This window comes from Pygocentrus nattereri, chromosome 18 (genome assembly GCF_015220715.1).
Source record: "Pygocentrus nattereri isolate fPygNat1 chromosome 18, fPygNat1.pri, whole genome shotgun sequence".
NCBI classification, from domain to species: Eukaryota; Metazoa; Chordata; class Actinopteri; order Characiformes; family Serrasalmidae; genus Pygocentrus; species Pygocentrus nattereri.
Window position 1 is genome coordinate 35,053,536 of NC_051228.1, and position 143,499 is coordinate 35,197,034.

The 143,499-nt window shown below is 42.2% G+C and overlaps 6 protein-coding genes across 11 annotated transcripts in view; 3 read left to right on the top strand and 3 right to left on the bottom strand.

Moving 5' to 3' along the window:
• Positions 1 to 2,532: 2,532 nt before the first annotated feature.
• On the top strand, positions 2,533 to 6,596 carry ripply3 (ripply transcriptional repressor 3). The gene is made up of 4 exons (XM_017691274.2): positions 2,533 to 2,664; positions 2,750 to 2,807; positions 2,896 to 2,957; positions 6,409 to 6,596. The coding sequence occupies exons 1-4, from the start codon at positions 2,570 to 2,572 to the stop codon at positions 6,548 to 6,550; spliced, it is 357 nt and encodes a 118-aa protein (XP_017546763.1). The 5' UTR covers positions 2,533 to 2,569; the 3' UTR covers positions 6,551 to 6,596.
• Positions 6,597 to 14,846: 8,250 nt separating this feature from the next.
• On the bottom strand, positions 14,847 to 20,018 carry LOC108423762 (phosphatidylinositol glycan anchor biosynthesis, class P). Its single transcript, XM_017691295.2, has 4 exons — positions 19,793 to 20,018; positions 18,157 to 18,229; positions 16,864 to 16,982; positions 14,847 to 15,421 (listed from the first exon to the last, which is right to left on the bottom strand). The coding sequence occupies exons 1-4, from the start codon at positions 19,872 to 19,874 to the stop codon at positions 15,261 to 15,263; spliced, it is 435 nt and encodes a 144-aa protein (XP_017546784.1). The 5' UTR covers positions 19,875 to 20,018; the 3' UTR covers positions 14,847 to 15,260.
• A 1,040-nt stretch (positions 20,019 to 21,058) lies between these two features.
• Positions 21,059 to 76,950, top strand: ttc3 (tetratricopeptide repeat domain 3). 2 transcript variants are annotated; one of them, XM_017691383.2, is made up of 46 exons: positions 21,059 to 21,185; positions 21,993 to 22,071; positions 23,734 to 23,776; positions 24,447 to 24,606; positions 32,821 to 32,899; positions 33,149 to 33,214; positions 34,104 to 34,233; positions 37,402 to 37,487; positions 37,979 to 38,073; positions 38,200 to 38,262; positions 39,769 to 39,823; positions 39,937 to 40,099; positions 43,532 to 43,580; positions 43,665 to 43,761; positions 44,426 to 44,462; positions 46,463 to 46,514; positions 50,714 to 50,801; positions 52,801 to 52,950; positions 57,582 to 57,662; positions 57,796 to 57,905; positions 58,013 to 58,139; positions 59,252 to 59,371; positions 61,118 to 61,219; positions 61,309 to 61,401; positions 61,493 to 61,557; positions 63,313 to 63,446; positions 63,742 to 64,059; positions 64,516 to 64,788; positions 64,874 to 64,920; positions 65,051 to 65,107; positions 65,201 to 65,283; positions 65,376 to 65,531; positions 65,752 to 66,484; positions 66,571 to 66,648; positions 66,850 to 66,999; positions 67,086 to 67,225; positions 67,422 to 67,490; positions 67,939 to 68,035; positions 68,327 to 68,430; positions 70,442 to 70,526; positions 70,829 to 70,930; positions 73,149 to 73,486; positions 73,679 to 73,805; positions 74,967 to 75,125; positions 75,301 to 75,393; positions 76,494 to 76,950. In XM_017691383.2, exons 1-46 carry the CDS (start codon positions 21,178 to 21,180, stop codon positions 76,623 to 76,625), a joined length of 5,673 nt encoding a protein of 1,890 aa, XP_017546872.2. In that variant the 5' UTR covers positions 21,059 to 21,177; the 3' UTR covers positions 76,626 to 76,950. The 2 variants fall into 2 exon arrangements, with proteins under 2 accessions (XP_017546872.2, XP_037403102.1); XM_037547205.1 differs by lacking the exons at positions 21,059 to 21,185; positions 21,993 to 22,071 and adding an exon at positions 22,107 to 22,426 and having other exon boundaries at positions 76,494 to 76,631.
• An 8,404-nt stretch (positions 76,951 to 85,354) lies between these two features.
• On the bottom strand, positions 85,355 to 100,462 carry vps26c (VPS26 endosomal protein sorting factor C). 3 transcript variants are annotated; one of them, XM_037547630.1, is made up of 8 exons: positions 100,224 to 100,462; positions 98,280 to 98,423; positions 95,249 to 95,398; positions 94,210 to 94,290; positions 94,014 to 94,088; positions 89,474 to 89,624; positions 87,779 to 87,931; positions 85,355 to 86,058 (listed from the first exon to the last, which is right to left on the bottom strand). In XM_037547630.1, the coding sequence occupies exons 2-8, from the start codon at positions 98,352 to 98,354 to the stop codon at positions 85,976 to 85,978; spliced, it is 768 nt and encodes a 255-aa protein (XP_037403527.1). In that variant the 5' UTR covers positions 98,355 to 98,423; positions 100,224 to 100,462; the 3' UTR covers positions 85,355 to 85,975. The 3 variants fall into 3 exon arrangements, with proteins under 3 accessions (XP_037403527.1, XP_017539304.1, XP_017539305.1); XM_017683815.2 differs by lacking the exon at positions 100,224 to 100,462 and adding an exon at positions 99,703 to 99,967; XM_017683816.2 differs by lacking the exon at positions 100,224 to 100,462 and adding an exon at positions 99,703 to 99,963 and having other exon boundaries at positions 98,280 to 98,522.
• Positions 100,463 to 100,976: 514 nt separating this feature from the next.
• dyrk1aa (dual-specificity tyrosine-(Y)-phosphorylation regulated kinase 1A, a) lies at positions 100,977 to 114,732 on the top strand. 3 transcript variants are annotated; one of them, XM_017683813.2, is made up of 13 exons: positions 100,977 to 101,321; positions 103,137 to 103,249; positions 103,468 to 103,537; positions 106,689 to 106,885; positions 107,301 to 107,420; positions 107,607 to 107,795; positions 107,978 to 108,125; positions 108,506 to 108,792; positions 108,975 to 109,121; positions 109,235 to 109,375; positions 109,658 to 109,961; positions 110,705 to 110,826; positions 111,358 to 114,732. In XM_017683813.2, the coding sequence occupies exons 3-13, from the start codon at positions 103,528 to 103,530 to the stop codon at positions 111,964 to 111,966; spliced, it is 2,274 nt and encodes a 757-aa protein (XP_017539302.1). In that variant the 5' UTR covers positions 100,977 to 101,321; positions 103,137 to 103,249; positions 103,468 to 103,527; the 3' UTR covers positions 111,967 to 114,732. The 3 variants fall into 3 exon arrangements, with proteins under 3 accessions (XP_017539302.1, XP_017539303.1, XP_037403526.1); XM_037547629.1 differs by lacking the exon at positions 100,977 to 101,321 and adding an exon at positions 102,400 to 102,523; XM_017683814.2 differs by lacking the exon at positions 103,137 to 103,249.
• Positions 114,733 to 134,549: 19,817 nt separating this feature from the next.
• The window catches only part of kcnj6 (potassium inwardly rectifying channel subfamily J member 6), an 83,398-nt gene continuing 74,448 nt past the window's right edge, over positions 134,550 to 143,499 (bottom strand). The window contains exon 3 of the mRNA XM_017691384.2: positions 134,550 to 136,428. Within this exon, the coding sequence (XP_017546873.1) occupies positions 136,085 to 136,428 (344 nt within the window). The 3' untranslated portion in view covers positions 134,550 to 136,084. The remainder of the gene's footprint in view (positions 136,429 to 143,499) is intronic.

The window sequence follows — 143,499 nt, forward strand, 5'->3', positions numbered from 1 at the left end:
TCAAATGAATGGACACATGCATACCTACATAAACAGTAAATGCTGTTCAGGGCAGCCAGTTAAAGCTTAAATATCACTGGTGTCAGAGGAAAACCTTGTATCTCCAGACTGGTGACTTTACAGGAGAAAGAAAAAAAATACTTTACTTTTAATGTAAGCCAATGGAACCAGAATTTTTGTCATTTTGTGTCGTTTCTTTTAGGCCGCTCTTCATGAAATGTACACGCAGAGTAAAAGGCAACAGGCACTTTCAAATTATGTCAAAAACTGAAAAAGAGCAGTGACATGCATCTTATACACCAAAGAAGAATGGATCCTTTTATTAACTGATAGACGTGTTCCCTTTTTTAAAATGACCATACTTCAAAACAAGGGATAGTGAACCTCTTGCCTTCTCCTCGGGCTGTTTGTACACAGGGTTGGGTTGTAACTGAATGGAAGCACTGGGAATACTTATTCAGAATACAATAACTGATATTAAGCCTTTAAGTATTCAGTCCAAGTTACATTTTGTAAAGACATTATTCAGAATACAGATACTTGACAATCAGTGCATGGTGTGTAAATTACACTGCTGCCACTTTTCTTGGAAGAAAAAAAAAAGCTAAATCCTGTATGCCTGTAAGAGCCTCAGAAAACAATAGAGACCCATTTTATAGCATATACATAGAGTCCAGCAGCAGGTCACTTCCAACTATACACTTTCCCTTTAAGGTAGGCATTTACATTGAGACTCATTACCCCACATTCCAACACAGAATAACAACACAAAGCCACGTTACACAGCTTAAACAACAAATATCGTCCAGCGGGGTGCCTTCCAGGAGCCTCTCAGCACAGCCACTTTGCATGGCCACGCCTCCCATGCTCCTACCAGAGCTGGTTTATTAGGTGCCTGACCACTTCTTATCTTAAACAGGACTGCTAAACAGCAGAGGGCGCTCACGTAATGAATGGGAGTGAAAGGAGCTCAATGGCTAAACACACACACACACACACACACACACACACACATTTTCTAAGCCACTTCTCTCTCAGGGTCGCGGGACAGCTAAAAACGAAAAGTTAAAATAGTTTCTAATCACTCGCCCAGAACTTTTCTTTAATTTTAGAAAGTAGAAGGATGGATTTCACTAAAGAAGCAAAGAAATCTTGTTCATATAGTTAGGCAGGCATTACTGCTAGAGCAGGATGATTGACGGGCGAGCGGAGCAGCTCATTGGCTGTTCGCACTCACTGACGTCATGGACACACATGAGGCTCCGTTTTAAACTCCTACAGCTCGAGTTTAAAAGCTCTTAAAAATATAACAGCAGTGTTAAAATGTTTTATGATATTCAATGTTCAGGAAATGATTGTGCATTAAAAATGTTTAAGCATTTATAAACTATGATTATGCTCAAATGTTCCATATCAACCATTCATTTTGGATTCACTCGGGAGCGCCCTCTAGCAGAAACGGAAGACATTGCAGAGCAGTAATTTTCCTCTCTACAAGTTCTCTGCTCCTACTGCACAGCCAGTGGCAGTAGCAGACAGTAACTAAGTAAATGTAATTGGTTTCTGTACTTTAGTATTTTTGGTGTATCTGTACTGAAGTTTTTCCATTTCTGGGCGACTTTTTCCTTTCACTCCACTACATTTCAGAGTCTAATATCTGACTTTTTACTACATTTTGAGAAATCTGTCGGTCCTTTTGATTTCTGCGTGTATAAAATCGTAACATGTCAAAACAAAAGAAGTGTAAAGCCAGAGCACCAATCAGGGCCCAGCGGTCACTTTGTTTAGAGCTGGTTTTGACCTGTTGGTCATACCGACCCAGTGCAGCATGCGGTTCAATGTCAGCGCAGCAGCGTAAAACTTTGGGAGAGTCTGTTCAACATAAATGATGAACTAACCTAACTTTGTGTAAATAGAGCTCAATATAGAAATATGTCCACATATGCAGTCGAGACTGACGCGGCTTTTTTCTGAATTTCTACAAACACCATTTCATTTTATAGTAAATGAGTTTGGGCTGGTTTATGTTTATGAACAGACGCCTACAGATCAACATAGTAAAGGAGCTCATCTGTGATCCTGAGTTTAAAGCCAGTTTTTATTCAACTTAAACTTGGAACTAAGTTGTAAATAAATCTGAAACTGAAACTTTGCTTGTGTGTAAAAAGTGATTTCAGAGCCACTCGGTTCTCCCTGATGGAAACTGTTTACCTTCAGTGTTTTGTGCTTCTGATCATTTTAATAGACGTCAGCGTCACTAATTAATGACGTTCTATTAAAAGACTGGTTTACCAAGAGAGACGCTGGAGGACTTTCACCTGAAATGAGTTCATGAAGTGAGTCACTCAGGCTTTAAAGGCTAGAACAGAATCGATGAACAAGAATTTTTCTTCCTCCTGCACTTTTCCTGTTTCCTGTTTTCTTTCATTCTAAGGGCATGATCCTTATCTGATGATGTCATCAGGTGCAGTGGCGGTCTGTAGGAGAAGAGGTGGGGGTAAAAGTACTAAGAGGAGGAGCACCTCTCTTTTCCTCGCTCTCAGTCTAAGTTGTGGGCAGAAGGGAGAGGATGCTCCCTCATGGGACCACCTCACCTGGACTCTCCAATGCCAATGCCAACGCCAACACACAGGGCCGTGCACGAGCCTTGGGCGAGCTGTCTGGGTAAGATTATACTCATTCACTTAACCACTAACTGCTTAATGTGCAGTTGCCTGTTTTTATTCACAGCTTGCAGTTCTGCTTCTAGGTTTCCAGAAATGTGGAGACCATGGACTCTTACTGGAAGAGACCCTCAGCCTGAAAAGGTAAGATCTTCTCTGCTCACAGGTTGTCACGAATGGTATTACAGATGGAGATTTGTTAAAGCTACGCTGCTTCTTTTTAAAACCATAGACTGTGACTGGACCAAACAGACAGGCCTCAAAGGACATGCAAGGTTTTCATCACCCAGTGAGGTGAGTGTTGTGTTCACTTCTACTTGTCTAAAAGATAATGACAAATCTGACCTGTTTAGACCAAGATGATGTAAATATACATTTTACCAACTTTAAACAAGAAACGTATAGTAGAACAAAAATAACTGAATCTGTCCCGAGAGCATCAAGCAAATTCTTGTTCATTTGTGTTGCCAGTTTGTGGTGTTACTGATGTGATCAGGCTTGGGATGCAATGGAATACAAATACTGGGACAACTTATTCGGAAATCATGAAGCATCTGTATTCAGTCCACCTGACAATTTGAAAAGGCATTAGTCAGAATACAGTTACTTTATACAAACACCATTAATGCTTATTTATTAACTGTTTTAATATGAGCGCATGGTTTGTGGCAAACGCATTCATTAGATAGACTTGCAACAGGAACCTAACAAATGGGTTCTTTACAAACACTGAAGTTTCTGCTAAAGCCTGAGTAGACTGATAAATCAATGTGATCGGTTATTAATCTCAGTGTTACTGAGCTCTGCTAAAGTCTGAGTAGACTGATAAATCAATGTGATCGGTTATTAATCTCAGTGTTACTGAGCTCTGCTAAAGTCTGAGTAGACTGATAAATCACTGTGATCGGTTATTAATCTCAGTGTTACTGAGCTCTGCTAAAGTCTGAGTAGACTGATAAATCAATGTGATCGGTTATTAATCTCAGTGTTACTGAGCTCTGCTAAAGTCTGAGTAGACTGATAAATCAATGTGATCGGTTATTAATCTCAGTGTTACTGAGCTCTGCTAAAGCCTGAGTAGACTGATAAATCAATGTGATCGGTTATTAATCTCAGTGTTACTGAGCTCTGCTAAAGTCTGAGTAGACTGATAAATCAATGTGATCGGTTATTAATCTCAGTGTTACTGAGCTCTGCTAAAGCCTGAGTAGACTGATAAATCAATGTGATCGGTTATTAATCTCAGTGTTACTGAGCTCTGCTAAAGCCTGAGTAGACTGATAAATCAATGTGATCGGTTTTTAATCTCAGTGTTACTGAGCTCTGCTAAAGTCTGAGTAGACTGATAAATCAATGTGATCGGTTATTAATCTCAGTGTTACTGAGCTCTGCTAAAGCCTGAGTAGACTGATAAATCAATGTGATCGGTTATTAATCTCAGCGTTACTGAGCTCTGCTAAAGCCTGAGTAGACTGATAAATCAATGTAATGATCAGTTATTAATCTCAGTGTTACTGAGCTCTGCTAAAGCCTGAGTAGACTGATAAATCAATGTGATCGGTTATTAATCTCGGTGTTACTGAGCTCTGCTAAAGTCTGAGTAGACTGATAAATCAATGTGATCGGTTATTAATCTCAGTGTTACTGAGCTCTGCTAAAGTCTGAGTAGACTGATAAATCAATGTGATCGGTTATTAATCTCAGTGTTACTGAGCTCTGCTAAAGCCTGAGTAGACTGATAAATCAATGTGATCGGTTATTAATCTCAGTGTTACTGAGCTCTGCTAAAGTCTGAGTAGACTGATAAATCAATGTGATCGGTTATTAATCTCAGCGTTACTGAGCTCTGCTAAAGCCTGAGTAGACTGATAAATCAATGTGATCGGTTATTAATCTCAGTGTTACTGAGCTCTGCTAAAGCCTGAGTAGACTGATAAATCAATGTGATTGGTTATTAATCTCAGCGTTACTGAGCTCTGCTAAAGCCTGAGTAGACTGATAAATCACTGTGATCAGTTATTAATCTCAGCATTACTGAGCTCTGCTAAAGCCTGAGTAGACTGATAAATCAATGTGATCAGTTATTAATCTCAGCGTTACTGAGCTCTGCTAAAGCCCGAGTAGACTGATAAATCAATGTGATCAGTTATTAATCTCAGTGTTACTGAGTTCTGCTAAAGCCTGAGTAGACTGATAAATCAATGTGATCAGTTATTAATCTCAGCGTTACTGAGCTCTGCTAAAGCCTGAGTAGGCTGATAAATCAATGTGATCAGTTATTAATCTCAGTGTTACTGAGCTCTGCTAAAGCCTGAGTAGACTGATAAATCAATGTGATCAGTTATTAATCTCAGTGTTACTGAGCTCTGCTAAAGCCTGAGTAGACTGATAAATCAATGTGATCAGTTATTAATCTCAGCGTTACTGAGCTCTGCTGAAGCCTGAGTAGACTGATAAATCAATGTGATCGGTTATTAATCTCAGTGTTACTGAGCTCTGCTAAAGCCTGAGTAGACTGATAAATCAATGTGATCAGTTATTAATCTCAGCGTTACTGAGCTCTGCTAAAGCCTGAGTAGACTGATAAATCAATGTGATCGGTTATTAATCTCAGTGTTACTGAGCTCTGCTAAAGCCTGAGTAGACTGATAAATCACTGTGATCAGTTATTAATCTCAGCATTACTGAGCTCTGCTAAAGCCTGAGTAGACTGATAAATCACTGTGATCAGTTATTAATCTCAGCATTACTGAGCTCTGCTAAAGCCTGAGTAGACTGATAAATCAATGTGATCGGTTATTAATCTCAGTGTTACTGAGCTCTGCTAAAGCCTGAGTAGACTGATAAATCAATGTGATTGGTTATTAATCTCAGTGTTACTGAGCTCTGCTAAAGCCTGAGTAGACTGATAAATCAATGTGATCGGTTATTAATCTCAGTGTTACTGAGCTCTGCTAAAGCCCAAGTAGACTGATAAATCAATGTGATCGGTTATTAATCTCAGCGTTACTGAGCTCTGCTAAAGCCTGAGTAGACTGATAAATCAATGTGATCGGTTATTAATCTCAGCGTTACTGAGCTCTGCTAAAGCCTGAGTAGACTGATAAATCAATGTGATCGGTTATTAATCTCAGTGTTACTGAGCTCTGCTAAAGCCTGAGTAGACTGATAAATCAATGTGATCAGTTATTAATCTCAGCGTTACTGAGCTCTGCTAAAGCCTGAGTAGACTGATAAATCAATGTGATCGGTTATTAATCTCAGTGTTACTCAGCTTTTTTGAAGGATGACCCAACTGAGCGATCTCTTCAGTAGTGGACATGCTCGTGAGTCAAACGTTTAGCATTAGTGTAGTACTGGACTACTGCATGTCATTAACTGAACATTGCATAACTATCCAGTTTAAAATCCAATTTACAATAGTTTGTTATTGACATATTGACAATTGCTCAAAATATTTATGAATTTCTTTCAACTTTCTGGTAATATGTGAAAAAATAGCATTTGAAATTAAGTGTTTTGGGGGGAAAACATCCAGAAAATGCAGTTAAAGTGAAAAACTGTGTCTAAATGTGTTCCAGTGTCCATAATATCCGAATATAAGATATATACATTTAGAGACAATTACTCAAACTTATATCAAAAACACAGTTTGAATTTTGCAGGAGCCGCAGTTTTAAGTATACCCTACATTATTCAACATTGTCTTCAACATTGAAACATTTTCTCTGATTGCACCAAACAGGCTGTTCCTGCCCAGATCTAAAATCCAGGAGTATCTATCCCATCTGGGACGGAAAGTCCTGGCCAGCTTCCCTGTTCAGGCTACGCTGCACTTCTACAACGATGACTCCAGCTCTGAGGAAGACGACGACGACGAGTTTTAGCTCCCATTAAACTGGACCAACCAAAAGAACTACCAGCATGGAGACTATGTGGCTGCTTTGACAATGAACTTCATACAGCTGATGTTTGTGCTGCTTTGTGGTCTCTTTTGACCATTCAGGATAGAGTAAGGATCATCTTGATCCAGATCATCTAGCCAGTTGTGTTTATGGGCTTTACTTTCACAGCAAACAAAATGCTGAATTTGAGGGGAGTCCTGGGGCCTTGATCTTCAGATCTAGATTAAGCAGTCCTACACTAAGATGTATTTGAAAGGCATTCATTATTGATAATAATGAAAAGTATTCTGAGATTAGGTTAATTTCTCCCTGGAAACTAAGAAAACTTTATTTAAGGAAGAACTCCTGGAGGGCCACAGTGATCTTCGCATTTATAAAATACTGATTCATGTGCTCTGTAGTCGAGGAAATCATCAAAGTTGATGTTTGCAGTTTAAAAAAACTGCTGTGTAAAATATTACGGAATAAGACCAACTAGGATCTGCTTTTGACTTTCATTTCATAAGGTTATAACACGAGATGTCAACACCTTTACTGTGATACACTGAATACATTTCGTATTTGAAGCGCCTCTGAATGAATCAGCACAAATGAGCCAGAATTACTTGGAATACAAAGTTGTTGTATTGACAAACATTGAATTTAAGAATGGTGTTGTCCTTCTCATAACAAGCTACCATTTTAGAGATTAGATGGATCAGGCGGGGTGGGTTAGGATTGGAGCTGGAAGCCTGCAGGAAGGTGGATGTCCAGGACCAAGGTTGGTGATTTGGTTATTTTAGAGCAGGCATGATGAACTGAGACCCAGAGTTCAGCACAGTTTAGCTTCAGCACGCCAACTAAACCGGGTGATAAGCTGATGAGTTAAATTATTAGAAGTTAAATTGTGGTTGAGCAGGAAAATCAACAAACTGTGCAGGAATTCTGCCCTCCAGGCTGGGAATTCCTCAACCGTGCTTGAGCTTCTCCTAATCCAGGGGTTCCCAGTCTCAGTCCTGGTGGCTTTAAGTCCTGCACACTGCTCAACTCACAAGGAACTTGTTAATGAGTTCAGTCAAGTGGGCGAGATGAGACATAGCACAAAAATGTGCCTAGTGAAGAGTTGGCAGGACTGGAATTGTAAATCCCTGCTCTCCAACAATGGCATTCCAAGACTAGGCCTGAGAAGCATTGGGTGAGACCAGTTTTTCCTCACCCTGCTACTGGCAACCCACAGCACTGCACAGTTTCAACGGTTATCTGCCTCAACACACCCGATACAGCTCATCCGAACCCTTCATGAATATACAGAGAATAGTTGAAACTGTGCAGTTTTAGGTTGCCAAGTGCAGGGCTTAGAAACACTGCACTAGCCCAGGGATGCTCAACCCTACCACCCTGGAAAGTTCAGATCCAACACACCTGGCTCGAATAGTCAGACGCCCCTGAAGGCCTTGATAACTTGGATCAGGTGTGTTAGGATTGGCAACCATGGCCTTTGGGTATAATGCAACTAGGTTCTGTCCTGCTACTTCTACTTCTAGCCCTCACTGGGTTTGGCCATGACGCTCCACTCTTGCTGAGGAAGAAGAGCCGGCTGTTTTGGAAACAAGCCTGTGAAAGAACAGGAGATCATGCTAGCATGTCTCAGGAAGCAGGCATGGTAAAAAGAGAGTGAGGATTATAACCTGAGACTGAAGCAGGAAACACAGCAGCGCTGGGACAGCTCCTATAGGTCCACACAGCTCCGATCCTGTTTACCCAAGCAGAGCATAAACACACCTTTAACCTGGGCATGACTCACTGTGACATCCTGCACTCACCCCAGCACGACTTTGCGCACATATGATCTGCACTGGCAAGCTATACTAATCTAGATTCTAGTTTTCAGTCATCTTAGGTTTAAAATGTGTGAAAGTGTTGCTGACAGTTGAATTGTGAGACACAGTTAGATGTTTCGGGGCTTTCTATATTGTAAAACTACAAGTAATACATAAATAAAGAAATGAAAAATATTTATATATTTGTCCTTGTGTTGTATTCCTAAAGGAGCTGTGGTTCAATCATCATATCGCTGTTGTGGGAGGAAAAGCTTGTATCTTCATTTTTGACATTTTTTCCGTTTTTAACATCATTTGAAATTACTTGTTGGCCTTTACTCTACATGTAAATTTCAGGATGAATGGACCGAATGAAACAGCCAGCAGTGATATATTAAACCATTCCAGGGGGAAGGGACATGACTTTAGCAAACCCAACACAGTCAACATTTTGAAATGCAGTTGAAAACGACTGCATGATGTAAGTAATAAATTCCACAAGTTTCTGAATCATTTAGTTGTTGAGATGTTAACAAAGCCGTTTACAGTGGTTTAAAATGGTCCACTGTAGAGAATCCAACCCACCTGCACCTGCCCTCTGAGTGTTTATATGTAATGTTGATAAAGGTGAAATAATGTTAAATAAAAAATAAATAAATAAATAAAAAATTTTGTCGACTATTTTGCCTTACAACACCCTGCATGTACCTCTTTTAAAAAATACATTTTAACACTTAAAACTACTGTAAAACAATATCTTAGACATCAGGCATTTAAAGCGTAGGACTGAAATTTTATGCTTAAAAGACTAGAAAAATCTTTCTGATAAAGTATCTTGTACTTTAATTTAGGTCTAGGTTTATTTCTAATTTTCTGCATAGTTTATGGAAGTTTATGTGTAATTATAGGGCTTGTTACTGAAACGCTGCAATTTCCCTCCGAGATCGATTGATCAATCAATCAATCAATCAATATCTATCTATCTATCTATCTAGAATGTGGGTAAAACTGCTTTGGGGTGGGCATTTGATGGTGGGCTGTTTGAAATGTTTTGCTTTGCCCTGCTAGCTTTCCAATGCATAAGGGAGCCAGTTAGTGTTGGGAGTGTTAGGAAGCTGAACACAATGTCAGTGTTTAGTAGCCTCTACATTTCAGCGAAAGAACGTGAGAAGGAGTGTATTATGGTGAAATAACATCAAGCTTGTGATTTGGTCGCAGGCACAAGCCGAAGGCAATAACACACGACCTCACGAGTTCTGTTGCTTTTATACAACAGTTAAATAAATAAAGTAATAAACGGGCTGTGAACGTGGCGTTTAATGTTTTAATGTTCGGTTCCTTCCTCCTAATTATAGCTCCTTAACGAGCAGCTTGTTGCTATGTCAGAGTACGAGCTCCGCCCACTCTCTGCACAGTCTGCTGTAAGCCCCGCCTTTTGAAGTACAGACTGAGCCATAAAACAGCTGCAATATCAGGTTCAGCTCAGTTTGGTCAGTTTTTCCAGATCAGTATTAATGTTGTTTTGTTCCAGCTGGTCTGTGAAGCTTCTTACAGCTCGTTTAGTTTGGCGAATGGTGTTGGGTTAATTTCTGGCTGATTCCAGGTTGTTCAGCTGTTCTTCTGTCACAGCTGCCGACTGAAAAGCTGCTCAGTGGTGACGACAGTTTGGGAATTTAGTGTCGTCTTGTCTTCAGAGTTGGACCGAAACGGCTGTCGGTCAAATGTGATCTTAACAGTGTCCGTTTTCTGTTTGCGGCAAAGTAAGAAGTAAAAACGTTCAAATGGCTTGAGCGTCTCCTACAGCTGTCAGAGTCGTTGCTTAGCAACAGCGTCTCAGCAGATTGATATAATGTTGTGAAATAGCAAAATAACAGCACATATTTTTCACAAACACTATATAATCAGAACGCTTCTCATCCAATCAGCTTGCATAGCCAGAAATGACTGTATAATACTTGATAAGCCAGCAGGCAGGATGGGTTTTGTGGTTAAAAACATGAAATACATACTAAACATAACATACTAAATGCTAACTTTAGTCCAGAACACTCCTAAACATTTTTCCTAGACCCAACTGTTCGGAAGTGCACTGTCTGTCATAGGTTTGGTTACACCTTATGTTTGGGTACACCTTATGTTTGTTTTTTTTCCTGTTAGCCAAGAAAGAAAAAAATGATTTACAATGCCATTTCCAAACCAGCTGGATTGCTGTGCAAAATGTAAATAAAAATGCTATGCAATGATATGCAAATCATTTAAACTGTAAACTCAATTGAAAATAGTACAACACATCAAATGTTGAAACAATTTTTTTTTCTTTTTCTGAAAAATATAAGCCACAGTGCAAACAATGTTTACCACTGTGTTGCATCATCTCGTCTTTTAACAACACTTTGTAAGCGTTTGGGAACTGAACAGACACTGCTGTAGTTTTGAAAGTATGTTTATTTTTCCATTTTTGCTTGATATAGGATTTTAGCTGCTCAATAGTTCAGATAGTCCTTTCTCACATTTTTCATTTCATACTATGTCAAATCTTTTCAATAGGTGACACGTTTGGACTGCAGGTAGGCCAATTTAGCCCCCAGAGCCATGCTGCTGCAACATGTACAGGATGTGGTTTGGGATAATCTTGCTGAAATAAACAAGGCCTTACCTGAAAAAGACGTCATCCAGGTGGCAGCACATGCTGCTAAAGCCTGTATAGTTCTGAATCATTTAATAATATTATGCATATTATGATGATATGCCCAAGTTCTTTACTATTTTACATTGAGAAACGTTAGTCTAGAATTGGTGTGCAGTCTTTCATAGAGTGGTGACCCCCTCCCCATCTCAGCCTATATTAAAAAATCTCAGCATATATTAAAAAAAACATCTCAACATAATATATAAAGTTGCACAGCATATTTTTGGAAGCGGGGCTGTATATGAAACTGCTTTTATCTACCATTTTGAATTTTTATGAAATTTTATAAGTCTTCTTGGTTATCAAAGGTTGGTATGAAGATCAAATTTAGCCCAAATAATGATATGTGAGCTTTCTTTTCCAAACTATTGTTAAACAGCACACATTTTTTTCCGACAGCCAAATAGTGGTTTAAACATCTGTTGTAATCACTTTGCATATTAAAGTAGAACCCACACGTCAATGGGTTCTACTTTAATATGCAAAGTTATTGCAAATCAATTTTTCCATTAAAAACAATTTTAAAAGCCAGGTGGCAGTGGCAGCGGGGCAGTGCGGCAGTAGGGTCGAGCAGAAGGTATCAGAGGTTAATCGCTGGCCAGACACTCGACACCTGCCTTGTTTGCTTATGATGGGTTATCTGCAGACACGCCGGCCATCGACCCTTCACCTGTCTGCAGGAGGGCCAGGACAGAGGGGTGTCGCAGGGAGTTGCAGGACGGAGTGGACAGGTGAGGGCAGGAGAGGTGAGCAGACTGATTGAGGACCCGCTGTGAAGTCCGGGAGATGGGTAGATAGTGAAATGACCATTTCACTTGTAGTCTGATGAGTCCAGGAGGTGAAACCCTAACCCTAACCTGACCTACATCCACTATGGAGAACCCATTGACCCCCTCAGGACACATACAGAACAGTTGTCAATCAGGCCTGATACAATTAATTGATTAAACCGTCAATTAAATTCTTTGGAGTGAGCAACTGCAAACAATTACTTAGCAGTTTGCTTGATAATAATGCATAATTAAAATGAAACCTTAAACCTTAAAATGAAACCCTATACTTCGTTAAAATAGCACAAAGACAACATATCAAATGTTAAAACTAGACATGTCATTGTTTCTGGAAAAATATTTGCCTATTATGAAGTTGATTTGCATGATTTGCATATTTTTATTCACATTTTGCATGGCTACCAACTTTTTGGAATCACGGTTATAAGACTGGTCTCACTGGTTTCACAGTAGGACACTGACTGTACGCCGATCAGGCATAACATTATGAGCACCTCCTTGTTTCTACACTCATTGTCCATTTTATCAGCTCCACTTACTGTATAGCTGCACTTTGTAGATCTACAGTTACAGACTGTGGTCCATCTGTTTCTCTGATACTCTGTTACCCTGTTCTTCAGTGGTCAGGACCCCCATGGACCCTCACAGAGGGTGGTGTGTCATTCTCAGCACTCAAGTAACACTGTGTGTTGTGCTGATATGAGTAGAGTTTTTAAACACTGTGTCCACTCACTGTCCACTCTATTAGACACTTCTACCTCGTAGATGTAAAGTCAGAGATGACAGCTCATCTGCTGCTGCACAGTTTGTGTTGGTCATCCTCTAGTCCTTCATCAGCGGTCACAGGACGCTGCCCACAGGACGCTGCCCACAGGACGCTGTTGGCTGGATATTTTTGGTTGGTGGACTATTCTCAGTCCAGCAGTGACACTGAGATGTTTAAAACTCCAGCAGTACTGCTGCGTCTGATCCACTCAAACCATCACAACATACCCTAACACACCACCACCACATCAGTGTTACCGCAGTGCTGAGAATGATCCACCACCCAAATAGTACCTGCACTGTGAGGGTCCGTGGGGGTCCTGACCACTGAAGAACAGGGTAACAGAGTATCAGAGAAACAGATGGACTACAGTCTGTAACTGTAGAACTACAAAGACCAGCTATACAGTAAGTGGAGCTGATAAAATGGACAATGAGCGTAGAAACGAGGAGGTAGTTTTAATAAAGTGTCTGATTGGTGTGTGTAGGCCCATAAATATTTGGACAGCGACACAATCTTCATGATTTGGGCTCTGCATACCACCACATTGGATCTGAAATGAAACAACTGAGATGCAATGTTTAGGAATTACAACCATTTTTCAACAAAGTCTCCTCATTTCGGGGGCTCAAAAGTAATTGGACAAATAAACTTTACCATAAATAAAATGTTCATTTTTAATACTTTATTGAGATTCCTTTGCAGGCAATGACTGCCTGAAGTCTGGAACTCATGGACTTCACCAAACACTGGGTTTCCTCCTTTGTGATGCTTTGCCAGGCCTTTACTGCAGCCGCCTTCAGTTGTTGCTTGTTTGTGGGTCTTTCTGCCTTAAGTTTTGTCTTAAGCAAGTGAAATACATGGTCGAACGGGTCAAGATCTGGTGATTGACTCAGCCCTTGCAGAATATTCCACTTCGTCCAATCACCCTTGCTGCATTTGGTTGAATCTGAGCAGAAAGTAAATCCCTGTACACGTCAGAATTCATCCGGCTGCTTCTGTCTTCTGTCACATCATCAGTAAACACTAGTGACCCAGTGCCATTGGAAGCCATGCATTTCCATGCCATCACACTGCCTCCACCATGTTTCACAGATGATGTGATGTGCTTTGGATCATCCGTTTCAAGCCTTCTCCATACTTTCTTCTTCCCATTATTCTGGTACAGGTTGATCTTAGTTTCATCTGTCCAAAGAATGCTGTTCCAGACGTTCCAGGCTTCTTTAGACGTTTTTTGGCAAAGTCTAATCTGGCCTTTCTATTTTTGAGGCTGATTAGTGGTTTGCACCTTCTGGTGAACCCTCTGTATTTGCTCTCATGAAGTCTTCTCTTTATGGTAGACTTAGATACTGATACACCTACTTCCTGGAGAGTTTTCTTAGCTTGGGTGGATGTTGTGAAGGATTTTTTCTTCAGCATGGAAAGGATTATGCAGTCATCCACCACTGTTGTCTTCCATGGACATCCAGGCCTTTTTGAGTTCCTGAGCTCACAAATGGGCTCCTTCTTTCCCCAGAATGTACCAAACTGTTGATTTGGCCACTCCTAACATTTCTGCTCTCTCTCTGATGGATTTCTGAAGTCTGCTTCACTTCCATTGAGAACTCCTTTGACTGCATGTTGTGGGTTCACAGCAACAGCTTCCAAATGCAAATGCCACACCTGGAATCAACTCCAGACCTTTTACTTGTCTAATTGATGATGGATTAATGAGGGAATGGCTCATGCAGCCCACGAAACAGCTTTTAAGATAATTGTCCAATTAGCTTCGGACCCTTGAAAAAGAGGCAGCTACATATTAAAGAGCCGTAATTCCTAAACCCTTCCTCCAATTGGGATATGAATACCCTCACATTAAAGCTGAGAGCCTTTAAAGTTGATTATATAACTTTATCTTGAGTATGTTTTGGTAAACAGCTAAAATACCAAAACTTGTGTCACTGTCCAAATATTTCTGGGCCTAACTGTGTGTGTGTGTATGTGTGTGTGTGTGTATATATATATATATATATATATATATATATATATATATATATATATGTGTGTGTGTGTGTGTGTGTGTGTGTGTGTGTGTGTGTGTGTATGTATGTATATATATATATATGTATGTATGTGTGTGTGTATATATATATATATATATATATATATATATATATATATATATAATATACATATATACAGTATATAAAGTCTAAGTATATATGTTTTAGAACAAAATCAAATTTACAGAGCATTCTTTAATATCATTTATTATCAGGAAAAGATACCAAATATTCATTTTTTCAATATTTACTGTCTGCACAAATATAAAGTGTATATTCCACTTTTTTACAGCTGCAGTCACAAGTACAAACTGCAAAATCACATGCTTTGGTAATACAATAATTCTCAAGCTGTTTGTGGGCTGGTGCAGATTTTCTGTGAAGTAACAGTCTGGGCAAAGTTTTTCATCACTGCCTTGAGAGGTGTCGGCGGGGAGGGGGCTCTGAGGGTCATGTGATTACCGTGTCTTCAGCAAGAGTTCATCTTGAAGTCAAATGCCTGTCCTGTCGTGAGCGAGTGATGGAAAAGGTGCATCTAAAACCTCAGCAAACTCAAAAGCCGGGACTGATGACAACTGATCCTGGATGCTGCCCGTCTGTATGGATCAGTGCAGATCAGAAATTTTGGGCACTCGGTTCCTGAGGTCCTGGAGTTCATGTTGTGAGAGGTAGAAGTGATGGTTGACTTCAGTGACAGACACATCCCGCAGTCTGGGAATGGCTCCATCCTGCACAGTATCCAGGCGCTGACTCTTAGCAAAGTGATCTATAGGGGAATTGAAATAAATTGCAAGGATGTTCCACAAAGCAAGAGTAATGCATGACAATAGTCCTAGAAAATCTCAGTGCCTTTATTAATTTGAGCGTTTCATAACTTCATAATCACTAAATGATTGGTGGGGGGGTGGGTGGTCCTCCGTGTTGGCTGGTTACTAACTCACTCACTCAGCATAGTGGCTGAGACTAGCCTCAATGGCAACAATATGTTTGGGTCAATAATTCTTCTTCTGGAAAGACTCTTTTCTGGTTCACACATTAACCTTAACTCCTCGAGACCACCGGTGCTTCCAAAACGCACTTGGTCATGATCTTCATAACTTTCATACTCCATAAGCTCCATTCAGAAGCTGGGCGTCGTGTGAGGCTGTAGCTCTTCTCTCCAGTCTAATAGACGGTGACGTCATTTTAAACCCTTATAATAAAAGAAGCTGAACTTTGTTTTTCTACTGGAAGTCGACCCGTTTTCCCCCAAATCTGGGCTCTAAACTATAAACAGATGCCGTCTCTTCAGTGATCTGCTCTGGAAACATGACTTTTATAAAAATAACACAAAGAGCGTCTGAGATTTTTGGCTTTCAGCAGTAAATTGTAAGCATATATTGATATGTGGAGATCATAAAACACATGTTCTATTAATTTGAGGAGAGCTTTTACAAAAAAAAAATAAATAAAAAATAAATGTATATTTATTTCATGCAGTTACTGAATAATTTGCCTTATGTCTTGGTCATGTAAATTCAGATGGACAAACTAAAATACACCCTGGTGAATGAGAGGTCTTACAAATATTGTGTGGCATATATATATTTTTTTTAGAGGTATAAACCCTAGAGAGATGAGCAGAAGGGCTTCTGGATCATCTTTCCACTTTATTGCTTTATTTTTTTTCCCATGCAAAAAAAAGAGGCTGTGCTATGTACAATGTTTGTCATGTCTTTTATGGCCACACCCACATTTTATAAAGAAACAAATGCCATAGTTGAAACTGTATAATTTACATTTACAGTGTAGTAAATGCTGTTATGCTGGTGCAAAGGGTTCAGTGCGAATGCACTCAGTGGGCCCTCACCCATCTCTTAGAAATGTTTGAAAATAATTACATCAACTATATTATTGCCTGCTTCTCTTCCAGCAGCAGCGACCACAACTGGATCCAATCAAATCTAGTGAAGCCGAACCATTTCTGTCCTGACGATGGAAAAGTGAGGAGAGGTGGGGAAGACCTGCAATTCTGTCTTAACCTATTCATATTGGCAATATTCACTTAGTAATGACACCAATTACTCACAAATATAAACTGTACACTTAAGCAAACTTTTAAATGAGGGAGTCTCAAGGCTCCTCTCCACTTGGAGCCCCTGGTCAGCTCAACAACTCGCCCAGCTGGGATCCCCGGTGACATGATTCTACAGAAAACTGATCCCATACCTGTGATGTTGTCCACACAACACAGGGGAGCTGTGTTGATCATATTGACTCCAAACAGCATCACCAGACTCAATGTTAAAGCAACCAGCAGGTAGATCGGCAAGGCAAGAGCCCAGTACCTGTAGATAACATGAACATATCATTCAATTTTTAATCCCAAGACAATTGGTTACTACTCACCAGTGGTGGACAGTAACTAAGTAAATGTAATTGGTTTCTGTACTTAAGTATTTTTTGGTGCATCTGTACTGAAGTTTTTCCATTTCTGGGCGACTTTTTCCTTTCACTCCACTACATTTCAGAGTCTAATATCCGACTTTTTCCTCCTACATTTTGAGAAATCTGTCGTTCCTTTTGGTTTCTGTGTGTATAAAAACGTAACATGTCAAAACGAAAGAAGCGCAAAGCCAGAGCACCAATCAGGGCCCAGCGGTCACTTTGTTTAGAGCTGGTTTTGACCTGTCGGTCATACTGACCCAGTGCAGCACGCGGTTCAACGTCAGCGCAGCAGCGTAAAACTTTGGGAGAGTCTGTTCAACATAAACGATGAACTAACCTAACTTTGTGTAAATAGAGCACAATATAGAAATATGTCCACATATGCAGTCGAGACTGACGCGGCTTTTTTCTGAATTTCTACAAACACCATTTCATTTTATAGTAAATGAGTTTGGGCTGGTTTATGTTTATGAACAGACGCCTACAGATCAACATAGTAAAGGAGCTCATCTGTGATCCTGAGTTTAAAGCCAGTTTTTATTCAACTTAAACTTGGAACTAAGTTGTAAATAAATCTGAAACTGAAACTTTGCTTGTGTGTAAAAAGTGATTTCAGAGCCACTCGGTTCTCCCTGATGGAAACTGTTTACCTTCAGTGTTTTGTGCTTCTGATCATTTTAATAGACGTCAGCGTCACTAATTAATGACGTGCTATTAAAAGACTGGTTTACCAAGAGAGACGCTGGAGGACTTTCACCTGAAATGAGTTCATGAAGCCAGTCTGGTTATAAAAATGATAACAGGGCATCAGAGCCAGAATTACTCTTTTAGTACTTTTACTTTATACTTAAGTACATTTGAAGGGAAATACTTTAGTACTTTTACTCAAGTGGAGGTCTAAAGGGAGGAATTTCTACTTTTACTGGATTAATATTTTACCTTGGGCGTCTCTACTTAAACTCAAGAACATGGTTTGTGTACTTTGTCCACTGCTGCTATTTACAAACACACAGCACCCTTCACTCCACTCCCCATCCCATACATACAGGCTATCAAAGAACATGATCCACATACTTTTGAGGCCAGTACGTCAATCCAACAGAGTGGAGCCAAGACTCAGGAATATACGCCCATACTAAATAAAGCACTGGGTGACAGAAGGAGACACAGAAAACACATTAGCTTGGTCATTGATTAACACACTAATACTGTGTATTTGCATTCGTGAAATATTCCTAATGATTTTGTTTGTAGTAAAGTCTACCAGTGTGTTTACTAAAAATAACAATGACAAACAAGGTTATTAATAAAAATTCCACCGGTCTTTCAAAATTTCTGCACAATGAAATCGTAAACAAAGACGGGAACAAAATAACTAGAATTTGATGTAAAATTGTTCATAGAATTGCTCTCACTGGTGGAGACGGGCGCCCGACGCCTCTAAAAGCTGCATTAGTGACAGGTATCAAGTGAAACTGCTATAAATATGCCGCCTGATGCCTGAGACACTGTTTTACAGTCTTTCTCAGGGAGGCTTTTGGCTTAAAATGTATTTTTCGAGCCAGTTATGGCGGAGAGGTACACGCAGGGTGGAGTAAGGCAAAACATTCCCCAAAGTAAAGACATTGTTTTTTAGACTCATCACTACATCACCGTCATCACCATTACAAATAAAAACTCAGAAGACACGTGTCCGGTCACTGCCAGACCGTATGGTGAATAAAATGGCTATATTTGCATTGAAGGCAGGACCGCCTGGTTCCCATCACCACCACTGGGAACATTTCAGGCTTGTACCCTTTCGCGTCAGACAGAAGCTCTAAAGGGCCACGGATTCACATGTTTTTGTTTTACTCTGGTTTTTCACGATGAGTTAATTTTCATTTGTTTTCTGGAGATCTTATGATATTCGTGCCATTATCATGGCAAATGTTCTCGAGATCGCAAATCAAATGTTTATTGTCACATCACATTTACTCAGGTGTGAGGTGAGGGAATTTCGGCACACAGCCCCCTTGCACTACTTAAATATGCAAAAAATATATTTCCATTTATGCAGTGTGTGAGGTATTGAGACGTGTGTGTGTGTATTATATATAAAAACATCAAGCTGATTTGTATTGAATTGTATAGTTTATCAATGTATATATATATACACATACATACACACACACATATATATAATACATATCTGATTTGTATAGAACTGTATAGCATATCAGTGTGTATATTTATATATATGTGTGTGTGTGTGTATATATATATATATATATATATATATATATATATATATATATATATATATATATATGTATGTATGTGTGTGCCACACACACACACACACACACCGGTATTCTGTACAAATCAGATTTATATATATATATAAAAAAAACATATATACACATCGATAATCTATACAATTCAATACAAATCAGATTATACAGGTTCTCGAGTTATTTAGCTTTATCAGGACACTGTTGAACACTTTCATTTAGATAACATTTGTTAAAGCGACATTCAGCTGTATCGTGATAATGATGTAATTAACTCGAGATCTCTAGAAAACAATAGACAATAACCCGTCGCGTCAGGAAAAAGGAGTAAAACGCGCGAATTCCGTATCAAACCACTGTGCGCGACTGAAGGACGCAGCGAGTGCAGAAATTGGGAGAAGCCGGTTTGAGTGTCCAGCCGGGAGAGGCGCGCCCACCCAGGCCGAACTGAGACCCCAGGAACAGCACGAAGCCGTAGATCGCGCGCTCGGGCAGCGGAGACGGGGAGTTCACAGCCATGGCGCTCAGTCGGCCCTGCAGCCGAGACTCGGCGTGGCGAACAGGAGGAACTCACGGCCCGATCCGTCTGAAGCGGCTCTTCAGACCCCATTAAACCCCTCGCGTCCGAACAAGCGGCTTCCCGTTTGGCTAAGGCGCAGTTCGAGGCTGCTGACTCATCACTGCCACCTTCAGGTTTGGAGGACCACGGCGCTCAAACGTCGCGTGTATCAAAGATTACATTTCCATTACAGACACAAAGTCCACGTCTGTGTTTTATTTAGATCAGGTAGGGGTTTCGATGAACCAAGCAACCACTTTTTTGATAATTCACACGAGACAACAAGAACGCTGCTTTTTCAGAACCAGGTTAGGGGCGTCTGGCCGCGTCCTATTGCTCACGTTATAGCAGCAGTATGACTGCCGGACGCCAGAGGGCGCTCGAGAGCGAGTCCTAAATGAACGGGGGTAAAAGCGGTTAAACGGCTAAACACGCTAAACTAGTTTCTAACCACGTGTCCTGGACAAAGTGCGGAGTAGGAGGACGTGATTTCACTAAAATGCAGAGAAAACTATTTTTTTTCCACAGCAAACAGGTTTTTGGCAGGAGGATGCTAACATTATTGTTATTGAGGGCTGATTGGTTGGCATTACTGCCACTCAGTGCTGATTGATTATCATTACTACCACTCAGTGCTGATTGATTATCATTACTACCACTCAATGCTGATTTGTTGGCATTACTGTATGCACTGTACATTACACTTTGAATGACCGTTGTGTATGAAAGGTGCTATATAAATAAACTTGCCTTGTCTAAGATTTCTTTTTTTTGTTTTTTTTAGTGAACTACCCCTCTACTTTCTAAACTTAAAGACGCGTTCTGGGCGAGCGGTTAGAAACTATTTCAACTTTTCGTTTCTTAGCCGTTGAGCTCCATTCACTCCCATTCATTGAGGACTCACTCGCGGGCGCCCTCTGCTGTTCAGCAGGCCTGTTTGTGATATAACGGGGGTGAATAGGAAGCGGCCAGATTCCTCATAAACCAGCTCCTATTCGATCTTCAGGTTTAGATTATTGACGTCTCTCCCCATTAAACGCGAAAGCCGCCTGGTCTTATATGCCTCGAAACGGCTGTCGAGTGAACAGACTTTGCGCACATTCTCCTTCTCTCCTTTGTGTCAAAACACGAATAACCGCCAGAGGGCGCTACCGCCTGTTCGCGCTGCACGTCGCCTCGCTGTACCTACACACTGACAGAGGAGGTAGGAGTGCGTGGCCCTATGTTTCAGGAAACATCCCTCCAGCTGAAGACACGGCGTTCATGGACAGGTTTGTAATGTAACGTTATATTAGACACTCGCGTGGCTTGACAGGTGTTTTAGCTGTAATATCTGATGTTCTAAAGAAGTGTTTTGTACACATTTGTGGGCAGAGTCGATGAGTAACCGCCAGCCTGGGCCGCCGTGTAGACACAGACCGCAGGGTTTACTAATCAATTGCTGAGCGAAGCGGGCTCTGTGAGTTAGCCTGACGCCTTTGCGTTAATGAGGCGAAAAGAGAGGAAAACCCCGCAGGGCAGAGTCTTCGACTTGGGCTCAAGCCAAGCAAATCTCTGGCGAGCCCTCCTTTCCGAGACCCATCCATCTTTTCAAGCTCGGCTAGCTGGCTAACTCTCGGTAGCGTTCCTGGTTCCAATTCGCCTCTCCTCACTTCCCCTAGACACTCAGTTAGGGTGCTCCGCTGTTATCGGGACGTGTGCTATTTACCTTTACCTGACATGCAGTACTTTTCGTAAAGCAAACACGTGTGATGCTGTGGAGCTCGGATACAGTGCGATATGACAGCGGTTCCTTATCGCCTCCACACTTTCATCGAGGGTGTAACCACGAGAAGTGACTCTCTAACTAGGTTGTTTAGGTTTGGAACAGACCGACCTGATCTAGAAGCAGCCAGCTGAGCAGTTCGACCAGTTAAGTCAGAAGGGTTAAACTGCCCCTCCACACCCAGGTCACACCTAATCGGCTACTTATTCCAGCTTGTTTGACTTTGCCTAACCTAGTTCAGTCTTGTGTGTGTGTGTGTGTGTGTGTGTGTGTGTGTGAGTCCTCCATCTGTTAACCATTCTTGTTTTTTTAGGTTCCCACCTACAGTGTTAGAATCTGAAGATTCAGATGTTGAGGAGGGTCCAGATGTGGTCCGACATAAGACCAAAATTGTAAGTGTGAATATGAAAACCAGAAAGCTTAAATGGGGAATTCCATCAAACAAAGTTCCAAGAGCTCTGTGTAGTTCAGTCATTGAGATGTAAAGCCGTGTGCGCTTTGATCTCGGATGCTTCGTTTCCTTACGGTGGTGGTGATGGAACCCAGGGACCGTGATTTCTGCAGCACACGTAGAGCCGTTTTAGGGTAGGGAGAGAGTTGAGCGTCCTGACAGCCTGGTGGATGAAGCTCCCCCCCAGTCTGCTGGTCCTGGCCCGGAGACCCCACAGCCTTCTTCCTGATGGCAGTAGGCTGAAGAAGCTGTGTAGTGGATGAGTGGGATCACCTGCCATGCAGAGGGCTTTCCAGGTGAGACGGGAGCTGTATACCTCTCGGATGGAGGGGAGGGAGGCGCCAACGACCTTCTCAGCAAAATATACATTTCAAGCTAAAATCTTCTTGTGAAAGTATCAGAAACAATGAGTGTCTTTACATGCGCTCAGTGATCCAATCAACATGTTTACACGCACTTGAGTCATCAGATAACTGGGAAACTCCGGGTCCGCATGAGTCAGACAGTCATCGGATTTCTGCTGTGCAACCAGGGAATAAACTCGCAGGAGAAGACGTGACGTAAACATAACGTAAAACTCAAACGTCATACCGCAGCTTTTTTTAAACATCGCGACTTTACCTGAAAACATGAATTCGCATCATCTAGGAGACGAAGAATATTTAAATCCTTTATTTCGTGTTTGGTTTCCGAGCCGCGCCAACAGTGTTTTGCTGCATCTCGTGACATCGACCATCTGACCTCACGCGTGCGCAGGCTGAGGAATCCGATAGAAATCGGAGTACGAGTTTACACGCACTGAGAAATCTGATTACCGAGCTGAAATCCGGCTCTTTTATCGGATTTCTCGATCGGAGTGTGGTGTTTACATGACCATTTGAATAACCGGATAACTGCAGAAATCCGATTATGATCGGATTATTGAGTGCATGTAAATGTATACAGTAGAGTATTGCTTACCATTTCATGCAGTAGCTTCCTTTGAATGTGCTTTTAGAGGCACTAAACGCTTTGGACGTCTGGTTCCTTTCACCATCACTGCTAACGATTCGGTGACATTCTCTTCACGTCAGGGCACGTTTGAGTGTGTTTGTTTACGTCTTCACCATTTAATTGTACGATAGTATTTAAAAAATTGGGTGGATTCCCCCTTAAAGGAGACAGTTCAGAATAATCTAATTTAGACAGGTGAGCTGTTTACCACCGACAGAGTTGATTGTGCAAAACAATGTTATGCATCCAAAGTTTGTTTATAGTTTTGCACGGAAGCTGTGAGGCTATTATAACTAACAAATAGTGTAAATCTGTGTCGCTGAGTCTTTTTTTTTGGGGGGGGGGGGTCTGAGTCTTTTTGGGGGGCAGCAGTCTGAGTCTTTTGGGGGGGGGGCGGTCTGAGTCTTTTGGGGGGGCACAGTTCTGTTACATTCTCATAGTTCCATTGCAAACTAGCTTCAAACACTGGACATGCCAATCAACTGTTACGGGTTTCGATTTTTCAGTTAATCATTCATTTAACAGACAAACTTTACTTATTTACACAGTGATGTCGTTCAGAGTCCTTTTCTTTATTTATTGACATTTCTGATTTTTATTCTCCTTGTAGATTTACCAGAATACTTTTCCATATATTCACATGGAACCACCTGGTAAGATTGTACTACTTTACTTTAACTGAGTGGATATGCCAGCGTATATATTAACGTATAATGTATAAAATATAAACGGCCATTCTACAGAAACCATTTTTTGTGTCCCTAGCATTTATAAAAATATTACACTTATAAAACGTGTTAGGGTTACAATTTATTTATATTTTAAAAACAACAATTAAAAAAAAAAAATCAATCATATAGAATTCCAAGCACCACAGAAGTGCTGGGAGAAATTTTCTCATTAAGCTCGTGATTTAATATGAAGCTTTAGTTGAAGTCGCTGTTGTGACTGACTTTATTCTGAGGTCACTTGTGGAAAAAATAGAATAGAAATGGATTAAATTACATATTTTGGTGGATGTTGCATGATTGACAGCATGTGATTTGATGCTCTGCAGTAAAATACATTTTTCATTAAAATTGTCTCCGGTGTTACCTTTATTGTGTATAACACCAATGACGATCAGTAACACCAGTGACTTCTGTGGAGAGACAGAAAAGTGGACGTTTCTGTAGAATGACCCATATCAAGCCTTTTAATGCAGGCTGGCTGTTTGCATCTTGTAAAAGCTATTGAAAAGTGATGGAACACACAGGGCTTGCGGGAGAGAAAGGTGCTGTATCGTGTTGTGTATTTTTATTGTGTGGTTTATTTGTCGTTTAGATGTCCTGTATGAGCGGTGGGCTAAAATAAAGCTGGAAACGAGGCAGGCTCTCGGACACATGCTGCACATCTCTGTGTTCTGGTGGCACGTTCTGTTTCGGCAGCAGGAGAATCACAGCACTACTGCCTGGGCGGTGGATATGGGCTTCTTGGACTCCAAGTGAGTTGAACTCTTCGTTTTCGCATGATGCAGTGATGCAGCAGAGTTGCCGATTTCAGTGAGTGCATCATCTGCTGATTCCAGTCAGTGCATTTAGGTCTATCCAGAACCTTCATATGAGCCTTAGAGATCTGTCAGTATTGCTCTATTGGAGCTGGGCCACAGATTTCAACACTGTTCCTAATGTAAGGAAATGGAAGTGGCAAATAGAAATGGGGTCATTTGTATGATTGGGGTTGAGCAGGAACTGTGACAACTTTGGGCCCCATTCATCAACCGCTCTGAAGAAGAAAACCCACGTATGCAGTTTTCACAGAGGTTCTGACATTCACCAGTCTTGTCTTATTTGGGATTTGATCTTGGGTAAGAACACAATCTACACACACTCGAGCACAGAAGTGCGAACAATGCTGTGCTTTAAGAAAATGTCATGAAGCTGACGTCTAATTTTTCTTGAGACCTTTCTCAAGAACATGTTTAAGAAGAAAACCCGGGAAGATATTAGTGAATGAGGCCAATTGTTCTTTTTCATCAACCAGTTCATTACAGTGGGTTGTACCTGTGTAGTAACAATGCAGAGTTACAGCAATGTTTCCATTAGAAGAAATAAAAAAGAAATAAAATCTTAAATATTATTGTAGGCTACGTTCAAAGTGGCCCAAATCTGATTTTCTCAACGAGATTTTCTCATGAGATGTTTTTTTTGTTTGGCTGTTCACATCATCTTTTAAATGGGACCTGCATGCGACGTCAGTCTGAACAGATCAGCTCCTAAACCGACCCGCATGCAGAGCTTCTCGCGGCTTCATGTGGCGCACCTAAACAATCATGACTGCCAACGAGCGCCAGTCGATGCACGAGGTCATCTTCACCAGGATCACAGGAGCCGTCATGAAACTTTATTGATTGACAGTTGGCCTCATCATTTGAGCTCGCTGTAAAAAATTAATGTTATTCGGACACAGTCACTTCTTTGGTTCGTGTCGTCGGATTCTTTCGACTTTGCCTTTGGAATTTTTCATGTTCCTGCAGCCTCGATCTCCTGCAGCTGCGGTCAGTCGTTTCTAAGTCTCTTTGAACACTCAGGGTTTTGGGTAAGTCTCTTGTAATGTTTGTACAGAAATATCAACCAAATGTTTGAGCCTCAGCGGAGTGAAGTGATGACGAATGTCCAGTTGGACTGACATAAAAGGTGCATGAATTCCAGTCTGGCTGTTCAGACTGGGGTCGCACTGCCGCAGATCGGACACGGATCAGATTTCAGTACCAGATATGAAAGCGTCTCAAGTCAGAATTGAAAATGTCAGATTAAATGTGTTTTTGCTGTTCGCACTGACGCACAGACCCATCTGTGTCACATATGGAAAAAAGATTGGATTTGGACCACTTTCGCCTGCTGGGCTGCCCACCGCTCCGGGCAAGTGTGCTCACTGCCCCCTAGTGTGTGTGTGTATTCACTAGAGTGTATGTGGTGTTTTTCCCTGTTGTGGGATTAATAAAGATCACTTAATCTTAATCTAATTAATATATGTGTGTATATTTACATAATGAATAGTGATTTTCTGGATGTTAATGTGTTTGTTTACCCATTTCCAAGCCTCTCCTCGAGGAAGCCCAGTATTATATGTAGTTAAAAAGCAGCTCCTGGTTTGACCAAACAGAGCTCAGTAAATTGAGCTCATTATGTAATTGATGATATTAACGAGTCTCTGTGGCGGCTGTGAAGGTGTCAAGGAAAAATATGGACCCAAGAACCTCTTGTTACTTTTTATTGTTTTTCTGTTTATCTGAATTATGAATACGACTTTATTCTAATGTATATTGTAATAAACTCACTGCTGAGGTCAACTGGTTAAACATTTGCTTAGATGCTTAAAACTTTTGCTCAGTACTGTATATAGAACCACATCCAACACATAGTCCATCAATCTGAAAAACATTTCACCCTGCAAAGAACACTTTAAACGTGCAGTTGGATCTTGGAGTGTTCATGGTTCTATATAGAGCCACTGTTTTTACTAAAGAACCATTGTACACACAAAAAGACGGTTCTTCATTGTCAGAAATGATGTTGGACCAGTCCGAGGTTTTCACATCACAACCACAACTTACTGGCAGTTTGGCCATTCAGCAGTCAAGCTAAAAAAGTATGTTGCAGTATAAGTTGGAGAAAAAGCACAATTAGATGTCCTCAAACCATTCAGCCCTAGTTAACAGTAAGAAAAGGCCATGGAAGGTACTGCTTTGGTGGACTGCTTCACTTGATCAGTGTCACATATAAGGGCATTGGTTACTTGGGTTTTTACGAAATATCGAGAATTGACCAGGGATGTAACGGTGCATTGTATCAGTGCTGTTAGGGAACCAGCCCTGTGACCGGAAGGTCGCCAGTTCAATCCCCTGAGCAGACAGTACGTGACTGAAGTGCCCTTGAGCAAGACACCTACACCCCAACTGCTCCCAGGGCGCTGTGGATAGGCCAACCGCTCCGGACAAGTGTGCTCACTGCCCCCTAGTGTGTGTGCTTTCACTAGTGTGTATGAGGGTTTCACTGCATGGATCGCTTAAATGCGGAGGTGAAATTTCCCCATCGTGGGACTAATAAGAGTCACTAATGCTTAATCTCTTCAAATTGACCCTGAAGAAAGACCTTTTCTTAGGCGTTTTTCTATTTAAAACACATTGCAGTTTGTAAAATATGATTGTGCCAAAAAGCTTCACCAGTATTTATTCATTTCACCTTCAATAGTTCAGCTTGAATCTGAATGTGAAATGAAGTGGAAGCAGGTTGTTCGTCTCCGTCGTTTCCTAAAACAGTGGCTGCATGTTCCAACTTCTCAACCGTTTTAGCCTCTTACGGTCATACTGATGTGTCACATCTTGTTTGGAGGGGAACTGTAGATTTCCTCTTTGCTGCTGCTTTTGTTCTGCAGCAGCTCACCGATCGGTAACGTTGATAATATGATATCCATGAATCAAGTTATTGCTTGGTTGTCTTGATGACGATCGCACATCCCTTTTATGTCACTTGATTGATGAAGGGAAATGCAGAATAGCAGAGGCTGCAATGCAAGGTTGTGCATGACCTAAAAAACATAAAAGATGTGAAAAGAAAACACTTCAATGGCGTCTGAAAAGCTGGTTTTCTCTGTAGAGAAATTTAGAGAATATACAGTGCATTCAAGGCAGGCACTCGGCACGGTGAGATACTAATATCCTGTTAAAATCAAAAATAAGTGCATTGCTGTCTGCTTTTCAGCTCATTCTGTTTTAGTTTAGCAGAGAGAAAAGCAGCGCTGGCTAAGTGAGCCGCAGTTTCAAGCTGTTGGCCCAGCTGCTCTAAATTATCCATTTAATAGGGCTGCACACACAGGGTGAGTCAAAAGTCACAGGACACCGTTTTATTTCAGAAACGAAAGGGAAAATGACAGATCTGAATACCCCAGCAAGTGATGGGTGAGGGGGCTTATCTTTTAGGATATGTCCGGAACATGGCCAGCATCTTGAAAGCCGTCATATTGGATCAAGGGCAAGTTTTTTCCAATGGGAAGGTGGTCATATAGCATATCTAAGAAGACGGGAAGTGTCTCGGAAAATCGATTACCGCAATCAGATTTGCAATATCTCTTGTGGTTCAAAAGTTATCAACACAGAAAGTTGCGACGACAACTGGGAACGTTGCTTGTGATGCACAGCTATCTGACGGGTTCAGTGTGCCGTCCCTGGTGCTGAACACAGAGCTGAAGGCGCAGGATCCGATCGTTATGAACCTGCATGAGAACCTCTGGAGAAGTGCTGCCACAAGCCTCCACGATGCGGTGCTGACGGTGGTGTTTGTTGCTGATTTTCTCAGCATACACAGTTTGTTTGAGATGACCCCAGAGATAAAAGTCGATAATAAAATAAAAAATAAAATAAATTAAACCTGTCCTGTGACTTTTGACTCACCCTGTACTTTAATGCACACAGACTAGCTTGGTTATTTGTATTTTTTTTCTGGGTGCTAGCTTCCTCTTTTGTGTGTGTTGATCTGCTTTAGGTTTCCGTATCTGACGCAGTTGATGACTGAATTGGAAGTGATTTCATTGCATGATATGACCGACCAAACGGAAACGGTTTAATGTATTTTTGCTTCAACTTTACAAGAGAAACACTGGACGCAGCCCATTTCTAACTCGGATGTGTTCCGTTATTGTTTCTGCAATTTTCAGTAAAATGCCTTCAAGTGCATAGATAGAAAATCTATCGCTGTGGTCGTGACAAAAGGTCTTGCAAATATGTGAATTAGGGTATTAAGTGTTCAGTGTTTTTATAAAGGAAAAAGAATCCTTGTCTTTTAATTTACGGGATGAACCTTAATTGTCAGACTAATATCTGCAGGTTTTCACTCCCCAACTAATTTACAGGGTGAGTCAAAAGTCACAGGACACTGTTTTATTTGATTTTTTATGCTGTCACAAGCCTCCACGTTGCGGTGCTGAAGGTGGTGTTGCAGATTTTCTCAGCATACACAGTTTGTTTAAAAATACCGGTCTGCGTAAAAGGCTGAAAATGTCTGAAGTGTGGGACCAAGGCGGACAATGTAGTGCAGTGTATACACTGTAAAACGGACCTGGCCCACCAGAATAGTACTTCGTCAATGCTGCAGCACCTGAACCAAAAGCATCCTCCATGAGCAGCACCTCGCCAAGCGGACTCGGAGCCGCTACAGCGTATGTTTACGATGGTTAACTGATATGATCGCCAGCGCTTGGTAGAACGTACAGTATCTGTAATTATTTGTAGCCCATGTTAGGAGTCGATAGTGACCAGGCATAATAAGTAGCAAGACAGCAAATGCACTCTCTCCTCATCTCTCCCTCTCGCGCACACACACACACACACACACACACACACTCACTCACTCTGATGGGCTACATCTCAAAACACACTTTCCCCATACATAAGGTAGTAATAATAAATGCAACAGATGGACGAATTCATTTATGACTACGTTCACTACACACTTTTTCCTTTTTTTATTAGGATAAAACTAAGGACAAATAGCCTGACCTGTTTCTGAAGTTGTATTTCGTATTTTTTTTCATGTACATCATAAAAGTTTCACAGAAAGGTTGAATAAATGGGCTTAGTTCTGGAGCCAATAAGCCAGAGGTTTTAAGCTTTGATCTAGTAAACGTGTTGAGTGAGGAATAACAGCCAGTTGCTTGCTCATTTTAAGAGGCCTCTCATGTTGCATAACACACCGTCGATATAGTTGTTTAAAAACAAGTGTGAATTATCCGATTACTTGATTAATCGATGAAAAAATTGACAGAATGCTTGATTCCAAAAATATTTGATAGTTGCAGCCCTGTGATTTATTTGATTTATTTGGTTAAAAGGTCTTCCGCTGCTGACGATGCTGATATGACCGATACGGTTGACATTAGGTCTGTGGTTTGCTTGTAACCGATATTTAAGACATGACGAACTTTGGTAAGAAACAAATTTGTGGGGTTCTGGCTGGTGCAGCCATCTAAGCGTTGGCTTAGGAGAAAACGAGTTCAATCCCCGGTGATGCTACAGCCGTCTGTGGCTGAGAGGCCCTCTCCCCACATCACTCCGGGCCAGGGCAGGTGCCTGTTAGTTGTCTTAAAGAGTAACTAAACCCTAAGACCTTTTTCATTAACGCCTGAAATGCACAGCTCTGTAATGATAAAATATACCAGCCTTGCTTAAAATGTAAACGCATCTTCCCACACTGTGAAAACGTCGTCTTTATCGTGGCCAGATCCGCTTCTGCGGCGTCCCTCTGGTTCAGCTCTGCTACAGGCACGGATGTGTGTCTTCTTACCGAAGTATCATGACGCGTCTCAGTGTGTACATCAGCCAAACAGCGTTACCACTCCCTGATGCCATGCCACACTCATAAATATGAAAGCATGGGAGCCCAGAGTGAGGAGATAATCACTCTCACTTGAGCTAATTACTCCCAGCACCACCTCACAGGGCTGAGATATGCCAGCTGTCTGTACCAGCTGTAAATAACCCAGTTAAGCTGAGCTTAGTTTGTAATAAAAGAAGTTGGACCGATTAAGTGAGGATCCTTGAGTCTCCATAAAGCTGCCGGCATCGCATCCGATTCATGTTTCCCTTCACAACTCAAACACCTGGGTGTGACTCACTGAACAGAAATCAACGGAACTATGGAAAACGAAACGGTTCAGGAAAGATCAACGTTAAATTTCCATTCTTACTGACTGTGTCAACCTTTCGTCCATGCCGCCTTTCTCAAACTCTTTCCCTGCTTTCCGTAGTTCCAGTGTTGCTTGCCACTGATTTCTGTTCTGTGAGCACCTGACGGTTGGATTTCTGAAAAGGAACGTGAATTTGAAGGGGAACTGAATCAGATGTAACGCTGGTAAGCTTGAGTCAGTGACTCAAAGCTCGAGATGCACTGCCTGATCAGAAACACCTTCCCTCGTCAAAGATGGGGATGGTAGAAGAGAAATAATGTCAATAATGTCTCTCTGTTGCAAAAGTACCATTTGATTCCATCACTCCTTATTTTCTAGCTCTAAAAAAACACAACAGCCCAGACCACCTGGTTTCCCTTGCAGCCCCACCTACAAACCCATACATCACTGCAGTGCTCCTGCCAGGGTGCCCCCCCGCCCCCCATTTTTGAGCAGTTTTCATAGTTGATCCAGGGGTGGAGCTCAGAATAAAAGGGTGTAGTTACTCTTTAACGGAACTGGCCAATCGTGCGTTCAGCTGTCTAATGCTGTGTTAGCAGCAGTTCAAAAATAATCAGCGACTGGCTTCATGTGGCTTAGAGGAAGCTTGTGTTTGCCTTTGCCCTCCTTTGTCCTGTTCATTTGTGCCAACTGCAACACCCTCAGTTACGTCACTGTGCCATCCAGATGTACCAGCATTGAGATAGGATGGGACTGTTTCAGCTCAGTCCCACTTTTCATAAAGACTCAGTCAGAGGCCGCCTCAGTCAGAGGCCGCCTCTACCAGTGCAGTTTCTAAAGCTTTACCATCCAGTCTTCAGACAGAGATCCTCTTAGCTTCTATTTGGTACTTAGCTTATTAAATTTAAACACTGTTTTACCAGAGGAGGACGGGTCTCCCCTTGAGAGTCTTGGTTCCTCCCAAGGTTTCTTCCTCCAGTCTGAGGGAGTCTGTCCTTGCCACCGTCGCCTCCAGCTTGCTCATTGGTGGATGTATGTTGTAACTGTGTGTTTTCAAACTTCTGTAAAGCTGCTTTGTGACAACATTGTTGTAAAAAGCGCCATACAAATAAACTTGACTTGACTAGCATTGGTGATATTGTGTAATTTTGGGGAGACCTAACAAATTTGCTGTAGCTAGAAATAACTTTCATTGAAAGAGCCATCAGTGGAACTTGATGGCTTGACTTGATGTTTGACTTGATGTGTGTTTAATTGAGAAGACTTTGGTTGCAGCAGTCACACACGAGCAGCTGGGCTTCAGGTTGGAACTCAATATGATTTCTGGGTAAACCTAGGAAAATATATAAAAATATTAGTGCTGTTAATAAACTATCACGTTTACCATGTTATTAGTACATTTAACTTGCACCGTCACCTGGGAGGATCAGGCCTAATAAAGCATTAAATGGCTCGTTAGTGATTCGCTTGCATGTCGCATGCTCAAATAGGAGGTATCAGGACTGTTAAGGCTCACATGACAATGATCATGAAATAGTACAATGTAAATCCCTTCACAGTTGTCTCAGTTTAAGCCGCATCAGATCAGTGGAATTTGTGAACAATTTACATTTTAAAACAAATTCTGCTCCAGTGGCTTTGTTTTCCGCCGTTTTAGTGATGCTGTTTTTTTTTTTTTCCTTCGTGTCACTTGTGCACGGAGAACTGTGGGTAACTGAAGGCCTGGAAAGACACATCTGGAAAGACCTTGAAATCACTCCGAATGTTTCTAGGCTGTATACGAGGGCTCCTTCACTTTGGAACGGCCTGCTATGACGTAGCGGCTGAGGTTTTTAATACATAAAGTATCGAATTGAACCAAACCTCAGAATCGAAAATGTGCATCATTACACTCCTGAAACCTTGCCCACCGGCATAAACCAAATTTGCAGTTTATTTCCTCTGTTTGACTGAAAGTAGTGTTTTATTTAGAGATTTTGCATTGCCATTGCTGTTCATGTTGTGAGACCTTGCTCTGTTTTTCTCTCTGTTTCAGTGTTTCAAACGATTTGAGCTTAAAAAGGCTGCACAGAATTGAAATCCTGGAGCTCATCCTTAACACTATAGAAAGATGTGTATGTATTACATTTTTTCCTCTAGACTTTAAAGTCCTTTAATGACATTTGAACAAAGGCCACAATCTTTCCTTAAAACATCCCAGTGTCCTTGACTCCCACTGCTGCACAGTTTTGTGTTTTTCCTGCATCAAGTGAAAATGTGTAGGTGGAGTATAGGACTGGAGTTGGAGGACTATGCAGACACTTTCTAGTCTAGCTAGTGAAGCTCATTCTGAGTGTTTTTTCTCTCTCTCTATATATATATAGCTTGCAGACACAGAAGCTGAGAGGAAAGCAAGGGAGCTGGTATTATTTAGCACCTCTTTTAAACTGGTAAGATTGTTTAATTGCATTATTGGGATTTTATGTCTAGTAGAGCTGGGCTGATTTTTGCTGTCCTTTATGTCCAGAACATGACAAACTCTCACCAAACAGTGGAACATTTCACAGATCTGTTATGGAATAGTGGGAGAAAGTTTCAGGTCAGCTGTTTTTACCAGCTGGAGAAGCCGTGCATAATTAAAAATAATTTAAGAAGAGTTTCTCAACAACGTCAGGTGGGTCAGGGATGGACCACACCGCCTCACTGCCATCACTTCTACCACATCCACGTCAGAGTCCAGCAGCATTGCTGTCTGATCCACCCATACCAGCACAACACACACTAACACACCACCACCACATCAGTGTCACTGCAGTGCTGAGAATGATCCACCACCCATACCTCATACCTGATCTGTGGGGGTCCTGACCAAAGAAGAACAGGGTAAAAGGGGGTAACAAAGTATCAGAGAAACAGATGGACTACAGTCTGTAACTGTAGAACTACAAAGTGCAGCTATACAGTAAGTGGAGCTGATAAAATGGACAATGAGCGTAGAAACAAGGAGGTGGTCATAGTGAAGTGCTTGGAAAGTGTATTCCATGTACAGCAACTAGCTGCAAAATCAGCCACTTTTGAGTTCATTGTTTTGTGGTGTCATGAGAATCAACATGTTTTATATTTACCCATATTAATATTTACACATGCGTCTTATCAGGCAGGGCTTGTTTATTTCAATTAATGGGAATAATAAACTTTACATATGCACTGATGATTTGCTTTTATTATTAACTATTATGTATAATGAAGGATTATATACAGAACACAGTTACTTCAGACATGCTTATTACTGTGTTTCTGTCTTGCCCACTGCCTGTCTCTCTGTACCTGTCTCTGCAGCAAGAGGATTGTCTTGTGGATGCAGTGAAGTGGCTTGAGGAATTTGGGCCGCCAGGCTTTAGCAGGAAACTCCTGGATCTTGGCCCAAAGTCAACACGCTATCATGTTCTGCAGTTCATCTTCATTGAGTGTAAGTCAAGTGCAGTTAAGCCTGGGAGTTGCCATTTATTATGTATCTTTACTCTCTATCTACACTTATGGCCTTTTAATCCGAAACACCTTCCATATAGGTGATCTTTGCTGGTTTACAGTCAATTACTATGACCCATGTGCTACTGTGGTGGTCCCTTTCTATTGAAGGACAGGGTGGTTGATAAATTGTGCAGCAACAAATGACTTGCAGTCAGTTATTTTACACCGACAAAGAAGTAGTGAAAGACTGTCATTGATACTTTAGTTGCATTTCAGTGAAAATGAAAATGCAACTCTCCCTCAATCACCTTGCGCTGTTAAGTGAACTTACTGAAGGAGAGACATAAAAGATTAACCAGACTGCTTGTTATTATTCTGATTTACTGTTTTGTACAATAAAATTATTTTCAGTTGTTAAATATGGTTCTTATTAAAGATGAAGGGACTTTCTAAAATAAGTAGACATTGTGAACAAAAATGGGGCTTTTTAAAGCATCGAAATGGTTTTATTGGAAGAAAAAAAACTATAATTTTATACCTAAAGCACAAAAGTGTCAACATACCAAAAGCACCAGCAATTGTTTTTTTTTTTATAGAATACCTTGATATAAAATTTTGGCTACACTGACCCGGGCACTGCGGATTGGGCTGCCCACCACTCCGGGCAAGTGTGCTCACTGCCCCCTAGTGTGTGTGCTCACTAGAGTGTATGTGGTGTTTCACTTCACGGATGGGTTAAATGCGGAGGTGAAATTTCCCTGTTGTGGGACTAATAAGGGTCACTTAATCTAAACTTAATCTTAATGTGTGTGTGTGTGTGTGTGTGTGTGTGTGTATGTATATGTATGTATGTGTATATATATATATATATATATATATATATATATATATATATGTGTGTGTGTGTGTGTGTGTGTGTGTGTATATATATATATATATATATATATATATATATGTGTGTGTGTATGTGTGTGTGTGTGTGTATATATATATATATATATATATGTGTGTGTGTGTGTGTGTATATATATATATATATATATATATATATATATGTGTGTGTGTGTGTGTGTATGTATATATATATATATATATATATATATATATATATATATATATGTGTGTGTGTGTGTGTGTGTGTGTGTGTATGTATGTATGTATATGTATATATATATATATATATATATATATATATATATATATATATATATATATACACTGCTCAAAAAAATAAAGGGAACACTTAAACAACACAATATAACTCCAAGTAAACTGTCCACTTAGGAAGCAACATTGATTGTTGATCACATGCTGTTGTGCAAATGGAATAGAAAACAGGTGGAAATTTTTGGTAATTAGCAAGACACGCTCAACAACTTTCTGGCTGATGTTTTGGTCACTTTTGAATGTTGGTGCTGCTTTCACACTCGTGGTAGCAGGAGACGGACTCTACAACCCACACAAGTGGCTCAGGTAGCGCAGCTCATCCAGGATGGCACATCAATGCTAGCTGTGGCAAGAAGGTTTGCTGTATCTGTCAGTTTAGTGTCCAGAGGCTGGAGGGGCTACCAGGAGATGAGCCAGTACACCAGGAGATGTGGAGGAGGCTGTAGGAGGGCAACAACCCAGCAGCAGAACCGCTACCTCCGCCTTTGTGCAAGGAGGAACATGAGGAGCACTGCCAGAGCCCTGCAAAATGACCTCCAGCAGGCCACAAATGCGCATTTGTCTGCACAAACGGTTAGAAACTGACTCCATGAGGATGGCATGAGGGCCCGACGTCCACAGATGGGGGTTGTGCTCACAGCCCAACACCGTGCAGGACGCTTGGCATTTGCCAGAGAACACCAGGATTGGCAAATTCGCCACTGGCGCCCTGAGCTCTTCACAGATGAAAGCAGGTCCACACTGAGCACATGTGAGAGATGTGACAGAGTCTGGAGACGCCGTGGAGAGCGATCTGCTGCCTGCAACATCCTTCAGCATGACCGGTTTGGCAGTGGGTCAATAATGGTGTGGGGTGGCATTTCTTTGGAGGGCCGCACAGCCCTCCATGTGCTCGCCAGAGGCTAGCCTGACTGCCATTAGGTACCGAGATAAGATCCTCAGACCCCTTGTGAGACCATATGCTGGCGTGGTTGGCCCTGGGTTCCTCCTAATGCAGGACAATGCTAGACCTCATGTGGCTGGAGTGTGTCAGCAGTTCCTGCAAGATGAAGGCATTGAAGCTATGGACCGGCCCGCCCGTTCCCCAGACCTGAATCCAATTGAGCACATCTGGGACATCATGTCTCGCTCCATCCACCAACGCCACGTTGCACTACAGACTGTCCAGGAGTTGGCGGATGGATTAGTCCAGGTCTGGGAGGTCCGCCACCTCATCAGGAGCATGCCCAGGCGTTGTAGGGAGGTCATACAGGCACGTGGAGGCCACACACAATACTGAGCCTCATTTTGACTTGTTTTAAGGACATTACATCAAAGTTGGATCAGCCTGTCGTGTGTTTTTCCACTTTAATTTTGTGTGTGACTCCAAATCCACACAGGTTAATAAATTTGATTTCCATTGATTTTTGTGTGATTTTGTTGTCAGCACATTCAACTTTGTTTCCCTTTATTTTTCTGAGCAGTGTATGTATGTATGTGTGTGTGTGTGTGTGTGTGTGTGTGTGTGTGTGTGTGTGTGTGTGTGTGTATATATATATATATATACACACACACACACACACACACACACACACATATATATATATATATATATATATATATATATATATATTCAGAAAACTACAAACAAAACATTAATATGTGCCTAAGTGTTGTCAACATAATATGATAAAATTTTTGTGCATGACTGAATTTACAGTGTTAAACAATGTGATCATAGTTTAATGACAGATTATACTATAGTCATTGGTTTGTTACATATTAGACGTATTACAAATGTGATGTGGAAATAAACAAACTAACTCGAAGGTCTGATTTATATTTCTAACATAAGCAATTCATCGACCTCGTGTGGCCCAGGATACCGTCTGACTAGTGTGGAGAGAGTTCATTCCCCAGCCCAACATCAGTTCCTTTATTCACTCAGATGTTGACTGCTGGAAACGGAATGAATGATAACTTAGTTTTGATTATTTTTTTTCTTCCCACATGTCCTCAGATGCTCGCTATGTTCAGGTGGTGTCATGCAGCAAAAAGAAGATGATAAGAGAGCTGTCAGTAGAGCCAGAGCCGTGGAGTTTACAGGTTGGAAGTCCAAGTTACTCCTGATTAGGATTTTGATAAGTGTTCATTTGGGATCTGTTTGCAAACACTCATTTCATAGGTGTTGTATCACTAGTTTGAGCTTTGTCTTAAAGATTTACAATAATCTGGGTAGTTAGGCTGTTTAATAAGTATACTGTATTAAAAACATATCAAAGAAAAGGTGGGAAAAAAGGTTTTGTTCACTTTAATGTACATTATTGTACACAGGTTCATTCCGTGTACTTTTTTTGACCATTTCCTTTAGTGCATTTGTTATGAAATGTCCAGACACACAATAAAGGGTAGCTGATGTTAACAAGTGCTATATGAAAAAGGGAAGTTCCACTTCAAAGATGTCACGGCAGTAGTGCTTTCAAAGTGAGGGGCAGTACAGTTTGTTGAAATCAGTGTTTTACAACTCGGATCACTGATTAAAAGTATACAGTCTTCAGTATTTCGCTCTAACCCACATATCTTCTTTGTTTTCTCAGAAAAGTGAAGAAATGAAGAACAAAGGGAATGAACAGTTCCAAAAGAAAAAATATGATCTAGCAGTGAAGTGGTACACAAAAGCTATTAAGTACCAGTAAGTTTTGGATTCAGTTTGAGTTCATGTGTCTCAGCCTTATACATGAGAAGCTTTGTAGCTACATCATGTAACTTCATGTCGTAACTGTGAACTTGCTCATTGTAAGCATATTCTTCCTTTCAGTACCAACAACCACCTGCTGTATGGTAACAGAGCTCTCTGCTTTCTTCGATGTGAAAAATATCTGTAAGTTGATGCGAAAAAGCTAATGCCTTTAAAGACTTTAATGTGTATCTACTAAAACTTTGTTAACCCTCCTTTCATCTTCAGATTTACTAACATTTTTTGTTTTAGGGAGCAATTTGATCCCAGCAGTTTAAACCTCCAGAAAAAGAATTGTAATTAAAATTGTTACCCAGTATTGTGTCAGGTTTTGGTGACTACCTAAATAGCCTTTAAAAAAAAACATAACCCCCATCACAGCCCCCCATACATCCGCAATACACATTACATGACATGGCTCCCCACTCAAAGGTCAGCCGTTCTGGCAGCGCACGCAGTCCGAACAAAGTGCCTGTGGTGAGTCCCAAGTCCCGGGCAGCACAAGTGCCGCAGGGTGCCTGTTCCATACCACCAGTCCTCTCTCGGTTCCGTGTCCTTGTCGCAGGGGCTCCTCGGCTCCTCAGCTTTTGCTCTGAAGCTGGTAGGCCGCGGAACAACCGCTGTGTGAGCGTCCTATCCATCAGTGATTGGAGAGACTGAGCGCTGTGTTCTCCTTACTGGGGGTAATGACAGCAGCAGCAGCCCTTCTCTCCTCCACCTCCCATTTTCTCCATTATCTCCAGCGTTGAAGATTTTGACAAAGGTATTACTTTCCCTTTAGCCTCCAAATCTCCAGGAGCTTCTGTCTGGCCGTCCGTTAAGTGGAGAGTGGAGTTTAATTTGTTTCCCACTTCTGACAACACTGTGGCATTGCCGTAGAAGCAGATATGGAAAACGTTGTTTTGTTATTTTGAACAAGAAGTGCTCAGTCCAGCGCTACTACAACATGAAACAAAGGAAGGATGCAACATATGAGGAGTGTCAGAATCCAACCGCCCTGGATGCAGTTTACTCAGAGTAACACAACTACTCTAGTAACCACAGCAGTTTTCTTACCGGGATCCACCTTGCATGCCCACACCTCCTGATCTCCTCACAGTAGCATAGCCCGTGGTTGACGCCGCAATATGTTTGCTCTTCCCCTGTGTTGTGTGAACGATATGTCCTTCCTGGAATTATATTTTGCTGTGGAAAATATCAAAGTTCTCATTGGAATTATGTTTTACCCAGCCCCATGTTGTGTGACCTTTCAGTGGTTCTCGTGGTATCACATGTAGGTTATGTGAGGTTAGGGCCCTAAAGCAGAAGGTACATGGTGTGTGAGTTTTATTTTATTGTATTTTATTTTTATTTTTTTGAAGATTATAAAATTGCATGTTATAGTGTCCCCAGTATAATCCAAAGCAAATGCGTGTAAGATGTTAATATATCTCATGTTTCATACAGCTAAAACGGCCTGAGGTCAAAATGACCCCAAAGAACACTGATATGTACAAAATGTGAACAACATGGAACGTTCAAAATATATTATAGTTTTAAGGTTGTGTTTTTCTGATTTAATGGAATGCATATGAAGCATTTAACACTGAATGGGGTTTAAATTGATCTCTGAGATATTAGGAGGGTTAAGCTGTTTTTCATCCGTTTCAGGAAAGCAGTGGGTGATGGCAAGAGAGCTATTATTCTGAAAAGAGACTGGGCAAAGGTAAGCCTCTTCTGCTGTTTCGCCCCGAGTCTGCAGCGTGCAAACTTTCATGAACTTCTTTACTTTATTTTCCTGTTAATTTCTGTTTTTGTCAATTCCTTCATATATTCCAGGGCCATTATCGCTTCTGTGATGCTTTATTCTTTCTGGGAGATAAAGAGAAAGCATTGGAAGCCAATATGGTAGCTCAGAACTTTTGCAGTGCTGATCCAGAAGGAATGAGAGACCTCTGTCAGCAGTACAGCCGCTTTATGATGGAGCCTTATGAAGTAAAAGGTAAGGGCAGAGCGAGAATGCTGGGTAAGGAAAGCAGTGCTCCTGCCAAAAATGAAATGGCTCACTTTTCCCAGCTTTCATCAGTCAGCCAAGACATGTTCAGCGTCAAGTTTGGTACTGGTGCTACAAGACATGCTTAAATTAACACACTTGACAAACCATATTGAGTTGTTAAACAGTCTCAAATGGCATGTTTAGGTGGTTAGTAGCTTAATAACATCATTTGTATTATTTCTTTTTTTTTTAGATCTGATAAATATCGACAGCCAATCTAAAATAAGCAGGATCTTGTTATCAAAATATTGCAGAACCTGGTGTGGGCAGTACAAATCTAATCAGTTAGCCATCAGTTGCCGTCTTTAGGCCAGGTTCCCAGTACTTAGACTTGCAGTCTAAGTGAGTACACCCCTCACATTTCTACAAATATTTTATTTCATCTTTTCGAGATTTACTGTCCTCTCAAAAGAACTCAACGCACAGCCATTATTGTCGAAATAGCTGGCAAACCAAGTGAGTCCACCTCACAGCGAACATGTCCACATTGTGCCCATTTGTGTCGTCGTCCCTCCCTGGTGTCACGTGACTCGTTAGAGTTCCAAGGTTCCTGGTGTGAATGGGGAGCAGGGCTGTTAAATCTGCTGTTTTAGGTGCAATTCACTCATACTGACCACTGGATATTCAGCATGGCAAATCATGGTAAAGAACTCTCTGAGGATGTGGGAAAGAGAATTGTTGACAGCGACACAATTTGGCACGAGTCCTAAATGAAAGGGTTGATATGGAGCATTTGAGCGAAGTCATAGTTTGTACATTCTGAAATGTTTTTATATAGAAGAACATTCATTTCAGTGTTTTTTCAGTATATAAACCACCACTGTTATATTTCTGAGTGATTTTTAGCTCCAGTTATAGGACTTTATAATGGCATTGTATGTATAGTCATGATGTCAGCAAGTGGGAGCCTTGGCTCAGCCAGTGAGCTGCTCCGCTCACCAGCCAATCAGTACTAGCAGTAATGTCAACCAGTCAGCAATCAGTAGCAGTAACGCTGGCGTCCTGCTGCCCAAAGCATATACACAGACAAGTTTTCATTGCATTTTTTAAAGAAGTATATCCTTCTACTTTCCAAAATTAAAAGATGTTTTAGATGTAACGGAAGAAATATGAAGTGGCCAGGCTTCCCGTAAACTGGCTGTGGTGGCAAGGCCTTAAGGCCAGTTTATAGTCCAGGCGACAAAAAAGCGCTGTAGGCTTTCAACTCGTTGGCTCTGTAACGTTGGGGAGCGAGGAGGTGGACGCATACGCGGAGATAAGCGACTTTTATTAAGGGCAAATCCAGGGTCATAGTCAAAACGGTCCAGGTTCAAACAGCCGATACGGAGAACAGGAGGGACAGACATGACGAAATGAACACACAACCTCAAACAAGAACCGAACACCACGAGAATACAATACAATACAGCCAACACGATCAAACAGCATGATCGAACAAAGCCCAGCACTAGACTAACGAAAACACAGGGCTTAAATACAAGAGGGCTAACGAGGGTTCACAAGACACAGGTGGACAACAGGTAACAATCGAGGGCGGAGACAAGAAACAAGGGGCAGAACCGGGAGGAAACCAAACAAAGAATCACATGGACGATAAAAAGTAAACACAAAAGCACATGGAGGAGTGGGAGGAGCCAATCGTGACAGGCATAGAAAGTGGTTTGTGTGTGTTTTCTATTAAAAACCTGTATGAAAGCACAGCTACAGAAGCAGCAATGAAACCGCACAGAACAACCTGAAAATAGCTGTTACAGCGACGCTGCAACCAGAAATAATAGTAAAATCAGAAATTAGGGCTTTGGCCTGTGTTTTGGTTTGTTGCCGCTGTTTTTAGGTGCGCTTCTCCTCGTTATCCCACCACATATCACACTGCGTGTTTTTGGGAGGCTTGGGTGCTTTCTAAATATATTTCAATGAGAGGCGCTTGTTTTCAAGCAGGGTTGCCAGATTTACAGTTTTCCCAGAAAATTCCGTGTGAAAGTGATTGCAGTCGCGGAAAAAATGTTTGAAAATGAAAACAAACCGTCTTATAAATCCATATTGATCCAGGTTCTGAATAGCTGGCAACCCGTTCTGTTTCTCACGGCACTGAATCAGCAAGAAAGTAAACACAGCCGCACACCGTGACCATAGCAACAATCCAGAACATAGACCTTTGAGTTTCTGTTCAATCAGAGTGCAACAGCGTCTGCGCCCTTTCCAGATTTTAGTGGTACGCGACAAGGTCTGCTACACACAGACACTAATTTTGTCTGTTTTACGTCGAACGACGCTTGTCGCCTGGACTATAAATCGGCCTTTAATCCCCCCCCTCCTTTCCCACACACTACCGGCGAGCAAATGTGTGCCTCTCATTGAAATTGACCTCAAAAAGCACCCCTCAAAAACGCGTGTGATATGTGGCGGGACAGCTAACGTGAAGAAGCACAGCTGACATCAGGCGCCAACAAAGCCAAACACAGTGCAAAGTCCTAATTCATGATACTACTATTTACAAAAGAGGTCTTTATGGTTTACATGTCTGAGTGAATCCAGTCCGTTACGTTCACACAGTACAGTCTCCGCCCACAGGGGCAGAGTACTACGGTGAGGAGAGACGTGGGCGATAAAATAGTTCCAAGTTATTGATTTGGTAAATTTGTTTACTTGGCTTACTAACCCATGACCTGCGGCGGGTAGTTAGACAGGAGGTGGGTAACTCGGCCAAGTATTGTTGGAACGCTACGGAGCCCCGCTGGTGACATCCTGTATAAATAATAAATAATGTGTGGCCACAACTTATTAACACATGGGAAATGAGATCCTGATGCGTGGCCACGACTTAGTAAGGCATGGGAACGAGATCACGGCTTACTAAGACATGGCCACGCATTACGATCTCGTTCCCATGCTTTACTAAGTCGTGGCCACGACTCAATTATCTTGTTCCCACGTCTTACTTAGTCGTGGCCACACATTAGGATCTCGTTCCCACGCGTTAATAAGCCACGCGTTATTTTTTATTTATACAGGATGTCACCAGTGGAGCTCCGTAGAAAACCATTCATTAGCTAGAAGTTATATCGCTGCTGTCAGAACAAAACCTTGTATCTCCACTTTTTTGTTGTTGTTCATTTTTTCACATGATCTGAAAGTACCTGTTGCGCTTTACATTGGATTTAACCTTCGTGATGAATGTACCAACGGAAACAGCCCAAAATGACTTGGTAAAAATTCTGGTTCCATTGACTTACATTAAAAGTAAAAAAGGTTTTTTCCTTCTCCTGTAAAGTTACCATTTTGGAGATACGAGGTTTTGCTGTAACAGTAGCGATGTGTGTTTCTCTCGGGATATCTGTTCAGTTTGTCATAATTTATTTATTTATTTTTGTTTCAAAGCTGAAGGTAAACCGAAGAAAACAGAAACAAAGAAAGGATTCAGTAAAAGGTATTTTTCTGTATTAACCCGTTTCAGTTGGGTTAAAATAATAACTGTTTGTTTGTTTTGCTGACGTTGATTTCTGACACTCAGACATGAAGGAGCATGTGGACTCGATTCCTCAGTCCAACAAGTAAATTCTCAGAAAGATGCTGAGGCAGCTCCTGGATCTTGTGCTGAGGAGATCAAGGTGAGAATCCCAACAACACAACTTCCTTCGAGTTTATTATTAGGGTTGATGGTAATTGCATAGTGTACAACATGGGCTTAAATGGCCTTACTGAGAACTTGAGTGAAGCAAGGAAGTGTTCATGGAAGACATTTAGTCACAAAAACAATGTTAAGTGTGGTCATAAAAGCAGTTATGCTGCAAAACTAATAAATATATAGGTCATTTTAGCAAAGTCTGTGACGCACTTAAATCAGCAGTTTACATTAAACCCTGGTACCAGAGTGCTGCCACTCTGGAGAGCCGGGATCCGACACAACAGGCCCTAATGCTCAGATTACACTGAAGGCTTTCATTACCTTGGAGAATCAAACACACCTGATCCAGGTAATGAAGGCCTTCAGAAGCGTCTGAATACCGAAGCCAGTTTTGCTGGATCTGAAATCTCCAGGATCAGGATTGGGGACTGGGGCTTCAGACCCGGAAACTGTTCATGTTTTTAATGCCCCAAGATAGTGATGCCCAAATCCTGGTCCTGGAGAGTTAAGGTCAGACAACTTCTTTTTTTTTTTTCCTTTTGTGGTTATTTTCACAAAATGAACAAGGAAAATGTAAATTAAATAAGTGCTGCAGTTTAAATGAGATTTGATTCTGGAAGTAAACTAGTTGTGTTCTTGTGTACCAGAAAGCAGAAGAAAGGACGGAGCAGCAGGAACCCTCAGGTGAGTTTCGGTTGCCTCAGTGCAGAAATTTTATTTAGAGTCCCTTGTGTAGGTAGGTGGGTATCTAGATCTCCAATTTTATCAATATTTATAGTTACTACTTCATTTCAACACACCAGCTGTCCTGTTAGGTTGTGTGAATATTTCACGATGAGTGGACCAATAGAAATGCTCTAAAATCACTTAGAATAACATTTATTTACATTGACTTACAGTAAAATGTAACCGTTTTTTTCCTCCTCCTGTAAAGTTAATATTTTGGAAATGCTTGTTTTTCTTTGGACAGGATGATACATATACACACATACACATGCTCAGGACCACTCTTACACACATGAATGCTGTTGGTCCATCAGTCTGAGACAGCAGCTCATCTGTTTCTGCACAGTTTGTATTGGTCATCAAATGCGAATGATCCACCAACCAAATAATACCTGCTCTGTGGGGGTCCCGTGCACTGAAGAACGGGGTAAAAGGGGGCTAACAAAGTATCAGAGAAACAGATGGACTACAGTCTGTAACTGTAGAACTACAAAGTGCAGCTATACAGTAAGTGGAGCTGATAAAGTGGACACTGAGCGCAGAAACAAGGAGGTGGTCAGAATGTTATGCCTGATCAGCTGAGCTGTGTGTGTGTGTGTAATAAATAATATATAAACAAAAAACAGAATGCTCGACCTGTATGTGTATGTCACATATTGTTGGAAGAAAACCTCGTATCTCCTTTACAGAGGAAGGAAAACAACAGTTTTGTTTTGGTTCATTCTACATGAAATTTACACAGAAGGTAGAGGACAAGAGGCATTTTCAAATAGCCGAAAACTGAAAATGACAAAAATGGAGATATTAGGTGTGTGTGTGTGTGTGTGTGTGTGTGTGTGTGTAATAAATGTGTGTTTATTTATATATGTGTGTGTGTGTGTGTGTGTAATAAATGTGTGTTTATTTATATATGTGTGTGTGTGTGTGTGTGTGTGTAATAAATGTGTGTTTATTTATATTTATATATATATATATATATATTTTATATATATAAAATCGTGAATCGTGGTCCTGTGTGTAATAAAACATGCAGAGCTGTGTGGTCGAACGTGTTTAAGCTCGCTTTTTTCTCTCTTTCTCTGTCTGACTCTTTATTCCCTTGTGTGGTTTAATGAAAAGGCGTGTTGAGTCACTCCCGCCTGACAGATGACACTCCTGCCTGAACTCTGACAGGGTCCCGACCCTGAGAGGTCCGCTCTCGGCCCCGGGGCCATAGCTCGCTTCTCTCACGGTCGCCTTGCTGCTGTTTGTTTCGCTGTGGCTCGATTTGAATCGAGCGCTAATGTCCAAAAACCCATAAACAGCTACAGCAGAACCAGCAGCACACAACACCCAGTGAAGTTAAGACTTCATTCAGCTGCGGTCACAGGAACCCACCTCGTCAGTCTGATGACGACGAGCGTCCCTGAAACGCGGAACTGTTGAAGCATAAACTCGCAGAAGCATAACTTGCTGGTTAGGTCGGAGCGCAGCTCCGGGAAACGTCAGGCGATCTGCTCTCATTGTTTTTGTGTGATCGTGAGCCGCTGTTGTAGCTTAGTTAGTTTATCTTCGCCGAGATTTTGCGAGTTTTCAAGGTTTTTTTTTTACTCGGCTAGTCGAGAGCGCCCGATGACATCGCGCCTTTCTGTGGAAAGATCCGTTGAGGTTATTTTCCTGGGCCTGTGATCGTCGGGAGTGAACGTGCTGATCTAGAATCAGTTTTTGTGACCTCGACCGTGATAAACTCGCAGGAGTCTGATCGCAGGTCAGTCCTCCGCCTCGGGGCTGCTCTCTGAATACCCACACAGCCAGGTTGGCCGCCGTGCAGGTCCTGCGAGGTGAGCATAGTTCTGAGGGAGTGGCGTCTCAGCCAGCACTCCCCGCAGAGCAGAGCCGGGCAGGGCAGGGCAGGTAGCGCTACCTTGGTCCTCAGATGTTTAATCCCATGTTTCAGATATTCACCTCTGTGCTTTCAGGGAAGCCCAGGACCACCGAGGAGACTTCACAAGCCCAGAAAGACGTTAAAATGTAAGTCAAGCTAATGTTTGTTTCTCGCCAACGTCTGTTTTTTTATTTTTTATTATTTATTTTTTTTATTACTAAACCGCCGAATAGCACTTCTTTATGATCTGGTTAAAGGAAAATAAGGAAGGAGAACGGTGTTTTTCCAGCGGAACGGACACCGCTGAGCTTTTGTTTCCCTTTCTAACCGCGGGAAGAGTCGGCAGCGTTAGCGGGATGTAAACAAGCCAGTTAGCATAAACTTTGAAGACCTGTTAGCAGTTTATTCTCTTTCTCCGGTTATTTTACCGCAGTTTACACCGCATTTTAGCTCAGAATAGGTCAGTTTTACAGCCTGTAGCCGTTTACTGTGCTCGCTGTTCTTCTTTAGGTACTTTCACTTTTGTTTCGTTGTGCGGGGCTCGGGGTGCTCAGGTGTTTGGAGTGGCCGGGGCTGTTGGTGTCCCGTCTCTGGCCCTTGTTCTCACACAGGGGGTTAATAGGACAGACTTTACATTCGTTTTCCAGTTCATGGCCCCCAGAAAAGTCTATTTTAATTTTTTTTTTTTTTGGGGGGGGGGGGGGGGGTCTACAATTATCACATTATCAAGAATATACACACATAAATACCTAATTACATACACTCACTCACCGGCCACTTTATTAGTTATATGTTCAGCTGCTTGTTAACACACACAGCTAATCAGCCAATCACATGACTGCAACTGCATTTAGGCCTGTAGAGGTGGTCAGGACAACTTGAAGTGCAGACCGAGCATCAGAAATGGGGAAGAAAGGGGATTTAAGGGGCTTTGAACGTGGCGTGGTTGTTGGTGCCAGACGGGCTGGTCTGAGTATTTCAGAAACTGCTGATCTGCTGGGATTTTCACACACAACCATCTCCAGGGTTTACAGAGAACGGTCCGAAAAAGAGGAAATATCCAGTGAGCGGTCAGTTGTGTGGACGAAAACGCCTTGTTGATGTGAGAGGTCAGAGGAGAATGGACAGACTGGTTCCAGATGATAGAAAGGCAGCAGGAACTCAAATAACCAACCAGAATCTCTGAGGAACGTTTCCAACACCTTGTTAAAAGTATAGCACGAAGTATTAAGGCAGTTCTGAAGGCAAAAGGGGGTCCATCCTTTTACTAGCAAGGTGTACCTAATAAAGTGGCCGGTGAGTGTATACACAAACCTCTTTTTCTAATCTTTGCGCCTCTTATGGTAAGCATATTTTGACAATACCATCCAAATCAATATTCCTTTTAAAGAAGAAACTTACTACTAATAATAAAAATAGTAAGAGAAATAAATAAATAAATAAATGACTATATAGAGGAGGAAAGGAAGGGAGAAAAAAAACGGACTTTCCCTTCAGATAAGCTCGTTGAAAGAAGAGGAAAAATAAAACTATTTACATTACAAAAGGGGAAGCATAGTCTTTCATTAAGAAGAGAGGAAGTAACAAAAACAAATAGGTAATTTAAAAACGTACACAAGTTCTGGTCTCCAGGGCTCTTTTATTTTTATATATATAAATTTCATATCATTTTGACCTAAGTCTAAAGAATGATTTCCCAGATGAAGAAATCCAAAGTCAAAGGGTGTATTAATCCGAAATATAGTACAAAGCAAAAAAACAGTCTAAATCATGATCACTTGTAACTCATTCGTTCACCTTTAGTGTCAAGTGTATAAAGAGTGTGTGTTGAGGTGTGTATCATAATAATTTTTGATTATATAGCACTTTTAATGCTGGTAGCAGGTTAAGGTGCTTTACAGACAGGTGATAAAGCTGAACAGTAATACAAGAAATGATTACTGTTCATTTAGAATCATGTAAGAAAATGACACGGATCAAATTAAAAGGTAAATACGAGTTTTAATTAAATGCTAAATTGAAGAGAAATGTTTTGCTTAAAGTTTGTTATATATAGTTAGTTATATATACATACACTGTATTTCCAAATGTATTTAGTCACCCATCCAAATCATTGAATTCAAGTGTTCCAGTCACTTCCGTGGCCACAGGTGTATAAAGCCAAGCCCCTCGGCCTGCAGACTGCTTCTACAGACATTAGTGAAAGAATGGGTCACTCTCAGGAGCTCAGTGAATTCCAGTGTGGTAACGTGATCGGACGCCACCCGTGCAACAAGTCCAGTCGTGAAATTTCCTCACTACTAAACATTCCACAGTCAACTGTCAGTGGGATTATAACAAAGTGGAAGCGATTGGGAACGACAGCAACTCAGCCACAAAGTGGTCGGCCACGTAAAATGACAGAGCAGGGTCAGCGGATGCTGAGGGGCATAGTGCACAGAGGTCACCAACTTTCTGCAGAGTTAATCGCTACAGACCTCCAAACTTCATGTGGCCTTCAGATCAGCTCAAGAACAGCGTAGAGAGCTCCATGGAATGGGTTTCCATGGCCGAGCAGCTGCATCCAAGCCTTACATCACCAAGCGCAATGCAAAGTGTGGAATGCAGTGGTGTAAAGCACCGCCACTGGACTCTAGAGCAGTGGAGACGTGTTCTCTGGAGTGACCAATCACGCTTCTCCATCTGGAAATCTGATGGACGAGTCTGGGTTTGGTGGTTGCCAGGAGAACGGTACTTGTCTGACTGCATTGTGCCGAGTGTAAAGTTTGGTGGAGGGGGGATCATGGTGTGGGGTTGTTTTTCAGAAGTTGGTCTTGACCCCTTAGTTCCAGTGAAAGGAACTCTTAATGCTTCAGCACCAAGAGATTTTGGACAATTTCATGCTCCCAACTTTGTGGCAACAGTTTGGGGACGGCCCCTTCCTGTTCCAACATGACTGCGCACCAGTGCGCAAAGCAGGGTCCGTAAATTAGATGTCTCATGTATAGACCGGGTTTCATTTAATTTGATCAATAAGCATTGAAGGTCTTTGTTTTCTTGTAACCTTAGTAGTAAACCTTCTTGTAAACTTAGTGGAATCTAGTTTTGCTGTGTTTTTCATTCATAAATGCTGATGACTAAATAAACTACACCCACCCAGTCCTCTCTCTTAGCTTTTATCTTGTAAGAAAGACATGCTGTGGCTGATCAGCTTTAACGAACTCCCAAACAGTTGTTTATGTTTATTGGAATCGGGTAGGTTGCGTTTTGTTGCCAGGAGCTTGTTCCCAGCAACATCACAGCTCTCTGTAACCCGGAAGTCCAAGATTGCCTAATTAACCAGACACACATTATGTGGGAAGGCAGTTACAGGGTGTGTCTGAAGTCGAAATTAAGCTGCCTGCCAGACAGAAACATGAGACAGGAATGCACTGGAGTGATCTATTCAAGAGTTACTGCTTGAAAAGCTCTACTTTGCTACCTGGATAATGTCTGCTCTGTTGCCAAAGCAATATGTCAGCATTAATATATTGTAGATAAGGGTGCACAAGGGTGATGTCCAGTACAGCTTGGAGGCTTTCCTGCTTAAACACATTCACTAAACCTGGAAATTAACACGGATGTGCTTTCTGGTGTCTGTGCTGAGCGCTTCCCCAGCAGGACTGTCCTGTGTAATATATTTTACAGCGTCGGCTTAGCGTAGAGATAAACACATCGCAATGTTGTCTAGTCACGGGAATGTGTGCTATTCGTGTCTAACATTGGTATGGCAAAGCACCACAGCCCCTGTGGACTTTGTGGCAATCCACATTATACTGTGTGATGTTATTGACCATTTTGCCTGGGTTTTATTCAGTATGCGTTCGGCTCATTTTGCTCTCTGTAGAAGTTTAAGGGGGAGTTGATAAACGATTTTGGCTTTTAGGTTTTCATGTTGGTTGAATAACGTTACGGAGATTGTTGTAGATGAGCTAAAACTACAGCTGACTGGTACTCAACTATTCAAATGTGTTAAGTTCTCAAGTTCCTGTGCTCATCGTTAAGATAAGATCAGATAAGATAATCCTTTATTAGTCCCACAGCAGGGAAATTCACAGTATTACAGCAGCAGCAGAGTAACAGGAGTAAGGCACTCAGTAATAGAAATGGGAAACAGTATAAACCTTATCAACATTATGAATAATAAATATTAAAGCTAAATCTCTAGACTATATACAGGAAAATAAGGATAATAATAAAATAAAATAAGAGTTGCACAGGAATCTGTATTGTTAGTATTTAATGCATGTGTCTGTAATGGGATTCGTGAGATGACCTTGGTGGCATGTCACAAACCCTGTTTTTAGAGCGCTTTGTTCTGTTGCAGCGAAATGGGAGATCGAAAGACCAAGAGCTCTTCAGTCAAACAGGCTGTCAGGAGTAAACACCCACAGGTGCACCAGGTGCATGAAAAGGTACGTGTCTTCATTTCATAACACAGAAATGTGAAATATGTCTGAATTTTTTTTTTATCTGTCTAGATATTTGAAATCCATCTATTTGAGGTTTTTAAGCCCTTGTTTACTCACTTTGCATGATAATCTTCTAGCTATTATCTGTTGTCGCCGTGATGTTTGTACTCTGAACTGGTTAGGAAAGAATGCTGTTGGTCTTTTCTGTTGAGTTTTTAAAATTTCAGTGTTCAGTTTAAGTGAGGTGGGACTAAATTTGCCATATGTGAGATCAGATCTGCCAAAGTACCAGTTAGAGTCAGGGTGTGTATATGGTAGATACTCATGTTCCTCTCCCCCTACTTTCTTGCTGCTCCAATTCCAGCTAAATCTCCCTGCTTTTTGAGAAGGTTTATTACACTGTTTTTCATAGCGTGGCTATTCACTGCGTCCTAACTGTGTTAACCACATGCTGCAGGATCCTACTGTAAGCGATTAACTTCGTTCATGAGAGCATGATAGCGAGTGGCCCACCTCAACTGTAGGAATAAAATAATACAATAACTTAGTATTATGTTGGATACCCACTAACATTAAGGCTCCCAGTGTTTCTCCACAGTTGTTCTTTGCAGGCGTGGTGCACAGTGAGGCACACAAAGAATTTCTCCACTGTGCCCGAAAAATATGACCGTGCCGAATTAAATCGGAAGTTTGTGACCTCGGTTTCGGGAGCACAGTCCAGCAGCTAGCTGGCAAGCTGTAGGTTACGCATATAAAGCTAGTGCTACTGAGCTTTTAAATATTGGTCACAAGATGTCTGTGATCTACTTCTGATACAACTAAGGACTAGGTTCAGGAATTTTAGCAGCAAAATGTAATTAGGTCTGTAATGGGGCTTAATGATTCAGGGAAATATGTAATTTTCATTTATCTGACAAAAAATGCCACGTCCATTACGCATGTATTGAGATTTTATGCATGCGAGTGTCAGAGTTCTCTGCGTGGTAAAATAGTTCTTCAGATTGATGGAGAATGTGTTGTAAATGGTTCTAAATAGAGCTTTTTTGAAAAGAGTTCTCTATAGGACAAAAATGTTCTTCCGTTTTGATAAGCTTGATATGGACAAACACCAAAGTAACAATACCGCAACCCTTTGTGGTGCTGTACAGAACCACATGCAACACATTCTCCAATCTGAAGAACCATTTCACTATGCAAGGAACCTTTTATGCATGTAAACGGGTTTGATTGTTCATGTTTCTATATAGAATAACTGTAAATTAAGATCCTTAATCAACTGTTTTTTTCTTAAGAGTGAAGGCTATATTTAAGTCAAATAAAAAATAAAATAAAAGCTCTTGTGATTTGATAATTGAACTTAAATAGATCTTAAATTTTGATTATGATCTAAACACATTCAGCCCTAGTCTCTGAAATGACCATTAGACAGCATTCAGAGACTGGTTGAGTAGGGCTAAACCGGCACTGCCACTGGAGCCGGATTTTTTGTTTGCCTTGGAGACGCCTCTGTAAACCATTTTGTGTTCTGAATCGCCCACATAAGACTTTAGTTTTATGTTGTGTTTGTGAACAGTGTTGGTGCTCGATCGAGCAAAATACTTCAAAAACAGTTCCTAATGATTTTTTCCCAAACTTGGCACAAATGTGGTGAATGTTTTAAGCCATTATGCTGCATCTCGAGATGAGTGATGTGCACCTATTATAAGTGCAAACAGACTAACTTGATTTTATTGATGGTGAGTCTATATTGTAAAATTTGGTCCTTGGTTACTGATTAAATGTTTTATTAGTCTTTCTTCTATTGCCTTTCATAACCCTTAGCCTTGGAGAAACGAACTATGCAAATGTAAAATCCCAAAAAAAGGGGTTTTCATAATATCATCTGTTGCTGCTATTTTCTGTATACACACAGGCTTTTGCAGTGTTGTAATATAGTGTGTGTGTGTGTGTGTGTGTGTGTGTGTGTGTGTGTGTGTGTGTGTGTGTGTGTGTGTGTGTTTAGCCTCAGCCCAGCAGCAGTGGACCAGGCAGTAAGGAGCAGTTCTGTGCAGCAGTGCTGGATGCATATACAGCACTCGCTGACCAGCGTTGTCGCAATGCAGAGCAAGCGTTCTCTCTGGCCCTCAGCATTCTGGACTCAAGTGGGACCAAGGTGCTCACCAAATTCATTCTCATGCATATCAAAACACTCTAGATTTTGTTTTTAGTTAGCGAGAGCTGAAGAGAGAAAATTGACCTCTTGCCAATGCATAGCACAGACAAGAAAGGAAACGGTCAGGCTATGTCATTGAATACTTTTTTTTTTGTCATTGTAATTATTTAAGCTAACTCTGCATTATGATACTCTTGTTACATATTACTGCATTTATAGAACCTGTTTAGATGAGATTTAGACTTAGACAGACTTTGTCATTGAGATTAACACCGTGCAGTGCGCATTAGAACAAAATTGCATTGCCTTGGCTCAGAGTAGATCGGTAATACAAGTTAGCTGAGGCATCTGACAATTAGAAAGAAAGGTAAAGCTTTAAGCATTACGTCACAAACATTCGTCTTTCATATGTTATCTCAGAGTTTATCTGAAGTGTTGAAGAGCCACAGGAAGCTCCATAGACCAGCCAGTCTCTAAGCTCTTTTTGGCCTGCCACCAATGGCATACTGTACCTTTCAGGACTATTATTTAATTATTAATTTACTTGTCTTTGCATGGTAAAGAATTTGAGGCACCTAGAACTCGTGAGTTCTGCACCTCTGGATTAGAGATGGAATGAGTGTAATGGGATATTAGTGTTTTCACATATAGCTCTAAACCAAAATGAGTTCTATTAAAGTGAACCAGGAAGGGAACCAAGTACAAATGACCTCGGTTCTTTTTGTGTTCACAATGTAAGGGTGTTTTCACACTTGGGCCGTTTCAGCGTCCGAAGTGGACTCAGACCGCTGAGTCATGGGTTCTTTTGCACGCCACATGAACTCAGACCTCTAAACGGCCCCAAAAACTAACCGATCTCAGTTCGGTTTGTTTGTAGTTCGTTTTGTGGTTCGTTTAATTTGTGCATTGTGAAAAAAAACGGCCCCAGTCCGCTTTAGCTTTGCTTTATGATGATGACCTCAAAGCTCATCGTGCACGCAGCCACAGTCTTCAGCACTTCAGCACTTCAACAGACCAAGGGTCATTTATAAGGTTCTACTCCGGATAAAGTCTGTCAGTGATGTGAGGCAGACAGCAGAGCTGACATAGTAAAGCGGTAAGATGGGAGAGTTTGGGTGATTTTACCATGTTAAAGGCTCGAGTTTGGTTCTTTTAAAATAAACTATATTTGCACACTGAGTGAACTATAAAGAGGACAGAGTTTTCTTTCTGGCCCTTTTAGGTCTCAGACCACTTCTTGTTCAGACCACAGCTCCGTTAGATATCGCTTTAATAAGTCAGCGCTGCTGTCTTGTCGTAGATCACCGACAGGCTCCTTGGTGGACTGTTTTACCGGCTGAAGTGCGGAAGGCTGTGGCTGTGTGTGGTGAGCCTCGAGGTCTTCACCATAAAGAGAAAGCGGTCTGGGGCCGTTTTGACAATGCACAAATCAATAGAACCACAAAACGAGCTCCTCGAGAGGTGGTCTCTGTTCGGTTCAGTTTTGGGGCCATTTAGAAGGTCCTGAGTTTGTTTGGTGTGTTCACATATGCAAAAGAAACCATGACTCCACTTGAAACGCTGAAACGGCCTAAGTGTGAAAACGTCCTTATTGTTACGGCAGCAAAATGTCAGTTTTTTAAAAAATGTGAATGTTAAGGTCAAGTTTTTTTATCTTTATAGGGAATACAGATGGCCAATAGGGCAGGACCATATACACATATCCACACACTGTTGACTTATGAAGTCATTATAGAGGTTATTGAGAATAAACTAGACAGAGCCGTGCAGATTTGAGGAGAAGGTTTGAACTATTTCAAGACGTCTTCTTACAGATATCTTCACAGGTCACCGGTTGGTTCCTTCTCCCACAAGAAAGCAGGAGCAATCAGCAATTGTACAGAGTGTTATCTTCAGCTGGCCCAAACAGTCTCCCCCACCTAAGTATCAAGGTTGTCTACCCGTGATAAGGAGGCATAGAAAAGCACAGAGCATTCTAAGATGACCTAAAGGGATCAGGTCTGGAGTTAGACAATTAACTCCATACCAACAACACCAGTACTAAAAACAGTACTGCTGCAGGAAGTAACCCCTACACCCAATGTGTAAAAAAAGAAAGAAAAATTCAACATAAAAAGGCAAAAATATCTCTGACCACAAAAATGTAGGCTAACAACTAATGTGCTCCATTTGACTGTTGAATTCATTTATAACAGCAGGAACAAAAGACTGGTTGTTTAATTCTGCCCTTCATTTAAATATCATATGTAAATATGGATGGGGTTGTCGGGATCCAAAGCAGTCCAGCCTCCACCCTGGGTCTCGGACGTAGTATTATGTTACAACTAATACATTTTTAATTACTATTCTAATTTAATTTATTTTCTAATATAAAAAAGGTTATTAAATCAAAAGATTAAAAACATTCTTGCAAAGTATAAAAAGCAATACCGCCAAAAGGTTTGAAAAGTTTTCTTGCAAGAATGGAAAAGATGAAAAACCAAATTTCAGCCGTTGGTTCTTTTGAAGCAAAAGGCTTTATTAAGCTCCAAGTGACGAATCGGCTTTCAGAGAGCCAAAAATGCAAAGATTCACCACAATACACAGGTTTTTATACTGTTTTTCGAATATGGTCATTGCTCCTCCCCGAGGTATTTTCTTTGCTCCTCCTCTCTGACCATCCTAGGGTTCCCATTGGCTTTTATTATATTCACTATGTTAAATTTACTTTTTGACACCTCTATGCTTTGTCTGACAAGGACCATTTTTACGACTTCTCCATAATGGACCTTTTTAATTATTTAAGAGTTACGACCCGTCTTTGATTGCTGCTTATCTATCTCCTCACTAAAAGCTAGCTAGCTTTTAGTGAACAGGCCGTATTTCTTTACTTGGAGATGTTCGCTTATCTCTCAAGGCCTTCTAACAGTGCCTGGCACGGACAACCTCTTGCCTGAAAGCATTAGGCCTAGCTTTCCCATATCTAAGCCTGCCGGCCTTGGTTAGAATGACTCTATACTCTATTTTAATAATTTCTACTTAATGATTGCTTAATTTTATTATTAATAACTCAAGGATATATTTGATCAATAACCTCCCTCAAGATTTTTAATACATTGAAGGTTATTTGAGAGATCAGTGTAGAGCTGAGAGAGCTGACGACTGCTCAATTCCTAAATCCTGCTTGCTGCCTTGATTAATTTCTGGGGTTTGTTTTGGGCAGGCTGCACAGTATGTTCTGACCAAAAGTCAGGACACTCTAGAGGACTGATTAGAACAGATGCAAAACACAACAATGGGACATTGTACCCATTCAACTGACGTAAGAAACCTTCTCTGCTGCACGCGATCTGCAAACTTAGGTTTAGTCTCCATTTTAAGATATTTACTCGTTGAGGCTCGACTAATTCAGTCAATTTCAGAGGGAGGAACTGTGCCCGAAGTCTTGATACACTTGAAGTCAATGACAATATCTTTTTTCTTTACATTGACTTGAACATAACCATCCGTAAACCACCGAATAAAATGTATGAAAAAGAATCAGCTTTTGGCTTTAAAAACCCCACTAATGTTGTCATATTCATATTTTAAAAATGTTTTGATTGAGAAGCCTGACTTTCGTCCGTATACAAAACAGGTGATGACAAACAGCCTCATGGGGCACCTGTAATTCTCATTCTGACAGATGTCACAGAAGTAAGGCTAACCTGCTGACTGCTGTTCAACAGAAAATCATTTATCCAAGCAATTTAGCAATTGTTGACCCCTAAATCCAACATCTTACTGACCAGTAAGTGAGTCTAAATAGTGCTGAAATCAATGAACAAAACTTTTACCAGACTTCATGCCTGTCCTCTACCTTCCTAGCTTTCTTATGTGCAAATGGGTTGAGATAATATTGAGAAGTGATTCAGCAGCAGCTTTTCCAAACATTTCATTGGAATAGATGTTAATGCCACAGGACAAAATAGCTTAGCTCTTTTGGTCTGATGTTCTTTGGCACTGGCAGAACCCATGACCTTTTCCACAGATCAGGGATTGTGGCAATGTCCATTGACCACTGAAATAAGTCCCGGCAGCAAGTTAATCAGCACATGACTTCAAAGTCTGGTAACTGATCTCATCAAGGCCTCCAGATTTCCCCACCTTGACCCTGCTAAACTGTCCCTTTGCGTTAGGCTCTATTAATGTCAATGGATGTGCCACTAGTACCTTATCCCGAACCTCTTTAATCAATTCTGTCTGCGTTAAGTTCATCCACAGAGTTGAGTTCAAGTGTGATTTTTCAAGTGTAATTCCATCATTTTTTTTTTTATTTTCTTCTGCAAAATTCTTCTTTTCTAATTCTTTTCTCTGGCCCACAGAGTTGAGTTTTTTTTTTTTGATGTGGCTCCTTCAGTAGTTGTAGTAGTTTGACACACCTGGTAGCCAAACGTCTGACGTACTGTTCTCAAACACTTTCTCGTAATATCTTAAAAACACTTGCCTAATAACATTTTTGATTAATTTACTGCCACCGTTCTCACTCCAGGTCTGTTTTGGGGTTGTTCAGTCAATTTTGTACTAGAAAGCTAAATTGTTTTTTAGTTTAGAGACTTTAAAGATTGCATTTATTTGTCTACTCAGCCTACTCCTTTTGCTCCCGCATACAGGACCTTGGCATAACTGAGCTGGACAAATCCTTGCTGCTCTTTGGCTATGCTACTGCTCTGGTGGAAATTGGCCAACCAGAGGTACATCAAAACACATTCCCTAGCGAGAGATTTGTAGACAATATTTGCTGACCTGCAACTGTAATCTATCTTTAAATTTGTGTTCATGCAATGAAAAAATCCTTATAGTTAATATTTTATTTATTTCATCAAGGAATTGGCAGAAGCTCAGAGGCAGTTTGCTAAATTAAGCTCATCAGAGGACAGAAAATTTCAGTGTTTGGTTCACTTTGGAATTGGAAAGGTTTTTCTTAAGGAGAACAGGTGAGTGCAGTGTGTAACAAATTCTGAAAGTGGAATCTCTACTCAGTTCTCTGCATATGTACACGCGTTACTCCTTGTTCTCGTAAACCATTGTTCTTCTTTTCCAGATTTCCCAAAGCCTTAGAAGAATTTTCAAATGCTCTTTTGATGGTGCAAAGGCAGATCACACCTGGAAAACTCACCTGGCCCACCACTAAAGTAACGGTTGAAGAGACCAGACCAGAGTATTTAAAGGTGAAGGTTCTGTACAGTTGCTTTAGGAATTTGATGTGGGACCCATTTTTAATGTTTACCAAAATAAAAAAAAATGATGCAATATATTATTATGTCAACTCCAGATTATGTTGCCTCCACACTGTTCACACTGGGGGTGAAACCATGGGGAATAAAAATGTGGAGGTGCTGTCTTTTCGCTCTGTTCTCTTCCTACATGGCCTGCTGTTAGTGTGTGTGTGAGGGTGGACAGCATGGACAGGCTGCTGACTGGCTACAGCTGCTAAACGAGAAGCCTACACTGGCCACTTGTGATATTTTAATCTGGTGGTTGGTTAGTGTAGTGGTTAACACTTCTGCCTTCTACACTGTAGGCTGGGGTTCAATCCCCCACCTCGGCAGGCACTATACCAATAAGAGTCCTTGGGCAAGACTCCTAACACCACCTTGGCCTCCCTGTGTAAAATAATCAAGTTGTAAGTCGCTCTGGATAAGAGCGTCAGCCAAATGCCATAAATGTAAATGTAAATATTTTTACATAAATTGTTTTGGCTGTATTGATTTAATAAAACGATAATGTGGTGGGTCCACCAGACCACTGAGTAACAAACACATCAGCACCACACAAGGGTTAAAAAAGATCAGGTTTGCTGATCTAGTTATTCATTTATTTGCCATGCAAACATATGGGTTCATGCTAGCATCCTTTGTTTTATGAAAGCCTTGAAAGGAGGAGTGTATAAGTTGCATTTCAGGCCTGAGAGGCTTTTTAAAAAACTCTGTTCAGTGGGTGAAATATTATTTTATGAACAATGCAGTATTATTTTGATTAGTTTATAACTTGTGTGTACCATAGGATAGGTTTCATATTTTTCTTAGGTGGTATGACACAATGTGGCAAACCTACAGAGAGACACAGTGTTGCACGTTAATGCTCATTGTTTTGTTTTTGGACAGTAAAAGAACATGAAACATTACATTTTAAATCAAATTAAATGTATCTAAGCCTTTATTAAATCTTTCTCAACAACTTTTTACTTGTTGTTGCCCAAATCTGATTACATCGCCTCCTTGCCAGCCCTAGTGTCTGAATTATAGCACTTATTCCTTCTCTTTGTCTCATTTCTCTACAGGAACAGCTTATGAGTTTTATTGAGCTGTGTAAATTTGCACCTAAACCAGATGCAGTTTGCCGACATCAACATTGTCTGGGTCATGCCATTGAGATCTACTTCACTGACCCGGACTTTAAGGTAAGCAGCAGCGCTCTAGACTTAAGATTAGAGATGCATCTTTTTCAGATTAAGTATGAATTCGGGCTGGGCGATATAGCGATAACTATCGCGATATAACTTTTCCTCAGTAGAGCGATAATAAACGTTCAATAAATGTTCAATATAATACGCCATTCTCACATTTCCACGTTCTGGTGAAAGCCCTGGTGGTGTTTTCTACTGCAAGGAAAGCGTCAGTAAGCGATGCCAAGAGAGGGCGCACTTCCAAGTTTTTCGACATGATTAGAGAGGGGCAGGGGTATGAGTGAAAAACGAGCGAGTCTTTAGCAACGGCTGAGAGTGGAGCGACCGGCGATCTGTTCTCCGTTCTGTCATACAGTGAACTCGCCTCTTTCCGTATATCCTAACCAGCTTTAGCAGCATTAAATCAATGTCTGATCATCACAACTAAAGTGCTGTTGCAGCTCTCAAAGTCTTATTTAAGTATTAGTGCATTCCTAAGCAGTGAAAGTGAAAGAAAGAAGTGGGTTCATGTTTGTTACACCCCTGATTTAAACGAAAGTAAACCGAGGAAGCTGTGAGGCATCGGAAAGCGTGAGCGTCTTCTCATGCTAGCTGTTTTTAGCACCTGGCTAACTTGTAGCAGCGGTCCGTCACTCGCACATCACTGCGAATTACATTGACAGCATTTAGCAGACGCTCTTATCCAGAGCGACTTACAAGAAGTGCTTCGTCTATCTAGAGAAAGTATCTTTGCTAGTTACCAGTAGGTTAGAGAGAAAGACGGTCCTGAGCTCAGATACTGCTAGAAACAAAGTCACTGTTGATACCCAGAGAAAAGGAACAGATATAAAAATACAATACAATATATAAGTGCAGCACAATATAATGCAATCAATATATAATTCAATACATAATTCATTGATGATACTGTAGATCATACAAGACACAAAAGCACCACTTTCTGTTTAAACATACCTAAAAGGCGGCTCTGTTTGTCTGGTGTTAGATCATTACTACGATAGAGTAGAGAAATCCAGCCATTTACTAGCTGCTGTTTGAATACTGTGATATACTCTGATATGGATGTGGTAGTAGTGATGGCAGTAAGGTGTGATCCGTCACTGACCTACAGAGCCAGCTAACGTTTGCTGTTCGTACCAGGTTGACATTGTTGAGAAACTAAACAGTTCAGCTGTTGTTGGCCACTTGTTTAGCGTTTATAACGGGGTAGCCGAGCGCTCATCACCAGACAGCTAACAATAACCTTTTCTTTCTTAAATTATGTCTATTACAAAAACCTCGGCAGTGCATTTCCAGCTGGTAGAAACGGCTCACCAGACACTTTCTCCCACCATCCCATGACAGATCTGTGAAATGTTCCACTGTTTGAGTGTTTGTCATGTTCTGAACCGCCCAGAAGCAAAAAGCAGCCTTCAAACTTCAAAAGAAATAATGATTTGACATTTAGTGTGACATGTATATTGAACGATAAGACAACATTTAGTGTGTTATTTATGGTTATGATTGGTGTAAGACAAGCCTAGTATTCCTCTCAGTTTTCAGCCTTTACAGAAATGCAGTCCACTTTTAACGTCTGTCTAATTGCACTTTATGAAATAAATATTTTTATATATATATATATATATATATATATATATATATATATATATATATATATTTTAGGTTTTATTTTAAGATGCTCAGTTACAATAAGTGGATTGTGATGAAAGTGGACTTCCTCTAACCGTTTTGCTGTTTCAGGGGTTCATTCAAATTTCATGCTGTCAGAGCTGCAAGGTGGAGTTTCATATCAATTGCTGGAAAAAACTCAAAGCTGCTTCATTCGCTGATAAGAATGATAAGGTAAGATGCAGAAATGGAAAAGATGTGCAATACATGAGGAACACCTGAAGAAAAATCAGAAATGCTGAGATGCTGTTTTTTCCTCCCAGGACTTTCTTCAGGATTTATGTTTTACTCCTGACTGTACTGGTAGAATCTGTCACATTGTAATATTTGGCTCAACTGGACTTATTAAGTGTAAGGTAGGTTTCTTCACCAGAAACACAAGGACATAAGGTAGTGTGCTTCACCCTTTCTGTTCAGTGTAATTAACTTTCTCTCTTTACTGTTCAGTTTGAATCGTCTATTCCTAAAAGCAAAACTCCTGGAAGATCAAGAGTGAAACAGAAATGTACAAGGTAAGCTGTAAGCTGTGAGTGAAAGCCTCAGTATACTTTCTGCGGTGACTATGTATGTCTGCATGTGAGAGAGTTGCAGCGAAAATGAACAAGCACAGACGTTGTGCGGAGGCATCACTCGCTATGTCACACATGGAGGCTGGACAAACTCAACAGACAAGCACATTAAGTGCCGATGTCTGTGTTTGGTCGGTGCAAAGAGGCACATTTTCATTCAAAGATGGATCTTTCAAAATGAAACTGCACATAAATGTTTTTTCCTTTAATTTAATTTGAATTCATATTGATAAACAATTTATTTTTGAATAGGCTGTCAAACTTTTCATTCAATTTGAGGACCATTTTTCAACCCTACTCAAGAGGTCGAAAGACTGCAGCTTTTTCCGGTAGCCCTACTTAGTGGTGCTTTTACTGCTAGAGCTGTTGATAAAGGGATATAGCAGAAATTATACAGCAGTTAATTCCAGCCACGCAAGCTGATTGGTAGAGAAACTTTCTAACAGTGTTGATATTTCACCATAACATCACAGGTTTTTCACAAACGCTATCACTCTGTTGAGACGCCGTTGCTAAGCAACGACTTTGAAAGCTGTAGGAGACGCTCAAGCCATTTGAACGTTTTACTTCTTACTTTGAAGAACAGAAAACGGACACTTTTAAGGTCATATTTGACCGACAGCCGATTTGATCAGACTCTGAAGATGAGACGACACCAAATTCCCAAACTGTCGTCACCACTGAGCGGCGTTTCAGTCGGCAGTTGTGACAGAAGAACAGCTAAACAACCTGGAATCAGCCAGAAATGAACCCAACACCATTCGCCAAACGTATCTGATCTTCAGAGTCAGACCAAATCAGACTGGGCCATAAAACTGACCCAATGAAAACTAAAAGCTGCTCAGTGGTGACGACCAGTTGGGAATTTAGTGTAAGGAGCTGAAGGAACTGCCGACTGTGCAGCGAGTGAGCGGAGCTGTGATGTTATTTTGCGATAACACACTCCCTCTCATGTTCCATTAATTAATTAAAACATCCTAAAATAAGGCTGCATGGTGCATCAACTTTTTACAGTATATCAGTATATTTTCAAACAAGAAATTGGATGAGATAATGCCATTTATGTTGATATAGCTTGATGTTGTTTCATCTATACAGTATATCTATTCTCCGTGCAGCCCCACCCTCACTCTCCCTCTGGCCCCACTCCCTCAGTTGCCCTGCAATATGTGGTTCAAATTTAAAAGATGAATAGCAGAACCGTGTCATCTATAGAGAAAACTATAAACAGGTCGTACCCCATTTATGACGGCGCCGTTAACTGCAGTGTGAACAGTGTGTTAAGCTTTGTGCTGCTGCGGCAACCCCGGCTGTGAAGCCTTCACAGCCTAGATAAAGCCTTTCAGCCTAAAAATAATGACACATGAGAAGCTTTTAAGCTTAGGCTATAGCTTAAGTATACGCTGAACAGAAGAAACTTAACGAGTGAGCTTGACACTCTGTCATGTGCCAGAATATCCCGGTTGCGTGAGCTTTGACCCTCTGAAAGATAATGAGGTCTTAAACGGTTGGTCTTTTCCAAATTGCTAATCGTGAAATTATTATAGTTGCTAATGAAGTGCGCATGAGAATTATAGAAACGCACCTGAGAAATTCCTTTATTCAAGTCCTTTTCAATATACATGCATGTTTTGAGCGTCAGCAAATTTGTAGCTGCGGTGGGTCTTTAAAATGACTATGTTCATTATTTTTTGACAGTCTTAAGAAGTTGAAATCTAAAGAGGATCGAAAGCTGAAGAGAAAACAACAGAGAGCAGCTGCATCTCTCAGCAAGGATGAGATGAACAGCGTATCGTCTGAGGAGGGAAAAGACCATAGTGAAACACAGAAAGGTATTGAACATAAACGTGGTTGCTGTAGAGCAGGGGCGCAGAGTTTAGAGTCCAACTCCAGTCTAGCACACCTGATCTAGGTATTGAAGGCCTTCAGATTCATATTAGAGTCAGGTGTGCTGGAACTCCCCAGTGTGGTTGGTCTCCAGGACCAGGGTTGGGCAGCCCTATTTTAGGGTAGACTAAGTCTGTACAGTACTAATGGTACATAATAGGTATTTATGTACAGGAATTAAAGGTGCAACTTATAGATCTCTCCCTCTCTCTGTCTTTCTCCCTTTCTCCTTCCCCTCAGCATTGCCAAAGGATTACACTATATATGGAGATCGTGTTTTACATCAAATTTATGAAAGCAGAGAACTTTTTAATGATGAAATACACAATATTTCCACCATGGTGGTGAAACTGAGGCCGTGGATGGAGCTGGACGAAGCTAACGGTCGCGAAAGCATCTTAAAGAACCGTACTGCGCCTAAAGTTTTAAGGGAGCTGGTGGATCTGCTGTTGGAGAGAAACAACCGTGTCTGGGCCCGACTTTTCATTCAATATCTCAGTGACTGCCTAAACATCAAACCCAAACTTCACGACTGGGCTCAGCAGCTTGACAAAGCTGGTAGGGTCCTTAAAGCATCCATTCTATTGGTTCAGGCATTGTATGAATCTAGTATTTTCTGATTTAGGACACCAGTTTTTTTTTTTTTCTTCCAGTCTTATGCCAGCCTTTCTTTATAAATACCATTTGAAAATACTAGATGTTCTTTACATTGCATGAGCAGTTAAACTGCTAAAAGACAAATGGATTCCAAGAATTATTGGAATAAAATCTTGTTACATAAAGCTCAGAACATTTTTTTGTTTCTTATGTTTTTCTTTTTCGGAGACGCTTGTAAATAAATGCAATACAAGTTGTCGCTTTATTCTGATACAGGACCAGCTGACTACCCAAATTTTGAACCTTAGTAATCCCAACTCTAGATCGACTACCAGGTTCATATAAATATGTAATGCATAATATGTCACTTCTTTGGTTTGTCATTTACAAACGACGTGCCTTTGTTCCGTTATACAGGTCTAAAAGCTGCAGAGAAGTTTATTGATCGCTACGGTGATCGTCTGGAGGAGCTGGATCTATCTTCTCTTCTCACATTCTCTCCACTACAAGATGTTCTCATTGAAAAGTTTGGAACCGTGCCAGAACTGTTTGACAACACAGGCTTAACTGTAATGGACTACATCAAACAGGCTCCGCCGCAGGAAGTGCGTCTGTTCATTTGGACTCTAGAGGAGCACCGAGAGCGCTACCCTACTGGCTTCGCTATCCTTGATGAGTATTTTGAAATGGGTGCGTACGATAGAGGGATAATTGGCAGAAAACGCTGAAAAAAATGCCCTATATTTGAGTGCAATAACTCTCTTCTCTGTTCCAGATGGTATATGTTTAGTGATTAAGAAGAGAGAGAATGAGGACCACTTAGTGAGTACTGTCTTAAAACACATGCACTTTCTAAACCACTTATCCTTCTGGATGTCTTAGACATATAAATACTGAATTTATAATATAGTACTGTTTCACATTTTCACGTGAATGTTGTTTGGTTTTCCAGAGTTCAGTTTTTAAAAGTAAAAACAAAAGTCGAAAAAAGAAGCAGAGAGAACCGAAGGTATGTGAAATAGCCTAAAGCGATAATGAACCTGGTTAGCCCTTTTCTGGGGAGTTTCAAGTATTTTGAACCTGTGTTGTGTGTGTTTCTCAGTCTGTTATTGTTCTGTCGGGGATGAGAAGTGGGGTCCTAAGAGATGAAGAGGATGAAGATATTTTCTCTGAAGAAGATTCATTGTAATTTTGTTTTTGTTTATTTAACCCCCAGTACAGAATTTACGGGAAACTGTGTTGTGGTTTTTAACTCTCCCTTGAACCCATCTCCTCAGGATGCTGCTTGATGGTACTGATCCTTTCAGCGTTCCAGATCACTTGAGGGACCAAGTAGCAGAGTTTGAGGGGCAGTATGATGGTTCAGGACGGCTAAACAACTATAAGAGGTTTTTGGACAACAACCCAGACCCTACTAAAGAGACTTTATATGAGTATGTATATGTGTATATATAAATTATCTCTACTAAAAGGTGATTTGAGTAGACTTATTGTTTGTACCAGTTACAAATATCCAGTAAATTTTTCACCGTTTTTAAACAATTGTTAGTTTTAGCTAAAATAAAACAAAAAACACTTCCCTGTAACTAGAGTGCTCCCATTACAATCACATCTGTTCCCTCATCTCTAGTTCTCCCTCTCTTTTCCTCTCAGTTACTTTGCCCAGATTCTTGAGGAGCATGGTCCCCTACAGCCATCGGACCCGCTGCTGGTGGGTGAGCTGGAGAACTTTCCCGTCGAGGCTCAGCGAAAGATCGAGGCCGCTGGAGGGCTCGAAGGTTTTCTGCTCGAATCTCTCCGATTTGTTATGACTGAAAATCTTATGGGGCTGATGACGCATGCAGTGTCTTTGCAGCACACTGTTGCTGACGATGCAGCCGGAATCTTAGACTATCACCCTCAGTCTTATGAACGGGAGGATTTGGAATCCAGAGGATCCTCTCATCTCAACCCCACAGCCAGAGAGTTTATGCCCCAGTTTGAGCATTTTAGTTTGAGTGACAATAATGCATCTTGTGACGTTGCTGCTCTCCTTGCTAACAAAGACGGTCTGACTTCAGCTCTCTCTGAACCACATAACTCGCTTCCTGGACCTTGTCCCACGCTGCCCGATCCACGTGCTTTTGGTTCTGAAATGCCTCATGTTGATTATATGGTTTTACCACAAGATACAAATGTTTTTGAAAATCTTAAAGTACAAGAAGCAGGCTGTCCTGATTATCGGCTCAACACACCTCTGAAGGAAAGCATCTATGACTCTGCGGCTCTCGTCTTGGATATTAACAATGTCAAACTGTACAGTGAGCAAGGTGGAGGAGGAGAAGCCCTTCCAGGGATTATTTTTAACGAAGCTACAAGACCTGGGATTAAAACAGTGTGTGTTCAGGTGGGGTTTTCAGGTGACACTTTTTATTCAAATTTACTATTGAAATTTGCAAAATCAAGCCTAAATGTAATCTTCTTTTCCTCCAGACTCTTGGATATAACAGAGATACCAGCGATGATGTTGCTGTTAATACAGAACCGTATACTTTGTTTGAGAAGAATAAAGTGAGTAAAAACGAAAGCATATAAGCCAGTGTTGTCACTTATGTTGATTTGTTGATCTGAAGTTTCCCTCTAGACATAGCCTAAGACCCTTTTTACAGTGAAAATACCTCATAATGGATTTTGACTTCAATTTGTTTTGTCTTTTGTGGAGGAACCATAACAAAGTTTATCGTAAACCTTCACACTTCCTGTCTCTTTCAGGGCGATATGACCCACAAAGAAAAAAACTGCGTAAAATTTGAAAAACACATTTCGGAGAGAAAGGACACGCACGAGTCTCTCCAAAAGAAAAGACAAGAAGACGTTTCTGAACTTGAGGCTGAAGTGGAACAAATCCAACAAATAATAGAGGTTGAAAATCCGCTTTAGTGCTTTACCGTGGTCCTCCAAGTTCTGAACATCGGTCCACATTTTGACTGTGTTCTTACGAATTGCAGATCACCCACACAGAACATGGTTTGCTCCAGCAGAAGCTCGAGGAGGAGATCCGAAAAGATCAGCAGGAGAAGAGAGACAACCAAGAGACAGTTAAAGCATTGAAGGGGGAAATCAAAGAGTTGGAGGACTTGCGGGAGAGGTGAGACCAAAAAATGTAGTGGTCTTTAGGTGAAAGTTAAAAACTAGGATGACTAATATGCAAAGCTGTTCAAAGCTTCCTGAGTCATAGATTCGATTGATCTGACGTGTTTGTCTGATGATCTAGTGGCACATTCTTTCCTGCTAGATTATTCTTTATGTGCCATCATTATTATGTGTGTTTCTTTATTCCCCAGCTATTCTAAGCAGATCCAGGAGAAGAATGTGGAGTATCAGACAGAACTGAACCATTTCCTTGAGAAAAGGCAAGTACTGTTATGCGTATACACTGCCATCGTGTGACACGTTCTGGCACTTCATGAGGTGTGGTCTAAAGGATGAATCTTCCGGGCGACTTTCTCTCTCTCTCTCTCTCTCTCTCTCTCTCTCTCTCTCTCTCTCTCTCTCTCTCTCTCTCTCTCTCTCTCTCTCTCTCTCTCTCTCTCTCTCTCTCTCTCTCTCTCTCTCTCTCTCTCTCTCTCTCTCTCTCTCTCTCTCTCTCTCTCTCTCTCTCTCTCTCTCTCTCTCTCTCTCTCTCTCTCTCTCTCTCCATAAACTTAATTTTAGATTGTAGGTGCTTTTACATGTGATACACGTTCATCTGCTGTGCTGTGAGAAACATGGAAGAACTTGTGTCTATCACTCCTCAACACTGTTGTGTATAACTAAATTTTGAAGAAGGAACTCATCGATTGTGTTTGTGCAATCCGACAGTAATCAGTCTGCGGCTGAGAAGATGAGTTTGGAGGACGAGATTAAAAGATGCAAAGATATGTGTGCCAAAGCAACCAGTCGATCACTAGCAGCACAGGTAGGAGCCCTTTTCTGGTTTATTTCAGTTGTACAGTGTATGGGATGTATGTAAATGTGTTTGGTATTGCAAAGGTCTGCTTACTTGTCTTTAGAGCTTCTGTTATTTTTATGATGTACATGTAAACATTAAAATATCCCTATTGCACTAAAGGTAGAACCTGAATAGTTGCATATCTGCTGTTAGGCACAATGTATTAAATATATTTAAGCGGCCTTAAAGCTTTGGTGTAGAGTTATGCACACTAGTTACAATGACCTCTCTTCCCTGTTCTGTTTTTGTATGTTTTAGCTGTCTGTCCTGCAAAACAGGCGAGAACATGGCTTGCGTGGGTTGAGGAAGTGCGTGTCAAACGGGAACACCATTTTACAGAACTTGACAGAAGTATCAACCAGGTAAGGTTGATTACAAAGCAGCAAAACTTAAGCCTTCTGCTTCCACACTGGCGCCGGGAGTTCTGTACAGTGTAGAACACTGTGGTGTCGGTTTGGGATTTGGATCTTCTAGACCAGAGGTCACTAATAGGCGGACCGCGCTCCGGACCCAGATGCTGTCCTATGCAATTCTGGACCTATAGCTGATAAACTACGGAGAATTATTTAATTTTGAAGGGTGGTTCTGTTTTAATCAGCATAACCTTTTCTAGCCTTTATAGTACGGCTTTAGAGGCTCGGGAAGCCCATAGACCAATCACGTGTTATAAATATCACACGTGATGCAATTCATCCAATCAGATCTGTGCTTTACGATGAGCACTGAGACTTGAATGAGTGACGCAGACGCAGGGGAGGGACGAGGCAAGAAACAGCAGAGTAGAAAGTGAGTCAGAAGGAAGTTGACTGTATATGAGGTTCATATTCCTGCTAGGCTACTTCAATACAGAGTATATGGCACTGTGTCATAATGCGAGTTAGACATGATGTTACGGACCTTTGCTTGAGGACATTTTCTTTAACTGGACCTTATAGAATTTTATATAAACACCCCTGTTATAGACTTGGAAAAGAACTAAAAGCGGTGAATGTGAGTAAATAATTACACTGACGTCTCAGTTCCGTCAGTAGGGCTTGTAGTAATTGAAGAGGGAACAAAGCCTCTGCGAATCTGAAAGCTGTTAACATGATAGTAAACTGCTCAAATGTGCTCAAGCTAAACCAGCTGGTTGTTTGTGACTCCATAAAGAAATGCAGATGCCTATTGCTGTTCTGGTGGATAAACAAATCTATTCTGAACAGCTAAGGACTGAGGAATGGTGTATATATCAGACACATGTGGCAGCTGTACAGATGCAATTCAGAGAAAAAATAAAGGAGCTCAAAAATGTACTTGAAAAGTTAAGGATCACTTCAGTGAGTGCAGCAAAGTTTTCACCAATGCAAAAACTCAAAATTGGGGGATCTTTACCCTTATACTGTGCTGGTCTTTTGGAATTATTAGATTAGATTTAGATTAGGATTAGGAGACCCTTATTAGTCCCACAACGTGGGAAATTTCACCTCCGCATTTAACCCATCCGTGAAGTGAAACACCACATACACTCTAGTGAGCACACACACACTAGGGGGCAGTGAGCACACTTGCCCGGAGCGGTGGGCAGCCCAATCCCCAGCGCCCGGGGAGCAGCTGGGGGTTAGGTGTCTTGCTCAAGGACACCTCAGTCATGTGCTGTCGGCTCTCGGGATTGAGCCAGCGACCTTCTGGTCACGAGGCTGGTTCCCTAACCTCCAGCCCATGACTGGCCCCAGAGCCTGCCTGCTGCTGAGGACGGAGACTGCTCTACAATTTCGAAACCCAATCAGAGCCTTTATTGCAGCTACAGTCAAGGTGCTAGTAGAAAAGTGTCGTTATAAAACTTCTAGTGCCGGTTTTAAAATCGGATTGAGTGATCCATGTTGTAAAGTTGTAAAGGAATGTGCCTTGTGCTGTCCATGGAATAAGGTTTGGCAGCCGTAGTCTGCTGTAAACAAATTACATTACTTAGAATGGTTTGTTTTATGATTTATTCACAAAAAAAACTATCATAAATCCTGTTATTGCTGTTTTTTTGTACTTAACAGCTTACAGTATTTGTCACTGTAAACAGTATCTTAATTTCCATTTGAACAAATTCCAGTGAGAAAATATTTCATTTTGTCATAAACACAGCACACAGTGTCATAAACACAATGCATCACTCTTATTCTCTGGTCATCTCCATGACCTAAACCTTCCCTTTGAAAGAAGATTTTGTTTATCTTATTTCATTGTGAAGGAAATGTTCATTTTGGATGTACATACATTTAGATATATCTACGCTTTATGGTGTTGCCTCCAGGTTTGTCTCAGTCCTTTGGGAAACACTGTGGCTTATTGCTTCATTTAGGGTATCTTCACCTTCTCTGACCAGCTCTCTCCACTTTTTAATAGGTATTCGTCTGGAGCCCTGCTCACCACAATCGAGGCCTGGAAGTCGTGTGTGCAGGAAGCTGAGCAGAAGATTGCTGGGACAGAGGTCAGATTGAAATCCAGTACCTTTCAGAGTTAAACTTGTGACTAAGGACAGAATTTAGCAGTCGTTTTGCCTTCAAATCCTGGTGAATTTTATTTTTGCAGATAGGAGCTGAGCTTGGGTAGTTTCACTCGTATAAGAGCTTGACCTAAAAAATCTGATAAGCTAGCTTTAGTGGTTTCTAGTATGAAGTGGTGAAAGGTATCATTTTGATCTGCAATTTCCAGTGGATAAGTGGGTAAGCCACTCTCCACAAAAAGCTATCTGGGGCACATCATGAAGTGTGTATGTTTGTGTATTTGTAGGCACAATATGAAGAACAGATTGAGCAAGTCACAAAGGGCACCAAACTATGTGTTCTTCCTCTACTTTTGGTTCCCAGTGCTCCAGCTCCTCCTCCTATACCGGTAAGAATACCAGATAACAGATATTGATTTATACCTAGGTCTGTAGAGGTTCCCTGTGTGAGCATTTAGTCCACAAAGAATATTTTGTACTAAAAGAGAAAATGAATGATTTAAATTAAAAGTCCTGTCCGAAAGCCTTAAGTCCTTTTTATTAATCGGTCATTTGCCTCTCCCAGTTTAATAATGTCTGAAGGATCACAGTGACCTGTTTATGCTCAATATTATGGCCTGTGGCAGAAGCAGAATAAGAGGTGAAATGAATAACACATGACCTGTTTACTACAGACCTCAACCTGCCGACCAAATCTTTACTTACTCTGTTGTTCCAGCCTGTTAACACCAATAGACATGATAATTTTGATGATAATTAGTTTCCGCATATATGCAGCCTAATGCGGTCACTTTGATGCAGCCTGCATGTTCACAAGAAAAAATGTTTTATAAAAGAACAAGTGTAAGGTGTCACAGGTATCTCACCTGTGAAAGTGGGCCTTTCTAGTAGACAAGAGGAGCTGTTGGTTGTGTTCTAGATAAAGAATAGCATGTTGGTCATGTTCATTTAAGTGACTATCTTGTATTATGTGTGTTGAACAAAGCATTTGTGAGGGTAAATGTGTGATTTTGCAGATTAGTCTTGGCAAAGGGGGTTCTGTGGTGGTTTACTCCGTCCCTGGGGTTGAGCTGTCCCCGGGGGTACGTCCACCAATCCTCCGCCCTCCTCCAGGGTTCGGCCCTTTGTTTCTACCCCCTCTCCGCGTCTTAAGACCAGCCTTGCCATGCATAGTGCAGGGACAGACAATAGCAGCACAGATGCAGGGAGACACAGTGAGTCAAGAGCAGGTAATCAGAGACTAGCCTGGAAAAAGTCAAGATGAAGTGCACTGTCATTGTGCTGGATCTTACCTTTTATAATAGCTCAGACTCTCTGCAGTCTGCGTGGTCTGGTTGCAAGTGACTGTGTTCATATATATGTACATGTGCAGTTCTTGACAGGGAAGTAAATCTGACTAGAAGTCCCAGGGAATAAACATTCCTGTAACAACTAATCAGACTTAACCGAGAACTGTCTGATTGTGCTCCTCATATTCTAATTAACATGCTCGATTGACATCACTCTGTCCAAAACTCCACTTAAGGAGATCTATGTGCAGTGACGCAGATTCTTCAACCCTACCCTCTGAGCCATCTGATGCTGAAGTTCTGCCACCAGAAACCCATGCACAGGAGTGGTTTTCGTAGTATGGCTAAGTTAGACTCCATAGCTCAGCAGCACGCATATTTTTGATGAAACCTGCACCGATCAGGCGTAACATTATGACCACCACCTTGTTTCTATGCTCATGATCCATTTTATCAGCTCCACTTACTGTATAGCTGCACTTTGTAGTTCTACAGTTACAGACTGTAGTCCATCTGTTTCTCTGATACTCTGTTACCCTGTTCTTCAGTGGTCAGGACCCCCATGGACCCTCACAGAGCAGGTACTATTTGGGTGGTGGATCATTCTCAGCACTGCAGTACCACTGATGTGGTGGTGGTGTGTTAGTGTGTGTTGTGCTGGTCTGAGTGGATCAGACACAGCAGTGCTGCTGGAGTTTTTAAACACTGTGTCCACTCACTGTCCACTCTATTAGACACTCCTACCATGTTAGTCCTCTTTGTAGATGTAGTCAGAGACGACAGCTCATCTGCTGCTGCACAGTTTGTGTTGGTCATCCTCTAGTCCTTCATCAGTGGTCACAGGACGCTGCCCACAGGACACTGAGGTGTTAAAAACTCCAGCAATACTGCTGTGTCTGATCCACTCAGACCAGCGCAACACACACTAACGCACCACCACCACATCAGCGGTACTACAGTGCTGAGAATGATCCAGCACCCAAATAGTACCTGCTCTGTGAGGGTCCATGGGGGTTCTGACCACTGAAGAACAGGGTAACAGAGTATCAGAGGAACAGATGGACTACAGTCTGTAACTGTAGAACTACAAAGTGCAGCTATACAGTAAGTGGAGCTGATAAAATAGACAATGGGGGTAGAAACAAGGAGGTGGTCATCATGTTTATACCTAATCTGTGTACATAGGAAGGACAGCTGACATGAGCCTTATGATTGGTGGTTGCGAGTCTTAGATTGACTTTACTCAAGATTAGCGCCGCCTAGTTTGGACTAGTTTGCCTCAACATTGGAAAGTCATTAATTCTGCTTTGTCCTGCAGGCCTTTTTGCTTCCTCCCTCCAATCACCAGCCCGTTCCACAGCAGTTCCCTGTAAGGCATGTGGTGCCACACGCACCATATGGAGCACAGCAGCATCCTGTTAGATCCCAGACACACCCAGCAGTGAACACGCCTCTGGCCCAGCCTGCTGAGAGAGCTACACATACACCTCCAGCACCCAGTGCTCCTGCCACTCATACAGAGGCTCCTCAGAGACCTGCTGCTCCTGCAGCCCCCGCAGCTCAAACACCTAGGGCTCCAACCCCAGTTCAGCAGCCCCATGGTGTGTTTGATAGGATCATTGACCGCCTCAGCTCCATGTTCCCTCACTACAACAGGTGAGAGGCAAATACACACATCGGCAGACTGCTGCGCAACTCTTTACGACTGTGTGAACACCTGTTGCTCTTTTCGGCTAGTTAGTATTAAATAATGGAAGTGAACAATTTAGTGGATTAATGTATTATTGAATTAATTTGGTAACTTGCACTTACATTTGTAACTTGTGTGCTAATCTGTGTTTGTTTCAGGCCAGTTCTGAGCAAGTTCATTCAGGAGGTCCGCACCGCTAATGCTGGCACTCTGAACATGCTGACATACGAAGAAGTGATCAACAGAGTCGCACAGCTCATCCTCGACCATCAGGAGAACTCACGAGTGAGACAGCAACTATTTAGATCTTTTTGCAAACAAATAATTAATACTCTGTATTCTTTCTTTTAATGGGTGGCTGAAGAGAAACTTTAGGACTGCAGTAACAAGATTCCTGTGGCTGTCTTGAAAGCATGTATTCCTCTTTCAGTCAGAGGTGTATAATAGCTAGTAACATGGATTGGGGGTTCTCAACCCTTTTCACCTCAAGGTCCACCTATTTGTCACTAGGATTTTATTTTTTTTTGTGCTTCAAAACTTTTTCACAATGGCACAACATACCGTGTACATCACTGAACGTTAAATTTCATGGGATAAGGCAAACATAAGCTTGTTTAATACCTGAGATCACATGGAACTGTGGTAAATTAAGGTACATCACTCATGAGTGGACAGTTGAAACTTTAAGGCAGTGTATTTTGTTTCTAGAGACAAGGGGGAAAAATAGATGATTTGTGCATCGTTACTGTTATTGCAGGAACTTTATTATTGGGAACATTTTATATTTCTTTGTTATTATTAAATGAAGTTTTTTTACCACCGACGTTCATGACAAGGTACCGTCACCGGCCCACCAGAAGCCACTGGCCTGAGGACCACCGGAGGGTGCTTTGTGGTGCACCTGTGGTCCTCGACCAAGTAGTTGAGAGAGCCTGACTTAGCGTTTTCAAAGGATAATACTTTGTTCCACTTCAGCCAGTCTGTAGTCAGTAATTAAGCATTTACAGGCAAGCACGAAATCAAGGACATGCAAAATGAAAATGGGTTCCAAATGCTACATTTTCAGCTTAATGTTTTAGTAGACATATCTAATGAAACCAGTTGTGTATTGCACCCTCATATGCACAGTTTAGAAACGGTCCTCAGCTTGAACGATGAGCGCATGGAGTTCTTGCACTGCAGTTCAAAATGTATGATCTCAATACTATGTCCTGATACTTCAGTTGAAGCTGTTTCCTGCTGAGCTACTTTCACTTGTTTCGATGAAATAGCACTACTTGTACACAAGGGTGAGTTTGGGCTACTCTCGATACCTCTGCATACAGACCTGCACTCTATATAATGGTGCTTTTCATGCTCTTTCTCTTTCTAACTCAGCATCTTGGTAAATTAAAAGTTAAAATGTGGTTCTGAAACGGTGTGTTTAACCATGTCTGCTGTATGTAGGAGCAGATCAGTTCGGTGAGTGGGGATCTGGTTAGTGAGGGAGAGAGTACAGTACGCAGTCCAACTCCCCCTACAGACACTTGCAGGGCTACTCCAACTCCTCCACCTGCACATGTGTGGAAGACCGTGTCCTCTCAACATCGCTACAACTCTAAAGCAGTAAGACTTTGTATCTGTTTACATACACCCACCCACCATGAGAACACCGAAACAAAAACCCCCTCAGTGTCCATGCTTACCCAATATACCCAATCGCAGTTATTCTCACACATTTCCCAGCGCTTACAACATTTAAGAACGGCTAATTGACTTTGCTTTCCTGCTCCAATTCCAGCTGAACATGGAGGACCCTTGTATTATCTGTCATGAGGATATGGCCCCTGAGGACCTCTGTGTACTGGAGTGCCGCCACAGCTTCCATAGAGAGGTAAGAACCATGGATGTACGAATCAGACATTTCGGTAAGGGCGTTTAAACCCTTGGGCTGTTTCAGCATCTGAAGTGGACTCAGATCGCTGACTCATGGTTTCTTTTGCATTTGTGAACACGCCAAATGAACTCGGACCCTCTAAACGGCCCCAAAAATGAACCGAACTTCGGTTTGGTTTGTTTATAGTTCGATTGATTTGTACATTTGTGAAAAGAAAACGGCCCCAGTTTGCTTTAGCTTTGCTTTATGGTAAAGAAGACCTCAAGGCTCAATGTATACACAGCCACAGTCTTCAGCACTTCAGCAGGTAAAAACAGACCAAGGGTCATTTCATTCTACTCAGGATGAAATCTCTCCATGATCTGCGCTGGTTAGGTTTCATGCTATGTTGAATCAGTATCCGAATCCTTTATTGATCCCAGAGGGAAATTGCAGTTGTTACAGTTGCAACCATTTATGTAAAAGAGTAAACACTTCAATAATTTAAAACAAAGATAAACAGTAATTTTCAATATTTACACAAGATTTAAGTTCAGTAATCATTAAAGAAAAACTGGTTTGGTTAGCCTAAACTTAAATGAAGCTAAAGTTGTTTCTTATTCACCAGCCTCTTTTAAATGTTATATATTAAAAATGTTTTGTCTCGCAATGTTAATACGGTTAGAGTTATATCTTGAAATTTGCTTACTGCTACACTTCTACATTTCGCACTTGTGGATTATATTCAGTGGAAGTAGTCAAGGTTGTCATATAGCAGCTGTGGCGTTTACAAAAGACTCAGATTTTTAAACATCACTCATCCTCATTAAGGTATTTATTTTTCCATGAAAGATGACATTCGTTTGGAGCCTTATTATTATTATTAGTAGTAGTAGTAGTAGTAGTATTATATAATTAAGTAATTAAATAATTCTCCGTTTATCGGTTATAGGTCCAGGTCCGCATAGAACAGCATCTGGGTCCGGACTCAGACCGAGGTCTGCCTATTAGTGACCGCTGCTCTACAGTGTCCTTTGTAAATGCTGCCACTACTGTAATGGGGTTATGGCTTACCAAAATCCTTATCAGCTTTTTTTTTTCTTTTCTTTTCTGTTCAGTGTATAAAGTCATGGCTGAAGGAGCAGAGCACCTGTCCCACCTGCAGAGAGCATGCGCTCCTACCTGAGGACTTCCCCATGCTGCCTGGGCGACACCGCCGAGGACATGCTCCTGCAACATCCTTCTCTTAAAATCTGTGCTTATAATACAGTACTGCATTGTGTGCATTTGGACCAAAACTATAACCATTTACTTGTTTTATGTGCCTTTTCTGTTGATCATGCAGTGAGGATTGTCCTCATAATTACATATTTCCAGTCAAAATAGTACGATTTTCCAGGGCTGCACATTCTTAATTTTTCATCACTGTACTCATTAAGGAACGATCAGTTGTTCATTAAAATGTTTTAATGGTTACCTTTTTCCCCCTCAGTTGAAGTTGCATTATGCTGTTGTCATATGTCTATATATTTTAAATATTTTAAATAGTTTTCCATTAAAAATCCGAGGGAAAATTGCCTTTCTTTTTTTTTCCTTTTAATTCAAATTGTTGTGTGGGCTGTTAACCCTGTTCTGAACAGTGAATGATTCTGCATGCACTCAATAATCTGATCATTTCTGCAGTTATCTGATTATTCTCAAATGTTCATTTAAACTCCAATCTAGGAATCCGATTAAGATATCCATTACAGAGGCTGGATTGTAGCTGTTGGTCAGATTTCTCACTGCATGCAAACTCTTACTCTGATTTCTTTCTGCACATGCATGAGAACAAACGGCGGTACCAATTTATATATGTGTGTGTGTGTGTGTGTGTGTGTGTGTGTGTGTGTGTGTGTATATGTGTATATATATGTGTGTATATATATATATATAAATATTCCCGGGCCAACGTTCCTTGGCCACAACATCCCCTCCCCTCACATTTCCAGGGGACAATTTTTTTTTTTCACTACACTATTAATGTCACAACTCGTTTATTAATGATCATATAGATATAAGGTGATGCGGCACCACAACCACCCCGCACCCCTCCAAACACTAACCCCCACCCCCTCACCCACCTCCTGCTTTGAGTAATATAAAAAAACAGAAGCTGTAAAGAGAAAGGAAGAAATAATGATAGTAGTGATAATAACACAACAATGGACAAATTGGACACACAGGACAAGCAGTGATGCCCCTTTCCCCTTTTTTTTTTTTTTTTTTTAAATATGTAATCCTAACATGGGTAATGATCAAATCCCATGTAGGGGTTTGGAGAGAGGAGTCAACTCTCACTATAATGTAAAATCGTGACCAGTTTCCTCGAATGATTGTTATTTTTTAAATTTGCTGTAAGTCTCTCCAGGTTACAGTGGTCTGTGAGGAGGTCAAGCCAAAGCTTTACTGAAATTTTGGTTCTGTCCTTCCAGTTCAGCAGTAGAGCTTTTTTAGCAACGGTAAGTGATATGAATATAAAGGATTTGAGGTGATTGGGTGCTGAAAGTGAAGAAAGGTCATTAAGTAGCGCTAAGATGGGACATAAAGGGATGATGAGGTCCGTAATCTCTGATAGCCTGTCCATGACCTCTGACCAAAACTGCTGGATCGGGGGACAGTTCCAGAAAGCATGATGGTAGTTGTCTGTTAAAGCAGGACGATGCTGCCATTTATCACTGGGACTGAATCCCATACGGTGCAGTTCAGAGGCTGTAATATATGTTCTGTGAAGGCTTTTATATTGAATTAATTGGAGTTTTGAATTGCTGGACATAGAGAAGAAGTCACAGCATATATTTTGCCAGTTGACATTGCATGTTTCCTTTATATCTGAGGTCCATTTTTCAGGTGGGAGTGAGATAGTGATGTCCTTTGAGACTGTAAGTTTATTTGTGATAACATTTTCTGAGGTTTAAGGGAGTGTAGTTTGAAGTGGGGGGTGTGATTCCACTATTAACTGTTTTCTGTAATATCTTTGAGTTGTATATACTGAAAGTGACAATTATCTAGTATATTGTATTTTTCTTTGATGTCGTCAAAGGTCATGAGCAAGCCATCAGAGTTCCCAGGATGAGAATATAAAAGGTTTGTTATTTATTAAAAACGTGGGATTATTCCACAGAGGAGTCCGACCGGCAGAAGAGTGGCTGTAGTTAGGAATTCTGTTTGAATTCCACTACGCATTCAGGGTGGTGCTTATTGTACTGTATTTATAAAATTTTGTTTTTTTATTGCTTTGTCTATGAATGGAATACTGTTAATGTCCAGTTCTTGAATTAAACCTTCCTCAATGTCTTGCCAGGGTTGGTTTGAGCTGCTTGTCCAGTGTCAGTGTAAAGCAATTGGTGTGATAGAAAGTAGTAGTAGAAATTTGAGGCTCCAAGTCCTCCAAGATGTTTAGGTTTCTGCAGGTTAGCTAACTTAATTCGAGGCTTTTGGCGTTTCCAATAGAACTTAGTAACTGTACTGTGAAGAGAGGAGAACCAGCCTGATGGTGGGGTAGAAAACAGGGAGGATATTCGTTTTAACTGCTGATTTTTGGCCTGTTAAAGTTGATGGTAGTTTATTCCACCTTTCTAGATTTTCTTGCATTAAAGAGATGTAATGTTTATACAAATGAATTTACTTGGAGGCAGGAGCAATTAATGGAATAGCCAGACACCTGGCTATACTTATCAGATCATGAACTGACTGAAGGGACAGTGAAGGGTTTGACTGTATACCTGAGATTTTATCGCACTGCACTGTCTGATAGAAGCAGCCAAGGGTTCAATAAAAAGACAAAACAGTAAAGGTGATAAAGCGCATCTTTGTCAACATCCTCTTTGTAGCTGAAAGGGTCTGGATTATACACTACTCCCAGAAAGTTTGGGATATTTGGCTTTCGGGTGAAATTTCCGGATGAACCTAAAACGCACTCTAACCTTTACAGGTGAACTTAATGTGACCTCCTCTAAACTTTTGCACGCACATGTCCAGCTGTTCAGTGTTTCAGTACTTTTTGCACAACTTGCTGTTCTCTAACAAGGAGCTTAACAGCAAGGTGGTGGTGGTGGTGGTGTTACAGTGTGGGCAGGTGTGTCCAGTCAGTACAGAACTGCCCTACACTTTGTGAGTGGTACAGTGGCCCAAACTACTGAATAACATCATTAATCCAGTCTTTGTGCCTCTGCATGAACAACACAGGCCTAATTTCATCTTCATGGACGACGATGCTCCAGCTCATCGAGGTCGCATCATTAGGGAACGGCTGCTGGAGACTGGGGTACCTCAAATGGAGCGGCCTGTTCTTTCTCCAGACCTGAATCCCATAGAAAACCTATGGGATCGGCTGAGTCGCCGTGTAGAGGCTCGTAACTCTGTACCCCAGAACCTCAATGACCTGAGGGTCTCCCTTCAAGAAGAGTGGGATGCCGTGCCTCAGCAGCAACGAGTCGACTGGTGAACAGATGAGACGTTGTTGTCAAGCTGTAATTGATGCTCAAGGGCAAATGACGAGTTATTGAGACATTGAGATGTTTTGTTGGGGTGTACCCACCACTGCTGTTGGCTTTGGTTTCAATGAACTGAGATGAGGAGATCACCATCGCATGCTTCTACTTAAATGCCTGACTTTCATGATATAATATCACTGTAGCATGAACTCTGTTTTCCATAAATTTCACCCGAAAGCCAAATATCCCCAACTTTTTGTGAGCAGTGTATGTCCATTTGTTGAGACTGAGCCAGAAGGTGAGTTGTTCAATTGCTTGTTAACACAAATAGCGAATCGGCCAATCACATGGCTGCAACTCAATGCATTTAGGCATGTAGAGGTGGTCAAGACAACTTGCTGAAGTGCAGACCGAGCATCAGAACGGGGAAGAAAGGGGATTTAAGAGACTCTGAACGTGGCGTGGTTGTTGGTGCCAGACGGGCTGGTCTGAGTATTTCAGAAACTGCTGATCTACTGGGATTTTCACACACAACCATCTCTAGGGTTTACAGAGAACGGTCCGACAAAGAAGAAATATCCAGTGAGCGGACAGTTGTGTGGACGAAAATGCCTTGTTGATGTGAGAGGTCAGAGGAGAATGGGCAGACTGGTTTTAAATGATAGAAAGGCAACAGGAACTCAAATAACCACTTGTTACAAACAAGGAATGCAGAACACCATCTCTGAACGCACAACATGTCGAACCTTGAAGAAGATGGGCTACAGCAGCAGAAGACCACACCGGGTGCCACTCCTGTCAGCTAGGAACAGGAAACTGAGACTGCAATTTGCACAGGCTCATCGAAATTGGACAATAGAAGATTGGAAAAATGTTGCCTGGTCTGACGAGTCTTGATTTCAGCTGCGACATTCAGATGGCAGGGTCAGAATTTGGCGTAAACAACATGAAACCATGGATCCATCCTGCGGGTCAGGCTGGTGGTGGTGGTGTGATGGTTTGGGGGATATTTTCTTGGCACACTTTGGGCCCCTTAGTACCAACTGAGCATTGTATTTGGTTTTAAGATGTGTGATAAGAGCAGTATTCATAGGATAGGGTATGGATTTATTTTCAAACATTTCTGAGATTACTTTTAAAAAGAGCAGTGAAATAAGAGGCCAGAATTGTTTGTAAAATTCTGCCGGGTAGACATCAGGCCCTGGAGATTTATGATTAGGCATTAGAAAGAGGGCTTTGGTGATTTCTTCAGAGGAAAGAGGTCTGTCTGTTGATTCTGATACAGATGTAGGTGATGTAGGTCGGGAGACGCTGCTCAGGAATGCTTCAGTTTCTTACGTTGAGGCCTTCTCATCAGAAGAATAGAGATTAGAGTAAAAAGACCTAAATACTTCATTGATCGCTAGGGGGTCCTGGATGATCCTACCAGAGGGATCTGATATTGCTGTTATTATTGATTTCTCGGTTTCCTGTTTTAATTGATTTGCTAAAATCATGTTGACTGACAATAAACCGGACTGGGCTACGAACACTGATGACCTCTACAGAAAGGGCCAAAGTTGCCTCTATTTTCTGAGGCTCCTGAGGATCTTCTTTGAGTCTGTGTTGGTGAGTGCCGTCCTCTATGCTGTTGTTGGGGGAGCAGGCTGAGGGTGGCAGATGCCAACAGACTCAACAAACTGATCCGCAAGGCTGGTGATGTTGGTGTGGAGCTGGACACACTGACGGCAGAGTCGGAGAGGAGGACACTGTCTAAGCTGTAGGCCGTTATGGACAAGGGCTCCCACCCACTCTACGACACAGTGATGAGACACAGGAGCTCATTCTACCAAAATGACCACAGTCACTCTTAGCCATGGCCATCAAGCTCTCTAACTCCTCCCTCAGTGCACAATAACTCAGAGGTTTTATACAGTATGTCTCATATTTATTATCACAGCCACTGCCGCCGCCTTCTTCTTTCGGCTGCTCCCTTTAGAGGTCGCCACAGCGGATCATCTGCCTCCATCTTGCCCTAACCACTGCCTCCTCTACTTTCACACCAACCATCTCCATGTCCACCTTCACTACATCCATAAACCTTCTCTGAGGTCTACCTCTTCTCCTTCTACCCGGCAGCTCCATCTCCAACATTCTTTGCCCAATATATCTACTATTCCTCCTCAACACATGTCCAAACCATCTCAACCTGGCCTCTCTGGCTTTATCTCCAAACTGCTCCACCTTCACTGTCCCTCTGATCTGCTCATTTCTAATCTTGTCCATCCTTGTCACTCCCAACGAAAATCTCAGCATCTTCATCTCCACCACTTCCAGCTCAGCCTCCTGTCTTTTAGACAGAGCCACAGTCTCCAAACCAAACATCATAGCAGGACCACTACTGTCTTGTAATCATAGCAGGACGCACTACTGTCTTGTCACAGCCACTGCCACTTACTGTATTTTTAATAATTTAAACTTGCACATATTGCAAATTTCTTTTTTTTTGTCTTAAATTATTAGTCTTTATTCTTTTAAATAAATGGTTGCAACTGTAACGACTGCAATTTCCCTCTGCGATCAATAAAGTACTCTGATTCTGGAAGTTTTCAAGTTTTATTCCCAAATTCAAACTGCTGTTGTCCAAGTTTGACCATAGCCTGTTCGGTCTTCTTTTGCCGTATACTACGGAGTTCATTTTTAGTTTTCGTTAGTTCTTAAACGATTTGATCAGTAGGTGTCTGAGAGGCCAGAAGGTCCTATCTCTTCACCTCATCCTGCAGCTTTTGTTCTTCTTCTTCTTTTTAGAAAAGCATGAAATGATTTTTGCTCTCATCGCAACTTTTGCCGTTTCCCGAAGTGTGCAAGCTGTAATGTCAGGATGTTCGTTAGTTTCAGTATAGGCTGCCCATTCCAGTTAAAATGATCTAGAAATTCTTTATCATTGAGTAAAGTATTGTCAAAGCACCATCTGGATGGAGGGAGGGATTGATAGTCTGCTAGAAAGGTGATACTAATCGGGGCCTGGTCAGATATAATAATACTATAAATATCTGAATGAATTATTCTATGTGTGATGGAATTGTTAGACAGTAAGTCGTCTATGCGGGAGTATGACTTGTGGTAAGGAGAGTAATATGAATATTCTTTACTACTGGGGTTCTGCGATCTCCAGATATCCACCAGTCCATGATCTGACGTACTTGTTTAAGTGAAGTTGTTGAGTGATTATATGTTCCATTGTGCTGAAGAGGAATGATCTATGTGTGAGTTCAGAACTGTATTGAAGTCACCACCCATTATAAAAATGAGTCCGAGAAATTAGATCTGAGAAGTTCCTGAGAAGAGCGAATGAAAGAAAGCAGGATCTGTGTTTGGTCCATATATATTTACTAAAGTTAAGGTATCTTTTCCGACAGTGCCATTAATAATAATGTAACGGCCCTCTGGGTCGGTCAGTATAGAGTTACATATGAATGGTATGTTCTTCCTGATTAAGAAGGGAAATTATATACAAAGTGATAAGCCTGGCCAATCCATTTAGCCGTTCATTTCCGAGACTCTGCCTCTGTGAGGTGGTTTCTTGAATAAAACATTTGTCAGATTTTAAACTATTGAGATGGTTTAACACTTCTGTTCTTTTAGCCGGGGCGCTGATTATATTCCATGAGATTCATTTGATTGTAGAGTAGCCATATAACGTTGAACTGGCATGTTATAACAACACATATAAACGGGGAGGTTATATTTACAACAAGCGACAGAGACTACATTCAGAAACAGACATAAAAAAACAGAGTATGCTGGGCATGGATGGTGCGTGTGGGTGAGTATGTGGGTTTAAATGGCCTGGAGGTTTGGGTTAACGTGATGTACTGACGGGAAAGAGAAAAAAAAATGTGGGGGACGGGGGGACGGAACAAACGCATAGAGGTGCACTTCATAAATGCTGGTTACTGGATCGAATCGGTCTACCCTCCTCCTTTTCCACGATCCTTCTTCTTTCAGAGGAGCCACGGTGTGACCTGTGAGTCTCTGAAAAGCTGGTCACTGATGTATAATTTGTCCACAACTAGTGAGACGTGTCTTCCAGAGAGTCGGTGTTCCTTCATAAGAGGATAGAACACCTTGCGTCACTCGTTTATCTCCCGAGGAAATTGGTCATCGATACCAAAAGTTGTTCCTCTTACTTCTCTTCCTTTGCTTTTTACAAGCTCTTTCTGTTTAGTGTTGGAATTTAGCGATTATTGGTCTGGGTCGATTTTGGGAGCGGGCTCGGAGACCGTGTACACCGTGGAAGGAGATATTTTTCATGGTTTCAGTCAGCAGTTTCAATTTCATCTCCATAAAAGACACCAATATCAGAAATAAATGAGCAGTGGCGCTGCAGCAGAACCGTTCTGGAGCGATGCTGGAACCAAACACGGACCAAAGGATTTACATGTTCATCTACTAGGTGATGCATGTTCATATTTTCAGGTAAAGCGGTGCAGGGATTTTAAAACGAAGCCACGTCATGAAGTTCGAGCTTTACGCCACGCCTTTTTCTGCGAGTTTATTGGCTGGTTGCAAAGCAGAGATCCAATTATTGCCTGGTTCATGTCGACCTGGAGTCTCCCCATCATCTTGCTTTAAGCGCATGTAAACGTGTTGATCGGATTACTGAAAAAACATCCGATTTTCTGCAGTTATTGGATTATTATGCGCATGTAAACGCACTCAGTGACGGCAGCGTCATCGGGAATGAACGTAACTCAGACATGTGAAATGATTCACTGTGTGCTTGTATTTTTATTTTTGGTGGCCATGAGCTCCACTTTCTCCTTTTTGCGACACTGTTTTCCAACTTCTAGTTAAACAGAGTTTTTGTTTCTGTGCCTGACGTTCAGACAGACGCATGTAGATGATGACCTCTCCCGCTTGGCTGCCAAGCATTCGCACCTCTTTGAAAAGCAGTCTGGGCTGAAACACTTCATTGTAAATGGGTGAACCTAAACTGCTGTAGGCTGAATGGGCAGGTGTACATAAATGTATTGGTTTTTTGTGACATCACAAAAACAGTGAAATCAAAAGTTTCTGCAGTTTTCTTTCAGAACGTTTTCCATGATATGGGCCTTTGGAAGGAAATGTTTTCAAGTTGCAGATGATCAGATTTCACTGTCTAAATATAGCCATGAAGGGGGAATCGGTCCTTTATTCCTGACTGGTGTTACTATTATTAGTGTGCGGCTACATCTTCAGACAGCGGACCGGAATTCTCCAGCGACGTTTCCAATTTTAGACTGGCCACCTTCAGTGCCTGTCTGAGTACGTTTAAAATTAATATTATAAAGCAAAGAAGACAGCATGCGTTTGAGTCGCACCGACGGGTGCAGATTCTGCTCGTGCTCCACGTATGTGAGTAAACGACATGTTAAGCACGGTTTGTTACAGCACCGCCATCGTTCACCGGAGCCCAGTGATTGGTGACAAGCGTCACAGATGAAAAGCTCCTTTACAACAGGAAAAAACCAGCACATAAAATGTTACTTTCAGCTGAGCTTTGTTAACAAGTAATTACCATGAGACTGATACAGACTCGGATTACTCAGTAAGGAATCAAGTGTAAATCAACTGAAACATGCCTCATTAATATTCCAAAACACATGACGGAGATATAAGGACCATATCTCTCACACTCAAAGACCTCGCTTACGGTTGAACTTCATGGTGTGAATGAATCTAGATGGATGCTGCAAGGAATCTGAGAACAGATTAAAGAAAGCGCGTAGTAACACATTCATAATGAGGCAGTAATTGACTAAAAGCTGCCAAGTTCCACGGTTTGCTCTGTTCTCTGTCATGATTTGGCACTGGGTGTCTTTGAATGAGAGAAATCAAGCATCCAAGGGCAGAAGACGGTACAGAGATAAGTGTCGTCACTTATTGGAAATTGTTAATAACATCTGGTTGTTGCTCTTAGCCTTGCTCAGTTGGACAATAAAGCACTGTGAATGTAAGCACTCTGTATTACAGTTTCTGCAGTTCCCGAGGCACCAAAAACTGCCCATTTAATCGCAGCAATTCACGTCTGGGGCCTGAAACGCTTGTAAGGCCTTTTCCCAAAAATCTTCCAGAAGACATCAGTGAATCTGCAGCTTCTGCTGTCACACTCTGCACAGCTTCAATGGGAAGTTCTCCGTTATTAAATGATCATCGTGAAGAACGATCACCACGTTGACCTCAAACTCTGAAAATGAGGCAGTGACAGACAATCAGTCAAACAAGAGAAGACAGGACAGGCAGAAATGATGACACTGGCCCTTATTGTCTACACTATATTGACAAAAGTATTCGGTCGTCTGCCTTCACTCGCAGATGAACTTGGGTGAGATCTCATTCTTAATCCCTAGGGTTTAATATGATGTCGGCCCACCCTTTGCAGCTATAACAGCTTCAACTCTTCTGGGAAGGCTTTCTACAAGGGTTAGGTGTGTGTTTATGGGAATGTTTGACCGTTCTTCCAGAAGCGCATTTGTGCCCCTCCACCAAACTTTACACTCGGCACAATGCAGTCACACAAGTACCGTCTCCTGGCAACCATGAAACCCAGTTTCGTCCATCGGATTGCCAGATGGAGAAGCGTGATTGGTCACTCCAGAGAACACGTCTCCACTGCTCTAGAGTCCAGTGGCGGCGCTTTACACCACTGCATTCCACGCTTTGCATTGCGCTTGGTGATGCAGCTGCTCAGCCATGGAAACCCATTCCATGAAGCTCTCTACGCTGTTCTTGAGCTGATCTGAAGGCCACATGAAGTTCGGAGGTCTGTAGTGATTAACTCTGCAGAAAGTTGGTGACCTCTGTGCTCTATGACCCTCAGCATCCGCTGACCCCGCTCTGTCATTTACATGGCCGACCACGTCGTGGCTGAATTGCTGTCGTTCCCAATCACTTCCACTTTGTTATAATCCCACTGACAGTTGACTGTGGAATATTTAATAGTGAGGACATTTCACGACTGGCGTCCGATCATGGCACCATGCTGGAATTCACTGAGCTCCTGAGAGCGACCCATTCTTTTATACACCTGTGGTCATGGAAGTGATTGGAACACCTGAATTCAACGATCTGCATGTGTGAGTGAATACTTTTGGCAATATAGTGTATATCTAAGCTGCGAATGGTCAAATTCATCCACATTCACATTAATCATCATGTTACAGTTTAAAACCTTAATGGAATGCTTTATTTGCAGTTAACACACCAAAATTATCAAAATTGTCACCTACAATACCAATAATTAGAATTAAAATAGAAAATAACAGTAATACTAACTTCTTTTGTTTACATAATTCAGTACTAAAATAGATCTGCTTATTGTACATGTACATTGGCATAAACAAATGCCAAAATTATTATATGAAACTGATGCACTGTTCAAATGTTTAAAAAACACAACACAGCTGGTGCAGAAGCCTCAAATACACTGGAATAATACAGCATTTAAATCTGTTCTTTTAGGAAAATAAATACACTGCTCTATCACATCGTTCTATTGCCTTAAAATATAGATCTTTTGCTTATATCACAATTTTTCACATTTTATGTTTTTTCCTAGTGCATTTAACATTACAAACTTTGGTCAGTAGGGGGTGCAGTGCACTCACGGCTCAACCTCAAACTCCAGAACACAACCACTGGCTCATGAGCCTCTGAATGCTGCCGTTTTTATTGGCTTCTTATTGAAACATCTGCATGAATAAGGGTTTGCTTTATGTAAATGATATGCAAATGAGGTGTTGGTAGACCGGAGCTTGATTTCGCGCACTGATGCCGATTCAGGAATCAGATGCAGAGTAATTCGAACATCGTTAAAGCTGGTCAAATCTGCGCTCCTTCTTACGCAACTATGATGAATAAGAGTCATTATATCTTTCTGAACTAAACAACGAAAAACAGACACTCACCAACTTTAAAGTTTGTGGTTTCAAGTGTAGGGCAAGTGAAGAGTCTGGGAAAGACCATGTATATAGGGATAGGCAGGCCATGACACACGTCTCCCTCTGCAATCTGAATATTCTGGATCTCTGTTGCATCCCTGGCGTACCCCTCAGCGCAGCCTGTAACAGGAGAATATTTTTTTTTTTATTAATTTGTACATGTAGAGAGTATTTGCACCTCACATCAACATGTGCTTTTGGCAATGATCGGGCTAAACACACAGACACACACCTAAGCTGCTTCTCCTTCTGGGTCGCAGGGGGGGGTGCTGGAGCCTATCCCAGTGGTCATCGGGCGGAAGGCAGGATAATGATGGGGCTAAACGATTCATGAAAATATCTAATTGCAATTATGACTAAAACGCATTTTATTTCTATAAAATTTAGTTCCGTGCCTTTTGGCACCAAGAAGACCAGCACATCTCTTATTCTTGAGACTTGAGGCACGAATGCTGAAAGCAGTGTCTGGTTTCCACAACTAAAACTTGTTTATTTAATAACATGGGACATTCCTGCGCTTTGAAAGCTGCACTCTTTAAAATTGCAGCTCTGTTATTAAGTGTTCAGCTTTAAGCGATCGGATCACCTTTAGATTTTGCCTGCATGAAAAGCCAAGCGTGAACAGGACACATTGTGACTGGATTATGAACGGATCACACTCAGTCGGCAGATAATTGCTCAAATTTAACTACTGGCACTGGACAGATGTTTAGATTCGAAGCATACTTAAACTATTTAATTACAAGTTTATAGCACTCCTGATGGGCAGAATTCCCATTCCACCTTAAATGGAGCAGCAATTGACTCCTGAGGTCCCAGACTGTAACTCCTGCACCATTTAAGGCAGAACGGGAAATGCAGCTAGCTATCGAGACATCAGCACACTACTAATGATTTCTATGCTTTTTATGAAGAAAAGGACCATAATACACTGAAGCAACATTAAACTAAGATAATACAATGGCTATCAGAATTTGTAACAGAGAAAATACTCACATGTGTTTCTTTGGTTGCTCGTGCAACAAACTTGCTGTTTTTTCTTTTATCAGAACCAGAATCCAAATCAAAATCTCATAATCTGTTTGGAGTGAGTCTCTGATAAACCTGTAGCCCCAACACGTCACCCTACCCCTCTACCTCAAGAAAAATCAGGACACCTTACTCCTAGGCCTGGACGTGCAAAGTGAGTGCTAAAGGCTAAACAGTCAGGGACTGGGCTGAAACGGGACTGGGCCAAACGTCTTCGACCCTTTGCTTGTCTTTCGTTACTCATCATAAAATACACTCGCATTAACAAGTGAGAAAACTGTTTCCAGTTCCTGGAAGTAAAATGGAATTTCGTCCCGCTTGGGATGCATTTAAGTGTAAAGTGTAAATGAAGTGTGGTCAAAGTATATCCAGATACAACCCAGCACGAAACCCGTGTTCACATAAGGCGTAAACAAGCTTATAAAATGTCATTGTAATGCCAGAACCCTGCATTACCACCCAACTTGGTTCTGCTACTATCCACTGTCTGCTGTATTTGAAGCTACTTCCTTGCAAACTCAGCAGATCATTGGTATAAAAATATCCCTTTTTCTAATCAGAAACAAATCAACTTCCGGTTAATTGGCAGTTTGGTGTGGAACAGGAGTGCTTCCATGTGTCTTTTCCCCTCACCGCAGGTTTCCACGCGAACTAGCTGCAACTCGATGCTCTTGATGGCGACCTCTGAACTCTCCACCACCAGCTCCCCCGTGAGAGGCTGTGTAATCACACAGTTAGTGGCGTCCAGGTGGCCTCTGATCACGAACTTTGGGAGAGAAGTCCTCTGCAAGCAGAATTATATTGCTTTAAATAACAATTCGTTGTTTTTCAATACCATACGCAGTGATATGGGTTACTGGTGATTTACATAGACAAAGTCCCAAAGGGAATTCCGGTGTTTTTCATCTGACAGCTGCAGTGTGTGCTCCATCTCTATGGACGACACTTTTGTCTGAAGTAAAATAACTGTGGGGGGGGGGGGAAGTAATCAGAAAGCCTGATTACTCCAAACATACTTAATAGAAGCTAATGGCAAGACAGGATCCCACTTACATGAAACACACTTACAATAGAAGCCAGTAGCTGTTTTGCATCTCCTGTTTTAGTAACTGCAGGGGAATGACGGCCCAATGACGGCCCAATGATTTGAAAGACAAAGTTCATGCTTTCATTCATGACTTTTGCCTGCCTCAAACACATTTCCCGAGTTTTGATTAGGCAGCCCTATCCATGGCACCCAGGGAGCAATTGGGGGTTAGGTGTCTTGCTCAAGGGCACTTCAGTCATGGACTGTCAGACAAGGGGTTCGAACCGGCAACCTTCGGGTCGCAGGGCCGGTTCCCTAACCTCCAGCCCACGACTGAGTCACTGAGTGTCTGTGGTTCTATACGGAACCATTTTCTTTAGTAACTGCAGGGGAATGACGGCCCATATGCTACACATGCAGGAGACAGTAATAATGTACTTCATATGACCAAGGACATTTCCTGTTCATGTAAAGCACAATTCATCATATGATTTGAAAGACAAAGTTCATGCTTTCATTCATGACTTTTGCCTGCCTCAAACACATCTTCCGAGTTATGATTAGGCCACCATGTGCCAGTGGGTGGGAAAAGTAATACTGCCCAAATAGTATCTTGCTTAATGGGGAATTCCTCTGTTCTTTTCAAAATGTCTACATTTAAGGCGTAAACAAAGTCACTGGGCGTGGTTTAATGTGAAATGCTCTATTTTACAGATTCTTCCTGAAGGGTTTAATGCTTATGCCAGCTCCCTCACAGAAAGTTATAATATACCATGGATACAAATACTGCACATTGCCTGATGTCCAAGGCCTTGTTTTACAGTAGTTTTGAGATGTCGGACAGACACGTGCAGGCGCTGGGAGGTAAAGCAGTCCCCAAAGAAGACAAGAGTAGGTTCACTGGTCATTTGGGACAGCACATATACTGGCTGTACTCACACTGAAGACAGTGTGACCCCCTGGTTCCTACCACTGCAAAGAGATCAGAGTTAGCAAGTTTCTCAAACTACTCTGAACGACTTTGTATCTCAACCATTAAACTGTGCAGAAATTTTGAGAAGAAGGAAAAAAAAAATTCAAAAATCGGTGGAATTCCTCTTTATCCTGCCTTTCCTGTTACCCTACAGCTGCCACAGAGCCAAACGTCCAGCTCAGAGATCTGATACAGTGTGATACATACTGATACATACTCCCTGATACAGTGTTTCTCTTGGAAATGCCACAATGCAGAAGACTTCATTGACTTTAAGCTTAATCAGTTGCCTAGTTGACAGCAGTCGATAGGGCTGAACGATTAATCATTTTTATATTGAAATTGCAATTTAAATCACAAGAGCTGCAATTGTTTTTTTTTTTTTAAATAGCCTACATGGTTAAAAAAGACAGTTAAAAAAAAAAAAAAAAAGACACCCAACGACCCATTTGCATGCTTCAATGGTTCTCTGCATGGTTAAATAGTTTGATGGAGAATTGTGTTGCATGTGGTTCTAAATAGCACCAACAAGGGTTCTGCTGTTGTTATGATATCAAGCTTTTAACAGCGAAAGAATATTTTGATGCTATACAGAACCATTTACAACACAGTCTCCATAAATCGAAAGAACCATTTCACCACACAAAGAAATTAAGCATGCAAGTAGAATAGAATATACAACCATCGGTCACTGCGTGTGCACACTGTGGAATTAGACCTCTGCATTTAACCCATCCGTGCAGTGAAACACCCACACACATGCACACTAGTGAACACACACACTAGGGGGCAGTGAGCACACTTGCCCGGAGCGGTGGGCAGCCCTATCCACAGCGCCCGGTGAGCAATTGGGGGTTAGGTGTCTTGCTCAAGGGCACTTCAGTCATGGACTGTCAGTGAAGGGGATTGAACCAGCAACCTTCCGGTCACAGGCCTGGTTCCCTAACCTCCAGCCAACGACTGCCCCCAAAGTGAGTCATTGAGTGTCTGTGGTTCTATATGGAGCCATTTTCTTCACTGTAGAACGCTTGAACAACTTTTTTTATGGTGTGTAGATTAGCAAAAGTTGTTTTAAGAGTTGTTTTAAGAGGGGAAATTGAAAAGCCTGTAGACGAGGCCAATCAGAAGCAACCACACCTCCATGTGTTGTGAGATCACAACCACAACTTACTAGGAGTAAGATGGATATTCCGGAGCTCTTGGCCAAAATAAATCAGGACAGAATCTCAATTTATCAAAAATTGCAGGTGCAAAATTCGCAATTAGATATTTTCCCTAAATCGTTCAGCCCTAGCGGTCACAGTCATGAAAGGTCAGCTGGCGATTGACTGTCATATAAATAACTGAAATTAATGATTTGTCTGTTCAATTTAACTATTTAAATCTATTCACTGAGACACATCATGGGTCTTATGAAAATTGAAAAAACAAAAACAAAATTCTAACTTCTAACCTAAAAGTTTAGAGGGCAATGTTTGCAACTATTACCGTATAAAGCTGATTACCCACCTTACTTGCTAGTATGTTTACTGAGTAGCCAACACTGGTTGCACTTTCAAATAAACAATTACACAAATGTCCAACGTTGGACACAATTCTGTGTAGAGTCAGCAACGCTACGTTTTCACAAGAGTAAAAAAAATGTTTTTAATCACTTGTTTTGTTAGCATACAGGCTAAAAACATTACAATTAAACAAATAAGCAAACATTATTCAGCATGGTCCTCTAAACTTTAGAGCACCGGGTTTTAGAAGATTTTTAAAGTTTTTAAAAGAACTGATTTCTCATGGAATTGCTTTTACTGCATTCTTTGATTTACATTTATTTACCTCAAACCAACATACACAATCCGCAGTTTGCTTGATTGGAGCCTAATACGACTGAAATCTGCAGGCTGTGAAAAACGCTTGCCATCAGTTTAAATAACTGCAATCGCCTTAAAGAACTGCGATTATCTCAGATGCGGCGATTATGTAATAACTGAAAGTCTAGCCTGGTCAATTACACATTATTTTTAATAAACGTTCATCAGAATCCTGTTCAATGAATTAAATAAAACGCAAAATCATTGAACAGGGAGTGAAAAGAGTAAGTAGTGTGATTGGGTAGCAGGGGTGTTTCGATACGATATTCACCTGAATACACACTGATTAGACATAACATTCTGACCACCTCCTTGTTTCTACGCTCACTGTCCACTTTATCAGCTCCACTTACTGTATAGCTGGTCTCTGTAGTTCTACAGTTACAGACTGTAGTCCATCTGTTTCTCTGATACTCTGTTACCCTGTTCTTCAGTGGTCAGGCCCCCCCTGGACCCTCACAGAGCAGGTACTGTTTGGGTGGTGGGTCATTCTCAGCACTGCAGTAACACTGACGTGGTGGTGGTGTGTTGGTGTGTGTTGCGCTGGTCTGAGTGGATCAGACTCAGCAGTGCTGCTGGAGTTTTTAAACACTGTGTCCACTCACTGTCCACTCTATTAGACACTCCTACCTTGTTAGTCCACCTTGTAGATGTAAAGTCAGAGACGACAGCTCATCTGCTGCTGCACAGTTTGTGTTGGTCATCCTCTAGTCCTTCATCAGTGGTGACAGGACGCCGCCCACAGGACGCTGTTGGCTGGATATTTTTGGTTGGTGGACTATTCTCAGTCCAGCAGCGACACTGAGGTGTTTAAAACTCCAGCAGTACTGCTGCGTCTGATCCACTCAGACCAGCACAACACACTGACACACCACCACCACATCAGTGTTACTGCAGCTCTGAGAATGATCCAAAAAATCATAAGTGGAGCTGATGAAATGGACAATGAGCGTAGAAACAAGGAGGTGGTCATCATGTTATGTCTGATCGACATATGCCTCATGTTTATATGTTAAAGTCTGCACCATGCGCACAGTGCGAGGTGTGTAACGATGCGGTGTACAACGCGCATTTTCAGGTCCAATTCTGAGGTCTAGACCCAACTCAACTGTTAAAAATCCAACAGATACGTAATTATATACACTACACAGATTGGTTTAGCTCAGTTCTCTAGTAGAACTTTCTCCATGCCTGCTGTCACACCATAAACACAGTTTTACATTTAAAACCACATTTTTTAAATGCACTAGAATTGTTGCATCCTTAGTGAGTAGGAAAGTGTTTATGAGCAGGTCATCGGACCCTCACCTCTTTCACATTCTGCAGCGTCTCCGGTGTGATGGTGAAATCAACTGGCGTCGGCTGTACTTTGGATTTCTGTGGCTAGAAAATGTGACAACACATAATAATAAACGGTCATACTATATAATTAGGTATTTCAGGCTTCCCTCTAGAATGACTTGGCAGATATTAGCCATGTAGTCATAACGGCAGGAGCTCTAACCTGACAATGAAGCATGAATTCACAGGTCTTGCTCAGGTCTTTTGCCAGCAGAGGGCGCCTCATATCACAGCGGAGGGTGTACTGAGGACAGGGAGAAGAGGATGATGTCTCACTGTATTCCAATTCAAATATTTAAACACATATTTTGAGCCTATATATTTCTACCAATTTTTCCCTTGAATGGGCACAAACATCCAGCCTGAAAGATGCATTCATCTCTTGGCGCATGCTTGAAATCTAGAAAAGGATTTTGTGGTTTCTCTAATGAGAATCAAGCAGCTTGGGGTTCATAAAAGAGCTGTACGTGGAACAATGTTTTCTGACTACTGACGGAATATTTAATCAAGGACATTTAATCAATTCTGAATGAATAAAGCACAATCGCATAGACATGCACTGAGCTCCTGTTCACTGCTCTTAATGTTTAAACATATCGCTGTCGTCAGAAGAAAACCCTGCATCTCCAGAACGGTAACTTTACAGGAGAAGGAAAAAACTTACTCTACTTTTAATGCAAGTCAATGGAACCAGATTTTTTTCCAAGTCATTTTGAGCCGTTTGTTTTGATACATTCATCATGAAATTTACACACAATGTAAAGGTCAATAGGTATTTTCAAATTGTCAGAAACACGGCAGTCATGGGCTGGAGGTTAGGGATCTGGCCCTGTGACCAGAAGGTTGCCAGTTCAATCCCCAGCACCGACAGTCCATGACTGAGGTGTCTTTGAGCAAGACACCTAACCCCTAATTGCTCCCCGGGCGCTGTGGATAGGGCTGCCCACCGCTCCGGGCAAGTGTGCACACTGCCCCCTAGTGTGTGTGTATTCACTAGTGTGTATGTGGTGTTTCACTTCACGGATGGGTTAAATGCGGAGGTGGAATTTCCCCGTTTGTGGGATTAAAAAAGTATCACTTAACTTAAAAAAACAACATGCAAGGTTTTGATCCGACAGCGGCGATATGTAATACGTCCGATGCAGTAACAGGACGCAAAATCCTTCAGAACTACTAGCAATTCACATTTCTGCCAGAATTACCTGAATGTTGACAAAAACGCCGTGATACGTCTCGTACAGCATTTTGTTCCCTTTCGCTTGCAGTGGGAACTCGAATGGAATCTCAGTCTTGCCTCCTGGGACTTTGCCTGGTTTAGCCACCTCAATGTTACTGCTGATGAGCTGAATGGGCTGTTGAGGAGAAACGTAAAGACATTTAACGGTCACACTTTGCTCGGACGGTCCCCTACAGACGCTCTACAGATACTTAAATCATTAACAAACTTTCCGGTAATGTAAGGAGTAGACGCAAGTTACGTCGTGAGGTTTAGGTTAGATTAAATAAACTCTTTCACACTGAACTTGTAGTTCGGTGGCATTTAATACACATTTACCTGAATATTACTTATAAACAGACTGAGCCTTTACAAAGCATCTACAGTGGACCAGCCAAATAAAGTGTTACCCATTTAACTGTAGGCAGTGTAACTGCACAACTTGCCTTGGCAATATGAAATGTTAACAGCTATAATAACAATACTAATAATAAACCATGGTACATTAATAATTCTCAGAAACAATGCAAACACACTCAGGCCTGGAGAAGCAGGAATTCTCCTGATGGCCTTTATATTGATCCGTATTTGAATTTCATTCCAAAATACTGCAGATTAATTTATAACTAGGAGAGATTCAAAGCAAAAACAGCTGACATACAACATACCGTGTTTTTATTTCTCTTATGAAGGTGCCATTAATTTTAATATAGCACTGATGTTTACTGCATGCGTAAACAACATACACCACAGAAAAAATGAAACTTTCATCAAAGTGGGGTTTAACGACTTCTGGGAAGAACTGCTCTGTTAAAGATGAATGAAACAGAAATTTTTAAACCTTAAATTGTATTAACAGATGTTAAGAGCACTGCGTCCTTCTCACAAAACGGCACCGTTTTAGAGATATGAGGGTTTCTTCAAACAGCAATGGAATATTATTCAGCAATTTAAGATCTACACTAGCTAGTTTTCCCTTTTACATTCAGTAAGTACTAAAGGATCTTTGAAGGATGTTAAAAAACATTATAAATGTACCAGTCAGAGGTGGGTAGAGGGGCCAAAAGCCTAAAAAACTGGCCAATCAACCAAAATGTATTATTAGGACTGTGACTTAAATGATAGTTTATTGAAAATTTAAATGTAGACAATTTTCCCTTCAGCCCAAACACCAAACACGATCAGTGTCTAAAGTCTGCTTCTTTAGTTTTGCACTGTGGCTACAAGGATGATGTAGCTAAAGTAACGGAAGTCTGTTTCAGCCAAAGTCTTTTAAGGTGGCAGAAACGTCCGTGAGCTTCACTGCAAAACTAAAGACGTAAACATGATTCGGCCAACTGAGCGTGTTTTGAGAGGGAAAATTGTGTGGATCTGATTGGAATATTAGGTATCAGTCATAATTCGCCAGCTTTAAGAAGTTAGTTTGGGAGCTCTCTCTCACACTCTCTCTCACACTCTCTCTCACACTCTCTCTCACACTCTCTCTCACACTCTCTCTCACACTCTCTCTCACACTCTCTCTCTCACACACTCTCTCTCACACACTCTCTCTCACACACTCTCTCTCACACACTCTCTCTCACACTCTCACACACTCTCGCTCACACTCTCACACACTCTCGCTCACACACTCTCACACACACTCTCACACACACTCTCACACACACTCACACACACACTCACACACACACTCACACACACACTCACACACACTCTCTCTCACACACTCTCTCTCACACACTCTCTCTCACACACTCTCTCTCACACACTCTCTCTCACACACTCTCTCTCACACACTCTCTCTCACACTCTCACACACTCTCGCTCACACACTCTCACACACACTCTCACACACACTCTCACACACACTCTCACACACACTCACACACACTCTCACACACACTCTCACACACACTCTCACACACACTCTCACACACACTCTCTCTCACACTCTCTCTCACACTCGCTCACACACTCGCTCACACACTCTCGCTCACACACTCTCGCTCACACACTCTCGCTCACACACTCTCGCTCACACACTCTCGCTCACACACTCTCACACACACTCTCACACACACACTCACACACACACTCACACACACTCACACACACTCTTTCTGAAACCGCTCATCCTTCTGGGTCGCAGGGGTGCTGGAACTTATCCCAGCAGTCACTGGGCGATATGGCAAAATGTCATATCACGATACTTCACGTTTTTTTTTTTATGATACACGATGTGTCACAATTTTTATTTTTTCAAGTCAGGAGAGACTAAGCACGCCCATGTTTAAAAAAAACTGAAAAATTATTAATTAAATTATTTATATTCAACATTTTACAGACTGCGCTGCACGACAGCATCTTAAACAGGACTAATTATGCTCTCCGTCATCAAACATGCAGTTGGGAAGTGGTTTCTCAGTACTGACCGAGCCCAAGCTATGCTCAGAAAAACAGTGATTCACTTTTTCATGATAATGATCAATACGGTCACATTGTCCAGCTACACATCGGCGAGACAGAAGAAAAGTGGCACATTTGGGCACATGAAGATTAGACAATTGCTTGAAAAAGAGGCATCATTATGCTGATATCTGTCACAAGGTTACGCCTGGAGAAAAATGACCTATGTAAATCATCTTTTGTTTGCAATACAAAAAGCAAATATGCTAATAATTGCAGAGAAAATCCATCATAGTTTCCCGAATTCGGGTTCAACCTTTCCCATGATTTGGATTGTTTGCTGTAGGCAAAACCTGTCAAATGTAATGCGGTGTAAAGTTTACACTGTAAAGCAGTAAACTGAAGTTCACTGTAATGTAGCAGAATTCAGCAAGTGCTGTCCGTATGCAAAGATGTCCTGGGTTGGAGGAAGATGGCCTGAAACTCTTTCCCCTTCCACTCATTACAACATCTACACCACATCTGAGCTCATCTGAGGCAGAGATCCAAAGTGACAGCTGGGTGGAGCTCTCTGACGACTGTCCTATCAAAGTCCAGGATTAAATCCTCACCTTCACAGAATTGTAGAAAGCCTCGAACACTCCAACACTTTTGGAGCTGAGCTGCAGGTTCACCAGGCCTTCCATGGTGAGAGAGATGCCCTGATGCTGCACTGCCTCCTTACTGGTGATCACCACCACTCCAGCCAGCACCTCCTACACAGGCAGATAACCGTTTTCAGATTTACGCTAGTTCATTTTCCCTTTTTCATCCAGAGTAACTACTAAAGGGACTTTGAAGGATCTTGGACTGATCTGTGAGAAAAAAAAAAAACATTATAAATGTACCAGTCAGAGGTGGGTAAAGGGGCCAAAAGCCTAAAAAACTGGCCAATCAACCAAAATGTATTATTAGGACTGTGACTTAAATGATAGTTTATTGAAAATTTAAATGTAGACAAATTTTCCCTTCAGCCCAAACACCAAACACGATCAGTGTCTAAAGTCTGCTTCATTAGTTTTGCACTGTGGCTACAAGGATGATGTAGCTAAAGTAACGGAAGTCTGTTTCAGCCAAAGTCTTTTAAGGTGGCAGAAACGTCCGTGAGCTTCACTGCAAAACTAAAGACAAAGGAAACTAAAAACTAAGGAAAATTGTGTGGATCTGATTGGAATATTAGGTATCAGTCAGACCTAAAAATCTGCCAATCGGCCAAAATGTCAGGATTTTTACTTAAATTAATGGTTGACTGGAAATTTTCCTCTTGCCCCGAACACAAAACACGATCTGTGTCCAAAGCCTGCTTCTTTAGTTTTGCACTGCAGCTACGAGGATAATGCAGCTGAAAGTAAACGAAGTCTGTGTCACCCAAAATCTGCTAAGGTGTCATAAACATCTGTCAGCTCCGCTGCAGAAATAAAGAAGCAAAGATGCCTTGAGTAAATGGACAGCTGTGTGGATCTGACTGCTCAGTGGATGGTTGGTTGGTTAGTGTAGTGGATAACACCTCTGCCTACCACGCTGTAGACTTCAATCCCCTGCTTGGACCCTACACTATACCAATAAGAGTCCTTGAGCAAGACTCCTAACACTGCCTTGGCCTTCCTGTGTAAACCGATCGAACTGTGAGTCGCTCGAGATAAGAGCGTCAGGTAAATGCCGTAAATGTAAACGAAGCAACTCTCTAAACTTCATCTGGAGGAAAAACAAGTATGAGTCCCCTACAGAGCTCCACCTCCACCGCAGCAGCCAGCGTCCCTATGAAACTAGCCAAGTGTTTCATGTGCTATTTTCGCCTTTTAGGCGGTCTTTGGTCCAGAACAGCCGAATAATGATCTAACGAGGCTCTGGGCGCTGCGGTTCTGCCACCATCACGGTTACCGCGCGGTAACGATGCCGGAGGCTCGCGAGGGCTCCGAGCCTCCGGGGCGCCAGAAAAAACCGTCCGAGTGAACTCGAACACACATCTGACAAACACAGGAGCTGTAACGTTACCCCTTCGTGGTACACTTTGTTCGCACGCTTGAGTCTTAAATCCAAAGCAACGCTCATTTTTTCAGAGGTTTTAAAGAACTACGGCTCTGCTTTCTGTGTTTTTATGTTTCTTCCTCGTTGGCGGAACCAGGTGATGAGCGTCACATGACCTGGAACGTCGTTACAGCGCGCTGCTCCGATTCTGCGCAGGAGTGAATAAAATAAAATAAAATAAAATAAAATAAAATATGCACTTGTTGTATTAGGTAGCGTTGCATTAGGGGCAACAAAACGAAGATAAATGAAATAAAACAGTAATAAAAATAAATAAAAAATAATACATGTGTTTTATTATTATTAATTATTATTATTGTTTTCTTCTGTTGTGGCTCAAATATGGTGCATGAAACGGTGAGAAATCTCCTCTCAGTTTTTCAAACACTATTGCAACGTCGCGTTCAGCTTTTATCAGAGTTTTACTCAAATGCGTTCTGCTATTCAAGACACGTCTTTATTTAGCGCGGCGGGAGGGGAGAACGCACAGAGCTCGCCACACAGCTTTAGTAAAGCGTTCCCACGACATGTTCCGTTGAACACGGTCACGGTCCTGCGAGGCGACAGGGGGTCGAAGTTGTTCGCATCGAAAACCCACGACCATCCCGGACGCCTCCTGGCCGCTGGCCGCTGGCCACGCCCCTAGATACGTGCACTTGATCGACGGTCTCCAAGGCAACCCCGGGAACGTGTCTACGTCATGAGGTCATCCGGGAACCTGGCGGGTTTGATTGACAGTCGTCATGGTAACGCTCTCACTCGGCTTCCATTTTGTTCCTGCACTTTTTCTTCCGTCAAGCGCTTCGAGGTTCCGACCGCTCGCCGCGGATCCTGATCGACCCGAACGGCTTTCGTCCGCTTAAACATCGACCGAGGAGGCGCGGGGGGCTTCGCTCTGAGCGGAGCGGGCGCCTTTTGGCTCAACCCCGGTCGGCCGGAGCCGCCTGGTGATGTCCGAGGTCCGCCGGGCCGGTCCGCTGCGCAGGTTTGGAACGCGCGCCATTTTGTAAAATTTACACAAAAAAGGAAGAAGCGGCTGGAGGAGGATGAGCTCTCCCCGGAGAGACACAGCCAGCGCGCCGCCACTCCACAGCTCGCTTTCGGTGAATATGCGCTTCGGACCCGCCTGTCTCGCAACGTTATTACGTGACGCGCGTCACTGACAGTCGATGCCCGTGAGGCGGAGGGTCAAAATGTAGCTGCGTCTCTGCGGCCGGATCGGAGAAGTTTGTGTTGACGGAGGCTGCCTGAGTTTGACGGAGAGGGAGAGAGAGAGAGAGAGAGAGAGAGACACAGAGAGAGAGAGAGAGAGAGAGAGAGAAGGGGAGCGAGAGAGAGAGAGAGAGAGAGAGAGAGAGAGAGAGAGGCGCTGTTGATTCGGAAAGGAGTTGACACAAAGTCAAACGACTCAGGGTTTTTTTTTTGGAAGCTTCATCGGACAATTAATACGCGGGATCGGAATAAAGGATATCGGATTTGATCAGAAGGATCGGTGTTTTTGTTTTTTCCCCTTTCTTTCTTTCCTTCTTTCTTTCAAACCTATGAGGATATTTTCTCTCATCCGTAGAGGGGCGCGTAGCAACAAGGTAAGTTTGTGTTGCGTGAGTGATGAGCTAAAGGATGTTAGCCAGCCCTGCTAGCGGGGCTAACGGCTCGCCGATTCCTGCGCGCGGAGAAGAGCGAGGTGGCTAACCTCACCTTAACGTTCACGGCGACGGCTTTGGCCAAGACGTTGGGGCCGAGCGGATCGATGAATCTTCGAGCTATTTGTGTTCGCTGGCGTTAACGTAACGACAGGAGGCCGAAATCATGCTCTGGCTCAGCATAGGTCGCTAAATATTGTGCAGATATAGGTTATGTTAGCGGGGATGGGCTTTTCGCGTTTTTTTAAACAGGCCGAAGCGTTACTAACATTCAGCGGCTAGCAGGCTCAAAATAGCCAGCTAGTCGTAACGTCGAGTCAGTCAAATTATTTCGGTTTATTTTGGGCTCGGAACCGTCACTACCGACCAGCTGTCCAAGCAGAAGACTCAGAAATACGGCTAAATTTGACCTGGACTTGCTCCTGTCGGTCTGGTGTGCCTTAGCCTTTTGAGCGCGATAGTTAGCAGAGCTAAGGTTAGCTAGCTGGCTAACTAGCCGACGCGTTTTTTTAGGCTAAGCTAACGTCGGTCGGGTACCTGTGACAGCTCTCCTGCTCACGCTCGACTAACGGTAGACTGACGAGCTCAGCCGTTTATGGCCTTAGAAAACACACGAATAAGGTCAGTACTCAGCTCAGCAGGTAGCGCAATACTCGGACTAAACCGATTCCTGCGCTAGAGCCGAAAAATAATTGTGTTCGCGGAAAAGTTAAAATGAGTTTGCAGCTGGCAGCAGGCTAGTGTTACCAACCTGGCCAGTTTTTTCTTCTGTCGTAGCTCCGGTGGTGTATTCTGAGAGATGTGTCTTATATAGGTTAGTAACCTAATGAACAAGGAGAAGAGCAGTTTGATAACGTTGACATTGAGGCTCCGTGTATATAACCACAAGCTTCAGCTGGCTACTTTTCCAGCGGCTAAGTGTTCAGGGTGAATGAGGTGTTTTACGCAGGGTGCAATGTTTCCAGTTTAACGCGGTCGCTCGGCTGGGTGTTTGGCCATCCATGCAGCAGGTAGTCAGTTTATATCATTTTATGTTGTATTCAGGCTCAGTTAGGTCGTTGGTACACGTTAGTGCTTGAAAATGTAACCTGGAGAGTCGTTAGAAGCTCTTGCCTTCCTCATTACACGCTATAACGGATCTGCTTGTGAGTTCCCCTGTGTTTTGTTTACATTTGATTCAGTGCTTGCATCATTGTGGTCCCGATGGTATGTGGGTATCGGGTAACGAGAGCGATTACGCCCTTATATTTACGTTAATCGCTTCACCTGACAGTCAGGGTTGTGGCAAACCTTAAACAGTGGGGTGATCAAGCCTTTAAAGGGTGATGTGTTTGTTTGACAAGGTCCTTGGTGCTACAGTCACAAGTGTGACTGACATCCAGGCCCATCCTTGTTTTCATGTTTTAAACTTTGTTAGTTAAGCAATAACAGTTGCTCGTAGTAGTATCTGCTCTCAAAGACGTTCAGTGTTTTGTGAAAAATACATTTCTAACAAAAAAATGAAAGATTAGTACAAAGTATATAGCAAGTTGGTAACCAGTGAAGCACCACGAGTGTCAACAACTCAGATCTCAGTGCTCTGTGACAATTTATTAAACATTAACTTAGACATAAAGCGTGTGTGGGATTCATGGTTCTTGTAGCTTTCACACCTTCTGAGTTTGGTGGGTACGTTGTCTTGTCGTCTGATGTCCTGTCCACTTGTAAAACTTTGATCATTGCTGTTAACCGGTCTGACGGATGGTGCGTTCCTTTCAGATCCACACCAATGATTGTGCAAGTTGAGGAGAAGTCAGAACATCAAAAGTTAAAAGACCCTGCTGAGGCTCCAGGGTTGTTCTCACATAGAAACCACTTGCAAGTTGGTTCAGGTAGCCCGTGTTTTGTTTTTTAACTCCCAAAGAAATAAATCAGATTTTTTAAAACGCTCAGTCTTGATAGGAATTGGAGTGTTGGGCCTAGCGACACTTGCTACTCTATAAAAGAATATTTTGAGTGATTATTATTATTATTTTCTTTATAAATATTCTGTGTGTATTTGATTGTGTACAGTTTTGAATAATGTCCCCATGTTATTTTCTTGTTCTAGTGTGCTGTGGTTCGCAGATGGACTCCCCTGCCAGGATGATATGAGATCTGCCAGAGGACGATGCATACAGGTTAGCTGTTCTCCCATTTATTCCGTGGTTATGGAATATCAGGGGCATGCGTACACGTTGACCTTACCTTTGCTATATTAGTCCTCGAGGAATGCCAAGTAGGCAGCTTCGGAAGGAACTTCGCAACTGCTGGGGTTTTTGCGTGAAGTTTGTGTAGCATGCCCGGCATTGCTTGTATAAGATCACAGCTGGAAAACTCACACCAGGATCCGTGTAGGATCAAGTCCACAACTGCTGTGGTCTCTCTTATATGTCTAAAGCTGACCTGGTGCTTGCCACCCTTTTATTACATGTCTGTGATTGCATTACTTGAGCTGGTGGAGACACGACGCAGGATATATATATATATATATTTTTTTAGATGAATCTGCGCCGTGGAGGCATTCGGAGACAGAGCTTGGGATACGGCCCAACCTGTGAGGCCGGAGTCTGTGTTTTTGATTAGTAAAGAAATCAAGAGTGCTGGCTGTTTGTGATCTGCGCAGGGGAGAGTTGCATTGAGAAGTGAATCAGTCTTGCATGAAGTTCTCTATTTAGGGCAAACATGCTCCTCAACTATAAATGTTTAAAAATATAGGCCATACTCCCTCCTGGCAGCTGCCGTGCATTTTCTGCTCCTGTCTCCAGGGTCAGCTATCAAGAGTTCCTTTTCTCGGAGAAACTGATTCCGGGTTCCTAACCCGTGAGCTTTTCTGTCAGCAAATCCTGCGTTAAACTGCGCTGGGAAATGTGTCAAAGTGCAATGCAATTTCATGCCTGTTACCCGTTTTCCTATTGGACCGCGCGTCGCCGCTTTGCCCTAGCAACAAAAATGGGTTATTTGCATACCCTTTCCCGATTGGCTCCCGCTCCGGCTGCGCGGCGAATCGCGCGGCATCTTCCTGGTGGTAGGCTATGCTAATGAGGCACTGTTGCTGGGGTTGAGAGCGCCGGTTGCCAGTGTGGTTCTGGTGCATTGTGACTGCCTGGTGAGAGACGGTGATAAATGAAGACTTAATGATCTGCACAATTCCCTCTCACTCGCAGACACGTTCACATTTCCACAAACGGCGCTCGAAACGGCGTCGCGTTTATGGTCTTTAAGTTTCGAGTCGGGCTTGTGCCGCAAACACGAAAAGCAGGCGGCCGGTCGAGCCCCTGCGCGGAGCTCTCGTTTGGTTTCATTGTTTGCTTTACGTGATTTGTGTGTGTGTGTGTGCTCGCCTGAAATAAACCGGCACGTTTTGTCCCTTTTTCTCGTACGAGACGACGTTCAGTTGAGTAAAACGTTCATTTTTCTCTTAATAAAGAGACAAAACAAGTGGTAACTCTTCTCCCTCTCTTGAAAGATCTCTGATTTCTGGGTGACTGTGTTTTTATGGCTACGCATCTCGTTTGTTAGTGTTGCTCAGTAATGTAATACTGTAGGGAGGCTGGTGGCTATGGGCGTATGGGTATATTGGAAAGGATGGGAAGTGCAGCACTGTAGCGACACTTGACGGGTGTGTGTGTGTGTGTGTTAGAAGTTTGGACACTGTTGTCGAGCTCTTCAGTTCGATGGTGAACCAGCTGAGTCATAAACACACACACGCACACTTACAGCTCCAATTATGCCTGCTCTCTCCCTCATATTATACAGTGGCACCAAGCTACCCTGGCAGAGCTGTGTGAGGCTGAGGGGGAGTGGGTGAAAGAGATGGGAGTGCTGTTGTAGGAGCTACTGTATGCCTCCGTCCTGTACGTTCGGTCACATCCACTGTAATATCAGCTCACTTGATTGTACCTACGGTCTCATCATAGGTATACATTATGTTGCTCATAGATCTGCAAGCTTATTTGCATGTTTGGCACATGTACACTTTTATAATGCGTGCACACACGTTTTTAATGTCGATACAGTACAGTCCTATTTTATGGCTCTCCGTTTCCATTCTGCGTTTGTCAAAGAGCTCAGCACTTTAAGTGAGATGTGCTGCAGGTTTCCTTATTTTAAAATATGACCCTTTTTAAAGCTGTCTACTAATACCATTTTTTTGTTTCTATTTGTCTCCTTTCCAAATATTTGAATAGCCATATTTCTGTGAGTCAGTCTAAAAGCAAATAGTAAAATGAAAATGTCTGAATGTAGGGTATTCCTTTAAAAACTGAACTGTGTAATTAGTCATTTCTAAAGGTTTGTTGGCTCTAGTTCTTGCTTACCTGGACAGTGTCAGCCACCTCAAACCAGTGGCATACTACCTGCATGTAGGATTATTCAGATTTTATATGTTGATATGTTCCTGGTTGGATTTCTGATTTGTGCTTACTTAATAACTTCATGGCTAGTTTTAGAAGTCTTCGAACCTTCCAGGTGTTATCGTGATACAGTGAAATGTCTGCATAATCCAGCATTTTTGTGTATCATATGCTATGAAATGACTTACTAATGTGAGGCCTTTACCAGACTCCCCATCTTCATATATAATGTAAAAGGTAAATGACAATGCAGTTTGTTGTTATGGACACAAAGCATCGTAATACGATTCGATTAATTGTGACTTTTTTTTGAGGAACAATAAATCCTTCTGCTTTTGAGGGACTGTAACAAGTGTTAGGCATAATCTTGTGACAAAAGCATGATCGCATGCTGCCGTTTTAGTCTCTGCTGTTTTGGATGCGTCGTAACCTGATCTTTGGTTGTGGAGGCAGACTTCTCTCGCCAGAGAACATATTAGACAGTCACGTCGTTTGGAACATTACATAAGACGTTCAGTCATGTTCCAAGTCTTTGGTCTGTTCAAAGCAAAGATTATGAGGGAAGGCAGAGTTGGTGGTGCTCTGTTTGTCTACCAGTCAGTTTGTCCAGGTTGTATGTCTTGTTAGGTTAATGCTTAAAGTCCAGATTGTGTCAAGGATGGAGTCTTAACTAGGATACTTGGCTCCTGCTGTTCTGTACAGTTTTCCTGCTTTCCCTGCTGTAAGACGGGTTGTGAAGGATTCAGTCATTACAGTTAAAAACGTAAATCCGTACAGGGCGGGAGGTCTCCAGGAATGGAATTGAGAAGCCCGGTATCAAGACAAGTTTTCAACATAACTTTGTTTTTTTTTTAATGTACACTCTAGATGATGTTTTTCCGTTTGTTTTCGTTCTTGTCATAATTCTGTCTGTCTGCAACATGTTGTGATGTTGTAGGAGGAGAGACCTCAGCATGCAAACCCTCGTCTGTTCGGCTTGCTCCTTCATTTTCGTTCAATGCGGCAGATGTGCAGATGGCTGCGCAGACGCCCCATTCTCACCCGCCGTTCAGTGACGGCCACCAGCCGAGCGCTGACCCGCCGGCCCCTGTGCTGCCCTACGGCCCACAGGCCCCACAGCTCAACACCACCCAGGTACGAGCTAGGCCCATTCGCTCATTCCTCATCAGCACCCTTGTACACACACGGCATAGACCTCAACCAACCAGATACACTCTCTCCTGCCACACATATTCCTATGTGACTGTACCTCCCTGCAGCTTAGCATGAACCAAGTTTACAGCATTTAAGCCTGGCTTCTAATTCTACATACACCCCACCCTGTGGAATAGCCATCCTCTAATTCTACACTCGCCCAAACATACCCCATCCTCTCATTCTACACATTATGCTGTTTTAATTTCTCCTTTAATTAATAGTCGACGTACATTGGTGTATAGTAAGTGTTTTAACTGCACTGAAAATTTCAGAAGTTAACTTTTAACAAACTTCTTTTCAGTACACATTATAACAACGTACTCTGTGTGTGTGTCTACGTGTTTGTGTTTAGGTGACTGCTGATGTGGTGATGTTACAAAGGCGGATCCCCCAGTGCTTTCGGGATCCGGCCACAGCTCCCTTAAGAAAACTCTCCATTGAACTGATCAAAACCTACAAACACATCAATGAGGTCAGACCACTTTCCAGCCCTGTTCACAGGGTGTAAAGGCAGTATACAGATCTGGCATGTAGATATCTGCTTACTTTGCTCACTTTCCTGTTATACCATAATATGTAATAAAGATCAAAACACGAGTCAGATATTTTCTGATGGAAGCTTCTGATGTAGATTTTTTTTTTTTTTTTTTAACTTCAGGTTTACTATGCAAAAAAGAAGCGGCGTCACCAACAGGGCCAGGGGGAAGACTCCAGTAATAAGAAGGAGAGGAAGATCTACAATGACGGTTATGACGATGACAACTTTGACTACATCGTTAAAAATGGCGAGAAATGGATGGATCGCTATGAAATAGATTCATTGATAGGCAAAGGATCGTTTGGACAGGTGTGTCTCAGCTACTGGGCTTTCTTAATGTCTTCATGCGCTACTCTTATGTCAGCAAACATTTTGAAAATAAAAAAAAGCATGTCTGTAATTGTCAGTGCATTGGTACCTTAGCAGACGCAGTTTCTGCATGGTCATACTGTGCTCTCCATGACTGTGTTTTTGACTCCCCCTGCTGGCAGGTTGTGAAGGCCTATGACCGCCTTGAGCAGGAGTGGGTTGCCATTAAGATCATAAAGAATAAAAAGGCTTTTCTGAACCAAGCACAGATCGAAGTACGGCTCCTGGAGCTCATGAACAAGCATGATACTGAGATGAAGTACTATATAGGTAAGGAATGTGTATTATGGGTGTAATTGAACTTACAGTGCTTACGTGCAGTCGCAACGAAACTGTCCCTGGTTACAGTATGAACTGTTTTATTGTAAGTGAAACACTACAGACCTATGTAGTCTTTCTGATGGCTAATGGTGCCATCTAGTGTTTGTGGTAAAAATTTCCACTGTTGGAATGGATTGGTCACTCAGCTAAAACATTTTTAAAAAACCGATTGCATTCATTGAAGTGGGGTTTATAAGATTGAAAAATTGTATTGTTTAATTTAAGTGGGTGCACAATTTGGAACTGAAACTGACCATTTTGTGCAGGAATAAAATATTTGTCATCCCAGTGTTGACCTTTCCACAACCTGTCTTATTCTGTGTCCTCAGTTCACCTGAAACGTCACTTCATGTTTCGGAACCACCTATGTCTGGTGTTCGAGATGCTATCCTATAACCTGTACGACCTACTGCGGAACACAAATTTCCGTGGTGTCTCCCTGAACTTGACACGGAAGTTCGCGCAGCAGCTGTGCACAGCGCTGCTCTTCCTGGCCACGCCTGAACTCAGTATCATCCACTGTGACCTTAAGCCCGAGAACATCCTGCTCTGCAATCCGAAGAGATCTGCCATCAAGATTGTTGACTTTGGCAGCTCCTGCCAGCTGGGACAGCGGGTGTGTTGGAGTACAGTGCTTATTTTTATTTAGTCCTTTGTTTATGTCCTTTGATCAATTTTTATATGCCCATCATGGACATTAAAAACGATCAAAAACAGACAAAGAAGGAGAGAGAGAGAAGCAAGGCCTCATTTCATTAGATTTTTAGGTTTTAATTTTTCTTCCTCTTATGTTTTCAGATATACCAGTACATTCAGAGCCGCTTCTACCGCTCCCCAGAGGTGTTGCTTGGCATGCCATATGACCTGGCTATAGATATGTGGTCACTGGGCTGCATCCTAGTGGAGATGCACACTGGAGAGCCTCTGTTCAGCGGAGCAAATGAGGTACAGTTTATTAGCCTATATAATTGTCTTTTTACAGGTCTGCTGCGATTCTGCTTCTAAGATAAATTAATGTGTTTAATTGTTCTTCTGTATCTTTTTCACTTTTGTGGTAGGTGGACCAAATGAACAAAATAGTGGAAGTTCTGGGGGTCCCTCCCAGTCATATACTGGACCAGGCGCCGAAAGCGAGGAAGTTTTTCGAGAAGATGTCTGACAACACGTGGTGTGCAAAGAAGACCAAAGATGGCAAACGGGTATGTGTTCTTTTAAGAGTTGGTTTATATTTGGGTAAGAAGTTTAAATTGTTTAAAGCTGTGCTCGGAATCACTTCAGCTCACAGGTCAGTTTGCTCTCCTGTAGCAAACAGAGGTAAATGGCAGCACATGGCTACCATGCCTTATGTTGGTAAACAGTGATTTATTCCTGGACTGTCAGAGTTGCACTTTTGTTGGGGTGGGTGTGTGGGTGTTGGGTTGTGTGTGTGTGTGCGCGTGCACATCCAGTAATTGGTTTTTTTTCCCCTCCCCTCCATGCAGTATAAGCCAGCGGGCTCTCGTAAGCTGCACAATATTCTGGGTGTGGAGGCAGGTGGTCCAGGTGGGCGCAGAGCAGGCGAGTCAGGCCATGCTGTTGCCGACTACCTGAAGTTCAAGGACCTGATCCTGCGAATGTTGGACTATGACCCTAAGAGCCGCATCCAGCCCTACTACGCCCTGCAGCACAGCTTCTTCAAAAAGACAGCTGATGAGGGCACCAACACCAGCAGCAGTGTGTCCACCAGCCCAGCACTGGAGCAGTCTCAATCCTCCGGAACCACCTCCAGTACCTCCTCCAGCTCAGGTCTCCCATCCATTTCCTTTACACTCTGTATCTGATTTATCTAATATACTGATTACTGGTTTTGGTTCTGCTGTAGCCATCTGGCTGTCATACCACTGCATTTGGTGTATGATTCCACTGGGTTTACCCGTCAGTGCCTGATACGGTTGGTTTTCGTCATTGTCTTTGCTGTCATCGTCTGATATGGCAGCCGTTTCAGTTGTCTGCCACTGTTTTTACTGTCAGTGTGTGATACTGCTGTACTTTCAGTGTCTGATACTGCTCCTTTGACTGTCAGTGTCTGACACTGCTTGTACTTTTAGTGTCTTATGCCAGTGCCTTAACTGTCACAACAGTCAGCTATAGACATTGTCGGGGTATGACTCAGTGAGCTAGCAATTCCACCAAAAAAGTATTTTCAGATTTGCTGTCAGCAATATCTGACGTATGTTTTGACAAGTCAAAACTAGATGGTGTTTTCAAGACTGAAAAAAAAAGTATCACTGTGACAGACTAGAGAATACTTTAAGAGAGTTCCTGGAGATGCGATACTGTGGTTGTGAAGAACTGGAAACAAATTTCATATAGTGAAAATTTCTACCTCTGCTTCATTGCTTGAATGTGGTGGTGTTCAGTCGTTGAGCATTGAACTGAAGTAAAAACAAGGGCATATAGACTGTATGCACCAATTTGTATGGAGCAGATAGGCTCATCTGTATGGTTTCCCACACTAATCCATTAAAATGCTTATGGTGTCTTCGCAGGAGGGTCTTCTGGAACTAGCACCAGTGGACGTGCCCGCTCTGATCCCACACATCAGCACCGACTCAGTGGAGGCCATTTCAGTGCTGCAGTAGGCATGGACTGCCACAACCTCTGCCCTCAGGTATGTGGGCATATGTACTTGTATGCTTCTCTCTGTTATATGAAAACAAATTCTACAAACCAATGCTTGGAGAATAGATTGATGGTAAATAAGGACTTCAATGTGGAGGCACTTCAGTTTCACGCTATTAGACATCTTTTTTTCAGATGCAAAACAACTCATACTTGCTCACATTTAGCAGGCTGATTCTCTACAGGGAGGGAGATGTTACTGCTCAAGGAGCTTTTGTGTGCATAGTTGAGAGGACACTGACATGAACCCTCAGCAGTCATGAATTGCATGTATGTGAAAACAGCCTATGTGAGTACCTTAGAACAGAGTATATTTAATACTGCTGCTGAGGAAGTACAACAAAAATGGCTTTCTAATATGGGAAACATTCGTGTGATAAGCCACGATACTTGAGCTAGATTGAGGAGATGACCACAAGCGTCAAAATGGGTGCTATGTAACCATAGTGCTTTGCATCCTTTGCATCAGTGTCCCTTTGAGTCTAACTTTATTCCATGTTTCTGTCTGTGCATATCTCAGGCGAGGCAGGCGTTCGCACCCGCCCTGGGCTGGGTTGGTGGAGACGGGCTTCAGCAGGCTGCAGGAGAGACTCACCCTGTCCAAGAGACCACCTTCCATGTGCCTCCCCACCAGCCCAAACCCTTGCACCCCCACAGCTCCCACCACCACCATCACCATCACCACCACCACCATCACCACCCCCAGCACGGGCAGGGCCCGGCTCGGCCGCGGCCCAGACTGTATTCGCCCTCGCACAGCGCCTCCACGCAGGACTCCATGGAGGTGTCACACGGCCACCTGTCCATGACCTCCCTGTCTTCCTCGGCCTCCTCCTCATCTACGTCCTCATCGTCCACTGGGAACCACCACCAGGCCTACCAGAGCCGCCCGCTGCCGCTCGGCCTGGGTTATAGCCACCCCGGTGGAATGAGCCTCGGCCTGGGTGCCTTCTCCAACCCGCGCCAGGAGACGGGCATGGCAGGACATCCCTCCTACCCACTTGCCACGAACTCGGGCCCGGGCCACTACATAGCAGAGACACATATGGGCCTGCGTCAGGGCCTGGATCGAGAGGACTCGCCCATGGCCGGAGTGTGCGTGCAGCAGAGCTCTGTGGCCAGCTCCTGACTACGCTGAGAACGCTTTTTCCTCTGTGTGTGTGTTTTTAAAACGCTGGTGTTTTCAAAAAAGTGCATAGAGATTAAAAGCTGCTGTAAAGAGAAGGGAGATGATGACTGACGCTGTAGCGCCGAGCCCCCACCCACTCCCCACCCCCGCCCCCCCGCGCCACGCGCATTCAAACTCCCCTCTGCTCACTGCTGGAGGCCTCTGTTTCAGTCATTTACCATTTTTGCTTGGAACATTTTCAAGTGAATTTGATTTTATTATAAAGGAGAAAAAGAAAGTTTCGTATGTTTTCACCTATTCCTTTTCATTCAACTCTTTTTAATTGCTTATTAACATATGCACCTTCCTGACAGCCGTGAGATTAGGTTTCTATTTAAGGTCTGGGAGAAGGTCCAGTGGTCGGGGAGACAGACGTTCTCTGCCCGTAAAGCAGTGCGGCGAAAAAAAACACGAAACAAAAAAACAATCCATCATCTCCAACGGTTACTCTTTCAAGCGCCATCTTTTTGTTTCTCAGAAGGCTCGTTTTTTGAACGTTTTTTCTTCATGTTGTGCAATTCTATGCTTTTGAGTTCAGCTTTCAGAGCAGCAGCATTAGAGAGCGCAGGTGCGCCATGTGGGTCTCACCTGTAGAGAGCGCAGTTTGCAAGTCTCTCCCCTTAAAGAGCGCAAGCGTGTGGGTCTCTCACATCAAGTGGTGCAGTTTGTTAGTGTCTCCCCTAGAGGGCTGTCTGTGGGTCCCAGAGCAGCAGCAGCAGCAGCAGCAGCAGTGTGCTAGTGTTAAAAGTTTAGTGAGGAGCTCTAAAGTGGGCAGAAGCCTGGTACTGGGCAGGGTGGACAGCAAGTTTGAAATATGGCCTTATCACGCACTGAATGAAAAGAAGCTGGACGTTACCCTTAAAGTAAAAGAAAAATATAGCTTTCCTGTATTTTTTAAGTATGGAGTACACTTAAGTCTTTACACATGGAGAAATAGGAAACAGAGTATGAAAATGGTTATTTGAGGCCTTCCTTACCTAGAATTCTACTCTTTGGGAGTCTTTTTGCTGGGCCTTGTGAATTCACAGGAGTAGTATTGCAAGCCGAATGGAATCAGCTACTACTGTGTCCCTTACTGCTTTATTATCGTTTTCTTTGTTTTTCTCGCTTTCTCTTCTTCGCTTCGTTTTAATTTGGTTGTTTTCAGCATGTGATTTTACTTTGAGCCTCTGCACATTTTTTTTTGTTGTTGTTTTTCTGTTCACCCTGGAATTCTTAACATGCAGAAGTTTGTGTGACTGCTTTTTATTTTTATTTTATTTTTTTTGCCTCACAATTATGCTGTGAATTTTAGGAGAGTTTATTTTCCCTTTTGATAATTTATTGTACCAAAGCAGTTTTTTTATAGCACATAGATGTCTGTAACCAATAATGTAGCAGTTGTGCACTTTGAAACAAGGTGTATCAGACCTTTTTTTTTTTTTTTTTTTTTTTTTTTTTTTTTTTTTAAATGTCAGTAAAAATGGCTGTATCTATTGCTTTGTCGAAACTGGAACTGTTGTTTAACGCGGCACATTTTACTGAGAGCTGGATCCTGATCAGTTGGGGTTTTTATGGGTTTTTTTTTTTTGTTTGTTTGTTTTTTCCCCCTTTTTTTTTTTTTTTTTTTTTTTTGATACCAGAAAACACAGAAAAACAACTAAAAACACAACTCTTTTGCGTGAGTAGATTTTAGTTTCGCTTCGCTCCGTGAGATTGAGGGAGGGTTGATGCCCGTGCTGTTGGCTGCTCTGCGGGTTCCAGAGCTTCAGGGTAAGCCGCTGACCGTCTCAACGCGAGAGCGTGACCCCTTTGGCCCAGTGGCGGAGCGCAGACGGCGATTTGTTGAGGTGCCTGATTTATCTGGGTTCCGCTGCCTTAAGCATTCAGCACCGCCGCTCTCCTGAACGAACAGCGTGGCCCCCTGCATTCAGGTTCATGTTCAGCCCACCCCACCAGGCTCAGACAGGAAGCTGGGGGCTCAAAGGGGCGCAGGGGTTGAGATTTGTGAGAACACAGCCTGGTCTGCTGAACTGTCTCTGTCGCTCGCGCTCTCTTGCTTCGTCCCTTTCGCTAACGGTATCTTCATACCTCGCTCTCTGTCTCGCCCTGTCTTGCTCGCTCGCTCTCTCTCTTTCGCTCTCTCCATGTGAGTGTGATGATGATGATGATGATGATGATTATGATGATGATGATGATGATGATGATGATGCCTATAAATACAAGGTAAATGGTCCTATAGGGTTCTTATTCTCGGCCAGCAGCAGAGGACAGCTAATGGGAGGAGTCCATGAAACCCAGGCTTCAGGTGTTTACTTTGTGACCCCATTTTAATAGCTGAAATAGAATTTATGTACATATTTATATTTTTTTAATAAAGGAAGTTTAGAACTCACTACTTTTTTCCTAATGGTATTTTGAGTACATTTAAGTCAGCTTGGTGACCATGCAGTGGAACTCTCTGTGGTAGTCAATGGGTATCAGTGCTTCCAGCCCAAAGTAGTTGACAATGCCAGTACAAATGCAAAACTCTAGGGTTTAAAATCTAACAGGAGAGTAGATCTTCATACCTTAAATATAATAGACAGGGTATAGTGTGTGGATGTGTGTCTACAATCCGAATGACGGCAGTGTTTTCATATATTCGTATACATAAGAGATTATGTATGCCTAGTACAGGAAATATTTTTGTTGTGTTCATTTGGCACAAGCTTCAATAAATGGGTCCATGTGAAAAAACCGAAAGTAGGCTATTGCTGGAGGTGCGTGTCGAAGTGCACAGCGGTCGTTTACACACACAGTCTGAACCGTGCATCCTCGGATAAACGTCAGCTCTTAACTCCGAGTTCCACAAATGCAACTACCCCCACCCCCCACCCCCCCAGGACCAGCGCAGACCTCACTGCGGCTCCCCCACCCCCCTCCCTGCCCCTTACCCCATCCCCTTTCGAGCCCTGACCCCCTGAACCCCAAACCCCCCCCCCACCCCCAAGGCCTCCACACCCACTTTAGAGTCTGCACTCCTTCTCCCTTTGGTTCCAGGACATCTGATGTGCACTGCAGAGCTGAACAGCGTGGCAGAAGGATAAGTACCTTTTATCCACAGATTGTACGATCAGGACTTTCTGTGTAAAGTAAAATGTTACTGAGAGGCAGAAATGGACAAACCCTTTGTACTATATTCAAGCGGTCTTATGTATGACATAAAAAAAGTTGCTTAAATTTTGCCCGTCTCGTTCTTTTTCTATTCTGTCCAGCTGACAAAGACGGTCTGACTTTCGGACTACGTTTTTGGCTCAAGCAAAGGCCTGTGCTTGTCAGATGTCTCAGAGTGAGAACGTCGGTCTACGCTCTCCTCGTCTGCGCTTTGTTGGAATGGGTATAAAAAGGTGGTAACGGACAGTAGGTGGCCTGTCTACACAGGTTCATAAACAACATGGCAATTCTGTCAACAGCTTTCACTTCAACCCTTTGAAGGGCCTTTAGTAGCATGTTTATACATACATACATACATATATATATATATATACACATATATATTTATGTGTGAGTGTATACACCGATCAGGCATAACATGATGACCACCTCACTGTTTCTACGCTCATTGTCCACTTTATCAGCTCCACTTACTGTATAGCTGCACTTTGTAGTCCTACAGTTACAGACTGTAGTCCATCTGTTTCTCTGATACTTTGTTAGCCCCCGTTTACCCTGTATAAATTATATGTATAATTTATATATGGTATTGTGGCATCAAAGGGAGCTTTACACAGAACTGTAAACACTAAGCAGAAAGAAAACACAGTAATAGGGAACTTGCTGCTTATTTCATTTTTATATCTCAAACTGTTCCCAAGCTCCCAGTAAGTGGCATCCATTGTAGTTAAAAGTATGGCCTGGGTATGATGAGTAGTGAGTAACATGCACAAAATAGAATTAAAATGCTAAAATCAGCTTGGCAACAGGGAAAGTTGTGTAGGAACTAAGGCATGGTTATCTCCAACATCGTCACTTAAAAAAAAACAACAAAAACTTTGTCAAGTTCCAATATTTTTGTCACTCGACCAACAGAACTTCTCCAAAATGATTTGGAATTAAACCTCTTTACACATCTTCCATTCAAATGTAGGAAAGTGTCTGCCCTCTCCTACAGTTACCATTTTGGGGATACATGTGTTTTAAGTGACTCTTATTAGTTCCAACAACGGGGAAATTTGACCTCCGCATGACCCATCCGTGAAGTGAAACACCACATACACACTAGTGAACACACACACTAGGTGGGCAGCCCTATCCACAGCGCCCGGGGAGCAGTTGGGGGTTAGGTGTCTTGCTCAAGGACACCTTAGTCACCTACTGCCGGCTCTGGGGATCAAACCGGCGACCTTCTGGTCACAGGGCCGGTTCCCTAACCTCCAGCCCACAAATCAGCATCGCAGTATGTCAGTACGGAGGACGCATCGCCCAGCCCTACCCACTCAGCTTCAGCTGTACAGTTCGCTCTCCACAGTTTAGCTGCGGGCTGTGTTGGAAGTCTGCTTTCATTCATAATTAACAGGCTCTCCTGGGAAGAAGACCCACTTCTACTGAGACTATCCAGTATAGACTACTCATTAAACTTAAAGCTGTGTGCATCGTGTCAGAGATTGGCCTACAAGGACAGGATTAAAGGATGTAGTGTTCTCTGTTTAGTTTGAGCTGCTACTGTTGGCCCCCACGCTGTCAGTGACCACTTCGGCGCCTCTGACTTTACTGTGGATAAACGCGAACAGTGGAAGGTGCAGCGGAACACACGAAGAAATCAGGCCACAATCTGCTCCCAGTGAAATCTTCCTCACTGGGATCTGATCGAGTGTGTCGTTTTTGTGTTGTCGGATGTGTGTGAGTGTCTGTAACCGCCACTCATTTCAGACCCAAGGCCCTCATTTCACAGCTATGGACATGTGACATTATCCAGTATCCTGAAAGTGGTGAGTACAAGTACGTAAAGTATTTTGAGTATTTTCAAGTAATACTTTTTTAACCTCAAGCATATTTTTGAGGAAATGTTTGCATTTTAGTCGTTCAGGTTAAGATTTGTTTGATTTCACTCGTTGGCGACTGACCCTGCACTAGTTTGCCTTTACCCTTGTGTCGCACATTTTATTTTACACCAAAAGTATCTCCAATAGAGAAGAATCCAACAAACGTCAGTTAGCAGCTTGGAAAAAACAGGATAGACCAGCCTGCCTGATCACGTTACTGCTGCCAGAACAAAACCCTGTATCTCCAAAATATTAATAATAAACTTTACAGGAGAAGGAAAAAACCTACTCTGCTTTTAATGTAAGTCAATGGAACCAGACGTCTTTCCAGGTCATTTTGGGCCGTTTCTGTTGGTCCATTCATCATGAAATCTCCACACAATGTAAAGAACGCCAGGCCTGTTTAAATTATGTCAAAAACAAAAAAAAAACCGACCAAAATGGAGATGAGAGGTTTGGTTCCGACAGCAGCGATATGTTGTGTTTTGGGTGCTGGTATGCTGGTCATCCAGTATGCCCATGTTGGGTGACCAGCTAAAAACAGCTTAGACCAGCATGGAATTCAATCAGGTTGAGCAGCCAGGTTATTCTTTGGTAGCAGCTTCTACCTAATTTATGTCATTATTTAATTACATACAGCACTTAGTAGTAACTAGTTACATTTACTCAGTTACGTGAGTACTCAAGTAATATTTGTACTTTTTTGACCCTATTAAAAAAAACAGCGCAGACCAGCAGGCCTTGACGATTAACTACAATCCCTGCTGAAAATGAACTCCATGCTTGTGTAGGCTGGTTTATGCTGGTCACCCTACATGGTCATGCTGGTTGACCAGCATACCAGTATTAAAAACACAACATTTTGCTGGGGACCTGCTACGCTGGTGTACGCTGGAGTTTCTTTCAGGGTTTGCTTCCAAATGGTGCTTTTACTTCTTCTGAAGTATATTTGTGAAGAAAGTAATCTACTAGTTACTCAGTTACACTTCAGCCGTTAACATTTAGAGACCTTTTCTCTCTTTTTTGCTGATAATTTGTGGGTGACACTATCTGAAGTACTTTTAATGGCCACGCCTCTCACTTCTGAGGTTGATCTTTTCATTTTAGAGCAAATCCTCACAAAAAGAGAACAATGGTGCTTAATGAACGGCAATTATTGTGCTAAGTGCACTAGTAAGGAGTTTTAGTGCAGCGCTTTAAGTTGCTCTTAAAGGGAACCACAGATCTTTCAAAGTCTCTGCATCACTCAATGGTTAAGATGCAGTCATTCCGAGTTGTTTGCTGTGAAATGCTGCAGAAACTTCCGAGTCAGAATCACTGACAGTGGAAAGGAACCAGAGGTGAAGCGTCTAACAGCTCTGAGAGTTCAGCTCACTCTCTGAGAGTTCAGCACACTCTGAGATTTCAGCTCACTCTCTGAGAGTTCAGCACACTCTCTGAGAGTTCAGCTCACTCTCTGAGAGTTCAGCACACACTCTGAGATTTCAGCTCACTCTCTGAGAGTTCAGCACACTCTCTGAGAGTTCAGCTCACTCTCTGGGAGTTCAGCACACTCTCTGAGAGTTCAGCTCACTCTCTGAGAGTTCAGCTCACTCTGAGAGTTCAGCTCACTCTCTGAGAGTTCAGCACACTCTCTGGGAGTTCAGCTCACTCTCTGGGAGTTCAGCACACTCTCTGAGAATTCAGCTCACTCTGAGAGTTCAGCACACTCTCTGAGAGTTCAGCTCACTGTCTGAGAGTTCAGCACACTCTGAGATTTCAGCTCACACTCTGAGAGTTCAGCTCACACTCTGAGAGTTCAGCTCACTCTCTGAGAGTTCAGCTCACTCTGAGAGTTCAGCACACTCTCTGAGAGTTCAGCTCACTCTGAGAGTTCAGCACACTCTCTGAGAGTTCAGCTCACTGTCTGAGAGTTCAGCACACTCTGAGATTTCAGCTCACACTCTGAGAGTTCAGCTCACTCTGAGAGTTCAGCACACTCTCTGAGAGTTCAGCTCACTCTGAGAGTTCAGCTCACTCTGAGAGTTCAGCACACTCTCTGAGAGTTCAGCTCACTCTGAGAGTTCAGCTCACTCTGAGGGTTCAGCACACTCTCTGAGAGTTCAGCTCACTCTGAGATTTCAGCTCACACTCAGAGTTCAGCTCACTCTGAGAGTTCAGCACACTCTCTGAGAGTTCAGCTCACTCTGAGAGTTCAGCTCACTCTGAGAGTTCAGCACACTCTCTGAGAGTTCAGCTCACTGTCTGAGAGTTCAGCACACTCTGAGATTTCAGCTCACACTCAGAGTTCAGCACACTCTCTGAGAGTTCAGCTCACTCTGAGAGTTCAGCTCACTCTGAGGGTTCAGCACACTCTCTGAGAGTTCAGCTCACTCTGAGAGTTCAGCTCACTCTGAGAGTTCAGCACACTCTCTGAGAGTTCAGCTCACTGTCTGAGAGTTCAGCACACTCTGAGATTTCAGCTCACACTCAGAGTTCAGCACACTCTCTGAGAGTTCAGCTCACTCTGAGAGTTCAGCTCACTCTGAGGGTTCAGCACACTCTCTGAGAGTTCAGCTCACTCTGAGATTTCAGCTCACTCTGAGATTTCAGCTCACTCTCTGAGAGTTCAGCTCACTCTCTGAGAGTTCAGCTCACTCTGAGATTTCAGCACACTCTGAGATTTCAGCACACTGTCTGAGAGTTCAGCTCACTCTGAGATTTCAGCTCACTCTCTGAGAGTTCAGCTCACTCTCTGAGAGTTCAGCTCACAGAAACGAACCGTTTAGCTCTGCATTGTTCCTGAGGAGCTGCTTTGATTCGGAGACGCTGGATTACAGAAGGGCAGTGAGGATTTGATCTGTTTTAAAAGGCCTTTCACAGCGGAGCAGCACGTGTGGCACTGGGAGGCAAAATAGCCTCTTCTTTCTTTCTTTCTTTCCTTCTTTCCTTCTTTCTTTCTTTCTTTCTTTCTTTCTTTCTTTCTTTCTTTCTTTCTTTCTTTCCTTCTGCTTCTTGTCCTATGTTTTTCTCTTTTTCTTTCTTTCTTTCTTTCTTTCTTTCTTTCCTTCTGCTTCTTTCCTTTTTCCCTTCTTTCCTTCTTTCTTTGTTTCCTTTTTTCTTTCTTTCTTTCTTTCTTTCTTTCTTTCTTTCTTTCTTTCTTTCTTTTTCCTTCCTTCTTTCCTTTTTCCCTTCTTTCTTTCCTTCTTTTTCTTTCTTTCTTTCTTTCTTTCCTTTTTTCCTTCTTTCTTTCTTTCTTTCTTTCCATCTTTCTTTCCTTTTTCCTTTTTTCTCTTTCCTTCTTTCTTTCCTTCTTTCTTTCTTTTTCTTCCTTCTTTCTCTTTCCTTCCTTCTTTCCTTTTTTCCTTATTTCTTTCCTTCTTTTTCTTTCTTTCTTTCTTTCTTTCTTTCTTTCTTTCTTTCATTCCTTCCTTCCTTCTTTCTTTCTTTCCTTCCTTCTTTCTCTTTCCTTCCTTCTTTTCTTTTTTTCATTATTTCTTTCCTTCTTTTTCTTTCTTTCTTTCCTTTTTTCCTTCTTTCTTTCTTCCATCTTTCCTTCTTTCTATCTATCTTTCTTTCTTTCTTTCCTTCTTTCTTTCTTTCCTTCCTCCTTTCTTTTTTCTTTCTTTCCTTCTTTCTTTCCTTCTTTCTTTCTTTCCTTCTTTCTTTCTTTCCTTCCTTCCTTCTTTCCTTTTTTCCTTCTTTTTTTCCTTCTTTTTCTTTCTTTCTTTCCTTTTTTCCTTCTTTCTTTCTTTCTTTCCTTTTTTCCTTCTTTCTTTCTTTCTTTCTTTCTTTCCTTTGTTCCTTCTTTCTTTCTTTCTTTCTTTCCTTTTTTCCTTCTTTCTTTCCTTCTTTCATTCTCTCCTTTTTTTCTTTATTTTTTTCCTTCTTTCCTTTTTTCCTCCCTTCTTTCCTTCTTTCCTTTTGTCCTTCTTTCTTTCCTTCTTTCACTCTTTCTTTCTTTCATTCATTCTTTCTTTCTTTGATTTTTCCTCATTTCTTTCTTTCATTCTGTTTGCCTTTTTCTTTTATCTGTTTTTCTTTCTTGCTTTCTTTGATTTTTCCTTCGTTCTTTCTTTCTGTCTTTCTTATCTTTTGTTTCTTTCTAGCGTTCTATTTTCTTTCTCTGTTTCTTTCTTTGTTTCTTTCTTTCTTTTTTGCTTCCTTCTTTCTTTCTTTCCCCCAAAGAAAACACATTTTAAAGATTTGCCACTATTTTTACGTCAGCAATACACAGAAAACATGCAGGTTCCCTTGTGGTTGTGAACAGTAGATGGAACAGCAGTGTTTGTGTTGAACACGTCGGGACCCCTGGTTCCCATCAGCACTGTAAAGAAATCTAAAACCGCTTGGTTTCACTGAACGTCATCCTACAGGTAGGTAATACTCACAATTGACCGCTAGGTGGCGGTGCTGTCCACTGAGTGAAGCCTCTCAGTCCCCGTATCCAGACCGGCTTTATGGCCCGTGTATCCCAGTGTCCTGTCAGCGGTTCAGCGACGGTGATTAACCCCCCCCCCCCCCTCTCTCTCTCTCTCTCTCTCTCTCTCTCTCTCTCTCTCTCTCTCCCTCTGTCACTCTCTCCCCCTCTCCCCCCTCTCTCTCTTTCTTTCTCTCTCTTTCTCTCCCTCTCCCCCCACTCTCTCTCGCTCTCCCTTTCTCCCCCTCTCACCTCTCTTTCTTTCTTTCTCTCTCTCTCTCTCTCTCTCTCTCTCTCTCTCTCTCTCTCTCTCACACTCTCACTCTGTCACTCTCTCCCCCTCTCTCTTTCTTTCTCTCTCTCTCTCTCTGTCTCTCTCTCCCTCTCCCCCCACTCTCTCTCGCTCTCCCTTTCTACCCCTCTCACCTCTCTCTTTCTTTCTCTCTCTCTCTCTTTCTCTCTCTCTCTCTCTCTCCTCTCTCTCTCTCTCTCTCTGTCACTCTCTCCCCCTCTCCCCCTCTCTCTATCTTTCTCTCTCTCTCTCTCTCTCTCTCTCTCCCCCTCCCCCTCTCTTTCTTTTTCTCTTTCTTTCTCTCTCTCTCTCTCTCTCTCTCACTACCCCTCCCCCCTCTCTCTCACTCACTCTCTCTCTCGCTCTCTCCCCCCTCTCTCTTGCTCTCTCTCTCTCGCCCCCCCCCTCTCTCACTCTCTCCCCCTCTCTCTTTCTTTTTCTCTCTCTCTCTCCCCCTCCACCCCCCCCTCTCTCACTCTCCCTCTCTCTCCCCCCCTCCCCATCTCTCTCTCTCTCTCTCTCTCTCTCTCTCTCTCTCTCCCCCTCTCCTCCCTCTCTCTTTCTTTCTCTCTCTCTCTCTCCCTCCCCCTGCTCTCTCTCGCTCTCCCTCTCTCCCCCTCTCGCCCCCTCTCACTTTCTTTCTCTGTCTGTCTCTCTCTCTCCCCCTCCCCTCTCTCTTTCTTTCTCTCTCCCCCTCTCTCCCCCTCTCTCCCCCTCACTCTTTCTCGCTCTCCCCCTCTCACCCCCTCTCTTTCTCTCACTCCCCCCTCACTCTCTCTCACCCCCCCTCACTCTCTCTCACTCCCTCACTCTCTCTTTCTCTCACTCTCTCTCCCCCCTCTCGCTCTCTCTCTCACTCTCTCTGTCACCCTCTCCCCCCTCCCCCCCTCTCTCTCTCTCACTCTCCCCCCCTCTCTCTCTGTCACTCTCTCCCCCTCTCTCTCTTTCTCTCTCTCTCTCTCTCTCTCTCTCTCTCTCGCTCTCCCCCTCTCACCCCCTCTCTTTCTCTCTTTCTTTCTTTCTTTCCTTCTGTTTTTCTTTCTTTCTTTCTTTCTTTCTTTCTATCTCTTTTTCTCTCTGTCTTTCTCTCTTTCTTTCTCTCTGTCTCTGTTTCTTTCTTTCTCTCTTTCTTTCTGTAGATTCATCCTCAGTGCTGTTCATCCTCTGCTGGTTGGTGTATAGCCTGGTTTGTATTAAATGTAAAGGTACTAATTGAGCACCAGACCTGGAGGATAAAAGCCACTGAGATTAGCTCTCAGTTACACTTAGTGTAAGAGGATTAATACAAACCCTACAAAGAATCTAACTGTCTGATCCTCAACCAGAGAGTCTGTACTCTCAGCAGAACCTTGTTTAAATAATGCAGAATTATTAAGAGCTCAGCACTTAGAACTAAAAACAACTAAAATAACAGGACCACCACAAAGCAGGTACTGCAGTAACACTGACGTGGTGGTGGTGTGTTAGTGTGTGTTGCGCTGGTCTGAGTTGATCAGACACAGCAGTGCTGCTGGAGTTTTTAAACACCTCAGTGTCACTGCCGGACTGAGCTGCTGGACAGCGTCCTGTGGGCAGCATTCTGTGACCACCGATGAAGGACTAGAGGACGGCCAACACAAACTGTGCAGTAGAAGATGAGCTGTCGTCTCTGACTTTACATCTACAAGGTGGACTGACAAGGTAGGAGTGTCTAATAGAGTGGACAGTGAGTGATCACAGTGTTTAAAAACTCCAGCAGCACTGCTGTGTCTGATCCACTCATACCAGCACAACACACACTAACACACCACCACCATGTCAGTGTCACCTGTCAGGACCCCAAGGGACCACCGTGGGTGGTGGATCAATCTCAGCACTGCAGAAGAACAGGGTAAAAGGGGGCTAACAAAGTACCAGAGAAACAGATGGACTACAGTCTGTAACTGTAGAACTACAAAGTGCAGCTATACAGTAAGTGGAGCTGATAAAATGGACAATGAGCGTAGAAACAAGGAGGTAGATTTAATCTTATAACTGGTCAGTGTAGAGAGATATTTATAAAAATAGAATTGTACCATAGCAATAGTTTTGAACATGTTTAATTTGAGGCCTTTAAAATAGTGTGCTTTAAAATTTTTTAGCAGTTTTGGAGGCATATTCCACTTTCAGGGTTCGCCTTAGTCCCTTTTTTTGAAACATGTACTCTTCGAAGCACCCCATGCTGATGATGTAGTTGCATAATTAAGCAGTTCATTCTAATTGCCAAGTGAGAGTATTCCAACTCTCTGCCCCAGGCCTAATTAAAATGAGCTCTCTGCTATTAAAGTGTCCGAGCGCTAATGAATGGCGGTATCAGCACCATACTGCAGCTCCCCTCAGCGCAGGTACAGAAAACCCTCACCTAACATGGCTCCGCCAGTGGCCTGCGCAATTACCGCCAGCCGAAGCCATAATGACCGGACAGACATCGTGAAGCCGTGAGCATTAACTTCGGATTTAACTTAAAGCGACAGGCTGGTGAAAACTTGAATGTTCACAATTTAACCTGTGCCTAAACCTCCATGTATCTTGCCTCAAACCACATTGAATTGTTACGTAATCTCACATAGACTTGACTTGCTTCTGACTGTGTATGACAGCGGCTCCCAAAACAGGTCCTGAAGCCCACAGGTCCTGCACATTTCACTGCTTTTCCTGCTTTAACACACCCACTTCACCTCAGTAGGAGGTAGGTAATGAGCTGATTAGTTGCATCAGGTGTGTTGGGGGCAGAAAAAGAAAACACTAAAACGTGCAGGGTCCCCAAAACCAGGGGAAACACTGCTGTGTGACATACTGTATACCTATAGATATGGACAACAGCACAGACAATGTTCTCACTACCACTATTATACTCTTACGTCTGTGTGAGATAGGTTTGGCCATTTTGCGTGTGGTGATTTAAGCATGCAATTAAAACGGGTGGGATATTCAAAAGCTGGTGGAATATAAGCTTCTTTTGCTTGTTAGCTACGTTCACCTGGTAGTTCCAGTGCAAAACTGAAGAAATAAACTCTGGCAACCAAACAAATTCACCTAGGGCTAAAGTATTTGGGGAAAATATCTAATTGCATGGTCCTTTTTTTACCAAGAACACCAGCATGTTCACTCTTTTCAGACTTGAGGCTTGATTGCTGGATGTACACTCACTGAGCCCTTTATTAGGAACACATGCACACCTACTTGTTTATGCACTCAATCGGCCAATCATGGGGCAACAGTGCAGTGTGTAAAATCATGCAGATACAGGCCAGCAGGCCAGCAGCTTCAGGTAACATCAACATCACATCAACTGTCAGAATGAGGGAAAAAATGTGATTTTGACCATGGCATGATTACTAGTGCCAAATGGGCTGGTTTGAGTATTTCTGTATCTGCTGTTCTCCTGGGATTTTTATGCCCATCAGTGTCTAGAGTTTACTCAGCATGGTGGAGTAAAGAAAAACACTGTGAGCGGCAGTTCTGTTGACAGAAATGCTTTTTTGTAGAGGAAGATCAGTGAAGAATGGCCAGCCTGGTTTGAGCTGACAGGCTATGGTAACTCAGATACAGCACTTTGTAAAATTGTGGTGAGCAGAAAATCATCCTATAATGGCCATGACAAACCTGGAGGTGGATGGGCTACAACAGCTGAAGACCACATCAGGTTCCACTTCTCTCAGTCCAGAACAAAAAGCTGAGGTTTGGTTTAGTGGGTAACATCTCTGCCTTCTATGCTGTAGACTAGGGTTCAAAACCCCCCGCCAGGGTGAGTACCCTACACTATAAGAGTCCTTGGGCAAGACTCCTAACGCTGCCTTCGCCTACCTGTGTAAAATGATCAAATTGTAAGTCGCTCTGGATAAGAGTGTCAGCCAAATGCTGTAAATGTAAATATAGGTTGTGGCGGGCACCAAAACCGGACAGTCGAAGACTCAAAAAATATAGCCTGGTCTGCTGAATCTCGATTTTTGCTCAGGCTCACAGATGGTAGGGTCAGAATTTGGTGCCAGCCATGGAACCAAGCTGCCTTGCGTCAACAGTGCAGGCTTGTGGAGGTGGTGTAATGGTGTGGGGAATGTTTTCTTGGCACACTTGAGCCTGTTAGAACCAGTTAATTATCTCTTGAAGGTCAGCCTAATTGAGTGTTGTTCCTGAACGTGTGCATCCTTTCGTGACCACAATTTACCCAGCTTCTAATGGCTACTTCCAGCACGATAATATACCATGTCACAAAGCAAAAGCCACCTCAAACTGGTTTCATGAACATGATAATGAGTTCGATGTTCTTCAATGTCCTTTCAGTCACTGGATCTGAATCTAATAGAACACCTATGGGATTCAGTAGAATGGGAAATTCCCAACATGAAAGTGCACCTGGAAAATTGACCAGGAATTACGTGATCAGTCAAGTCAGCTTGGACCAGAATCTCAAAGAAGTTTCCAACACCTCGTGGAATTCATGGCATGAAGAATTAAGGCTGTTTTCGAAAGCGAATTGAGGCCCTACCGAAGTGCTCAGCGAGTGTGGTGTGCCAAATAGCCAGTTCACAAGCTCTGTGTTATTAGTTTAAATATACTTGCCTGGAACTTAAGACATGTTGAGTAATGTGAGATATACAGTATTTAAACTATATGCAGCTCTTGCAACTTGAAAATTGCACTCCTTCAAATAGCGATATAAAAATGACTAATTGTTCAGTCCTTGGCTAAACCCAAGACTGTCTTTGAACCAACTCTGCGACCCAGAGGTCTAGATGCGTGGTGTAGCCTGTGCTTCCAGAACATGACTTCAGTTTTTTTAATCTTTAATCTCTTCATTGCTATAAAAAGCCAGACTCATCCAGAAACAGCACTGAGAATCTCTGTTTAAGGAGGGTCACGTTTCTTCCCAGTTAAGAGCTTCTTGTCTTCAACTTATGCTTCAATCAGCTGATCATCAAGGCCTTCACCAGCTGAATCATTTGTTTCACTTTTATATTGTTTGGCCTTTTTGGCCTTTGACCCAGAATAAACATTGCACTTGACCCCCCCAGGACAAGACATTTGGGCACACATGGCATGGAATCTTTACATGATATATGAAGATTTTTTGGTGGAACAGCAGTTCTTTAAACGTAAACCTTTTTTCGTATGTCCCTGTGATATTCTTAATTAATATATGATATAATACTGTTTCCAAAAAAGTTGGGACACTGTGCAAAATATACATAAAACAGAATGCAATGATGCGCAAATCTTTTAAACCACAGATTTACATACCTATATGCCGTGTTGCCTGTTGTTCTCTATCCGAGGTGATACGTCTGCGCATCCGCCATATTGGAGAGGTCAAGATCCAATAGTGAACAAATTCACTTGTACTGAGAGGCGATGAGTCTCAGGTTTAAATCGGCCAAAGCTGCCTTGTTACTGAGCCGATTTTCACCAAGTTTGTTTCGTTATAATCATCAGACACAGATTAATCCAGGCTGCACGGACTGCTCTCAGTAGCTTTTATTAACCGATCGTACTGATTATCCGTCCAGATCAGCAGAAACATGTTCAGTCTGCACCTGACGTTAAAAACCAAGTTAAGTGCGAGAAACACAAACTCACACACATCAGCAAAGCCTTCAATGTGTGAATCACTTCTATTCTTAATACACATAGAAATGAAATAAACCACCCAAAACGCAGTAAGAAATGTGAAGCTAAGGTTAGAGTTTTACCGTTCCACCTTAAATGGTGCAGCTGTCACTTTCTGGTGCCTGAAGCTGCAACGTTTAAGGTGGAACGGGGAAATTCAAAGAAGAAGCTGGTAAATAAGAATCTGACTTCAGCTTTGTGTAAGAAAGTGCTAACGTTAATCTATTATGAATATCTACACGGATTAAGGAATGCTATAACTTACCGAGCTACAAAGCTTTAACCATCATTGTAAATAAATAACTACTACTACTAAGACCCCCTGAATAGACCATTAAATGAAATAAGCTTAATATAAAACCAGAGGTAAAACAATCACATGAACAGGTTCTAGGGGCGGCACGGTGGCGTGGTGGGTAGCGCTGTCGCCTCACAGCAAGGAGGGCCTGGGTTCGATTCCCCGGCCGGGTGACCGGGGTCCTCTCTGTGTGGAGTTTGCATGTTCTCCCCGTGTCTGCGTGGGTTTCCTCTGGGTTCTCCGGTTTCCTCCCACAGTCCAAAGACATGCAGTCAGGCCAATTGGACATGCTAAATTGCCCCTGGGTGTGAGTGTCTGTCTGTCTGCCCTGCGATGGACTGGCGACCTGTCCAGGGTGTATCCTGCCTTCCCCCCGAAGACTGCTGGGATAGGCTCCAGCACCCCCCCACGACCCTGACGAAGAAGCGGCTTAGAAAATGGATGGATGAACAGGTTCTCTGGGCCTCATTAACCACACGGCCATATCTACACATGAACATCACATAGACAATACGCATCACACATACATGGGCGTGGATCCATGCCTTCCCTCCGTTATATAATCCTGTCCCATTTTCTGAGAGCAATATTCTTGAAATAGTGTAATTTTGGACAAACTGCCGCTCTGTAATGGTACCGAAAGTAGCGATGTTGACCTCCCCAAAATTGTGCCACCGTTGACATGCCTGGCTGGACCCAGATATACATACCCACCTAGGTATGTTTGAATCTGCCGTGGCCTAAGAACCAACACCAGGTCCCTTGTGCTCCACTCCTGGAGACACTTCCACGATTCAGAGGATGCTGCATGAAGTGAATATAATTTCCCACATCCAGAGTAAACAAAGAATCACCATTAAATCATAGTTGCAAACAGGATGCATCTCTTTATGATACAGTGAAATACATGCATCAGGTATAGCTAATTAGTTAATCAGCGAGTGCTCATCGCACATTTCCGACTGACCATTGTTCTCAGCTCTCTTTGTTGTGTGTGCTGAGGTTGATCTGATTGTCCCCAACAGTAGTAAGTAGTATGTCGTGTGTGACCAAAAGATCTCCAACGTTGTTGTTTTTCACATTTGTTATGTGGTTTGAAAACTCCAGTCAAAACTTCATGAGCAACAGAAATGGTCCAAAATGACTTGAAAAAAATCTGGTTACATGAACTTCCATTACAAGTTCAGAAAGAGGTGCAAGGTTTTGTCCCAACAGTGGTGATGTTCTGGTGCAAGACGGCTGTTTGCAAAAGTTTTGGTGCCCCCGCTTTGCTTTGTTGATTTAACTGATACTTTATTAGTCCCACAAACGGGGAAATTCCCACCTCCGCATTTAACCCATCCGTGAAGTGAAACACCACATACACACTAGTGAATACACACACACACTAGGGGGCAGTGAGCACACTTGCCCGGAGCGGTGGGCAGCCCTATTCACGGCGCCCGGGGAGCAGTTGGGGGTTAGGTGTCTTACTCAAGGACACCTCAGTCATGTGCTGTCGGCTCTGGGGGTCAAACTGGCAACCTTCTGGTCACAGGGCCAATTCCCTAACTTCCAGCCCACGACTGCCCCCTTAAGTTGAAAATAAGTTCACACATCCTCTGCAGAGAACACACTTCAGCACAATTTAATACATGATTACTGTTTATGTGCTGGATTTAACAAATCGCAAAGCAAAATAAAACACAAAATGTGACCTGTACAAAAGTTAGGGCACATTTAATATGTAAAACCCAGCAAATTTGTATAAACTCTAATTAAAACGACTCTAAAAGGCCACATTCAAGCTCCCTGTAGAGGATATATTAACTTATCTTCACTTAGAAAATGAACAAACTGTGTAATTTCAACAGGGGTGCCGCATACTTTTGCAGATGACTGTGCGCCGTACACAGTGCACAGTTTTGAATATGCCTTTGCATTAGTCTGTTCAGATTTCTGGATTTCTTATCTGACCTTTCAGTAAACTGAAGAATTAGATATGTAACATTTGCTTATTGAGCTGAACTAAATCTAAATACTAAACACAAAGAAGTAAAAGACTTGAAAGGCTGTCCAAACTGGCCATCCAGACAGGCTCAGAACACACAGACGTCTGGGTCTCGACACGGAATATCCGAACAGCATAATGTTTCCGTGGATGGATTCCAGGTGATGTGAACAATTTCCATAAACTTTCATCCCCCTTTTTTCATAAAAAAAAGACAAAATACTGCAATCTTTAACAAAGCTGAAAGGAGTATTTAGATATGGTTTATTTCATGAGTCTCTTGTGACACAGAGCATTTATAAATCAACAACAACAAAATCAGGATGAAATACCTCTAGAAACACTAAATATGAATATCGTACCATATTATGGCTTCTTAGTTAAGAGTTTAAAAATCAGTATCTAAAGGAAAAACAGAATGAATGAAGGTAAAATTAATGTTCAATGTTCCTGACGTAGCACTTCTCCCTAGAAAACAGAGAACGGAGGAGCCAGCGTGTGCGCAAGGATGAGAGGAGGACCTGATGGAGAACTTCAGGCGGCTGATTGGGGGCTGTGTGTGTATGGGGCTGCTCTCCTCCTCTGGATGGCTTGTGTGATAGGAGAGGGGTCCCTCGGTGCGTGGAGGAGCAGGAGGAGCAGGTTTAAAGGGCACTTCAGCAAATATAAGGTACGCCGCTACAGCTACAGCGCACAACACCTCTCTACTCGGGCCGAGAGGACGGGGAGATAACGGACTGACTCTTCACTTTCAGCCACAAACTCAACGTTTCCTCTTACGAGTCTACCAGCTACACTGCTGTCAAACGATTGGGGACACCTTGCTTTCTTTCGCGTGGCAAACAAAAACTGCAAAGTTCCTGGTAATACAGCAGCTGTTTACTAACACTTTGGGTATCTTTCGCCGTGCTCCACTTCATGTTATGAAGCCATGCTTTGTATAAACAGTGATTTGACAGGTTCATTGCCCATATCGAAGCCTTTTTGGCCCAACCTGCTGAAAAGTTTGAGTGCTGGCATGCATTATTCCCAAGGCAGTACTGTCACACTGGCATTAACCCGGTTAATCTTTAAAATATTGCAAAGTGAAAAAGAAAGGATGGTAACACTGTGTGAAAACACTAAAAGGCCAGGTGTCCCCAAACTTTCGATGGGCAATGGAAATGCTTGATAAACTGTCAGATCGAAGGTTTGCAGCAGCAGTATGCAAAGTGTTAACAGATCAAAATGCACATAAGAATCATCAAGATGCCAAAGATGCGGCACTTTTGTACGTCACAGCTTTCAAATCTAACTTTTAATGCTTTTAATTTGTTTTGTAACGGCCTCCTTAATGCTCTGCGGCCTGCATCTGCATCTACTGCGTCTATCTTCAACCTTCACAGCAAATCAGCTCTTGGATTACTCACGGTTGTCCTGTGTGTTCTGTCTGACCTAGTATATCTAAGTGTACTTGGCTAATAATACGAGTCTGTAATCCATTACAGATTTATTCACTGAAAAAAGGGAAGAAAAAAAACGTGCGGATTATAGCTTGAACTTCTAACGACACGGTGAAGGAAACACTTGATCCTACTTCGATTGCTTTAGAGATCAGGGGTTGGTCTCTTTGGTTTCTTGTGTCCAGTGCGTTCGATGATAAAAGAGTGAACGTTCAGTGGGGTCTAAAGGTGTCAGAGATCGCGGTGTGATCCCCAGGAATATAAAGGAAAGTGCTCCACTGGCTTAGGAGTATATTGTAAATGTGTAGCAACATATTCAGCTTTTTGCAGCGCCTCTACTGAGGAGCGAGAGAGCCTACCAGAGGGGCGACTCAAGCTCAGCCCCGCCATTAGTGAAGGGGAAAACGTTTCCTCGTATGGCTGCGTCTGCCAGATGACAAAAATGACAATTAAAATAGAAAATATTCCTCAGTCTTCAGGGAGAACATGTGCAAACAGCACACCATGAGTCATCTGGGAGATCCACACTCGCGCAGCACCTGAGGCCGAGGGCACACGCACATTCACACACACACACACACACGCTTGCACACACACATCGTCACACTCTCTCCAGCCTTCTGTTCGAAAGTTAAAGGTGCGAAGTACCAAGAATCTGCAGAGAGAGAAGGGGGGTAAACTATGGTCGCAAAAAAGTAAACATCTAAAAAAGCCAAAAAAATAAAAATCTTAAAAAGGGGCGCTTAAAGGAATAGTTTGATGAAAAATCAAACTTTGAATTTTCACCTCACCCTAAATGTAGTCTGGATCAGACAAGCCATGTTTGATGTCCACAGTTTGCCTTTTTGGTTGTGTACCAGAGCTGCAGGGATAATGTAGCTAACAAGTAATGGAAGCATATAGCCACTAGTTAGCACGGCGCAAACTGCAGGCCTACATCATCGCACACTTGCCTCAAACTGCAGTTCAATAGCAGTCTTGTGTGTGTGGATTTTGACACTGTATGACACACTCTTACCTATAACAACAGACACAACCTTCCTCCCGAATTGAGTCGGTGTCAGTGGCCAGTTCTCCCCTAGTCACACAGTGCTACCAAGCCGGGAGGGTGACATTATCTAGCACGACCTTCTTGAGGGAGAACGCTAACTGCCAATTCTGCCATGTCAGCTAACAAACGCCTGCGTTGGCTAGCATCATGCTGAGTGATGCGGCTCTATGACCCCTGGATATCTGTGGCAATCTCCGGGGGAGCCCAGACAATTGTGTTTTTAGCGTGCATAGGAGAGAGGTGCCACAAATATTGCCACACAAGCTGCTGTTAATCTACAGAATGCATGTAGGCACAGCGAGCAGCGTGGAAACCCCACAAAGAGGCCTGCTTAAACCAAAGAAAATAAGCGTTTGTTTCTTGTCAGAAACTTTGTTCTAACTTTGGTAAAATCACACTTTTACAGGCCATTAATCACTTCTCTGTAAAATTCTAAGATGTCTAAAGCCTACTGTGTTAACGTAGCCTACAGGCTACTGGTACTGTAGCCTACTGCTGCTACTAGGCTGGGATATAAAACTTTCTAGTAGTTTTTACTCCTTTGATGAGACAACTTCGGTCAGTTACTCCAACATCTATGTTTTATTAGGAAGGATGTTCCGAGCATGGAAGGCTTTACTGTGACTTTATCTCCTGGCAAGCATGACACCAGTGAAAACAGTGCTGTCTTACGCTGCTATAGAATGATCTGAAACCAGACAAGGTTTCAGGACTGATTTAGGACATTGACTGCACACTAAAAGATCTGTTATGACATTTAAAATGCCCCTCTTGATAGCCACCAACATAGTGGCAATCTATCGGCGATTCCTGCTACTATCAATTGTCACTTTGTACAAGGCTAATACAGTGTCAGAAACCAAACAAGCAAGTCTAGTTGAGATCACTGAATAACTTGATGCAGTTTTGTGGAATAAAAATGGACAAAAGTCTGTTGTACGGCTACAAACAATAGAGGCAGCCTGTCGAATTTTTTGACATGCTGCCGTTTTAGACTGAAGCTGACCGTAACAAGGCTCATGGATGCTATTGTAGGTTATAAACTTTCATTACTACAGAAGCAGACTTCATACATCAGTCACGTCTTGGCTGAACCACTACATTTGGGGTAAGAGGAAAATCGTAGATTTGCTTTTTCCCCATACTGTTGCTTTAAAGTTGTGCGGTATTTTGGTGCAGACATGCACTGTCGGGGCCAAACGCTGCCCCGTCGTTAACCACCCCTGTGCCCACATCGCAGCCTCATGCTGAGGAAGACCCCAGGAGCCCGGGCTAAAGCTTTTGCATCCAGAGTAAGATCAGCCGTGCCTCACCTACAACTACCTACCATCCTTTATATACATCATACAGAGTAATCAACTAGAGTTAGTTTTGTACATGCGTGTGTGTATATATATATATATATATATATATATATATATATATATATTTATATATATATTTATATTTATGTTTATATATATTTCTGAAAACCCAAAAAGGTAAAGAAATCTTCTTCCAAAAGGCAGAATATACAGACCTGGTCCAAATCAACGTAGTATCAAACACCCTTCTGTCAAATATTCACTCATCTCAAACAAAAACGATTATTGAAATATATGTACAAAAAATACAAATGCAAATGCCCTAGAATATATCTATATATATTCATATACATATATAGTTTTTTTTATCTTTCAATTAAAAATCTGAAAATAATATTATTGTTTTATCTTTAAGAAAAAAATTATTCAAAACCATGCAGTTTCCCAAGCCTCCGAGTTCGTCCAGCGTTACGTCTCTTTGGGGCAAGGTAGAGAGAGGGAGAGGGGCGAGCGAGAAACAGAGAGAGAGGGAGGGGGGGAGGAGGGCCGTGTGCTCCGCTCGACTTTTTGGGGGCTCTTTCCTGAGCTGGTCTCAGACCTGTGTCCGGCTACACAGAGCAGAGGCAGAGAGCGTGTGCATGTGTGTGGTCGTGTGTGTGTGTGTGTGTGTGTGTGTGTGTGCATTTCAGAAGGTTCAGGGGTCTTTAGCTCCGGTCCTGCAGGACCTTCGTCCAGCACAGGTCATTTCACTGCTCAAGTTGGGCTGCAGAAAGCATAATTTGTCCATTGTCACAGTACTGGCCTTTGCAACACTGATATTGCAGAAATATATGATATGCAAATGAGCTTCAGTAAATCTGTAAATGTTTTATTGTGTGTGACTTTTTACTATTTTGCTATTGAACATTGGGTAACACTTTACTGCAGGGGGCTGTTCAGAAAACTACACGATGCCTACATAAGCTGGCAATGACCACTGACATAACCCTACATAACTGTTTATAAATGCTTATTCCAACAGGCGTCATCTGTTATAAAGGCTACTTCAGCTAACTTTGATTAAAATTGGCAAACGTAATATTTATAGCAAACAATGCCTATTGGAATAAGTATTTATAAACATTCATGTAGGGTTATACCAGTTGTCATGACAAGCTTATGTAGGTGTCATGTAGCCTTATGAACAGCACCCTGAAGTAAAGTGTTACCAAACATTATCAGGTCAGATGTTCACCAATGTGTTTTTAACTGCTTAAACTGCAAATAACTAAAGACACTTCAATTCTTAACTCCTCAATTCTCAATCTTGTAACAGTTCTCTGTGGTTTTATGCACACTAATGCAATACCAGTGACCCATTTAGATAAATGCAACATTTATTTTCCTCAAATCTATAAAGATCATTTGTGCAATTATATTCTTTCATGTTTTAATCCCTAAAAACAATACATACAACTCTACATGATTTTTATAAAAGATGAAAAGGGCATGAGCCATGGGTGAACTCTCAGGGCCTTCTAGGCCTTTAGAGAGGGCATAATAGTGTCTGTGGAAAATGAAAAACATGCTGTAATGTTTAGTTCATTTTTATTTAATGTAATCATGCCTATTGCCTTTAAACTCTGCGACTATTGTAGCACTAGTTGTATTTCATTGTTAAATTCTAGTTGGAAACAGAAGAGTTAAATTCTCGAACCGTCCCTGGAAAATTGTCCAAATGAGACCTTTTCCTTTGGGGTTTCTGGGTAGATACAGCCGAGCTACATCTCCCACTGATTAGTACTTACAGAGCTGAACTGAAGGTCTATTGTGCCAGACTGTCCATTAACATAACTTAGCAGCTGACAGTGGAATCAACCAATCACATTTTGGTTTCCAATAGATGGGACTCTACATCACTCTAGGCCACATGTGTCAGGCTCCAGTCCTGGTAAACCAAAACACTGCAGACTTCAGCAACTGCCTTATTAAACACATCTGATTCAGCTCATCAGCTAATTAGTAAGGCCTTTGTCAACTGAATTCAGAGCGTTAGTCAAGGATAAACGTTGATATCCACAGCACTTTTGCCTGGAAAGTCCCTAGTTTGACAAGCCTTCTGAAAGTTCTACCTGCCTCACTGACTGAGAATACGAGTGGTACCCTGACCAGCGGGTTTCAGTCAGATGCCACAGCCGTGGCAGCTCTACGGCAGAGCTTTTACTCTGTAACAAACACTGTAAAACTGTTAAAACGTATGATATGTGTGTTACAAACTATGAATTAAACACAGAAAGTCTGTTACAAGCTGTCAGGTTTTCTGTGTTTAATCTATAACAGCCAAAAAACGTCCATGTGAATTGCTGCACAGAGTAAACATGCTGCTAAGAAACACATGGGGGTGCTAGCAGAAATTAGTAATATCGTAGAGGAGTTTTTTTCCTCATTTTTTGGAGTTTTAACATTTATGGCCTGAACTGATGGTCTGGCAATAGTCACACTTTGGCACTGATATGAACACAGTTGACTAGTGGGCAAAGCAGCCAAACTGTGCTGGACACAGGCCCTCCAGGACCAAAGTTGACTGGAGAACCCCTGAGAGAGAGCGAGAGAAGCTGAGTGTGTGTTGGAGAAAGAGAGAGTGTTGGAGAGAGAGTAAGGAGTGGCCCTCTGCTCGGCCCATGTGCTCCTCCGCTCTACACTTTGGATTCATTCTCCATGTTGGCGATGTCCCCGTTGCGCTCGGCTTGCTCCTGGCCCTCTCCACTCTTCTCCTTCTCCTGCTCCTCATCTCGTGAGTCCAACAGGCCCTGCTGGCTCAGTCTGCTGGCCACGCTCCAGGTGAGTGGCAGGCGGGCGCGAGCGCTCATCTCAGCCAGCTCACGCGCGCTGCAGCTCGGCGTGTTGGTCTCGTAGATTTCGTGGAAGCTGTTGTAGTCGACCTCATAGAAGCCGTCCTCCAGCGTCAGCACAGGCGTGAAGCGGTAACCCCACTTGATCTCGCCGGCCACATATGAACTGCGCGCCTGGCACGTCATCCCTGAGGAGAGACGAGCATGCATAAGAACACTTAGGAACTGTAATATGTTCGATATATATATATATATATATATATATATATATATATATATATATACACACACACACACACACATATACACACACACACACACACACATATATATATATATATATATATATATGTGTATACACACACACATACGCACATATACACACACACACACACACACACACATATATACATATATGATATGTGCACACATATTCTATAATCTCTACAGACAACACACTTAAACATGTGAGTTTTTCCCCAACATGTATATATAAATTTGACAAATTGCATTAACTGTACATTAAAATGTCTGTCTGTTAACAAATCAAGTAATTTGTCCAGGGAGCCTAAGCTGTTGCATATGACTGCATACATTTGAACAGTGACCCATTCTAAAAGGATAATGGCAGTTGCACATCTCATAAGTGATAGTTGTGGTTATATTATACATAATATACATTATATACAAAAACAACAATAATTTTGGGAAACTCACATAATTCAACAGGGTGCATTTTAACCTGAGACTGAGGCTCATGCCAACTGATCAACAGCGAGGAAAAACATGATATGATACAAGCAAGTTTGAAAGCATCCCAAATTTTATAAAAAAAACATAGTATATTTATTATCATAGAGGAAAATGGTTTGACTGGATGTGTGCAGTAATAGTGCACTAACTAACTGATTCTTAATTCATTTGGCTCCTAGTGATTCTCTTGCAGAGTTTTATTACAGCTCTAATCATATCCAGCTGATTATCACATTCAGATGCTCCTGAGCTGAATCTGGTGGGTTAAATGAGGAGTTTAATATTTAAAACAATTACCAAAGACTGTGATTTTTTTCCCCATTAAATAGGGACTTGAAGCGAAGGCCGCAGCAGGGGTCATTAGAGCAGACTGAAAAAAATACACGGGCATCCAATTCAAAATGGCCATACGTAAAAAAAAAAAACAATACAATTTCTCAGTTTCAACATACGTTGTTTTTATACTATATTCAATTACATTTTTGGGTTTAAATGATTTGCATACGTTTTGCATAGCGTCCCAGCTTTTTTGGGAAAAGAGTTATATTATCGAACCGTTTCATGCTCATGCATTTCACGGTGAAATGGTACTTCAGATTGATGGATAATGTGTTTTTTTTAAAAATGGTTCTATATAGCACCAAAAAGGGTTAACAGCTTGACATTGTACCATTAGCAGAACTCTTTTTGGTGTCATATAGAACCAATTTTAAAAAGCCAGTCATTCTTCATCAGTCTGAAGAACCATTTCACCATGCAAAGAACCGTTTAAGCATGAAATGGTTTTATATAGAAGTCATGGTTCTAAACAGAACCATTGCCTGTACTAAGAACCTTTGAAGAACCATCTTTTTTAAGTGTGCTGTTTAAGTTGAGATTACTCAGAAAATCACTCTGAAATGGCTTTTTTTGTTCCATTATATTACAGCAGCGAAGGACTTGTGTCCAGTTGGATAATGCAGGTAGTGCTGCACGGATACAACCCTCACAGTTATTTATGATACCTACACTGCTGTATACGGCTTTTTAAAAACTGATTTAGTTCAACAACTCCACAGCTTGATTCATCTGATTCATTTTTGCCATATAATCATGAGCTTGCACCTGCCCCACACTTCACTGCAGGGTTTAATGAAGGATGTTTTTCTCACATTTGACAATAACTGACCCAAACAGGAACCAACCAAAATGCTGATTAATTCATTTTTAAAGTTCACCTTTTGATTGAACGGGGCTTTTTTGCCATCGTAGACAACTCTAAAGCAGCTAATCTGGCTACGTTTCTTTTTATAATATATCTTGGATAATATTGACCCTTGTGTGGTGTTCAGGTCTGTGGGACCCATTTTCAATGTTTACCAAAAGAAAAAAAATGAGCCGATTTATTATTTCAACCTCAGATTCTTGGTCTTTGCTCATTTTCTGTGTAGAACATATAAAATAACCCATTTTTAGAGCTTCACTCTGTTCACCCCCCCCCCCCCACATTTATATCACATATGTGGTGCCGGGCTGAACCCGCGGAAAGTAAAAGTGTTGAGGTGCCGTGTCCTTCACTCTATTCTCCTCCTACATGGCCAGCTGCTAGTGTGTGTGTGTGTGTGTGTGTGTGCGCGTGTGTATGTGTGTGTGTGTATATGTGTATGGTTGGACAACATGGATAGGCTGCTGACTGGCTACAGCTGCTAAATGAGAACCCTACGCTGGACACTGTCAAGGGTGAAAATGTGAGCAGTTCAGTGACCACCAGTATAACTGGTTATAGTTATAATTGGCATTCCTTCTTAACTATAGGAAGGAAAGAAGGAAGGAAGACATAAATGTGCACATAAATGTGCATGTACTACGCAGAAATAAAAGGTAGCAATAAAAATAGACAAAAAAGGAACAAGAGTATTTGTATTTGCATATATTTGCATAGTATATGACAGGTTTATTGTATTTACATGAGACCAGCCGCTAAGGGGTACGAGGTAGTCTGGAAACACAGTGAGCTATATTATGTCAACTTATGTCATCTGATGGCAAATTCTTTATGTGAGCAATAATTCTAAAAATATCACTGAACACATTACCATATTGACCTAGTTTAGATTGTGGTGCTCTCTTATTGGTCATGAAATAGTGCTTGGCAACGTCATCTTCATCTGGAAGAGTAAGCAATTCGCTAAATTGTTGTTGGCTTCAGCTTCAAATGTTCCCATACACAGAGGATCCCCCACTGGGATTAAGACTGCTTATAGCTTCTATATGTGCTTTTGAACGCTGGAAAAATTGGAAATGCATGTATGAAATCCATGATTTACTTGGGTACATTTCACAGATTGTACTGTTATTGCCACTGTTATGTCTGTTCTGTGTGTATTTACTGTAAATAGCCATAAATTAAGCTGCTTATATGCTAACTGGATACATATAATCCACCTGGAAACATAGCCAGCCATCATGTTTACAAACATTCTGATTCGGTGTACAACTCCACCTATCACAGTGTGCCCCCAGCCTGGGGGGTGGAGGGGTGGGATGAGGCCTTCCTCCCCTCTGATTTTGACTGCAGGGGCTGAAGCACCACTGAAGTCTCCTCACGGACAAGCAGTTCGACATTTGTGCTACTCAGAAATAGTGAAATTACAGGTCAAAATGTTTAATAACACACAAAACAACCTCTGCTCTAGTATTTTTATTTATTCTGCACATGTGGAACTGTGTAAGCACAGGACTCACTGCTAATTTCACCTTTTCATAGTTTACTGGACATGGAAATTTAAGGAACTGTGGTGTGGTTTGTGAGTCATGGCCTTCATGAATTCATGCATTTAAGGACTTTAAATGCTTTAAATCGTGATGTTTAAACCACTTCACCTTATTATTGTGCATCCGAGTTGGATTACACTAAATAACAACAGGTGATTAATCTGTTTGTGCATGACTTTTCTATTAGGTCATAAGTAATTAATAGTTAATAAGTAAGCAAGAAAGTATCAAACACTTTTTTCCTGTTTTTGTGTTAGACCTGTTGCATAATGAATTCCACAGCTAGAGCGTCAGCAGTGTTTGCTTTATTTCCCGTTGATGATTAAAGCGCCTGTTATGTTAATGCCCTCCGCTGCAAACTAAAGGCATATTTTGAAAACTTAGATTATACTAGATGGTCATAATGTTAAGTGGGCAATAGTAAAACTTTTTTTTATATATATATATATCTCTGCTTGCTTCCACACTTTTGTCCTGTCGTGTAGGCTTTGTCACCAGTTTTAGTCATTTTTCTCTGAGAGGGTGTTGCACATAAAACTATGAAGGGGAAGGTTTGAGAACTTTGGTTTGACAGAGCCCGTGTTATGGAATCCCATGTGGTTGATAGGGTGTTGCTGAGCTGTTGTTATATTATCCCAAGTGTTTTTAAGGTGTTGCTAGGTCATTCTAGACAATCGTAAGTGCTTATTGTTAGACCATGCTATGGTATCCCAGGTGGTTGCTAATATTGACCCAGAATTACTTGAAAAGAATAATGTATCCATTTACTTCCGTTAAAATGTAAGATTTTGATTCTTATCTTGTAAAGTTATCTTTTTAGAGTTAAAAGATGTGTATACACACACACACACACACACACACACACACACACACACACACACACACACACACACACACACACACACAGGATGAACCTAAAATGCACTCTAACCTTTACAGGTGAATTTAATGTGACCTTCTCTAAACTTTTGGATGCTCATGTCCAGCTGTTCAAAGTTTCAGTACTTTTTGCACAACTTACTTTTCTCTAACAAGGAGCTTAAGGTGGTGGTGGTGTTACAGTGTGGGCAGGTGTGTCCAGTCAGTACAGAACTGTCCTACACTTTGTGAGTGGTACAGTGACCCAGTGGCCCAAACTACTGAATAACATCATTAATCCAGTCATTGTGCCTCTGCATGAACAACACAGGCCTAATTTCATCTTCATGGACGACGATGCTCCAGCTCATCGAGGTCGCATCATTAGGGAACGGCTGATGGAGATCGGGGCACCTCAAATGGAGCGGCCTGCACTTTCTCCTCAATCCTCAGACCTCAATCCCATAGAAAACCAATGGGATCAGCTGAGTTGCTGTGTAGAGGCTCGTAACTCTGTACCCCAGAACCTCAATGACCTGAGGGCCTTCCTTCAAGAAGAGTGGGATGCCGACTTGTGAACAGCATGAGACGTCGTTGTTAAGCTGTAATTGATGCTCAAGGGCACATGACGAGTTATTGAGACATTGAGATGTTTTGTTGGGGTGTACCCACCACTGCTGTTGGCTTTGGTTTCAATAAACTGAGATGAGGAGATCACCATCGCATGCTTCTACTTAAACGCCCTACTTTCATGATATAATATCACTGTAGCATGAACTCTTTATGTTTTCCATATTTCCAAATTTCACCCGAAAGCCAAATATCCCCAACTTTTTGTGAGTACACACTGCAAAGTTTTGTGGTCCGAGGTTTAAAAAACTGCAACCAGAAAAAACCATACAAAAAAGAGTAGCATGACAAACCAAAGAACAGTTTATCAAGCCAACTTAACAATAATGCAGATATATGCGTGGCTTCCCTCCACTTAAGAAGCATAATTACATTAATCACACTTTCAGAAAGACTGGAGCACAGAAGCACAGCCTGTAAATGAGATGGTATAAAAAGCAGACGCGTATGAACATTGATCTTTTAATTTTTACATTTAAGGCAAGGTTATTAACCAAAATTACTGCAGTCTGACTGAAACGGTGCTGTTATCACGCTCAGCCAGCGTGGATAAAGTGATGTTATTGGGAGATGTGTAATTGGATTCCTCTGGTATACGGTGGACTGGGAAGATAGATAGAACTGCAAAGAAAAGAAGAGCTGAGGGTTTGTGTGAGTGTGTGTTTGCAGACAAACCGAACGGCCATTTATCTCAATGGTAGGTGAGAGCAATTATTCAGCATGGAGGTGCGTTTGTCAGTGCAGGGTTCAGCGCAGCACTGATCTGCAGTCAGTGGTGATTTACTCCGGAGGTGAGAGAGTCAGCTAACTGTCTTTATTAACGGCTCACCCAGCAATCCATACTGAGGCTGACTCTTGCTATTTCTTTGCGCTAGGCCCTCACACAAATACGCAGTGAACACACACACACACACACACAAACACACACACACACACACACTTATATAATGCTTATGTTTGGCAGAGAACCCTCCGCCCCCCAGCCCCCGTCTGCTGCGTATCTCACACACACACACACACACACACACACACACACGCACGCACACACACACACACACACACACACACACACACAGATGTCCACCAACCTCCATTACACTCAACTGCTTTTAACACAATTACTGTATCATTACACCAAACTACCTTCAACACAATTACACTAATCCCAGTGATGAGTTAGAAATAGTGAAGGTACTAATTACAAGTACCTGCAGTGGACAGTGTTTGACTCATAGACATTTAACTTCCACAACCATGTAATTTAAAGGGTAGTTAAATAAAGTGGTATCTTTACCATCTTTCAAAGTACTCGTAACATTACAGTTTAGACATGATTTTGCTTGTGTATATCGCTGTTGTCAGAATAAAACCTCACGTCTCCAAAATTATAGCTTTACAGGAGAGGGAAAAAAACATGCTTTACTTTTAATGTAAGACTTTTTTCCAAGTCATTTTGGTTCATTTCATAAATTGAAATTTACACAAAATGTAAATGTGTGTGTGTGTGTATGTGTGTGTATTTGGACCATTCTACTGAATTACAGTAAAAAAATAAAAATAATATTCAAATACAATGAAGTATTCAGACCTTAAATAAGGTTTATCATCTATTTAAACCCCAAGCATTAATGTTAAGAGACAGTAATCTGATAACAGATGAGAGACAGATAATAAGCTAAATAAATACAAAGTCGAGTACTATCTTTTAGGAGGTGACAGTCCCAAACCCTGACCCAGGGGTCAACAACCCACATGGTAAGAAGTGCCATTTTGTCCTTTCAACAAAAATCAAACCACCTTTGGAGCCACAATGTTTTATGTCAGTTTTACCATCTTGGCTGTAAATATGTTCCAGTATGTGCTAATAGTTTGGGCTAAAAGAGTACAAAATAAATGAAAACACAGACTTACTTTGCTCTGCTTTAACTTTTAGGTCTGCTATAGTGCTTTTCTCGCATCTCCAGCAGGAAACTTTTTCTCAAAAGTGGAGTTTCTCAATGTTTGGCTTTTCCAAGGCTCAAGTCAGCTTCTCATTTGCAGCTTCTTGTTTAAATTGTCCTGTTCCATCTTAAATGATGCCTGAGGCACCAGAATGTAACTGCTGAACCATTTAAGGTGGAACAGGAGAATGTGAAAGAGAAGCTGGCAAATAAGGAGCTAACTTCAGTTTTGCAACTTTTTAGTGTTTGACAGTTTCTCACTGCACATTAAATGTATCAGGAAACCAGTTGGAGTGATTATGAATGCAAAAAAGTCAAATGATC

Excerpts from the sequence above, each read along its gene's own strand:
- ripply3 (XM_017691274.2), top strand. The coding sequence starts at position 2,570 with ATGCTCCCTCATGGGACCACCTCACCTGGACTCTCCAATGCCAATGCC. Across the intron at positions 2,808-2,895 it reads GAGACCCTCAGCCTGAAAAG|ACTGTGACTGGACCAAACAG; the intron begins GTAAGATCTTCT and ends TTAAAACCATAG. Across the intron at positions 2,958-6,408 it reads GGTTTTCATCACCCAGTGAG|GCTGTTCCTGCCCAGATCTA; the intron begins GTGAGTGTTGTG and ends TGCACCAAACAG.
- LOC108423762 (XM_017691295.2), bottom strand. The coding sequence starts at position 19,874 with ATGGCTGTGAACTCCCCGTCTCCGCTGCCCGAGCGCGCGATCTACGGC. Across the intron at positions 16,983-18,156 it reads TTGACGTACTGGCCTCAAAA|GTACTGGGCTCTTGCCTTGC; the intron begins GTATGTGGATCA and ends TGTTATCTACAG. Across the intron at positions 15,422-16,863 it reads TTGTGTGGACAACATCACAG|ATCACTTTGCTAAGAGTCAG; the intron begins GTATGGGATCAG and ends ATTCCCCTATAG.
- ttc3 (XM_017691383.2), top strand. Across the intron at positions 23,777-24,446 it reads TATTCACATGGAACCACCTG|ATGTCCTGTATGAGCGGTGG; the intron begins GTAAGATTGTAC and ends TTTGTCGTTTAG. Across the intron at positions 65,284-65,375 it reads TTCTCTGAAGAAGATTCATT|GATGCTGCTTGATGGTACTG; the intron begins GTAATTTTGTTT and ends CCATCTCCTCAG.
- vps26c (XM_017683815.2), bottom strand. The coding sequence starts at position 99,759 with ATGAGCGTTGCTTTGGATTTAAGACTCAAGCGTGCGAACAAAGTGTAC. Across the intron at positions 94,089-94,209 it reads AATTCATGCTTCATTGTCAG|CCACAGAAATCCAAAGTACA; the intron begins GTTAGAGCTCCT and ends CACATTTTCTAG. Across the intron at positions 89,625-94,013 it reads CGCTGCAGAATGTGAAAGAG|AGGACTTCTCTCCCAAAGTT; the intron begins GTGAGGGTCCGA and ends TTCTGCTTGCAG.
- dyrk1aa (XM_017683813.2), top strand. Across the intron at positions 109,376-109,657 it reads AGACCAAAGATGGCAAACGG|TATAAGCCAGCGGGCTCTCG; the intron begins GTATGTGTTCTT and ends CCCTCCATGCAG. Across the intron at positions 109,962-110,704 it reads CAGTACCTCCTCCAGCTCAG|GAGGGTCTTCTGGAACTAGC; the intron begins GTCTCCCATCCA and ends GTGTCTTCGCAG.